Source organism: Eptesicus fuscus, chromosome 22, assembly GCF_027574615.1.
Source record: "Eptesicus fuscus isolate TK198812 chromosome 22, DD_ASM_mEF_20220401, whole genome shotgun sequence".
In the NCBI taxonomy this organism is placed as follows: domain Eukaryota; kingdom Metazoa; phylum Chordata; class Mammalia; order Chiroptera; family Vespertilionidae; genus Eptesicus; species Eptesicus fuscus.
The window spans coordinates 9,457,387-9,600,060 of record NC_072494.1 but is presented as its reverse complement, the minus strand read 5'-3'; the positions used below and the strand labels follow the sequence as shown (position 1 = coordinate 9,600,060).

The 142,674-nt window shown below is 51.6% G+C and overlaps 3 protein-coding genes and 2 long non-coding RNA genes across 6 annotated transcripts; 2 read left to right on the top strand and 3 right to left on the bottom strand.

Annotated features, from left to right (window-relative positions):
- Positions 1-3,343: 3,343 nt before the first annotated feature.
- On the top strand, positions 3,344-6,322 carry NHLH2 (nescient helix-loop-helix 2). Its single transcript, XM_054712101.1, has 2 exons — positions 3,344-3,896; positions 6,291-6,322. The coding sequence occupies exon 1, from the start codon at positions 3,344-3,346 to the stop codon at positions 3,749-3,751; it is 408 nt and encodes a 135-aa protein (XP_054568076.1). The 3' UTR covers positions 3,752-3,896; positions 6,291-6,322.
- A 34,697-nt stretch (positions 6,323-41,019) lies between these two features.
- Positions 41,020-46,972, bottom strand: LOC114233648 (uncharacterized). Its single transcript, XR_003619803.2, has 3 exons — positions 46,892-46,972; positions 41,907-41,962; positions 41,020-41,144 (listed from the first exon to the last, which is right to left on the bottom strand). It is a non-coding gene; the product is annotated as an uncharacterized LOC114233648 (long non-coding RNA).
- CASQ2 (calsequestrin 2) lies at positions 46,734-91,232 on the top strand. The gene is made up of 11 exons (XM_008147213.3): positions 46,734-47,110; positions 59,775-59,859; positions 62,453-62,553; positions 64,005-64,116; positions 66,737-66,810; positions 72,522-72,652; positions 74,102-74,147; positions 78,653-78,707; positions 86,457-86,557; positions 88,391-88,465; positions 89,894-91,232. Exons 1-11 carry the CDS (start codon positions 46,877-46,879, stop codon positions 90,098-90,100), a joined length of 1,221 nt encoding a protein of 406 aa, XP_008145435.2. The 5' UTR covers positions 46,734-46,876; the 3' UTR covers positions 90,101-91,232.
- Positions 91,233-98,040: 6,808 nt separating this feature from the next.
- LOC129147958 (uncharacterized) lies at positions 98,041-99,083 on the bottom strand. Its single transcript, XR_008555169.1, has 2 exons — positions 98,610-99,083; positions 98,041-98,472 (listed from the first exon to the last, which is right to left on the bottom strand). It is a non-coding gene; the product is annotated as an uncharacterized LOC129147958 (long non-coding RNA).
- Positions 99,084-100,014: 931 nt separating this feature from the next.
- Positions 100,015-142,317, bottom strand: VANGL1 (VANGL planar cell polarity protein 1). Of its 2 annotated transcripts, none has more exons than XM_008147209.3 (8): positions 142,191-142,317; positions 132,179-132,382; positions 124,739-124,871; positions 119,365-119,972; positions 106,813-106,946; positions 105,019-105,151; positions 103,993-104,227; positions 100,015-100,664 (listed from the first exon to the last, which is right to left on the bottom strand). In XM_008147209.3, exons 2-8 carry the CDS (start codon positions 132,247-132,249, stop codon positions 100,404-100,406), a joined length of 1,575 nt encoding a protein of 524 aa, XP_008145431.1. In that variant the 5' UTR covers positions 132,250-132,382; positions 142,191-142,317; the 3' UTR covers positions 100,015-100,403. The 2 variants fall into 2 exon arrangements, with proteins under 2 accessions (XP_008145431.1, XP_054567974.1); XM_054711999.1 differs by lacking the exon at positions 142,191-142,317 and adding an exon at positions 142,009-142,178.
- Between the last annotated feature and the right edge of the window lie 357 nt (positions 142,318-142,674).

Sequence of the window (142,674 nt, the reverse complement as noted above, 5' to 3'; positions counted from 1 at the left end):
CACAGCGAAATAGAGATGAAAATAAGCAAGAATGAGCAGCATAATCAACACATGGGGGATGCCACAGTTTAAGCTGAATGAATGAGAGGGTAAAGAGGAAAACAAATTTATAAAGTCCAATGGTCTCGTATAGTGATCCCTGCCATTATAATGCCTGGATTCTGTTCCCAGCTCCACCTATGACAATCTATTGAAAGGTGTTTTTTAATCATATATTGGAAAATTACTCCAGTGGCAAGATAGCTCTGAAAAATGGGAATAAGCTTAATCAAGCCTTGCTGAGGTGTTCTTTAAAGTGGAAATGGCCACTAAAAAGGGTGGCTAGTGCATATCTGAATATGTTTATTGCAGTACCACATACAGTATATATTTCCATGTTCTGGACACAAATATTTTCCTACACATTACAGGAAGATGCTGGTTTCATAATATGCCAGGATAATTTTTCCATAGTCAATATGTTGTTTACGTGCATCAATAGTCAGAAAGAGAGAATCAGTCTTGATTATGGCTACATATTCTGCTTAGAGGCTAAAGTTTCTATCATGGACTGCTTTCAACGGTTATATTTTATGGCACAGATTCAGTGGGAATCCGATCTGCTAAAATATTTGGGCTGTGAAAACTCCAACACTGTGACAGATGTCAAGTCCAATTAAGTGACTCATGTCCAGGTTTCTGTCCAATAGGATTTCCCATTAAATATCAATTTAGGGGAAAAAAATTCCATCCCCCTTCTTAAGCCTTTATCTCTTCCACCATCTCCAGGCTGAATCAATTGGTACCAGGAGAGCTAAGAAGCCACGCGCGCATCTCTGCCTCTTTGCTGGGCTCTGCCACCCTCTCCCGTCTTTCTCAGCTTCCCTGCCACTGTTCCTACTGGAGACGTTCACTTTCCACCACCCTTTCTCCAAGCATCTCCAAGCCACTGACTATGTCTATTTTGCTACAAGGTAAAGAAAGGAGGGGGTTGGGGGTGGGCGATGTAACCAAGCCTTGAAAGACTTTGAAACTGGAAATAGGTGTCTGTTTATACAACATACAAGTAAATGCGGGAAGAGGAAGAGACACGCTTAGCCCCGAGTTATAGTATTGTGTTCCTGGGAACTGGGGAGACATCAGCTGAACAAAGCCTTATCTCAAAAAAAAAAAAAAAAAAATCACTTCTGAGCCAGATCGCATCTCCGCCTTGTACTTCCCAGTTTCTGCTCAGCCCTATTAAGGGGAGGAAAAGGAATCCTACAGGAGCCGTATCTTATCCTAACCATCTTTCTTATTGATTCTTCTGCTATTAGAAAGTGGAGGAATCAGCCCTTTGATGTGACCGTGTTATCTCTGCATCTCTTTTGTTATTTATAGAGACCTAGAAGAGGAGAAAAGGCAGGAGACTTTTCAACACCTCGTGTGGTTTTTTTGGGGGAAGAAAAATCAACAACAGATTTCCTGAAATGTTTGCGAACAATTAAAAGGCAAAGGCGTTTTGATCTGTCAGCTAAGTAAACAATCACTGACACCGTCCACATCCTGATATTATCGTCCCTCAGTGTGGACACCGGCAAGATGAAAGCTGCTTTTTCATATTTGAATGTAATAAATATTTTCTGCTTTTAATATATTTCGGAGTCCCTCCCCTGTATTCCCTGGAATTTTAACTCTAAAAGATTGGAGAAAAGATTATCGAAAAGGCTTTTTCAAGGTAAGGCTCCTTTAAATAATTATTTTCCAGTGTGGAACTAAGTTAGTTTGTTCATATTGCATTGACAGATGCATTTCAGGCAAATGTTAAATAAAATACACACACAACGTGTTATTTATGAATATTTTTAAAAGATATCTGGAGGAGAATTTATCATGCTTGGAGGGCAATCCAGGAACTTTTTGCCTGAGCTACAACTGTAGTGGCTTGTTCTGATTTTCTGGCTTATTTATTTATACCCTTTCAAGCGGAGTGTAGGTGCAAGTTGCTCTACTTATAAACGTATCCGTTAAAAGCCCGCAGGGAATCACATGCAGTTCACTTGGAGGTTTGTTTTTATTTTCCCTTAGAGGACTTGTTTTCCTCGCAGGGAAATGAAAGCCGTCTTGAAGCCAAATTCGCTCCAAAGCCAGTGCGGTGCTAGGAGCGGATCGCGCATCCCCGCTTTTGTCTCTGGAAGCAAACCCCGGCGCCCATGCGGGTTTCTCCCCGGCCAGGTCGCTCCGGCTGCACACGCAGGGCCCCAGGCTCCCAGCCTGGTCCTTGCTCCCGGGGCGCCCGCAGTAGTTGCGCTCCGTACCTGCAGGTGCCGGCCCCTTTCCAGACGCCGAATTCCCCCGGAGCCCAGCGATCATGGGTCGCTCCCTTCCTAAAGGCGCGCAGTAGGCGAACTCTAGACGCCGGAGGAGCTGGACAAGGGGACCTTTCCAGGAAGCCAGCGTTAGAGGAAAGCTGGGGACAGACCTGCAGGGCCTTGGCCAGGCCGTCCGTCCGGGAGGGCGACGGGCTCTGGCCTTTGGCCCCCCAGCACCCAAACTTTGCGGGCAGAGGTGCAGCTCAGGCCAGGCCTGCCCACCTCCTCCGGCCCCGCGCCCTGCCTTTCCCTTCCTCCCCAGCCTCCGGCAGCGCCCCGGCCGCCAGCGTTTTCCCGGGAGTGGTGGCAGGTTGCCGGGCGCATTGTCTTATCGCGAGTCTCCGCGTCCCCGGGTCCCTGATGTGTGTGGCTGTCTGCGTGACAGATGGTGCTTCGGGAGCCTGCGAGGGCACGAGCGTCTCTGTTGTGCTGAAAGGAGCCTCCACGTTTGTTTAGTCATTTCTTTATGACTTCAGAGAAGCACTGGGGGGGACCAGGACGCCTTCGAGCTCTGGGCCTGCTCCCCGTCTGCCCGCGGGGCCGGACCCCTCTCCAGCCCTGGGTGCCCCACCCTGTGCCCCAGAACAGCGCGAGGCCCGCGGGCCGGATTCCTTCCCCTTCTCTCCTCCCTCCCCCGCCCCCCAAGCCAGATGTGTTCATCCTTCGTCATTTGTCAACGAAGGAAATGAAGTGAGGAAGGCAGAATGATGGAGTTGGTCTATGGCCCGAGGCGCACAGAACCCAGGCGTCACAGGCTTGCGGTCGTCCCCGGGCCGGGCCCACAGGCCGGGCTGGGCCTCCTGCAGGCCGAGGTATCAGGTCCAGGATGCGGCCCTGCCTAGGAGAGAGGGCTCCCTCCCCGCGGGGCCGGCTCCGCCGAGCGCGCGGACCTGCGGTGGGAAGGAGGCCGGACGCCGAGGCTCTGTGGGGGAGGCCCTCCCCCGCTCCCGCACCTATCAAAGGCCCTGATTCCTTTTATTGATTGATTTTCTGACTCCCCCTCAGCCTCCAAAATGATGCTGAGTCCAGACCAAGCCGCCGACTCGGACCACCCTAGCTCGGCGCACTCGGATCCGGAGTCCTTGAGCGGCGCGGACGCCAAGGTGCTGGGCAACGTGTCGGACCTGGAGCCGGTGGAGGAGGCCGAGGGCGACGGCAAGGGCGGCGGCCGGGCCGCACTCTACCCGCACCCGCAGCAGCTGAGCCGCGAGGAGAAGCGCCGCCGCCGGCGTGCCACGGCCAAGTACAGGTCGGCTCACGCCACCCGCGAGCGCATCCGCGTGGAGGCCTTCAACTTGGCCTTTGCCGAGCTCCGCAAACTGCTGCCCACGCTGCCCCCGGACAAGAAGCTCTCCAAGATCGAGATCCTGCGCCTGGCCATCTGCTACATCTCTTATCTCAACCACGTCCTGGACGTGTAGGGGCGGGCGCGCTGCCAGAGGCTGCGGGTCTGGATGTCGGGGGACCGAGACGGACCCGGGAGACTCGGACCATGGAAGAAGTTATCAACGTGTTGCGTTCTCTCGGACCAGCAGGGAGACAAGGGAAGGTTTCCTATTCTGGAAGGTGGGGTTGTCTGGCAAGCTGTGGGGCTTGCAGGGGGCATTTCCCAGGCCTGCGGACCTCCGGGAGGCACTGGAGATTGGCCACCCCCAGGCCTCCCCTCCCTGAGTTAGAATCCCTTTAAGGGTGTTTCATTTAGCTCATTGGAGACTTGGTGTTCTCCTTAGTTTATCCCCCACGAATCTTCAAGTTTTGAAAAAATGAGGGCAGAAGCTCCGAGTATAGGCTCATAACTTTAGCCGATCTGGATTTTTCTAATTGACAAATCACCAAACATCCAGAGGGGAAGGAGGGAATGTCCTCCCGGGTAGAGATTTTAGGCACATGAAGGTGGAACAGGAAACTTTCTATTCAGATTCGAAAAGAAAGATAGATTAGAATCCAAATGCATACTTGGTAAGCTCAAAAAGGTATGATGAGAACAAGCAGAGGCGGTGTGGGACGATCTGAGCTCGGTGGGAACTGAACCCTGAAGTATGACTCTAGTGTAGACAGGAAAATCCATATTTAAATGGAAAACTTAATATGACTGTGTTTTCAGGCAAAGTGCCCCTTTATATATCCAAAAACATCTATTTGTGACCTTAAACGCGTGGACCCATAGGTGCAGTTAGAAAAAGACAACCTATTTTTATTTATGTTAGAAGGAGTAGAGTATTTTTTCCAAGACATTTATTTTTCAGAGTGGTGATAATTTTACTTTGGATACTCTGTGCCAATTAATTTATAGTCAAGTGTTTACACTTTTTCCTGTGGAATAATACTTTTTACGTGTTTGTTGAGATTATACTGTGGTCTTTCTTTTGGCTCTAATTATATTGCACTTGCATAACAAAGTTCCCACTTCTCCCTGTTTCTAAACATATTTTATATATTAAGATGTTTGTTTGTGGTGAGATCAGCAACACTAACACTTCACTATTATAGTTTTTTAAAAAAGTAAGTGTTGTTATTCTTATCTGTAGTTATGTCTGAAAAGTACTTTACAAACTGTTTATAAGGCAAGTAGCTTCTTTGTGTGTGTGCGTGTGTGTGTGATGTTTGTGCCTGGGATGATTTTAGGAAATTAAGTTATTTTCCTAAAAAAAAAGAATTCAGAAACTACTTTCCTCTGTGACAACCAAAAAGAAAAGTCTATAACCTGAAAATGTTTCATGTTCTCAGCTGTGAAACTCTTAAAACGAGGAGTGTATTTTAGAGATGGGGGGGAGGGGGGAAACCACACCTGCTATCCAAAGATTTTAGTCTTTTTCAGGGTTTTTTTGTGTCTCTGTTGCTTTATATAATGCAATATTTTGTAGTGAAATAGATATAATCTGGTTTCTATCTGACGAGTTTTTCATATCTCATGAACGGTGCGCTGTTTTGCATATAAATAAAGGTATCAAGTAAAGCTCTCTCCTTTATTTTAAGGATACTGTCAAAAAAAAAAAAATGAGCATGCTGGCTGAGCATGAACGAGCGTGACAGACTCCATTCCTCAGGAAGGAACTATGAAAGAAAACATAACAGAGCCGTAACCTATTTATCATGGGATATGTGATGCTCTTCCTAAACTTGAGCACTCATCAGTCCCTAGCTGGGATGGTGGCACAGATCATGTTCCCTCCATGAGGAAAGATCATAGGTTCACGGGAAAATATTACTGAATCAGAGATTCTTCTGCTCTGAAAGGAAACTTAGTGACTAACCCAACCTCTTCAAATTAGAGCCGGGAACCTGAGGCCCAGGGAGTTTCGGTCCCTGCGCCGTCACGTGGCTATGTGGGAAGAAGGCCCTGATACGATGACGCCCAGCCTCGTGGCACTTATTAAGAACAAGGTGTCAAACGTCTAACCAGGACATGACACCTGCAAACAAGAGAAAAAAATTTAGCCCTGGGCCAACCTTGAGATATGAAGAATGTCATCTACAAAAGCTAATAGTCTAACAATGTGAAATACTCTGTCTACCAGCAGGAGACAAGCATAACTTAAAAACTACATGCACACATATAGAGAATTTTATGAAATATGGACTATATCACACCCAATCTGGTTGCAGAGTAAAAAATGCAATTAGGTGGATGCTTGGTTTTGTGCCTATAACATGTGGCATTGAGATTGTGAGCGTTTTCCACGTTCACCCAGGTATCTTGTAGTTAGGTTCACAGAAGCCTAGTAAGTGAGGCTTCCCACTCCTCATGGGGAGGTGCTCAGTAGGGATGCACAAGGGACACGAAACAGAATGGTGCCTTCTTTGGCCTTGTGTCTGGACAGAGCCCCGGTCACGGCAGCTGCGGCTGGTTACGTCAGCCTGCAGACACCTGCTACCTGGAGGCTGAGGGCTTGCAGGTCTTGCCCCTCTAGGCCTGGGAGAGATGCTACTCCCAGTCTTCATAGCACTTCTCTGTTACAGGACGGGAAACGCGGCCTTGCTCCAACGCCAAGGAAATGAGGGCCTCCTTTTCCTGGTTTATGAGCCTAACTTCCAACCGACCGACACAGTTCTGCCACTGACTCTGGGAGGCACCTATTCGCTCACCGCCCTAGACGAAGGCCCTCGCCCTTGGAGTTGGACTTAGGGCATAGACACAGACAAAGATCAAAACCCCTCCCAGCTACACAGCCTGCGTGGTCCCAGGAGGGGATCTTTGCAGGGTCATTTCAGACCCAAGGCTGTTGGGCACCCTCCAAAGAGAGAGGCAGCGCTGTGACACTGGTAGACCAGAGAGTGACTGACTAATCCCCGCACGCAGCATGGGCTCCGTGGCTCCTCGGCCGTAGTAAGGGAGTAATGATGCTTCTTTGAACAGTGATGATGGTGATCTTTCAGTCTTCCATTCAGCAAATATTTATTGAGGACCTACTGTGTGCTGGGCATTGTTTGAGATGCTAAAAATAGAGCCCCAGATGAGACAAAACCTACTGGAGAAGAGCAGTACACTGACAACGAAGAGATAAACTTAATTTCAGGTTTTACTAAATGCTGTGAAGATGGTAGCCGGAGTGCTGGTGGGGGTTTATTTTAGATCGATCTGCCTACCCAGCAGCCTCCGCAGTCGCTGACACCTGTTAACCTGTGCTGTGCCCATGCCACCAAAACACCCTGTGCCAATCACTCTCCATCCCCCACTGGCAACACCATGGTCCCTCCCCCCAGCTTGCTCTCTCCCTAGGCAGACCCGGGGCCTCAGTTCCTTCTGCTGCTGCTCTCACCTTCTCCTCTCTGCCCCAGCTGCTCAGATGGCCAGGGCATTACTGCTCCCCAGAAAACTCTAGTCCCACCTGGCCCAGCTGACAAGGCCACCTGTGCTGGGAACCTCCATGCCCAGAGGTTTGCCTGATTTCTGCCACTGCTGGAAACATCCAGAGAAAAGGGGCAAAAGTCCTTAGCAAGGGGAGGGGCAGCAGCTGAGACTGAGGGTGGCAGGATGGTTCCGGAAAGGAAGAGCAGGCTGAAGACAGGGCAAGTGGGTCTGAAAGAAATGAGGCTGCAGAGAGGTGGAGGGCTGGGCGGGAAACACCTGCTTCCCACGTGAACCCTGTGCGTGGGGCTTCCTCCAGTGGCCCTGCCCCATGAACAGGTGTCCCCAGACTGCTCTGATCTGGTAAGGACAGAGGTGACCTCTGTGATGCTGAGACTTATCCAGTCCCCACCCCTTCTGTCCACCTCTGGATCTGGATTTTCACCCGCTGAGGTTTGGGTAGGCAGGAGCCAAGGAGGAGGGGACACCGACTTGAGAGCATACACAGCTAATACCCTTTCCCAGAGGGCTATCTCCTTCATTATAGGTAGTAGTGGGGATATTGAGAGCTAACATGTATGAGTGTGTGCTCCATGCTTTCTGATTACATGCTTTCCATGAATTATCTCATTGAGTTTACACAACCCAATGAGGTAGGTACTTTTCTTTCCATTTAACATACAGGGAACTTAGGCTCAGAGGGCGTTATAACTTGCCCAAGGGTCACGAAGCCACGTTTGTGGGTTTATCAAAGTACCTGTCCTTACACTCTACCATTTTCATTTGCACCAGTCGGGTACCATGCACAACCCTACCCTCGGTCCCTGCACCCCATCTCTCCACCCAGGTGCTTACGGAAGCTTCAGCGCCAGCCACCCGACTGGGGACACATGTAGGGGGGACTGAGCCTGTGCTCTGCTCGCCAGGTCAAGTGCACGAAAGACACTGGAGTCCCTCCTCAGGGACACGGGACTAGCCTGCCACTGTCCACATCCTGACTGTTCACCAGCACACAGGTGGGTCTGGCTCCACGGTCCCCCCCACTCCCCGCCATCCCTTGGCACATGGAGGTCGGTCCTCACACTGCCCCAAGAACCATCTTTGAAAGTTAGCATGTCACCCCTGCCTGAAAACATTCTCCATTCCTCATTGTCTATAAAACACACACACACACACACACACACACACACACACACACACACACACATTCTTTCTCTGGGCACAGAAATCTTTCAGAATCTTGTTCTACACACCCTCCAGCATCATTTCAGCCTCTCTCCCTGAGTTCCTGCCAAATTCCGATTTCCTCACTTCCCTGCAGATGCCTGATCCTTTATTATTTTTTAAAATCCTCACCTGAGGATATGTTTATTGATTTTTAGAGAGAGAGAGAGAGAGAGAGAGAGAGAGAGAGAGAGAGAGAGAGAAAATATTTATCGGTTGCCTTCCATACATGCCGCGACCAGGGATGGGACACACAACCTCGGTATGTGCCCTAACTGGGAATCAAACCCGCAAACTTTCAGTGTATGGGAAGACACTCCAACCAACCGAGCCACCCAGCCGGGTGCTGCCTGCTCCTGGGTAACCTGTGCCTTCGCACTTGCTGTCCCTCTGCCTGGTATGTTGTCCTCCAGCCTGACTTTCTGCCCTGCAAGTTTCCATTACTCCATTGTCACCCAACTCAAATGTAACCGCTCTACGAAGTTTCCCTCAATTTCTCTGGGCGGTGTTAGCTGCTCTGCTCCAAGTCCCATACAAACATCATGAGGCCAAGTTGATGCGCTTCTCCCATCCCTGTGTTTGAGACCCAGGAGTCTGGGGCCAGCTTCACACCATGGCTCCAACCTATTCTGAACGTGTGATGCTGAACAAGTCACTTCAGCCTCCAGTTTTCAAGTGAGGGGAGGGGACCATATAGGTACCTATCTCATGTGCTTGCTGTGAGGTTCCCAGGGGATAATGTAGAGCAGCGGTCGCCAACCAGTGGTCCGTGGACCACTGGTGGCCCGTGAGGTCCGAAAGGTTGGTGACCGCTGATGTAGAGTGCTGGCCAGAATAGAAAGACTATAACAAGTGCTCAATAAATATGAGCTATTATTACCTTCGTAATTATATCATGCATAGGAGGAGCCACAAATAATAATGCAGCGATAATGCATTGACATATTAATGATTCGTGGTCTCCACCAATGGTATTCATCAGCATGTGACACATTATTAGCTCTAGAGAAAGTCAAGCAAATAGCCTTTGTCCTATAAGACAGAACACATTATAGGTAAGTAAATAGTAATCTGTGGAATAAACATAAACACACATATAAAGTCAGAAAGCCCCTCTCCACTCCACGTGGGAGGCCTGGCCTATACCTGCTCTCTCTCCACCTTGGTTTTCCCAGAGCACTGAGGCCGGGGACAGGCACTACTGCAGGGTGGCCAGGAGCACGGACGACAAAGCATGCCTGTGCCCCAACCCCGGGTCTCCTGCTAACAGCTGTGGCCTTGAACAAATCATTTCATTCTGTGCCTCAGTTCTGTTACCTGCAGAATGGGGGGATAATAGTACCTAGCCTGTAGCACTGTTAGGAAGATGAATTGATGAGGCACTTGGCGCATGTCTGGTGCATGTTAAGAGCTCAAGTAGCACTTAACTATATCGGCCCTGTGTCAGGCAACCTTTTCCAAAGTTAAACAGCTAAATGATTTTTGAGATAGTGAAGGGAGAAATTGTTGAAACTTTCCATTCAATTTTGCTACATATTACCAGGTCAGGAGGAAATTGCAAATGTCTTTGCTGATCATTCCCGAAAAAAATATCAGGAAAAGGGGAGATTTCAGGAGTTTCTTGAATTACGGGGAAGAGGATTAGATTAGTGAATGTGGGCGGAGGGGAGGTCCTCCCTAGGGATCCTCTGGGACCAGGATGGATAACCAGGAGGAAGAGGATAGTGGGATCAGGAGATGAAAGGAACATCTCCCAGAGCTGATGCATGGAGGGCGCCTGGTGCACTGACGATAGTGAGGGCTGGATTGGTCTGAGTAGTGGCAGGGGAGCTGCGCTGGGGGCGGAGTCTGCCACCAGAGTGGGGGGCCAGGGGTTCGGCTGCCTTTTTCAGGTGTGAGTCCATCATTGGGCCTAGTGAGGGAAAATCTATCAGCATGAACTGCCTCCCATACGTGCCCTGACCAGGAATCGAACCCACAACCTTTTGACGTACATGACAATGCTCCAACCAACTGAGCCATCTGGATAGGGCTGAACAGCTACTTAAAAAAAAAAAAAAAAATACTGTTATGGAAACTTTAGGAACATCCAAAAAGCTAAGGGACATGTACACCAGGTTCTAATAGCCTGACATTTCATTTACACTCTCCTTGCTTTCCCACCACCCCTCTGGGCTATTTGAAGCAAATCCCAAACATAGCATCATTTCATCCATAAACATATGAGCGAGTCTCTGAAAGATAAAGGACCCTTTCTCCTTCTGTAAGATGACGGAAGCACCATCATAACAGGGAGACAGTTACAGCATTTCCCGAGCATCACCAGTGAGCACCTACGTTTGGAGGGAATTCACAGCTGGCCTAACCAGCTCCCCCCTCCTCCCCCCACCCCGCCCCCCCAGCTTCGGTGACCTTTTCCTCCTGCCCGGCGGTCACCTCTGGTTGTCTTCCTTCTATTTTAAGAATTCACCCTCCCCTTCCCCGCTGTCCTTAAGGCTGGCACTTTCTCTGACACACATGTTGGATGTGAATGTCCCTGTCGCCACCCTCCCTCTGCGCTGCCATGGCTGGACATGCCTGAGAACTGGCCATTTCAGTACAGAAGGCCAGTCCCCAGTCCCCAGCGGCCGTGTGTGTCCCAGGGTAGCTAGTGGTGGCCGCCTGGCTGACCACAGCCCAGGGTGAAGGAGAGGGCGAAGAGCTGGCAGAACACGATAGAGGGGACACACTGCCCAAGCCCAACGTATGCAGATTTCAAAGATTAAAAATAAAATGAGGGGGATGCGGTCCTGTCAGTCACAAATCTGTCACTTAGGCTATCTCGGAGAGCTCCTCAGGCCCCCAGTACGGGGTACAACCTTGCACTCGGAGTGGTTACGTGGCTCGCCCACAGTCTCACACCCCGTCAGCCTGTGACACCAATCCACACAGGGACCCCACGCTGTCTGCCCTGCATTGTAGCCTAGTGACTGGTAACAATATCAGCAAACAACTGCCCAGACATAGCACTTACCCATCGCGGGCACTTCCCATTATTAACTCCCTTAATCCTCCCCCAACCCAATGAGGTAGAAGCTCTAAGTTACAGATGAAGGTGCAAGACACAGGGAAGTTAAGTGACACGCCAGAGCAGCACCGGTGACTGGGGCGTGAATGTGGGGTGTGGGCCTGCATGTGGCTTTAGAAGGTTCTATACTGACGTCATGACTCACTGCTCCAGAATGGGTCCCCCTGGCAGGATGGCCCTGACCACACATAGACTTTGGGGACTGCTCTGAAAATTAAGTGGTTAGTCCCTGTGCAAGTCTAAACAAATGTGAAAAGAAACAAGTCTGCTTATGAGAGAGACTGTGTGTGGGTTGTGGGTGTGAACGCCGTACACAGAGAAAATGCGCCCATCCCGGAGGCCCGCGCCCATTGTGACGCGGTGGGACAGGTGCCACGGCCTACACCTGTCACACACACCCGCACAGCTCATGTCCCCTCGTCCTTACACCTTGCTCTGTTTCTGAACCTTCTTATGGATATCGCTTAACGCCAGACACTCCTTTCTATTGTCACGTGCTGTGCATGGGAGGAGATATACCACGATAGCTAATTATTAATTTTTTAAAAAACTCTGGAAACCTAATTAAAGTTGCGGTGATTTTAGCAGTTCGGACTTCAAGAGGTATTGGCTTGCCCCGGTTTGTGTGGAGCGAGCGGCAGGCAAGCTGTGTGTGGCAGGTCTGGCCCTCTCCCTGTCGCCATCCCATTTGCATGAGGGCCCGGATTTGTCTTTGGCTCCTTGTATGGTTAGGGATGAGACCCTCGGTCCCAGGGGAGGGGGGCAGGTGTTGCTCCAGTCGAGCGAATGGAACCAAATTACAGGCCCGTCTGTCACCTCCTCTGGGAGAAGGTGAAGGGAGGGAGGGAGGGGGACGGGAGGGGGACAGAGGCAGAAGGGGGGAGGGGAGAGGCCACTGGGCCAGGAGAAGGGAGAGCCAGCATCTGAAGGGGGCTGCCAGTGTGAGACAACAGCCCGGCAGCCTCCATGCAGGAGGAGGAACGAGAAGGATGGGGGTGACAGCTCCGGGGGGTGGGAGGTGGGGACACCGCGTGGCCTGCGACCTCAGGCTCTTCACTGACCCGCCGTGACCCACAGCCACTTAGGCCGCGTCTATGCGGCGCCAGCAAACACTCACGCTGGAATTGGTTTTCACTAAATTGACGGATATATTTTCTGACTGCACTGACTTGGGGGGCTGTGTCTCTATTCCGTGAAATCTACCGAAAGCAGAAACATCCAACATATCCATTCCCTTCATCCTTTGGGCTAACAGCTTGCACACACACGCGCGCACACACACACACACACACACACACACACACACTTTAATTAAGCCACACCAATTTGCGCGTGCAGACACAGATGCCCCTCCGTGACTGTAGCCCCCGCACTTCTGCCTGGATTTGTCCTTCGGGGAGAGCGCTACCGGCTGATGGCTGCGGCCACCCGGCGATGTCCCGCAGCTTCATTAACACGGGAAGTTACCTCGAGCTGCCGGATATAATCAGAGATAACGATGAACACTGTGCCGTCGGGGGCGGCCCCTGGAGATGGCCCTTCTGCCCAGCGCTCCAGTGGGGCCCAGCAGTGTTATTCTAAGCTGCCCGAGAAAAAATACAAACAGATGACCGGCCCTCTGTGGAACACGGGGACAGCGATCATAAATTGCCACCACTGTGCCTTTGTTGTGAATAGAGTGGTGCAAAGACTACAGGAGAGAATGAGAAGGGAACAGATCTCAAACCAGACAGAGCGGTTCCGATAAGAAACCAGTCCTTGGCGGGTCCTCCAGACTAGTGTGGAGAAAGCAGCTCCACACACTTATTCTTCCTCTACCTCTGGGGCAGGGGAGGTTAAAGAAATTGTCAGTTCCCACTAGCTCTTTCAATAAGAAAAGAACTGAGGCATGGAGTGATGATGTGCGGTGGGGCTGAGAAGAGACAAATTTCTTCCCCTTCTCTCCGACAATACTAGTAAAATGATTGACAGATAATTCCCCCTGTGAGAGGAAGGAAGACTCGCTAGCAGACAATGGGCTGGGCTTCCACTGTGGCTGCTAGGGCTCTGTCCATCCGATGTCAAGTGATGACTGAAAAGTGAAAAATTAATTCCATTATCCAGCTGCTGTTGCTGCTGGGTGCCAAAAGGCCCAGATGTTTCCAAACATCTGGGTATTTGACGGCATGTTTTTACCATATATCCAGATGCTCTGTATTGTGTGGACAAAGGCCAGACTCAGACACGGAGAAGAAAAGAAACTGAGAAGTGGGGAGCCGAGAGCTTCACAGCGGGGACTGAGTGGTGATGGGGGAAGAAAAGGGTGAATTAAAGAATAAAAGCACATGTGAAAAGAGGCAGAACCATAAAAGCAAGTCAGGGTTCCAAAAGAGAAGGATTGCCCTTAGCTGGTTGGCTCAGTGGATAGAGCATCGGCCTGTGGACTGAAGGGTCCCGGGTTCGATTCCAGTCAAGGGCACATGCCCCGGTTGTGGGCTTGATTCCCAGTAGGGGGCGTGGAGGAGGCAGCCAATCAATGATTCTCTCTCATCACTGATGTTTCCATCTCTCCTCCTCACTTCCTCTCTGAAATCAATAACAATATATTTTTTAGAAAACTCAGAAAAAAAAAATCAAAAGAGAGGAACTTTCTGTTCTTGGCCTCGCTCTCACCCTGATTCCATGGAAAGTACTTCACCTTGTCCGCGGCTGTGATAGGGAAAAGGTACGAGCAGTGACCTGGAAGTCACCCTGAGGAGACCCGGGAAGCAATCTGGGCCCAGGCATCATGCTTACCCAGGGTGGGTGGCTGTGTGTCAGCAAAGAAGTGAGACTAGAATGTGGAAACGTGATTAATACATCGGGGACGTGGTTATCACATACAGGAATGAAACGTCGACATTCCAGTCAAGGAAGTCCACGCTACGCAAAGCATTGCAATGCGCCGATTAGTCAACTTTGTTCCCAGTTATCAATCAAGATGATGAGCGTGGTAGAGACAGAACCGGGGATGGTGTACCAGAAGGAAAGGGGTAATTGAGTGGGGGAAGGCTGTGCGGCTTGGTGACAGATTTAGAGGAGGGGACATGATGTGATTGAGGTGATGGTGGGAGTAAGCATTAGGCTTTCAGGACAGCTCACAAAGCCGCCTGTAATTCCCAAGATGTCTGTTATCTATGAAATGCAAATCAGGAGGGGAGTGACATCATGTCAGATTATGGCCACAGGGAGTAATTATTTAGACATTAAAGGCTACTGAAGGGAGTGGCTGACAATATTAATGATGTCCAGATGGACAGAGTGTGATGCGAAAATTATTTTCTGGTACAAAGAACAAGGGAATTCTGATCAGGTTTTCTCTTCTGTTGGACAGTCTGCATCTCTTGGAGGTTTGCCGCTCGAAGAGATGGTGGCCCTCAGAGACGGCCTCTGTGAATCAAAGCACCGCAGGGTTTGCAGAAGGAGCCACAGTCTCCAGCTCCGCAGTGGCAAAGCACAACCAACGTGCAAAACACTCCCGTAATCATTGCGGCTATGAAGAGAGGAAATAATCTCAAGATGGTGTATGTACCAAGCTGGTGACTGGAAACTCTTCTTTTCCAACTCTTGCACCACCCATGCTGCCTTTCTTCCCCAAGTACAGCAGCGGCAGCAACTTGTTGCTTGCTTTTCATGGACCTCCCCCTCCCCTGCTCCTTCTGCAATACTAATACAGACACCTTGGCCATTAATACTGGTACCAGCTGCATTACCACAGGTAACGTCTTCTCAGCCATCGCGGAGAAATGCAGCCTGGCCAAGACCACGGTATCGACGACGACAACAGCAAAAAGGAGGAAATCACATCCTGGGATCCATACTGGGAAAGAGTCACAGGCAATGGCTAAGACCAGTTTTAAGAAGATCCAGAGGCAGAGTCTGCTGATCTGGACTGCAGATGGGACAGTGCTGCCTGGAGTTCTGTTCTCTTCCCAGAGCAGGTGGTGAGATTCAAGTGAGAATCACCAGGGTGCCAGGCCTGTTGTTCACCTCTCTGACCCTCCTGAGAGTGAATGACGCAGCCAGGAGAAAACAAATGGGTCTCCAATATATGGGAAGTTCCTGCATGACATTAAAGGGATCAGGGGCACAGGTGATGTTTTAGCCTCTTACACTGGAGAGTCACTAAGTGGGAAAAGAGGATTCAGAAAGTGAATAGGTAACTGCAAAGATGGGTCTCCAGGATTCCCTCTTATCCCTGCCCTCCAAGATTGTGGCTGACAATACCAAAATGCATCTTCTAGACTGGGCCATGGCTTCATCCACCTCTCAGATTCATAAAAAAAAAAAAAAAAAATCAACATCTTTCCGGTATTATCACCTTCACACCAGAGGTCTTCCTAAGCTGAATTAAATGGATTTTCAAATTGACAGAAAAATGATCCCAAGTCTAAGTGTGACTGAGTCCTGGGATGCTTGACTGACCTCAGGCAGACTGAGGAGACAGGTCTTCTTCCCCTTTTCACTGCTGGGGAGGAAGATGTATTAACTTAGCTATCACCCCCTCCTTCCTGCTCCTCCTCCTCCCCTCCCCTTTCTCTCTTTTCCTCCTTCCTTCCCACCATGCAGTGAAGAGGGGATCTCGGGCCCTACATGTAAGCACATCATTGGGAAATTTTAGATATTCAAAGATACACAGAAAATCCTAAGAGTCTACAGGGGTTAAAAAAGAGATCTCCTAGAAAAGAACAAGATGTGAATTGGTACTGGCAATACATTATGTCCAAAGAAAATAAAGCAATACCTTCAAAAGACTTGAGGGAAAATAATTTTGAATTTGGAATTTTATACCCAGCCAAGTTATCAAACAGGTATAAAAACAGAATGGAGCCTATTTTTAAACATGCAAGACCTGAGAGAGTTTGCCTTCCCCATATTCTTTTCTAGTAAGTTACTTGAATATATGCCATAGAAAAAAAATGAGGGCTTACACCAAAACACAAGATAATACAAAACAGGGTATCAGCTGCATTACCACAGGTAACGTCTTCTCAGCCATCGCGGAGAAATGCAGCCTACTTAGGAGAACAAAGAAGCCAAGTCCAAATTACAATGGTACAGCTAACCTAAAAAGCAAATAAACAGTCCAGTTTGGAGCAAAAAGATGGAAGGTATCAGGATGGAGGCACCCGATCATAAAAGGGACTCCATACACTTGATATCTGGGGAGAAACAAACTTAACGCTTAAGCAATTAGAAAGGTCATTAGAAACATCAGAATAAATACAAAGCTTCATAAAAACGTCAAAGTTCACATAAGAAGCACCCAGTCCAAATAAGAAGTGAGTAGACTTCAAGAAGTAAACTTGGAGTCATTTCTGAAAGGTGAAATGTGTTAGAAAGGCATGACCTAGCTCTGAAACTCTAAATATGTAACAAAACACTTAATAATTAGAATATTGTAAGCAAGGATTTCCTACTTATGTTTCTTTGTTTATTTATGTTTGTATATATTTCATTTATTTTATATTAGGGACATTAGAGAGGCACAGACCCTGGGACTTTTGTAACTACTCAACTTTGCAGGGAGTAATATTTGCTTGGTCACAAAATGTAAATGTTGTTTGTAGTTTATCTTTCATCTTTTACTATGAAAAACTCAGAACACACACAAACATATTGTATAGTACAACAAACCCCTATCATCACCCAGCCTCAACAGTATTTCACCTCATGGCCGGTTTTGTTGCACGTCTATTTCCCACTGACAACACCATACAACTGAGTGAACCAGCAAATGCTTCATGGACACTGTATTTATACTGGGCCTCAGTATGCAGGTTTCGACAGGCACAATGGGAAAAAGCATTCAGGTTGGAGCAATGGCATGAGACAAGGACGAAGCTGGAAAAGTTGAAGGTAGGTGGAGTTCTGATCATCCAGGGCCCTGAATGTTGTGCTCAGGAATTTGGGCTTCATTCTGTAAACAGTGGGCAACCAGCAAAAGCTCCTAAGCTGAGGAATGATATGATCTGATCTGACAATAGTGACCGTTCATAGAGGAATCGCTGTGATCCAGGCGTCATGCTAAACATTCACTTACTTAGTCTTCATAATGACCCCTGGAGGATGTGAACTTGGACAGTAGTCTGAGAATGGACCAGGGGTGAGACAGTAGGAGAGGACATGATTTCAACCAATGGTTTAGTCAACAGAGCAGCAAACCGCAGCTCGCAAGCCGTATGTGGCTCGGGAGCCGCAGTTTGCCGACAACTGGTTTAAGGTTCTGGGATAAAGGCCTGACTGTAGAGTCTCTTAACAGCAGCAATGAGAACTGGAGTTAAAATGATGAGAAGGTAGAATCAGAGGACCTGGTGGCCAATTAGCTCCTGAGTGAATTGGGGGCAAGTGACTAAGAGACTTAGAAGGATCCGGCTCCAAGTAGAAAATGCCAGGAGACCCCACTCCTAGGACACAGCTCCCCTACCCCCCACCAAAACCCCAATCTCAGGAAAATAGGGCACTTTGCCATCAGCTGACGACGAGACTTGGAAACTCAGGCAAGTTCTAGCAATGGCGGTTTTCCCGTTGGTCCAGGTGCGACACCAGATAGAATGCAAAGGCAAAGTAATAGAAGTAATACCAGCACTTCCCTATGTGAAGGATAAACGATGTGGCAGGTCCTGGGCTAGACACTTTATAGACCTCATGCCATTTAATGTGCACAATAACCCTAGGATGGCCCCTGCTTCACTATAAGGAAACTGAGATTCAGAGAGATTAGGTAACAGGTCCTGGCTCACAGAGCTGCTGAGGCGCAGAATTGAGACACGCACCACAAGTTATGTTTCTGACGGCTGCACGGAACTGCCTAGGGAGAGACAGACTTCTCACAAAGGAGGCAAGACAAGTCTGGCTCAGTGTTCATTCTCACGTGTATTTGTGCATTTATTCGTTTTTTCATAACTAAGCAATCACTGAGCACTTACTATGTGGCAGGTTCTGTGCTGCGTGTTTAGGATAAGACATCAATAAGACACCATCTCTGCCCTTAATGAGAACAGTCCACAGAGGCAGACAGTGAACAGGTATTATAATGCACAGGGGAGGGCAGCTGACCTGGCCTGTGTGGGTGAAGACTGTGTCAGAGAAGACTTCCAGGGCCGACAGCTGGGCTCAACCCCAAAGTCTGGGCCAAGGTGAGGAAGAGAGAAGAGAGTAACACTCCGGACGGGAGGGTCTGTGCAAATGCACAGCCAGACCGAGAAACGACACGCTCCGCACTGAGAACCACAGGCAACTTGGTTCATGGCGCTTGGGTTTCATCCTGCAGGCCCCGGGGAGCCACAGCGGCCGGACACACCCACTAAAGCTCAGGCAGGCTGCAGCCGGGAGAGGCAGGAGCCGGCAGGGGAGGGGAAGGCGGAGGCTGCCACGGTACAAGTGAGGATGACAGAGATGCAGAACAGCAAGGAGATCTGAGAGATGTTTGAGGTTAAATGGGCGGCGCCTAGAGAGTGACCCTTGAGGACGACTCATATCACCCCCTGCCTCTTCCCGCAGGCTGTCCCCTCGGAGTTCCCCACAGGGAGTTTGGACACGGATCCATCCTCTGCCCGATACAGACAGCCGGACTGGATGCCTGTGGTCACGCCACTGCCTCTGTGTGGTGCTGAGTCTCTACGGAGCCAGGCCTCTGTCCTGGGGCCACCGACCAGGAAGGTGTGTCCTCTCCTGGTGCAGGAAAGGTTAGCTCAGGAGGCCTGCACATTCCTGAGAAAGGCCTGACTTCAGGAATGGTTCTTGGCAGTTCCTGGGAGATGAGCTCTGAGCCTGGAATATTCTGCCTGGTAAGAGTGTTTGTCTGCCTCAGGCTTTGGGCCATAAGTTACAGTCCGATCAGATACTACCTAGTAGTTTATGCTTTATGGTGAGCGCTGGCTTGCTCTGAGGGCTGGAGTCTGAGTAGCTGAGGTCAGCCACCCAGCACCGCATGCCCACAGGACAGACCCCTCCCGCCCCCCCCCCCCCCGAAAAACCCTGGACACCAGGCCTGGTGAACCTCCTCGGTTGGCAGCATTTTGCACATGTTCTCATGCTGTGCTACCTGGAGCATTATGCACAACCACACCAGTTCTGCTGGGATGGGACACCTGGATGCTTGTACCCAGTTTCTCCTGGACTTTATCCCACATGCCTTTTCCCTTTGCTCATTTTCATCTGTATCCTTTCATTTGAATAAACTCTAACCAGGAATGTAACAGCTGTCCTGGATCCTGTGTGTCCCTCTAATGCAGTGGTCGGCAAACTCATTAGTCAACAGAGCCAAATATCAACAGGACAACGATTGAAATTTCTTTTGAGAGCCAAATGTTTTAAACTTAAACTTCTTCTAACGCCACTTCTTCAAAGTAGACTTGCCCAGGCCGTGGTATTTTGTGGAAGAGCCACACTCAAGGGGCCAAAGAGCCGCATGTGGCTCGCAAGCCGCAGTTTGCTGACCACGGCTCTAACGAATCATTGAGCCTGAGGGTGGTCTTAGTGACCTGTGACACACTACACCCTGGGGCGACAGCAGACGAGACAGCTGGAAAAGCACCCAGCCCCAGAGTGGTACTGCACCCAGAGTAGATGACTGAGCGAGGCCATGTGCGAACACCTTTAGTGGGACACTGTGCACTACGCAGAGCAGGTGGGCAGGGTGCCCCGGACACGGGGAGGATATTACCCAGAATTCCAGGTCCCTCTGGACTCTCCCCAGGGCCTCCAGAACTGTGCTCTGATGCTGACCTCTGGGAGCCCACAGAGCACTTCACCTTTTCCTTTTCAGCTTTTTCAAAAAGTCTAATGTCCTCCCTCACCTGCTGTTGCTCATTTCTTTTGCCAGGTAGTTGTGTCAAAATTGGACCCCTAATGCAGGCCCTTTCTAGAATTTACCCTGAACAACAGATGTGAGAGCCTACGTGTGCCCCAGAAAGGCAATACGTCGCTGTGTGTACATTTATAGGTTATTTCAACAGCATGCTGTGACACGGCAGGGAAATTAAGCTTCCCAGCAATGGGCATGGTCCACAGCCAGGAAACCTGAGGCCGGACTGGATGTGAGTACAAGCTTCCTGTACGTACTCTTTATTCTTACCACTGCAGGTCTGTACGCATAACAGGAGCTCTAATTCATGAGCGGTACCCTCCTCCTCTTCACATCTATCTGGAAAAGGACTTAGATTGACAGGTATTTCTGCTCACCTTGCAGCCCACGCTCATCCCTGTTCTCAACTCCAAGCCGAGGCACTAGGACTTTCTATAATATCTCAGGGAAACTAATGACTTTTAAGAGCACGTCCTTTCTCTATTTGCAAAGCTGCTCTCCAGTGCCGCCAGGCCCTGCTACACGCTGGCTTGGCGTCCCTTTATTATGTCCACTCTCTGTGACATTGGGACCTCGGCTCTGCACCTGGACCAGTGGCAAGCAAGACAGGCACTTCCTGACAGGCATGCCACCCTCTCAGCAGGGTTCAATGCGGAAAATGGAAATCTGGGTATTTTAAGCAAAAAATAATTTACTACAGGAGATGGCGTACTACTAAGTTATCGGGAGGGCTGCGGGAATGGCTTCTAGGCTGGGCTCCAGAAGGCCAGCACAGGAACTGTGGAGTTCAAGGCCCACCCTCTGCTACCTGTACCACAGCTGCCTCGAGACACCAGGAAGCTCAAGTCTGACCTGCTGAGGACACGCCCTGTGTCCTGGACCTTGCTCACCAGTCACAGTAGCCAATGGGACAGGAAGACTGCCGCTGCCTCACTTCCACGTTCAGATCCTGCTCGTGCAAGTAGGTGGCAGAACCTCAATTGCATGCAACACCCCAGCGGCGGGGAAAGCGTGGCAAATGGACTTTCCAGAACCCGCAGCACAGGAAGCACACGAAGAGGTGAGGATGGGGCTTGTCAGGCTACTTACTGCACCCTAACCCTAGCCCCAGGAAATACCTCCTTTAGCATTTCCTCTTCATCCGAAAATACCAGGGGCATCTCCACGGACAGGGTTCCTCCTACTGGACATGCTGCCATGAACCCTTCAGCCTCCCAAAGCGAAGATCTTGCCCCTTGAGCTGGGATAGTCCAATAACAGCTTTGGAGGAACTGCTCCAGGTGAGGGTTATTACAATCAAACACTCCCCGGAAGAAGGAAAACATTCAGTGCAAGCATCAGGGAGCTACCATCAGAAAGTGGGTTGTTAGTGCTCAGATGAGCCAAGCGTCAGATGAGAGGTTGTTGCCTGGAACATTCCTGCCTCCCTCCCACGGCGGGCCCTTCTCTGGGCCCCTCCAAGGTCTCTGCCTGTGACTGTGTGTCTCACCTGAGATCTGTTTCCTTGGCCCAAGGTGGAGAAAGGCACTCTTCCTGCCTCCTCTCTGCCACCCTGGAGCCTGGGAACGCCAGCCATGGCTTAAACGCCTTGTCTCTGAGGTGACACCATGCCTGATAGGGACACAATTACTAGAAGAAATACCTTCAGTGTTACCAAGCTGTTAAAAGTCTCAAATACCTCTCGGAAGAATGTAACCTAAGAACCAATCTCTAGCAGGTGTCCACTAATCTCAGGAGGCGTTAGGGGCAGAAGTCACTCATTCAATAACTGTTATTGGGTGTCAACTACATGCCAGCCACAAGGTTAGATGCTGAAGACACACAAACACGAGAGGGGGTGGCGGAGAGAGGTGATCCTGCTTTGAGGGAATTCACCATCAACAGAGAAAGTTGACGAGTAAAGTGGCATGATCGGGAAGCACACTTTTAAGAGGGCAAACAAGGGTTGTCAATGATGCTTCAAACTGGAAACAAAAGGTTGGTGGAGGACTTCATAATAGATGTTCAAGTTACCATCATCCGAACCCAGGATCAACCCTAACATCTCTAAAAGTGAAGCAACCGCCCTGACCGGTTTGGCTCAGTGGATAGAGCATCGGCCTGCAGACTGAAAGGTCCCAGGTTCCATTCCGGTCAAGGGCATGTACCTTGGTGGCGGGCACATCCCCAGTAGGGGGTGTGCAGGGGGCAGCTGATCTATGTTTCTCTCTCATTGATGTTTCCAACTCTTTATCCCTCTCCCTTCCTCTCTCTAAAAGTGAAGCAACCAGTCACTATGGCCCTCCCAATGTGATAGAGCAGAGAGCACGTAGCACCACTCATGGAGTTTTACTGCAAGAAAAAAACGGCACTGAATTTCTAAGTCTCTGATTTAACACCATTCACAGCAAATACCGGGGTTAAAGAACATGTTAAATGACACCAAAGGGATGCAATCAGACCAATTCAGAATGAGGGAAAGAACTTAGTTTCTTTGACAAATAAATTGAAAGAAATAGCGAAAAATAATAGGAGGAGCTGATAGAGATTTAAAAAAACTTACGACACAAACCAAAGAATGCAATTTGTAGATCTTGATTCAAACAAATCACCCATAAAATGACATTTGGGCGACAATTATCTGAACTGAACACGAACTAGATATTAGGTGACATTAAAGAATTATTATTAACTCCGTAGAGAATAACAATGGCATTGTGGTTATGTTAGTGTTGAAAGATTTGAGTCCTTATGTTAGAGATAGACAAGGAAGAGTTCACAGGTCAAATGATAGGATGCTTGGGCTGGCTAAAATATTCCAGACATGTTCATATATTACACGCATTACTTGCACAGCTTGAAAAAGAAAAGCTAAAGTGTAGGGACCAGATTTTTCTTATTCACCTTTAACATGCAAGAGAGACCACATTTAATCTGAGGGGTGGGGCAGAAGGCATGTCTATGGAACCAGGTGTCAGTGATGGAGGTTATTGCAGGGAAGATGCTGAGGGAAGCAGAGAACCCGGTAGGATGTGCTAGGAAGACCTTGCTACACCAAGAGTGGTCCATGGCCCATTGGCATCTCCTGTGCCATTATAAATGGCAACATCTCAGGCCCACCTCAGACCCACTGAACTAGAAACTGCATTTTAACAAGATCCCCAGGTGATTCATGCGCCTGTGAAAGTTTCAGACCTACTGCTCTAAGTGCAGCTCATCTTTCGATAAAGATGCTTTATTACCCATCTCTGAAAGCTCCGAGTGACCAAATCCAAGATTTCATGCAGAATCCCCCAAGAGCACGGATTTGTGTATTAATCTGTTGCAACACCTACACCGGTTGCCTTACTAATGGCTGATCCACCATTTATTCCTGGCCCCCAGCCACACAACATCCTCCCTGCCATGCTTCCTAATTGGTAATCTGCCACCCATGACCTTGACCAGATGGTGTGCTGCCTTGGGACCCCTGGCCTCATCAGCTGATTCCACACTCGGCCAGAACCATATTACAAAGGGAGGCAGTGCCTAGAGCATCCATAGAGATGAATGGGCCCCCAAAGATTGTGGCATGCAATTAAAGGGAAAGAACTCTATTAAGTATTTGTATGAGAGGCCACGGCCCTTTACAGATAGGGGTCACCAGCCCTGCTATTAATCTAGTCTTGCTCTGTCCTCCAAATAGAAAATACTTTACATATGAAGGGATATGAGGAGGGCACGGGGCAGCTGGGGAGTGCATCAAATCCATCCTGATGAGGGGGACTTTCTTCTCCATTAGTGGTAGCTCTGTTCTTGGGCAGAGCCAGCCTCTATGTGTACTCGGTGACTGACTTTTGTTCAGGCACATGGCTGCTTGGTGATATTCATTCTGGTGATTGCTTTGATTAACAGGGTCTGAGGAATTTCACACTTAATCTCTGAGTTGAGATGAGGCATGTGGCCACCATATCACAGCCTCTTTCATGAAGATTCTTCCCATCTTTCTGAGTATTGGCCATCAGACATGCTCAACACCTTCAGATCTGACTCTTTTGTTTTGCCTCAACTGCCTAGAAGGTCACAAAGGCGAGGCTGAGCAGCAGGACTGTGTGTGGGACAGACTGTGGGCTCTGAAGCCAATTGCTTGAGTTTGAATCCCAAGCCTGCTGCCCACCAGCTGTGTGACATGGACATGACTTACCCCTTCTATGCCTCAGTTTCCTCCATGAAAAATGGGGATGATAACGACTTCTACCTCATAATTTTGTTGTGAGGATTAGATGAGGTACCATATCAAAGCGCTCAGAATAGAGCCTGGAACGGAGTAAGTGCTCATTAATGTTATTTATTATCACCTATGCAAATACTTGCATTCCAAAACTCATTCTCTGACACCAATTGGGTCCCCTGCAATTCAATTCTGACACTAGATACCCAGTGTAGCACAGTCCCAATGACTTCAAGGTGAAATCCTTCAGTAGGACTTTAGGTAGTTAGTGCCATATCCCACAAGATAAAGGGCAAAGTCCCCAAGACCGTCCCTACTTCAGATGCCAGTTACAAGTGACATCCCAGGATACCTGCACTCCTGTCGGAGTTGGCTACAAATTCAGGGATTTCCATGAGCCCCTCTAGGTTTGCTAATTTGCTAGAATTACTAAAGGCTACCACCTGGGAACCACCAAATGAAAGAGATGCATTGGCAAGTTCTCAGGGAAGACAAGAGCCTCCTTGCCCTCTCTGGGCATGCCACCCTCTCAGCACGCCAGCCTTTCACCACCAGGAAGCTCTCCTGAGCACTGGCATTCAGTGTTGACCTGGGGTTCATTACATTGATACGCTGGGTTAAATGAACTCAATTTCCAGCCCCCTCTGCTCCCCAGAGGTCAGGGGGTGGGGTTAAAGTTCCAACCCTCTAATCACAATCAGGAACTTGGTTTTCCTGCCTTGGGCCAGCCTCTCTCCTCCTTGAAACTATTTAAGGGCCCAGCCAGAGTTGCCTCATTAGCATAAACCCAGGTATGGTTAGAAGGGACTCTAATGATAATAAAAGACACTATTGTCGCTCAGGAAATTCCAAGGATTTTTGAAACTCTGTGCCAGGAACCAGGGACAAAGGCCAGCTGTATTCTTTATACTATGACACTAACCAAATATTCTGAGCACTCATGCTGGGCCAGGTGCTATGCTGGGCATTGGGGAATTATCTGTATTTTCAATCGTTTTCATTAAACCACAGGCCTGGAAGACAGTGCCAATTCAGTCTAAAGGCCAAGGAGGACCACGAAGCTAAAACATGTGGAGTGCCTGCCATGCTCTGCAAATACACATTGTTTCACTTACTTTCAATCCCTGAAATTAGAGGTTTTTAAGCCATTTTGATAGTGCATCCTCATTTATCAAACATATTCACAATCTCATAAGTATATACGTATTTCATTATGAATAAAATACATAAGGCAGAGTAAGCTAATAAGAATGGCATATTTGGATTATCGCATTTTCCAAAGATGACCCTATCAACAATCTGTTCTACCCACTGTGTCTGCAGTGTGACACGGCCCCTCCTGGGCTGCAGGTGACGGCTGCGTTCCCTCGTCTTGAACCTGACAGAACCCAGCTAGAGGAGGCCATGGAAGGAGACACTGCTCACTTGGCTCTTTTCCTCTTGGGACATGTGTCCTGGGCCCTGAGCTGACACTTAAGCGCAGATGGCCCTCAAGGGAGGAGCTGGCAGTCAGCATTAACCCTGCAACTTTATTATTATTTTTGTTAATTTTTAATCCTAATCTGAGGATATTTTTCCATTTATTTTTATAGAGAGTGGAAGAGAGAGTGAAAGAGAGAAATATCGGTATGAGAGAAACACATCGATTGGTTGCCTCCTGCACAAGCCCCAACCAGGGCCCGGGCCAGGGAGGAGCTTGCAACCGAGGTACGTGCCCTTGACCTGAATCGAACCCAGGACCCTTCGGTCCTCAGGCTGACGCTCAACCACTGAGCCATGCTGGCTGGGCTTTACAGGAATCTCTGAATGCCACTCATCTACTTAGTGAGGAAGACTTAATTAAATCAGATACAGACTGTAACCACTATGCAGAGTGTCCTGCTCGCATCCTCTCTGCTCAGAGCCTCACCATCACCCTCGAGATAAGTATCCAAGCCCCATACCTGGGACCGAATCCTCCATTCCCTCACCTGCACTTGGGCACCAGCCTTGCGATCACCTGCAGCCTCCGTTCAGTCTCTCACAACGAACGATGATGGAATAAATCGATACATCTGAATTGGTACAAGACAGCAGCTCTTTCAAAAGTCTACATACCTCATCAGTGATGGCAGAGAGAAAGGGTCCCATTTACTTGTATGACAACCCTCTTATATAGAACGATGGCAAAAACTAAGAGGACACTCCTTAAAGGTGCCTGACACTGTAGGGTTCAGGGTGGAGGCAGAAGAGTCCTGGTCCTGACTAAGGAGTCTACTAGTATACCAGCCGTAGACTATTTGTCTCTGGTGACTCAGTGTGGACAGTAAAATGACAGCACCAACAATTAGCCTCGCTCACTTTTCCTTTAAATGTACCCTCTTCAAGGCTTTATTAACTGTCAAGTGCGGTTCCCATGATCCCCCAGAGCAAGATTTTTCATCTCATGCACAGTGTAGCTTTCAGGGGGACCTCCTCGGCAAAAGAGAATTCGGTTAACCCCAAATTTCCTTTGTAGCCAAGCCTTTAAGAACTCATCCATTCTCAAAAGTCGGTATATTTATATTCCTCTTTCCCTGCAGGGGATAGAGGGGAGGAATGGCGTCGGCAAAAGCATTCAACTCACCAGTTATTAACGTTGTGGATTGATTACGTTCTCTGCGGACTAGGAGGGGTGTGCTTTTCATTCTGGGCCAACACTGACTGAAGTATCTGGGGAATAAAAACTCATTTTAAAATTAGCCCAAGCAAAAATACCTAAGAAAATGCATTGTAAAAAAGACTCATATGGTGCAGCGGCCAGATAATAGGATTTTGATCACCCCCCACTTTGGACGCTCTCTCTCCTGCTCGCCTTCATTTGCATGCATAATTGAATGTTGACTACATGATGAGCACTGAGGAGAAAATACTGCTGTGAAATGATCAGGATGTGCCACACTTGTGCTGTCCTAACCTTCAAGGAGCCCCTCCCCTCTCAGGGCCTTTCCTCTGTTCCCACAGCCTGGGCCTCCTCAGACTGTAGGCCTGCATCTCCTTTCGCAGGGCTGAGGGGCCTTGTAGGGCTGAGCTAGCTCTCCGCACCCTGCTGTGTCTGAGGGACCTCTACTAGTATTTCCTTAGACATGTCCCCGGACATTCACAACTCCCAGGAGATCCTGCAATGACATTTCTTAACATTCACATTTGCTTTTGCTTATTCTTTCTCCTTTCATCCTTTGGAAAATATTCAGAAGATGTGGTCTTTTCCTGAACATAGAGTGACTTCAGCATCTCGACTCCTGGGCAACCTATGCTTGTGCATCTCTGATGTTTCTTGTCACCGGAGTGAGAGGGTCAGAGTTAACTCAAGAGAAGATGGGATTCATTCTCTACACCTTCGAAAGAATGAGAAGGCTGTCCATACAGGATGATGGATTTTATTTATTTATTTAGGTTAATCCTCACCTGAGGATATTTTTCCATTGATTTTTAGAGAGAGTGAAATGGAGGGGAGAGACAGAGAGAGAGACATCAATGTGAGAGAGAGAGAGAGAGAGAGAGAGAGAGAGAGAGAGAGAGAGAGAGAGAGACATTGATTGGTTGCCTCCTGCCTCAAGCCTGCAATCGAGGTTCATGCCCTTGACCAGAATTGAACCTGCGACCCTTCAGGCTGCAGGCTGACGCTCTATCCACTGAGCCAAACCAGCTAGGGCCACAAGAACAGATTTATTCACACATAGAGCTGTTATACAGAGAAAAGAAAGTTCACTGTGGAGGCAAACTCACTTTCGCCTTCATGGTAAGAGCGTCCAATAGCTCAGGCCTGGACTTAGCGGGGTAACATCCAGAAAGTCTTTTCTCCTCCCGCCAGGTGAGCAGCACCAGGTACCGGAGCAGCAGAAACCTTGTACATTAACCCCTCGAGGGTGTCCCCCGCGTGTTTCCGGAGCATCTCTAAGGGCCCCGTCAACCTCAGCGAACTGCTCTGGGAAAGTTCTCTGACCTTCCAGAGAGCTGCCTGTCTGCTTTCTGTGATGACCCATTGACCCGAGGGACGGGGGCAACCTGTTTTCTTGTCCACCCCTGGAAGTTACAGTGTTTTCATGGACTCTCCTTAGGAAGAGAGGAAATGCCTTCTAGTCCTTGAACTTCATGCGAAGTAAGTACAAGTGAGTCTTCTACAACTGCCCACACAGGTGGCTCCCTCAGCCCATTTCACTACAACCAAATTGCTTTTCCTCCCCCTTACGTACTTCCCATTTTTAAATCTAGACTTACAAATGCAGCGATTGAAGGAAGAAAAAACTAGTCTTTGGGACTAATGTATTTTTTTAAATAATGAGTTTTTAAAAATGGAACCTATGTTGGCCTGCCTTCCTTTTGTCTGAGTACAAGCTTCGCACGGTGTAAGGGGGTTGCATGTGCTCCAATGTTGCCCAAGGATATGGGTTATTATTCCTCCCCCCTTGACCAGCAGGGTCTCATCTCTCTTTCCCTTTCAGCCTTTTGTTTGAACAGATGGGATTGGGGAAGCGAGGGAAGAAAGCCATTCTGTTCTCATTAACTCTCCCCACACACAAACACAAACCTGGGCTTTGGGGACTCGGGGACTGGGAAAGGGATGCTCCCTCGCCACTGCCATCGGGACCTGATGTTCTGAGATACAAAGGCAGCCGGGTTGGGGACCCACGTCCCATGGCAACGAGGCTGCCAACCAGCAAGATGACTCTTATACATGTTTTCATAAATACATTCACAAAAATGTGTGCCTATATTATCTACAACAGAAGCAAATAGTAGGTGCACAGAATAAATCACTCTATTTATACTACACATAATTTATCATGCATAGCGATAGCTAAGAGTACACTTCATATATTTGTGATGAAAGGTAAAGGTGATCTGTGAACTGTAAGAGTCTGTCCCCATTTCTCACGTCTTCTCTCTATACAATAGAGTTGAAATACACTGAGAAGGGTGGGGCCTGTCAGTTCACGCTCTTTTGTTCAGCTGTCATGTAATGATTATTAATAAGGTTTCCAGCTTGGATGGTCCTGTGTGTGAAACCACTCCTGACCAAGGGAAAGGTCACAAAACTGTAAAGCTATGGTCAAATACTAAAGACTTTCTCTTTCGGGGTTCTTATAAAAGTATAAGGCTTTTAAATAGATATATTTTGAGAGAAAGTCAAAGGCTTTGTAGAACCAGATGTGGGTGTGGACCCCCCTGGTGAGCCAATTCTGGGAAGTGCTATCTTTTGTTCTAGAAGCTGGATTAGGAAGTGGTCTGGCCTATTTGTTAGATCGCGTTTGCTTTTATTTATTTTTATTTCTTATTTTAAAATATATTTTTATTGATTTCAGAGAGGAAAGGAGAGGAAGAGATAGAAACATCAATGATGAGAGAGAGTCATTGATCGGCTGCCTCTTGCATACCCACTACTGGGGATAAGGCCTGCAACCCGGGCATGTGCCCTTGACCAGAATCAAACCCAGGACCCTTTAGTCCGCAGGCCTACGCTCTATCCACTGAGCCAAACCGGCTAGGGCCATGTTTGCTTTTAAATCTCTATCCGTCCTCATAAAGATGATGAGGGTACTGAGGCAGGGAGAAACCAAGCCCAAAAAGATGTCTTCTCAGGGCCACCGAGCTTTTGATTCCAGGAGCCCCAGTCTCAGGAGGGTGAGGGAAGAAAAAACTGCCTGGGACCAGATGCGTTGATATTTCATAGCACATCCCCTTCAGAACGCAGTCCCCAAGGAGGGAGATGCGGCTTTTATTCTTCCAGGAGGCTTACACGTGTGAAGTACGTAGAATAAAAACAAAATGGATAAAACTATGGAGTCAGTAAAAAGATCAGGTTACCAGGGATCTTTTAGGGGACAGAGGGATGAATGGGAGAGCACAGAGGATATTTATTTATTTATTTATTTATTTATTTACTTATTTATTTATTTATTTATTTTTATTGATTTCAGAGAGGAAGGAAGAGGGAGAGAGAGATAGAAACATCAATGATGAGAGAGAATCACTGATCAGCTGCCTCCTGCAAGCCCTACACTGGAGATCGAGCCTGCAACCCAGGCATGTGCCCTAACCAGGAATTGAACCATGACCCCCTGGTTCCTAGGTCGACGCTCAACCGCGGAGCCACGCTGGCCAGGAGAGCACAGGGTAGTGAAACATTCTGTGTGCTACCATAATGGTGGATACATGCTATTCTGCATTTGTCAAACCCACGGAATGTAAACACCAAGAGTAAGCCCTAATGTAAAGTATGGATTTTGGGTGACAGCCATGTGTCAGTGTAGCTCATCAAATTAGCAAATGTACCACTGGGGTGGGGATGTGGATAGAGCGAGGCTGTGTGTGTGGCAGGGCAGAGGGCAAGACAGGAAATCTCTGTACTTACCCCTCAATTTTGTTAGGAACTTCATACTGCTCTAAAAAATAAAGTCTATTTTAAAAAAATAAAAGAAGAAAAATACTTAAAAAGAAGTGGATCTCTGTGGCATGTCTCTTGGTGGGATCCCCAAACACCCAGGAATATTATATCAAAAAGCAAAAGCATTTCTAGGTGACAAACAGTCCTTTGTAGTTCTGTCCAATAGTTCCTTGCAGTTTGTTATAAACATACATTATCCGGTTTAATTTTTTTTACCTAAAGAAACTTAAGCACAAAATGCTCCAAGCTGAGTTGTGATCAAAAAGAGAAATGGAGGTAAACTCTTACTCTTTATTAACGAGTGTTAATTCATGCACCATATTCAAAAGAATCTGTTGAAAATAAAATATTTGGCCGGCTTGCATGGCTCAGTGGTTAAGCGTCGACCTATGAACCAGGAGGTCACAGTTCGATTTCCAGTCAGGCCATATGCCCTGGTTATGGGCTGGATCCCCAGTGTGGGGCATGCAGGAAGCACCGATCAATGATTTTCTCTATCTCTCTCTTCTGTTTCTATCTCTCTCTTCCATTCCCTTCCTCTCTGAAATCAATAAAAAAATATTAAAAAATACTTCTTCAACTCTCCAGATCACATAAAAATATACTGATATTTAGCATCCTATTAGGAAAAACAAAAAATGGACTCTGTTGTATACTGTAATTGTTTCCTGATAAATAGAAAAACAATTCTCAAAGCATAGATTTGGACTTTAACTAGAAAATCTTGGGATCATTTCAACCTTTTTATTTTCAAAATCCCGGTCCAGATTGACAAGGACAGAGGGAGATGACTGTAAATTGCGCCCCCCCCCCCCCAAACACACACACACACACACACACACACACACACACACACACACACACGACAGAAAAAGAGGCTGGTGATAAAAAGGCAGCGGATCCCCAGGGGATTGTCCAGCAGGGGTCAGCCCTGGGTTCAGTCCTGTTTAGTATTTTTATTAACCAATCTGAAGGGGGAGGGGCAACCGCATAAACATGAAACCTGCAGATGGCTACTCATTACGGAGGAGGATTTGCAGGCCCGGGAGGAGCAGGAATGAAATTCAGAAGTGCATTTGGAAAGGTGGCCAGAAAAGGACAAAGGAGGCTGGGAGCAGGGAACCGGGGGGTCCAGGGCGCTGACTCGGTGCTGTGGGAGGAAGGTATCCGGGGGCAGGAGTTCTGGGAGCATCCTGGCAGTGGTCGTTAATACGAGCAAGTGTCACCCCTGCTTGCTGGGGAACACCTACATGGCTGCAGGGGTGGGGAGCGCAAGGCAAAGGCCTATGTGCCTGTCTTCAGGTTGCTGGGTTTAGTTATGAGAAGACGAGGGAGTGTAAGTTGGGATCGCTGCCTTTATAACCGCAGGTGCTCGCCCTGAGGGCGACTTAGGGCACATGGAGGGTTGAAAAGAGCAGTGAGCAGCCAGGTCCGCGCCATTCTGTATGTCACAGGCATCCCGTCCTCAGCCTGTCCCTCTGCGCAGCCGGCTCCTCAGCACCGTTAGCACAAAGCCCACTGGCCTGGCCTCCCCTTCCCAGCGGCCCACTCACTGTTACGTGCAGCCCTACAAGTATGTGTTCAGCCTTCCTTATCTGCTCCACGAGAGCTGTCACCACTGGTCAGATCTCCCCTCTGCCCCGAACCCCCTGCCTCCCCATTGCCGCTAGAACTTGACATTCCTGAGCCTAGGAGCTGTCTCCCAAAGAGAGGATAGGCTACTGCTCAATCCCAGGAATCAGCCTGCCTTCAAATTGCCTGACTCACCAAATGCCCATCTTTTTAGGCACTTCCAACGGCCAAATGGGGCCTCATCGTGTTGCTCTAAGGGCTACATGAGGTAAGAACATACAAAGTGCTTTCAGCGCGCCTGGCGTTCTATAAGGGCTTTTCATTCGTCAAAATTATTCCCAGTCTGGCCCTAATGCCACTTTATCAAAGGGTCTTTTCAAAGCAATCTTCCTTGTTTTATTCGTGGGTATGTGTTTTATCTTCCAGAAATGGATATTTCCAGGAAAATATTTAACCTCTGTGAATATTTCACGTAAAAGTGATGTTTTCACGTAGAGGCTTGACCTGCTCCATGCTCACACGGTGCTGGTGTGTGTCACCACCTGCCTCACAGCGGACTGGCTTGTCACAGGACATCCTTCAGTCTCTGATCTTAGCCAACTTCCAGCCTCGTCTTTCACACACATACACCCCCCCACCAGGCCTGCTCCCAGGTGCTGCTCCGAACACCTGGCCTCCTCCTTCCACACACATCTGATCACTCGCCTGTGTCCAATCCACCGTGGACGTGGTGACCCAGGCTGTCCCTGCACCTCAGACACCTTGGGTTTCCAGGCCTGTGTGTTACACTCTTCCCTCTTTCTATCACTTCCTCGTCTGGGAAAAACACACACATACACAAAATCAGTTATTCTCTTCAAGGCCCACACACGATGGCACCTCCTCTGGGAAGTCCTCCCAGAACTTCCCTGCTCCACCCCTTCTCTGAGAAAGTGGGTCTCTTTTCCTGGGGTCCCACTGTTGTAATTGAACTTGCTAATTTCACAACGGAAGTTGTTCTTTCCAGAGAAGGGAAAGAAGACACAGGGAATCCAAGGATGGCCCGGGGAAGGGGCAGACCTGGGTCTGGAGAGAGGAGAGCTGGTCTGTGCACTAGGACCCCCCCTGCTGGAGAGAGAAAGTGGACACCAGCAGCTCTGAAACTGACTGTGGAACCAGGGCCCTTTGCCCAGGGGAACTGGGTTTGGGTCAGCCACACAGAAGTGCAGGGAGTGAGACTCCAAAATGCAATTTCCCAGCCGGCGCCGCTGCCGCCTCCAGCCCGGGCCAGGCGCAGACTGTGTAATCAGGCTCAGCTGGCAATCTGGGCGCTGCCACACCGACGCACGACTGCATTACCTCCCTGTCCCAGGCAGCGTGGCCTTCTCCACGAGGGTTAACACCAGCGACGGTGGAACAAACAAAGGAAAGTGGCAGCTGCTCCGAACACCTGGCCAGGGCACGGCTCCCAATCCGTCCGCAGTCACCTCGGACCCTCCAAAGCCTCGCTGCCTAATGAGGGTCCCGCGTCTCAGACAGGAGGTATTTGCTGCCAAAGTCCTCATTAGAGGAGGAAAACTATGTCTGAGACGGTGACAAAGGACAGGCAGAACCAATTTCCTGTCAACAGCTCTAGCACTTGCCAACGGCAGGCTGAGTAAACGGATGGGACAAGGTGCCTCAGTTTCCCTCTTTATTGATTGACAGGGATGCACCCTCATATCTAAGCTGCAGACGATCAGACCTTTTTGTGAGAGGAGATTCCACTTCTGTTCCTGGTGTGACCTTGGGGACCGGAAGGGCCCTTGCCGTTATGGTCAGAGCCATATAAGCTCATGAGCTGCGGGATAAAACGGGCCTCAGAAAGGAAACGAATCCCAGGAAATGAAATAGTTACCCAGGAAAGGGGCACCTCTGAGGGTTGGACGGAGACAAGAGCCTGCTCTATTTCATCGATGTTTGCTGAGGGCTGGCTCTGTGTGCCAGGCACTCGGATGCAGGGGTGAGCAGGCGCACCGGAAGCTTGCCCTTGCTCCAGAAAGTCTACAGTCCAGGGGGCAAATAGACATTCAACCAATCTCCCCACGAGTCACTGTAAAATTGTACCTCTAAGTGCTGAGAAGGAGCAAAGCATTGTGGGGGACAAGTCACTGGGCAAGTGAGCCCTGAGCTGAGAGCTGCAGGATATGTGGGGTGACCCGAGGAGGAGGGGAAGGATGCACTCCAAGCTGCTGAACAGCATGGGCAAAGAAGGCTTCTGCAGTTGCAGGAAGTGGCAGGGCTCATTATTCACTGGTCCAGACCCTTCAGGCTACAGGTCTTCATCTAGTGGGAAACGGTGGCAAGCAAGGTTGCATTCTTCTATGGAGGCAGGTGATGAGGCAGGGGCTCTTCCTGAGCAGGATGGTGGATCTCCTCCTGCGGGGGCTGGAGGGAGGCCCTGTGTTTCACTTGGCTGTCTGGCTAATCGGAACAAGGTCAAGATTCCTGATACAGCTCTTGGGTAGCAAATGGTAAGACAAGCAGGATTGCTCCAAGAAAGGGATTTTAGACAGGGCCTGTGCATCGCATCCTCTGTATCAGTCAGCTATCGTCACAATGATGCTGCAAAACAAGTTGGCCCAGCACTCGGTGGTTTCTCTCTCCAGCCTTTGCGCTCATGCTCACGGTCTGCGGTTTTTCTGCAGTTCAGCTGATGTGGAACAGGTTACTTGGGAGGCTCTGCTTCAGGCTGTGGGTCCACTGGGCAGGGCTCCTGGCTTCAGGTTGGGTTCAGGATGGCTCCAGGGATCATGCTGGGGTCCAGGCTGAAGACAGAGTGCTACCCAAGGCATGTTCTCAGGAGAGATCACTGGATGCAAAAGGCAGGCCTCGCGAGCCCATTTATGGCCTGTGTCCGTGTCATGTTCATTAACATTCAAATGGTCAAAGAAAGTCCCATGGCCAAAGCCAACATCAATAAGGCAGGGATGTCTTCCACCCACAGTGGGGAAGGGCAGGGAGTGAATGTATGCGGAACAATAATCCAACTCTTACGCATCCTTAAGACCAGCATGTGGTTACCTTAGGGTCAGAGACCGTGTTCTGGAAGGCCACTATTATATTGCCTGCTATTATTTCCTTTCTGTTCTCCCTTAGCAGTCAAATTCTTTTTGAAAATGTCAGATGGCCTCAGCTGTGCTGTGCAGAACCAAGGGAAGCAGTCTTGTCCCCCCTGGAGCCTGAGTTTTAAATGGAAACTGATGTTCCCTGGGGTGAGAATCCCAAGTGGGAGACGAGACTCAGGGGCACGGTTTCTAAGAGTCCGTGTTCAGTGGCCCCTCCCCTGTCATAGGTTCTCCTTTCAGAACTCTTCTCTGCTCACTCCTTGGAGGATTCTGGGCTTGATCGCATAAGAAAACAGTTTCCCTGCGGTTGCATGATATGTCAGACTGCAGCCTAGCAGACACTGTGCCATCCATCCTCAGCCAAGATGCCTCTAGTGGACTTGCCATTAGCAAGACAAGACACCACAAGCACTGGCAGGAGCTCTGGCTAGTGAGGCCGGGCTCTCACGCCAGGCTTCAGGCATGTCTTCGTGTCAGACCGAGGCGAGCGAACATCACCAGTGCTCTGATTTTAGAGAGCAAAACTTTGGAAAGTTACACACACTCCCAAGCGGGTCTAGAGAGAATGCTGAAGGGGATCAGGCTCTGCCACTAAAAATCAAAACCCTGTCAATCTCCATGTCACAAAGGTTACCCAGACCCTCTCCCTGCTCTCACTCATGGCCAATAGTTCCCATGAGCAAGGGTCCTCCTCCGACTTGAATGGGCTGAAATCACTTGGGGGTCTTGATAAGATGCAAATGTGGACTCAGTGGTCCTGAGAGTCTGCATTTCTGATGCGTTCCCAGGGGGTGCTGATGCTGCAGAGGGAGGATCAGCAGTGCCTTCGTTCTCGAAAGGAGGGGCAAAGAAATGTTTCTGGGTGTTGCAAAGCCAGGCCACGCTTTGCACGACACAGTGGCTATTCCTGGGCATTGCTGAGATGATGACCCACTGCCCGCAGGTCTCAGGTGCCACTGCCCTGACCTGGAAGCATCTGCCCCAGGCTCCAGGGTCAGGGCAGTGGCACCTGAGACCCGCGGGCAGTGGGTCATGCTCTTGCCCTCCGTAGGGCTTGAAATTCGGCCACAGGACACAACCTCACAGAAGACCGAGCCCCCGGGCACCAGGCTGGTCACGTGCTAAAGACATTATCAGGGAGGTTCAAAGAACGGGGAGCTACCACCACAGGACCCACACACAGGAGAGCAGGGAGAGTAATCAAAGGACCATGTGGAAGCATAGCCGCAGGGAAGCCGGAGAGCAGGCCAGCTGCCAATACTGGTCCTGGAGCAGTGACAGATGGGTGTCCTCCCCGTCTAACTCACCCTGCAGCCCCCTGGACAAGAAACGATGTCGCCTAACCCTCAGGCTCTGTGAGCAAGGTAAGAGGAGTGCTACTCAGTCACAAAGACCAAGCCCTGGGCAATGTCCACAGAGCGAGCCTCAACCAGCACACGGTGAGCTGTTTCACTCTCGCCCAGGACTTTTCACCCTCAGCACTAGTGACACTTTGGAATCTGGCAGTTCTTTGTTGTGGGAGTTGTTGGGAGCCTTCTAGAAAGTTTAGTGCATCACCAGCTTCTATCCACTAGGTGCCACTAACACCCCAAAGCCCGCCCAAGAACTGTGATGATCAAAAATGTTCTCAGGCATGGCCAGGTGTCTCCTGGGCTCCCAAATCGCCTGGGCTGAGAACCACTGATCTAGCCTCTGGTCTTAAGCTTCTGAAGAACTGAGTGCTTACAATCCTATTTCCTGAGACCAGAGCTTGCTGTGCAATCCGGGGACCTCTGCTAAAAACCCAACACTTGTGTTGATTTATTTTGGCTGGGAAGCTAAAAGCCATTATGTATATCAAACATTGCCCCAAGCACTGAACAGGGGCGTACAGCACGGTGGTGAATTACACATTCCCCAGGGCAAGAACCCAGCTGCTCGGCTGCAGCTCCCCATGCATTGTTATTATTGCAACACTGGGCAAGGGGATTTCATCTCTTTGCCTCTCAGTCTCTTTATCTGTAAACTGTGGCTAATCACCGGGACCGCCTCACAGACATCAGAAGATGTACAGTGCAGTCACTTTGCATGTCAAGTGCTCAGCCCAGTGCTGGGCAACTGGTGAATCCAGAGATGATCTGCTGCAGCATTACTCAGCCGGGCAGCGGGGACCACGGTCCATGTGTTCACGGCACAGTGACACTAAGCCTTCTTTTTCAACTTTTTAAAAAAGATTTTTAGAGAAAAATGAAGAAAGAGGGAGAAGGAGAGGAAGAGAGGGAGAAAGAGAGAGAGAGAGAGAGAGAGAGAGAGAGAGAGAGAGAGAGAGAGAGAAAGAAACATCTATGGGTTGCCTCCCAAATGCACCCTGCCGGGGATTGAACCTGCAACCTGGGTCTGTGCCTTGACCGGGAATTAAAACTAGACTCTTCGGTGCATAGGATGATGCTCAATCAACTAAGCCTCACCGGCCAGGGCTTCTTTTTCAGTTCTGTTTTTGTAAGTACCTAAAACACTAACTCGAATATCTTGCCACTTAAAAGGAAACTTTGAGATCTTCCGACTAAACATTGGTACACATGGACCTCCATGGAGTCGGGACAGACCAGCTCCTGACTCAGACACTCAGGTCATCACTCAGCTGCCACCGTGGTCTGGGCTTTGGGGAACTCTGGATTATCTTAATTCTCGATCACCATGTTTTCTCGTTTGGGCCTATAGCACGCTATTGTACAAAGACAAGAAATCCAAGGCACATCGGTGCTGAAACGCCAAGTTAGAAGGTAGCATATAAGGGTTAATTAGTTCTGCCAATGCAATACCTTCCTAAGGTTAATTTATCAACCCAAATCTTAATTTACAGATCCAGAAATATCTTGTCAGAATCCAAAAAATACCATTATAATAGTGAATTGGGCTTTTCATTTATAAGAATAAAGAGACTGCTCACAGCCAGCTTGGGTTATTTGTCCCAAAGTGCTTACAAATAGTCTGCTGCCACCAAGGTGGACACTGTGCCTGCTTCCCCACATTCCTCTGACCTTGACAATGACCTGAGTGTCATTTGGGTATCCTACCCCTTCCTGGTGGCCCAGGGCTTTGGGGGAAGCTGACCCCTCCAGACTTCAGAGGTGGGCACCTAATGATCTCGTTTTACCTTAAGGATGGGAGAAGATAGTTGCTGGTGTTCTATGGGGGAAAACATATACACTTTCCTCCTGGAGGTAGAAGAGAGAGTATGGAGTCCAGGAGTTGTTTGCCATCATCTACCAACAGCCAGGCACGACCAACAACATGATGAGGGCTTAAGACTAGAGAAGGCAGAGCAGAGAGATGAAAACAGAGAAGACCCTGGCTGTTGAGCAGACGAATCATCCCCACCCTGCAGCCCTCCCACCTCCAGCAGCTCATGCTGAGCTGGCTGGCGTTGGATTATGTTATTGGTGTACTACCATAATCTTACGGCTGTACCTTCCACTTCCTAATTATTTAGAAACTAGAGGCCCAATGCATGAAATTCATGCAAGAGTAGGCCTTCCTTCCCCCAACTGCCAGCACAGGCTTCCCTCTGGCACCTGGGACCCGGGCTTCCCTCGCAGCCCCAGCTTCGTCCAGTCTAATTAGCATATTACGCTTTTATTATTATAGATAAACTAAAAAATTATATAAACTTAATTTGTTGAGATAAGTGCAACCTATAGGAATGACCAACATCATATCATCAAAGTAGAATTTGTTCATTTTTGCTTGTATAATCCATACCTAAATTTCAATTTTCCAAGACTTCTGCTTGGAGGCAAAATCGAGCATGGACTGATTTTACTCTCTCATCCGAAACACCCAAAACATCCAAAGAAACATTTGAAACAGCAGTTTTTAAGACACTGCACACCAGGCAACGAAAGAGCGTGATCCGTGAGAGATAGGAAACAAATGGCTGGGTTTCCACAGCTGCCCCACAGCTGCCTGCAGAGCTGCTGGGCGTGGCACAGGGAGGGGTGAGCGCGGAGCAGGCTCTGTGGTGAGGAGGAGCTGAGGGTCCCGGGAGACCCAGGTGACTACGGTTCACAGGGCACAGCATCAGACAGAGAGCCACTCAGAGACGCCCTGGGAGACCCCAGAGGGTGCCCCACATCGAGCAGAATACTGGTGAGCACATACGTGTAAGGAACTACAGGAGACTGGGCAAAAGAACACCCAAAAAGATCAGACCAGAGGGAACCGAACGCAGGCTTACACACATACGGTAACTAATTTTTGACAAAGGTGCAAAGGCATTCAGAGGAGGACGGTCTTTTCCAGAAATGGTGCAAAACCAATTGGATATCCATATGCAACACAACACAAAACAAAATTTCATCCATACTTCAAACCATATTAAAAGATTAACTCACATGAATCGCAGACCTCAAAGTAACGTTCGTGGCAGCTTATGTGTGAAAACAACCCATGTCCACCAGTGAAAATGGATAAACAAACTGTGTATATTGATACAATGTAATTCCACGTAGCAGTCAAAAGGAATGAACTCGTATTAATATATGCAACAACATGACTGAATCTCAAAAAATTATTATAGTGAGTGAAAGAAGCCAGAGTGTCCCCCCCCGCCCCCCGGAAAATAAAGAAGATAATACAATTCCATTTACCAGGAATTCTAGAAAATGAAAATTAACCCACAGTGACAGAAAAGAGATCAGTGGTTGCCCAGCGATGGGTATGACTGAGGAGGGATGTCAGGGATGGGGAGGAGGAAGGGATTACAAAGGATACAGGGAACTCTGGGCAGGGCAGTGTTCACTTTGATTGTTTCATGGGTGTATGAACATGTCAAAATAAAAGTTTGCACTTTAAATATGTGCAATTTATTATGTCAATTGCACCTCCATTTAAAAAAGTAAGTATTTCATTTTTATTTTCTTATATACAGGGTGGGGCAAAAGTAGGTTTACAGTTTGAGTACACAAAACAGAGTTTATTCTTGTGCTATTATTTATTCGTTAATGTATTATTTTCCATATGAACTGTAACCCTACTTTCGCCCCATCCTGTATATTTGTTTCCCAAACCAGTATGCCAGTGAAACATTTGTTAGCAAATGAATCTTTCTCTTGAATAATTATTTCCATTAAACTAAACAGGATGAATCATTTACAAATTGACAAATTACAATTTACTTGTTTCTGTGTGTAAGGATTATTAGAAATAATATTAAAACAAACTTTAGAATAGAGTCTACAATAATGTATAGATCTAGAAATGTTTGAAAATCATTCTTTTTAAAATCATTATGCAAGAATAACAAGTTTTAAAAAATTCCTAAAGAGAGATATTGAGAGATTGTGTATTACTGTGTAAAGATAAGTAATAAAAATGAAGGAATGCTGATTCAGTTCATTTCTCTTATTTTAGAGGTCTACACAGGTGAAGTGAGTGCCCACAGAGACCCATGTCCCAGCTCCTCCTTGGGGTGGGTTCAAAGGAACCATCGACGGAAAAGAGGGACCACCGGTACTGTGCTCACCTGTTCGGCATCTGTTCACTGCAGGCGACGGGGCTCGGAGGAGATGCAGGTATCCGTACAGAGAAAACAGCTGGCTCCAGGGACAGGCAGCTTTTCTCCATTTTAGGAGGCGGCTTTCACTGGTTTCCTCGGTATTAGTTCACTGTTGCTGCTGTAACAAATCATCACAGACTCAGTGGTCAAAACAATACAAATGTATCCTCTTGCAGTTATGTAGGTTAAAGTCTCCAGTGGTTTGGCAGGGCTGCTTTCCTCCTGGAAGTTGGGGGTGGGGGGGGGTCTCCTCACCCTGTCCACCTGTCAGAGGCTGCCCCTTCTTGGCTGGTGGGCCTGGCCCATTCAAACCTCGCTCCCACCGTCACATCTCCGCTCTCTCGGACCCTCCTGCCTCTCTTTTTAAGGACCCTCTGATTACACTGAGCCCATCAGGATCATTGAGGCTAACCTCCCCAACTTAAGGTCCTTAGTCCTTAATTGAATCGTCTCTGCGCAGTCCCTTTAGCTGCGTGAGGTAACATTCGCAGGCTTGGGGATTGAACTGGACATCTTTGGGGAGTGGGAGCACCAGTCTACCTACCACACCCTCTGTTTGGACATTTGATATAACCTCTAGGTCCAGGTTTTACTGTTCTTTTACTGTTTTCCCTAAGAAGTCTATATTTTTCTCTAATTCCAGGACAAATGAAGCCTAAACTTTCCATTTACCCATCCCTCTGTACATTTCCTCCTGAACTAAATGCCTCACTTTCTTGTTTTCCTTCCACTGGTCCTCCTGCATGTTCCCGTGGGAATCTAAGTTTTCACGTTTCTGTTTTTTCCTGAAGGAAACAGAGGCCTCCCCTCCTTGCCCAGAGCAGCCTGGGGTCATGACAAGCCGGACTGACCCTGGTCCAAACCCCTCTCCGTGACTTACCAGCGGGTGACATGCAGATGACTGGACTCTGTTAACCTCAGTTTCGTCATCATGACCTGAAAGAAATAACACCCAGCTTTAAACAGGATGACGCGTAGAGATGACGTATAGAATGGATGAACTCAGTGATTGGCTCACTGTGAGACTGAAATCACCTGCACACCACACGGCAGGGAGGTGATGCTAAAGGGCCAGGACCCAGGGCCTATCCCGAGATGAGCAGTCTCACAATGTGGGCGGCCACTATTCCTGGCTTGCCTCATGACTTCATCAGCCCCCTGCGAGAGGCACCTAGCGGGTGGTTACAAGTGGTAGAAAACAGACACAAGCGGGTTCAAATCCCAGCTCTGAGGTTACTAGCCACGTGACACCAGGCAAGTTAGTTAACCTCTCTCTGCCTCCGTTTACTCATCTGTTAAATGGGGTTGCTAAAATTGCCAGCCTTGTAAGGTTGCTAAGAATAAATGAGTTAAATTTGTATAGTGCAGTGATGGCGAACCTATGACATGCGTGTCAGCACTGACACGCGTAGCCATTTTTGATTTGCTGCTCCTGAGGATGAAACATTTGCGAAATAATGTTTTTTCCTCAAAGTGACACATTACCCGAGTTATGCTCAGTTTTTTGGCGAAGCTTGACACACCAAGCTCAAAAGGTTGCCCATCACTGGTATAGTGCTTAAAATAAGACCTGTGGAGTGCAAAGTAAGCGCTTCGGGTTTATTTAATAAATAGTTGATGGGAACTACTGCAGGCAGAACTTGTCTCTGCTTCGATCAGCCTTGGCCTACTGGGGAAAGGGCGGCCCAGTGGGAGAGCGTTTCCGAGGAAGAGTATGGTGTGCAAGGGCGTGAACGCCAGCCCCTGGGCCACGCCGAGGGCCTCCCTGAGGAAGTGACGTTTGTGGAAAGCTGGAATTGTTCTTGGTAGAGCCGTGGGCTCTTTTTCCATTGGGCATTGACTTTTTCTTTTGCCTAGTTCTGTTGAGCTGGCGCCTGGTGTAGGGGAGCTGGGGTTGCCAGATATTCAGAATAAAAAGGAGAGGAGGTCTTGGAGTTGCGAACAGGCCTGTTCTGAGCTGAGCAGAGGAAGCCTGAGGCCATGGAATGCAGGGCTGTAGACACAGCATTTCTGGGACTCTCTCTACCAGGGGAACCGGCTGTATCTCCCTGGCAGAGGCCTAGCCTGGCCCAGGGGAAAACAGGATCAAACAAAGAAAGGTGTCATACCCCACGTTGTCCACTTGGGGGAGCATTTTAGCCAAAGAAGGGACCTTTACATATTGATGTCCTAGGATGTCTGCTTTGGAGAAGATAGATGAGAGGTTGGACTTGTGAAGAATCACGCCCATCAAAACCCTCCTCCACAGGTAACATACATCAAAGTCCTCAAACCTATGGGCTGTGCCAAGGCCTATCCTGATAAAGGAAATCCTCTATGGGCGGAACAGATTTTAAAATTTCAGAGCCAGAAAGTGGCCATGGGAGGACCCCTTTTCCCACAAACTGGAAATGTGAGGGCCAAGAGGGAGGAGCCTTGACCAAGGCTGCACAGTCAGGCTCGGCTGTGTCAGACCAGCCAGAACCCAGGCCTCCTGAGTTCCTGGTTGTGGCTCTGTCACTCTGAACTGTGTCTGAGTCGCTCAAATGGGTTTCCTTGCCCTATAGACTATCCACTGTAGGTATGAACCTATATATTTTATGAACAGATGAAAAAGTCTGAGAAAGCTGATGCTGAGAGGAGGAAGAGGTGGGTACAGCTCCCTCTAGTGGTGGACTCCGCTCGGGTCTCCAGCGTGGAGGCCTCCCCCTCCTCCCTGGGACTGCCCTTCTCAGCAACCTGCTTTCTGTCTCAGCCCCTCTCCTCCCTTCTGTTCTCCCCTCCTCATAGATGCTTCTTGGACCTCCCGTCCTAAAAGGCCACCCTCTACCCACTGTCACAAGCTCTCCCTGGACCTTCTCCATTGTATTTCAGAACCTGACGTCCTACTGTGCGCGCATGTGCGCAATTACAGTATATCTACCCCCAGTACCCAGAAGAGTGGTACACAGAAGACGCTCAACACAAATTTATGTAATTAACACCTTAATGAAAGACCATGGCTTCAAACCCTTATGTATCTCATGCATCTATAAAATGGATTATGGTGAAGATGAAATTAAATAGTATATAAAATGACCTGGCTGCCTGTTGAGAATAAATGAACACAAGGGGTGCCCACGCACAGAGGGACGGACTGAAAATTGTTAGCAAAAGCAAGGGGCCTGTCTCATATACTGTGACAGTAACTGACATGTATTTGCATGAATTTGTTTATTTTGTTATATTCCTTCTTGTTCCAAAACAAAACAAAAAATACCTGCTATCGGTACAGCAAGATACACACAGCTCAGTCCAGCGCAGCCACAGAGCTAGGAGAGTGTGAGGTGTTGCCTTGGGCTGCGGCTGGTTTGCTGCATGCAGAGTTGACTCAGAAATGTCAGAAACACTTGCTGTTTACAAAATAAATGCAAGTGAGTGAGCAACAAGGCAAAGGAAAACAAAATTAGGAAGCTAAACGGCAGATGGAGAAAAGGCTGGTACATAAAAAGCAGGCCATGCAGAAGCATCATTAGAAAGGGTGGGGTGCAAATTTAGGTCCTCATGTCCACATGGACGGACAGTGGGAAACCTGATCATCACGGCACATGTCAGTGGCGGTGCCACCGTCAAGGCTGGGCTGTGAGGCCCAAACAGAGTTTGGGATCTGGGGGCAGGGACTTTCTATACTGGGGCGTCTTTCTGTTAATACTCTGATGGGCATAAGCCAGACTTGAGAGCCAAACTGACATTTTAATATTATCCCTTTGCGCCTGGCCAGTGTGGCTCAGTGTATTGAGCGTTGACCCAAGAGGTCACTGGTTCCATTCCCGGTGGGGGCAGGTGCCCGGGTTGCGGGCTTGATCCCCGATGGGAGGCGTGCAGGAGGCAGCCGATCAAAGTTCCTCTCACACACATCAATGTTTCTCTCTCTCTCCCCCTCCCTTTGTCTCTCTAAAATCAATTTTAAAAAAAATTATCCCGTTGCCCTGGTACTTTTCATCTCTTGCAAGTCAGCAGGAAATTCAAAGTCTCTGACTTTAAATAGCTCCCAGTGTTGTTGTGTGTGTTTTTTCAGTAACATATAAAAAAACATATAAGAAAAGTAGAGCAAATTCTAAATAAAGATAAGCCAATGAGATTGAGACAACTGGGAACACTTTGGGAAGCTGACCTCAAAAAAGACAAGACATAAGGTTGTTTCAGTCGGAAATCTTTCCCCCCATAATTTCTAAAGAAAGCAGAGGTCGCTCATGCTTGGCAGTGACCTGGGAGCCAACCACGCCTTGGAGTGGCTGTCCTTGGCCCCATCTTTAACAGCACAGACTATTCACCGTGGGAAGGAGCTGGATGCTGGGAGGGGTTTAATGGTGAGATCTCCAAGGTCCTGGCTTCCTGGACATGAAAAATGACGCCTCCTTGTCAGCCGGACTCTCAGCAGGAGGCCCTCTGGCCACACAGAGGCTCCGTCTCAGGCCCCTGAATTTCCCTTTTCCTCCCATCCCCTGCAAACCCTGTGAGCCACAAGGTCCTCGCCGTGTCCAAAGCTGGTCTCTTACTGAAGGAAGACAAAAACTGGGCTGGAGTCCTAAGAGCCAGAGACCCCTCTAAAGTGGAAAGACATGCCCGGCTGGTGTGACTCAGTGGTTGAGTGTTGACCTATGAACCAGGAGGTCACGGTTCAATTCCCGGTCAGGGCACATGCCTGGATCACAGCTTGATCCCCAGTGTGGGGTGTGTAGGAGGCAGCTGATCAATGATTCTCTCTCCTCATTGATGTTTCTCTCTCTCTCTCCCTTCCTCTCTAAAATAAATAAATATATATTTTAAATAAATAAAATGGAAAGACGTGGCCAGACTATTGTGTGACCAGAAGACATGGTCAAGGGCCACTGAGAAGATGGGTGTCTGCAGGGGAGTTGTCCTGCGTCAGGTTCGAGCCACCAGGAGCACCGGGCTCCCCAGCGAAGCTGAGTCCTCTGGGTGGCAGCTAGAAACAATCACAGACGAGTTGCTAATTTCTCTGACTCTCAGCTCCCCTGAGAAATGAGCCCTGATCATGTCTGCCCTGATCGCCTGCTGGAATCAAGGAGAAAATGGAATGGAAAGCCATTACTACTAGAAACGAACGACATTATTTTAATAACCTATGACCCAGCATCTCCAGAGAGAATGAAGTAGTTGTCCCCAGGGAGGGACAGGCTGGTTACCTCCCTGGATAATAGGAGGATTCGGTGATGGCTGAGGCACTGCGCACGTCCTAACGTCTCCACTTGCTCCCTGGTGCCACAGTCCCCTCTCTCTCGCCTCTCATCTTCCCTGCCTCCCTCCAAGTTCACCTCTGGCCTCTCATCTTCCCTCCCTCCCTCCAAGTTCACATCTCGTCTTTGACCTTCCTGGCGTCAATTCCTCGGCTTTCCCTCCTGCCTCCTCCCTCTCCACCTTCTGACAGATCATATCAGCGAATCCCTCAACAGTGGCACGGAGAACTTTTTTATTTGTCGCATGATTTATTTTTAGCCTGAGACAAGTGCATCCTAAAAATGGAGTTCCTGATGGGTCGGGGCTGGGCAGAGCTATGCGCGGTATCTGGGCTTGGCCGCCCAGCCTGGCTCAGTCCACACGTGTGTGTGCATATGTGTGTGTGTGTGTGCGTGTGTGTGTGTGTGTGTGAGAGAGAGAGAGAGAGAGAGAGCCTCAGCTCCCTCCTTTCTGAGCTCACAAGTGCAGTAGCCGGACCCAAGGAGGAGAAGACTCAGTTCCAGGGCCCAGCAAGGGCAGGAGGGCCAGGCCAGCCTCTCTGCCCCCCGCCTCTCTCAACAAGCCCCTAAGAATTTTACCTCTTTTGTCCTGCACTCAGCATTTCTGGGCAGAACACCCCACTTCTCCCCGATGAAGCGGACTCACCTGTTTGTGGTGGGGGTCTGCCTGCTGTCCTCCTGCCGGGCGGAGGAGGGGCTGAACTTCCCCACGTACGACGGCAAGGACCGTGTGGTGAGTCTCACGGAGAAGAACCTCAAGCAGGTCCTGAAGAGGTACGACCTGCTGTGCCTCTACTACCACGAGCCCGTGTCTTCGGACAAGGTCGCTCAGAAGCAGTTCCAGCTGAAAGAGATCGTGCTGGAGGTGAGCAGGGGCATGCTGATGCTGTCCCAGGAGCTGGGGCTGCCCGGCAGGGCTGGGAGGCAGGAGGGGGCAGGGTCCCTGTCCTGAAATCTCCCTGCATCCCAGTCTCAGGTGAATGGGAGATACTCTTGTTGCAAAGTTGGGATGAGTGAACAAGCGTGGGCCCAGACGCCAAAAATGGGGACCATGGGATGTGTCTGTCCCATGGTGGTCCTCTCGATTTTTCAAGGGCATTAGCCCCAGCCACTGTTTTTCGAAATGTCAAAACTATTGTTAAAAGGCCTGGCTGACATGGGATTCCGGGATTGGTGGTGGTTTTACTTGGTGTGCTGATGACCCACTGGGTGTGCTGATGGCCCACTGGGCGTGCTGATGGCCTACTGGGTGTGCTGATGGCCTACTGGGTGTGCTGATGGTTCACTGGGTATGCTGATGGCTCACTGGGTATGCTGATGGCCCACTCGGGGTGCTGATGGCCCACTCGGGGTGCTGATGGCCCACTTGGGGTGCTGATGGCCCACTCGAGGTGCTGATGGCCCATTGGGTGTGCTGATGGCCTACTCAGGGTGCTGATGGCCCACTGGGTGTGCTCATGGCCCACTCTTTGCACCCTCCCTGAGATCCCAGAGACAGGGCAGGCCTTGACCTTGCATCTCTTGGTGGGTCAGAGGGGAAAGCCATGATGCTCCTTCCCTGTGGTTGGGTTTGGTCAACATCACACCATGTGTGTATGAAGACTCAGTAACGGGATCTTTTTTTCCTCAGAAAGTTCTTGGTGTGAGTTCAGGGCCAACTGATGTCAGTTCTTATTTTATCTGTATTACGTGGCCCGTTAGTAAACCTGGCACTGGGGGCCATTCTTGAATGCAGGGAGAGCGCCCTAGAACTCTCCTGGGCAGTCTAAGGTCACTCACACCCAGGAGCAACCTGAGTGCTCAGAATCCCAGGAGTCACCCAGGTCCCTTGTCAGTCCCCATGCCCAGCCCTGCCCAGCCCAGGCGCAAACCTGTGAAAAGGATTATTTGAGAATTACAGCCATTTATTAACCATCAGAAAGCTCCTCTTCATCAAATACTTTATACAGAATTACCATATAAACCCTTGTGGATTTGAATTCTCAAAAAATGACTAATAAAATCCAAGACCACCACCCAAGCACATCTAAATATCTTTGCTGATTTAAAAAGCACTTCAGAATCCTAAGTGTCTCCTGGTGGCCACACAAGCACCTATTTCAGAGGCTTCATGCACGGCGTGTGGTCAGCAGGAGAGCTCGAGCTGACAGACAGCTAAGTGTTTTTAAAATACCATCACTGCCGTTAGATTTTCCTCGGGCTCCCTCTGCGGGCTGAAGGCGGACATTGAGTGTCCTCTGTGGGTGGCAAGTGAAGAGAAACAGGGACAGTTCTTAGGTCTTGGTAGTGTGTACAAGAGAACATCGCAGGTGGGTAAAACCAGGGCTGGTTAGCCCGCAAAATCCTCACTCACATCATCATCTCCAACTTAAACTGCCCTACTCAATTACTGAGAGGTATTTTTATGAGAAGTTTAAGCAAAGGCATAATGAATCTATTTATATGCTCCTCATTGTTCCGTTAGCCTAGAATTCGAAAAATTTTTAAAAAGCCAGTGCAAGCAGTGACCCCCGTTTCTGAGTGCATGTCAAACTAAAACACACACACACACACACACATTCCCCCAGAGTACATCTCCCTAGAAGACCCATACAAAATCCCGAGAAGGGACTTGCCTCTGGCCTCATATCCCTGCAGACACCTCTGACCCAAGAGCACCCGGCAGAGGCGGACAAGGGGGCGGCTCCCACAGCACGTCGGAGCCCCAGAGGCACCCCAAGCTGGAGTGGATGTCATTAGAAGGCGGAGAATACAGACTGTGGGGCCAGGAGATCTGGATTTATATTACATCACATTTATAGGATAGTGATTATACATGCTTATGAGATCATTAGAGGAAAATGAACATTTGTTGAATGCTTACTGTGTACAAGGGCTGCTGTAAGCACTTTGTACATGTGAGCTGCTTTGGTCCTTACAATATTTCTATGACGTAGGTGCCATTACTATCCCCATTTCACATATGGGGAAACTGAGGCACGGAGAGGCCAAGTTGCCCAAAGTCACTCAACTAATGCAGGTGAAGGCAGCCTTGTCCCTGCACGGTACTGCTGCTGGAGTCATGCGACAGGAGTGAGGCTCAGCCCGGAGCCCGGGTCTGATGATGCCAGCTGCTCACCAGCAGGGCTGAGCAGCACACAACCTGGAGGTACTCTTGATGCCAATGCCCAAACCTCAGAGGAGGCTGGGCATCCCTCCAGAAGGCAGGGCGGGGGCGGCCTTTGTTGAGATACCTGTCAGGTGTAGGCTGTTTCTCAGAACTCAGGACCAAAAAACGCCTCCAGAAAATCCGTGGGTTGGAACAGAGGGTAGATGTGAGCCTCTAACTATTCTTCATGGTCAAAACAACTATTTTGTTATCTTTTAAAAATATACTAGTATATATATTTTATTGATTTCAGAGAGGAAGTGAGAGGGAGAGAGAGGTAGAAACATAAATGATGAGAATCATTCATCAGCAGCTTCCTGCCTGCCCCCTACTGGGGATTGAGCCCTAACCCTGGGCATGTGCCCTGAAGGAAACGGAACGGTGACCTCCTGGTTCATAGGTCAATGGTCAACCACTGAGCCACACTTGCCAGGCTATTTTGTCCTCTTAATCCCCCGGCCCCCAAGCATGCACGAAGGAAAATCTGACTGGGAAGCTACGGTCGCACACACCACCTCTCCAGCACTTCATCCCGAGACGGGCTGTGATGCTGGAGGACTCTGGCAGTGTCTGCGGACAGGAGTGCTGTCTGCCAGCTCCAGGCCGTGCTGTTGGTGCAAGGAGGAGGAGCAGTTCCCAGCTGGTCCACAGGCAGGGGCTCAGCCAGCAGACAGCACCCGGGAGCCTGCTCCTCCCCTCCAAGGAGTTTCAGAAGGTGGTGTTTGATGTTGTTGTTTTTTAATCGTGACTCACACTGACACATACATACACAAATGAAACAAAAAGTTCAAAGGACATTCTTTATCATTACTGTTTGGGGACTACTTGGAGTTTTAAAAATAATCTTGTCTTCCATTATAATATACTAGAGGCCCAGTGCACGGATTCGTGCACTGGTGGGGGTGTGGCCTGCAGGGATCGGCCTGCTGTGGGAGCGCCGCTCATCCTGGTCAGCCAAGCAATGCTCCCACTGTGGGAGTGCACTGACCACCAGGGGGCAGCTCCTACATTGAGTGTCTTCCCCCTGGTGGTCAGTGTGCATCATAGCAACTGGTCGACCGGTCGTTCTAGTCATTCCACCATTCGGTCACTGGGCTTTTATATATATAGATTCTGTTCTATTTCACTTATAAATGATCCCAACCAATGAAATTGATTTCCTTCTCCCATGATGAACTGCCACCCCCCGGTTTAAAAAGCTGAGGATTTGCCTGGCCGGTGTGGCTCAGTGGTTGAGCATCGACCTATAAACAGTTTGATTCCCCATCAGGGCACGTGCCCAGGGTTGCGGGCTCAATCCCCAGTAGGGGGCGTACAGGAGGCAGCCCATCAATGATTTTCTCTCATCATTGCCTCTCTTCTACACCACTCCACTTCTAGGAAACCAGCCTGATACAGAAGAAAAGAAAGGACAAAAGCTTTTTCCTAGTGAGCGTCACGCTTACATAGAAACAAGTTCATGGCCACTCACACACCTGCAGAAGGAAGGAGGAAGGAGACGTGGGCGGTTTCAGGGCCTCTGGGCACTCACTGATGCTGTTACCTGTGTGTGTGCGCTTTGTGGAAGTAACTATAGTCCAACCTGTGACAAATGCAGTGGTCCCTCCTACCCATTTCCCAAGGTTTCAGTTACCCAAGCTCATCCGGGTCCAAAAATATTAAATGGAAAATTCCAGAAATAAACAATGTGTGAATTCTAAATTACTCACCATTCTGAGTAGCGGGATGAAATCTCGCACCATCCCGCTCCATCCCTTCTAGGGTGTGAATCATCCCTGTGTCCAGCATCTCCACACTGTACATGCAGCCTGCTCATTAGTCACTTAGTAGCGAGCTCCGTGATCAGATGGTATTACAGGGCTTGTGTTCACGCCACCCTTATTTTACTCAGTAATGGTCCCCGAGGCCATTCACATACCGTATCATAGTATGCTGTTATGATTGTTCTATTTTAGCATTACTTAGTGTTATTAATATATAATTGTGCCTACTTAATAAGGAAAAAACATAGTATGTATAGGGTTTGCTACTATCCTCGGTTTTAGGCACCCATTGGGCATCTCGGAACGTATCCCCCGCGGATAAGGGGGGACTACTGTATACTTTTATTGGATTAGGAAAAAATTATGGAGGATATTCTCAGGCGGGTTAGTGAGTGTTTTAGAACATGAAACAAAGTATTGTGAATCCCTGACTAGAAATATTAATTCATCAAGTCTCCATTGATCTGGGCACTCTTAGTCATCTTTGCGTTAATAAATGAACTAAAGAGCCAATGAACGAATGACGAAAGAGCAATGCTTTCCACAAAAACTGGTTCATTTGTTTGGGGTGAACTAGGTCCCTTGCACTGGCAGGCAAGCTGGGGTCATGGCACAGAAATAGCCACGCCATCCAGGTACCTGCACGCCAGGGTGACCCACAGCTCCTGTTGATTTCGATAGGACTCAGCTAGGGTGGGAGGTCCCCGAGCACCCCTTTTCTCCTCTCTACCTCTCTCTGTTTGTGCCATGGTGCTTGGCTGTCCCACTGCATATTGGAGAGAGAGAATCATTGATTGGCTGCCTCCTGCACGCCCACAACCCGGGCATGTGCCCTGACTAGGAATCAAACCATGACCTCCTGGTCCATAGGTCGATGCTCAACCACTGAGCCATGCCAGCTGGGCTCCTTTATTTCTTTTTAAATTAGGTTAATTTTTTAAAAAGAATTGAACATAGTAAAAAAATTAGATTAAATCTGTCAGATTCAAGGACCTATTGGTCCTCCTTGCTTAATCCCACTGACATATGGTTAAAACTGCATTTTTAACCATGGGACTCTCAGTCCAATATAGGCACAGCCTGGGCAGAGACCTCGGGCCCAGCAAGGCTGGCCCTGCCCTCAAACTCATTTAGCTCTGGCAAGTGTCCCAGAGGTTTTATTTCTAACCCCCAAGAGAGGGAGGCAATGAAGTGGCCGGAGTCAAGTGAATCTGCAGATGGGACGACGTGGGAACACTGGGCAGAGAACAGCAGCGCACGCAGGGTTCGGCATTTCTTCCAGCTGTTCGTGCCCAAAGACGGCCCTCTCCACACGCGCACCTGCCGCGCCCGGAAAGATCCGTGAGGTCAGGCTGGGCTTTCACACGGAGCCGGTGCTCTCATGTGTGCGCATGCTCAGTCTCACACTGCCCTCTTAGAGTCCGAGTGCCTCGACCATGTGACGCGAGTCTGCTGTGCAGGCCGCAGTGATAAAGCCGCTGCCTGGGTGAGATGGCAAAGAGACAAGAAGTGCCATTGCCAGAGCACGGATTGTATTGATCACAGGTAAATTCCTCCTTCTGCATGCAGGATTAACAGGGAGACGGATTTCACAACATGGCCAACACACTGTTGATGCAGGGGCTTTTAGACCAGGGATGCAGAACCTTTTTTTTTGCCAAGGGCCAGCTGGATATTTATAACATCATTTGCGGGCCATACAAAATGATCAACTTAAAAATTAGCCTGCTATATTTGGTCAAACATTTAATTAGCTCACCCCTAATGCCCTGGCACAGCCAGGCCAAATGATTTCACAGGCCTTATACGGCCTGCGGACTGGACATTCCTCACCCCCGTTTTAGACCCCAAAAGCCCTCAATACTCAAGCCCAAATTTAGGAAGCCTGGTCATTGTATCCCTGAGGGAGACCTCCTCTTAAAGTTACACATTTTTAAGTTTATTTTTCAATTACAGTTTACATTCAACATTATGTGTATTAGTTTCAGGTGTGTGGCATAATGGTTAGATAATCACATACTTTACAAAGTGCTCCCCCGATCTTCCCAGAGCCCGCCTGGCACCATCCATAGTTATTACAATGTTATTGACTAGCTTCCCTGTGCTGTGCCTCACGTCCGTCCGGGACTCCTCTGTGCCCAGCGATCTGCACTTCTCTATCCCTCACCTTTCCCACCCAGTCCCCAACGCCCCTCCCCTCTGGCCACCATCACCAAGTCATAAATCTTCCATGAGATGCCATGGAAGTCACCACTCTGAAACTATTGTAAGCACCATTACAGTGACAAGCAGTAAAACGAAAAGAACGGAATCTGTGTGAGTCACCAGACCCGTCGCCAGCAGCAGCCCTGCCCTCCCAGTGAGCGCCACGGGTCGGTGTGGAGGGCGTCTGTATAGTACACAGCTCGGCCTTCGCACCTAAACGACTTGTTCCACCAAGAAAGCCGGCCTCTGCCCGCCAGTACCGACCCCTGGGACAGAGCCGCGGAGGCTCCCTGTCTATAAACTGGATGTGGTTTTACCCGGAGGGGTTTCTGTTCGGACAGCCACCAGGGGAGCGGCCTGTCCCAGCAGCACCCACCGCCTGCTGCCCGGTGCCCACGCCAGGCAGGCCTCTCCTCACCATCCGCCTGTGTGGGCAGGGAGGTGGGCCAACAGGTACCCCCGCTACACACACACACACACACACACACACACACACACACACACACGCTCACCTGCCTCCATCTTAGAGGGACACACAGCCACCCTGGCTCAGGACACCCAGCGAATGTGACTGCTCAGAGCCCCACAGGTGATGAGGAGCAGAGCCAGGACTGGGGCGCAGGTCCCCGCGAGGCCCAGGTGTAGGGAGCTGGATGTAAGGGAGGAGAGCGTGGGCTCTGGAGCCAGAGTGTCCCCTGAGTCACTTATGAGGAAATGCAGCATCCCCGGGACTCCAAGGAAAAGGGACTACGGCAGCCGCAGCCTCCCCTGGCAGGTCCAAACCACCGGCTTTCATGCGAGGGCACCTGGGTCTGAGTCCTTGCACGGTCAAGGCCTCGAACTGGACATCTGACCACAGGCCGTGACCACTACCCCCGTCCCAGGTTCTGAGGAGAGAAGGGAGGGGACGAGTCAGATGACCAGCACGCGTTGGTGCTCAGCAAAGGGCTCTATTGAATCTCCGTGTCCGTGCCCACCGGCCCTCTGCTTGGAGTCTACAGTGTTTGCCGTCATTGGCAGATGTGGTCAGAACAAACGCTGGCAGACGTCTCATAAAGTCGCCAAGCAGCAATGCTCTTCCGTGTGCACTACGGGGAGACCACCGGAGCCCTCGGCTTCCGGCACTGGTTTTGTTTCTGTCCTCACCTGAGGAGTGAGGCTATTTTCCCACTGATTTTTAGATAGAGTGGAAGGGGAGAGAGAGAAACATCGGTGTGAGAGAGACACATCGATTGGTTGCCTCCCGCTCTCCCCGCAAGTGGGGCTGGGGATTGAACCTGTAACCGAGGTGCATGCCCGTGACCAGGAACCGAACACGACACCCTTCGGTCTGTGGGCCAATGCTCTCACCACTGAGCAACCGGCCAGGGCCAGCCACTGTTTCACATTTAGGAAGTCTCTCCAGCAGCACAGCCCTGTCTCCGCCACGTTTAAAATTTATTTCTTATTTATTTTTTTATGAGGAGTATCAACCCAGGGAAGGTTTAGTTAAGAAAGGGGCGATCTGGCCCTGGCGGCAGTGACTACCTGTGGGACTCCTCTGAGGGAGGGTGGGGTTTGGGCAGCCAGACTGCATTTTCACGGGCTCTCGGGCACAGAACTCTGCTGAATAAACTGGGAAAGGGCATAGCCTAGCCGACGTCAGTCAAATCCATTTTTTTTAAAATCCATTGGGACACAATGTGTAGGAAAGAGCTTGAAAACACATAATTCACATTGAAAAAGATGGGAAATATGTAGGAGAGAGTTTGGGGGGGAAATCCATTGGGACGGCATTTTTAGTATGAAAAGAAAAAAGCCTGGCCTCCAGAAATAGCCCGCTCATTCAGTCAGCGTGGACGTCGCTAAATGCTACACAGGGAGACTGTGACTGTGTTGGAGACGGTTGTAGAGCAGGGTTCTCAGTGTGTGGGCCCGGGACCGGCACCGGCGCCACCTGGGACCGGGTCAGAAATGCAGCTTCGTGGGTCCCACCTGGACCTGTGAGCCAGAAACTCTGGGGTGGACTTCCCTCCAGGTTCCAGAACCGAAGCTTGGGGTCAGGGGGTTACTTGTGCTGAGTTTCTAGGGAACACACGAAGCACTTGCACCCATGCTTCGCCTGCAAGAATTCCATCTCATTTTTTAGATTAGAAAATGGAAATCAGGGAGTTGGGAGCTGCTCAGTCTCACAGCTGATGAGTAGGGCCCAGGTCCCCGTGAGGCCCAGGTGCAGGGAGCTGATATAATGGATGAGAGCGTGGGCTTTGGAACCAGAATGTCGGGGTTGGAATCCCACCTATGTCACTTCAATGCTGTGTGGTCCTGGGCAAGTTGGTTAGCCTCTCTGTGCCTCCATTTCCTCATCTGCAAACTTCTACTTCATGTGGGTTTGGGGAAGGTTCAATAAGGTAGTTTATATTAGGTGTGGGAGCAGGATCCAGCAGGTAGTAAACACCCAATATCCTCGTTGTTGTTATGGTGTTTCTCAACGTGGGGCAGTGGAAAGCACACACAGCATTGGCCCTTAGGTCTTCATTTTGGCATTGGCCCTGGGCCCTGGGCCTCAGAGGACAGCACCTGCAACATGCCAAATAGAACAATGGACAGCTTCCCTTGCCCCCAAGGCTTTTGCAGAGGCCACTGATCCAGCCCCAGAGGCCCCAGTGTTCACCTGAATCTCAGGATGTAGCTGCGCCATCCCCTCCCCTGCCTCCTGTGGGCACATCACGTGCCAGCCCCCAGCTATACATAGATCAGGCCTCATTTGAGGGCGGTGGAAAGTGACAGGAGATTACCGGGAGGTAAGCATCAGCTCTCCGGTTTCAGGGCAGGACACACAGTTGTTGAATCTCTTGACTTGTCGCCAGATGCTATCAGGGACAGTGGGTGAGAACAGCCACTGGGCTCTTAGCTTCCAGGGACCACGCAGGATGGCAGCCAGGGTATTTTTAATGAGTGGCTTTAGGGACATTCACTTTGAGCAAAGATCTGAGGCATTTCCCCCAGGCTCCTCCATCCTCAGATTTTTTTCCAGACTCTTGAGCCTGGAGCCTGGCATGTTGCAGGTGTTGTCCTCTGAGGCCCAGGGCCCAGTCACACAGCCCAGGGAGCGTGTCCCCTGGTGCTTCTGTATTAACTTCCCCCTCCTTTCATGGGCAAACTTCTTGAACAAGTGATCCACACCTGCTCTAGCATGTCCTTGCCACCCACTCAACTCCTCTGGCTTCTGTCCCCGCTCCTCTCTAAAATGTCATCAATGGCTTACCCGTTCTGAAAGGAGAGACTTCACGGGGGTCCCACCCGCCCACCCAGGGACAGCATTCGATCTGACCACCCACTCCTCAAGGCTCTCTCTTCCCGTGACTTTGGAGTCATGACACAGTGTTCCTTGTCCTCCTCCTGTTTCTCCTAGAGTCCACTCTGCCTCCTCCTGCTCTTGCCTCCTACGAGGTGGCCAGTCCCTGAAGATGCCCCCCACCTCTCACCTCTGGGCTCCACTCGGACCTCTCCCTGAGCTCCAGGTTGGCACCTCCAGCTCTTGGCTGGACTTCCATCGCCATGAACTCATTGCATCTGAATCCAGGCGGAGCTCCTTGCCCCTGGCTCTGGCATGCCCTCCTGACGTCACTGCTTTGTCCTCCACTCTGTTCCCTGGCTGGAGACCCTGGAATCGTCTTGCCTCCTCCTCTCCTTTGGTTCCCTCCCTTCTCTCTCCAAAGCCACGGGTGAGTTACCAGGTCCGCCTGACTCTTCATTTGTAACCTCACCTCACAAGTTACACCTTCTCCGGCCACTGCCACTGCCTCTGTCTGAGACCAGTCACCTCCCACTTAACTATGGCATCAGCCTCCCAATTGGTCGCCTTTCCTTTCCACTCTCCTTTCTATCTGTCGGGTCTATAACCTCAGATCACCCTCCTCAAACCCAAACTAGCCGCACTGCTCTTCTATGCAAACATCTCCCAAGTCAGAACGGCTAGTCCTAATATTCAGAGCCCCTCAGACTCTTTCTCATGTGCCTGGAACACACAGCTCCCTTCAGTGTCCCCAGAGAAGCCCTCTGCTCAAGGAAGTCAGCCTGATGCCTCTGTAATGATTGACATCAAACTAGACTTCATCTTCAAGTGAATAAGGGACCAAGAACAGTAAATCCCAGTGGTTAAGAACATAGGGCTTGGAATCAGAGACCTGGATTTCTGACTTGGTCGCAAGGGCTGGGATGGCCATAAAATATGGACAATAACAATATCTATCGTGAGGCTGTTGCGAAGATGCAATGAGATAAAGCATGTAACATGCTGACACAGTTCTTGGCAAGCAGTAAGTGCTTAATCAGTGTTAGACTTTCTTCTTAATACCATAACAGCTGGATAGGGTTCTGGACCTTGGACCGATTCAAAAATACCAAAGCATGATGTAGTGAAATGAAAAGAGAACAGTAACTGCTACTGAGGACCTACTATGATCAAATTCTGTGCTAAACAGAAGTGGGTGAGATATTTCAGCCTCAAGGACCTTGTGATTTCATTAGAGAGGAAGCTAATGAAAAATTAGGTAGGTGCTAAAAGACTAGAAAATAAAGGCCATGGAGAGAGAGAGAGAGAACGAATGACTACTTTATTATTGACTTATTCCATAAAATTATTTTTGTACTCGAAAGAATCAGCAATGGCTGCCCAGTTGGTTGTAGCATCATCATGTACACCAAAAAGTTACGGGTTCAATTCCCAGTCAGGGCACATACCTAGGTTGAGGGTTCAACCCCCAATCAGGGTGTGTACAGGAAGCAAATGATCAATGTTTCTCTCTCACATTGATGTTTCTCTCCCTTCCTCTCTCTAAAAGTCAATAAAAACATATCATCAGGTGAAGATTTAAAAATAATAAACAAAAAGAATCAGCAATGGCCAAAGTAAATCCTAATGCTTCCGGAAAGAACGAGTGTGTGCCAAGGTCCAGGAGCTACATGTACCAACCAGTAAGAGACAACCCTGTTCTGTAGGGTGGACAATAGGTATCTAGGGTGGACAATAGGGGAGACCATCTGAGAAGTAACCAATCAAACAAACAAAACCAGCAGAGGAAAGACTGTAAGTCAGCAGTATTCCAGTTTTCTGGAATTTAGGAGACAGTGACTCCTAAATTGAAGTATTTGAGCTAGTCCATCTTTTCACACAGTCTGATGTCTCTAAGGACTACATGAGACACAAGAGGCACAAAACGGGTCCTTCTCTTAGGGAGGAAGATGCACAGTACAGAAGAGACGTACACAACTATCACAACTGTGAAATGTCGGCGCCGTGTCTCTGCGATGAGCTACTGGAATTCACAGAAAGGAGGCTGGGGTGAAATATGACCCAGGAGCTGGGCTTTGCAGCCGAGGGCGGCCAAGGCTGGCAGCAACATAAGTGAGCACTGGACTGGGCTGTAGCCGAGTGCATAAAGGAACATCTGAGCTGGAGATCAGGGCCGGAGCAAAGGCGGAGGTGCCATCCAGCCAAGTGGGAGACGCAGACAATGTCTGGCCTGCTCCCCCAGTCAGCAGGGGTTCCTGGTCCTGGGGGGGAGGGATCGGGCCAGAAGTCAGCCCAGAAGGGCTTTTAGCACAGCCATTCTCCCACCCCGCCCCCCACCACCCTCAGTCTCACTGCTCTCTCTTGGGTTGCAGCCAGTCAGCCCTGGGTCACCCTTGGCTTAGGCTCATGAGAGGTGCTCGCTAGGGCTGACGGAAGTGATGACAGAGCTCAAGTGGGCAGGCTTCGGGCCTAATCACAGTGGGAGGCGAGAGTGACGGGAGCACTGTGGGGATTGTGCGTAAGTGTGCCAAGGAGGAGGTGAGCAGGTCTCGGCTAGTGTGGTCTTGGCCCATCTGTGCGTGCCGCTTCTGTCAGTGCATCCACGTCTAGGATGGTGAGGGGCTATGTTTAGTTAAGCAGGAAGCCAGGGGAGCAGAACTGAGTTTGTCTGAGATAGCACCTTCCCCTTCCACTCATATGTCTTCCAAAGTCACATATAATCAATAAGGGAATTAGGAGACCATGACTGACATGACTAGCAGAGGCACACATTTGCATCCACCTAAAAACCAACAAAACGTGGTGGTGTATGCCTAGGAGACATCAGAGTTAAATTCTGTGTTGAATTTTCAGAGTTAATTTCTTATATTCTCAGTAATATTTGTATTTCTTCTCTATGCCTAAGGTAGGGGGCCCACAGGGCCAAGTGTGGAAAACTTTATGCCATACCACTTTTGGATGGGTACCCATCTTTCTGTGGGGATAAGCATAGAATCCTTTCATGGATGCCCCAGTTGGTCACAGTAATAACGGGAGTATAAAGGAAAGCCCCCTGAACATCTCAAAATATTATCCTGTGACATAGTCTACATCTTTCTGCCTTGGGCTCACGTATTCTCCTTGTCTTTCCCTTCAGCTTGTGGCCCAAGTCCTGGAACATAAAGATATAGGCTTTGTGATGGTTGATGCCAAGAAAGAAGCCAAGCTTGCCAAGAAACTGGGTAAGTGTGATTTTTGTTAGATATATCAGGAAGGAACAAAGTGTCTTGCAAAAAAAAGAATAGTTTCATTTATTCTTGCATGATAACTGGGCTTTATATTTATGTTCATTGTTATGATCTTGCATACCCTAGTCTTAGTTGTAGAGGAGTTTCAGAAAAGTAAATACCAGCTTAACTTGAATGGTTTTACATTAACCATCTAATGAAGAAGGATTCTTCCTGGAGAAATTGACGCTAAATATTTAAGCCTTTATTTTTAGAGTTAAAAGGCCAGCTTCTCTATCTCACTACCATGGTGGTCTCTCCTTCCATCATCCATTATTTCCTTACCTCTTGGCTAAAGCAGCCAACACATACAAACTTAGTGGTAGTGACTCTGATGTCCCAGTGGTTTCTAAATTAAAGGCTAAACCCCAGCTGGGCATTATCACCAAGGATGAGAGGGAGGATTTAGATGAGGTATGCGTGACTACCGAGTGCGGGCTGTAATCTCTGGGTCAATATGTCCTGCATAAGTGCAAGCGAACTTTAAATCCTTACAGTGCTAGTCCTAAGGAGAAAGAACACAAACAGCTTCCCTGGTTTTCAAACATCCCACACATGAACTGCCCATTTCGCTTTTTTCCGCATGACTAGTGAACAGTGGCCATAGCAGGAGGTTATAAAACAGGACCTTTGAAGAAAGGTTAACTGGATGTGGAATAGTAAGTGGGGGGAGAGGGGGAGGGATTAGTGGTGGTTCTATCAATACCTCTAGGTAGCCCTGGCCAGTTTTTCCCAGTGGTTAGAGCATCAGCCTGCAGACCGAAGGGTCGAGGATTCGATTTGCGGTCAGGGTCATCTAACTTAGTTGCTCGATCCCATTGTTTTAAAGAGAAGTTGGATTTCCAGTAAATTTAGTTCAAGGAAAACACTAGTGTTCCAGTGATCTAGAAATTTAGGGAAGATAAGCTGGGAAAGCATTCATATGGCCCAGTGAACACCCTTCCAGTCAGGATGTGATGGGGCTTGAAAAGTCTCAATGGGCCTTTCCCCAAGCTCAGCCTGGAGGAATTAGAGTGGAGCAGGTTCCTTCTCGACTGCCTGATCCTCGGAGTTTCCAGGACAGTGGTGTTTGTGAACCTTCTCCTTCATCTCCATTCTCACTTCCACTGGCCCGAGTTGGGTCTCCATGGGGCTGTGCCTGAACCAGTGCAACAGCCTCCTAACTGATTTCACTCGGAGCAAAATCCAACAGCAGGACACTGGCTGCTATTCCTGCGGTACCCTTGTGGTCAGCCACTGCCAGGTTCAAGGATGCGTGATGCATTGCTTCTTTAGGTTTGGAAATGGCGCTCCATGCTGTGCCCAAGGATCTTCAGACATGTCCTGGGCCACAGTAGGAGGGGGCCAGCATCCCTTTCCCTAGAGGTTTGCAGAAGAGTTCATTTGGAGAAATCGTTCTCCAGCAACAGAGTTTGAAAACAATGAATCTAAGGAATTAAGGATGCCTGCAGCTGGACTAAACGCCAACCTCAGCTCGTTAGCCTTCCTGGGGGGAAATGCAGTCTTGCAGCAAGTGTTTGTTCAGGTCACGGCATTGTGCCAAGAGCGATGGAGGGTGGGAAGACGCCGCAGACCCTGCCTGGCAGCATTCTCAGCTAACTGGGAAGAGAGAATTTGCAGAACTCAGCTCCTCTAGAAAAGCAAGCTGTTCATTCTGGCCACAAACATTTATGGGGTGCCCAGTGTGTCCAGGCTCTGAGTGACACTCTGAGATATGAAGATAACAATGGCCCTACCCTTAGAGAGCTTACTGCTACCGTGAGTACATGTACATGGAGCCCAGAGAAGACCAGTCATGGCAGGAGACCCCTGAGTGGCCTTCCTGGGGAAAATGGGTCCTAAGCTGAGACCTGAACTGACCAAGATGGCAGAGGGTGGGAACTGACCAACGCCAGACTTGAAGAATAGGACATACATGTAGAGAATCATGCTCTGTGACCTTTCCTATATAAACCCTTTTATATCAGCTTGTGGCAAGAAGCAAAGGGAGTTACAGGAAGTAAGAGAGCAGTTCTTAAAGGAGCACTGGTCTACCCAAGGGAGAATGTGAAGGGTGGGGTTGGCATGATGTTGTAGAAGGACCTGAATGGCAGGCCAAGGAGTCAGGTGGGCAGAGGGCATTACAACTTTGTGATAAGAAGAATGGGGTCGCAGGAGTTTTGGAAAATTGAAGCAGTGATGGTGTGGAGAATAGATTTTTCTTTTTAAGGTAAAATCCAGGTGGTATTGTTGGTTCTTGACTATTTTATTTAAATTTGATTTAAATTTCCAAGAGCAATGCAGGGTAGAGAGAAGACGCAGACCTGGCCCTGGAAGCATTCTCAATGAACATGGAAGAGAATGTGCAGAATTCAGCTCCTCTAGAAAAGCAAACTGTGTGGGGAGCCCAGAAATCTGATCTAAATTTCCACTAGGGAGCAGCACAGAGGTGTGGTTTCAAGGGAACCATCCTAGGAGTAAGACGGGCTCCACTCATCCTGACCCGGCCAACAGGATGGCTTTTCCTGCATCAGGATGATCTTGTCCTGGGAATCTTTCTTTCTTCCAGGTTTTCATGAAGAAGGAAGCCTGTACATCCTTAAGGGCGATCGCACAATTGAGTTTGATGGCGAGTTTGCAGCTGATGTCCTGGTGGAGTTTCTCTTGGACGTGAGCATTTATGCACAGTGCCCTGCATGGAGTTGTTTGGGTTCCATATAGGGGGAAGTAAAACGTTAAAATAAGAACACAGAAGCTGGGTAACTGGACTTGATCTAAGACAGATTTTCCAGGCTTCACAAAAAGTCAAGGACAGCGTACATCCCAGTGCTATTTACGTATTCCAGGAAGCGGGCCCTTGGGTCACCTGAGAAACTGTTTCCTGTGATCACAGGGTCACAGATCGGAACTGTGTAGTAGTAACATGTTATTACTCTTAGCAGTCGTATACTAACACCCCTGGGATCCCCTTGGCTTGTTCCAGTGCTTCTGAACAGGAGTTGGGAATTGTGAGGAAGTGGTGGCTAGTCACCTGAAGATCAGTAGGGAGAGGAGGAACAATCAGCCGAGTTACCCTCAGAGCAGAACAAAAAGGGGCAGGACTAATGAGCCCCAATATCATCTTTCTTTTCAGCCAGGGAGGTCCACTACCCTCAGATCCATATGCACAGGCAAACTGATATGCTCAAACACTATACAAATATTTTATCCATGGACAAACTTACACTCTCAATAGCAACTGTGAAGTCCAGTTCAAGCTGCTTTTGAACACAGATTCCTGTACAGAAAAAGCACATCCATACTGATGATTCTTATCTACCAGCTCGTCCACAGTGGTCTCTCACCTTTCTCCACGGCCTCAAAAACCCAGAGACAGAATCAAAACGAGTTGAAGGTCACCTCCTATGAAAAAGTGCCCATAGGTTCTCGTTGGCCCTGTCACTGGCCCATAAAAAAGTTGAGGGCAGCAACTGAACAGCTCGGCCAACATGGCACTGCCCCGCCCTACCAGCAAAGCCAAGGCTTTTAGAAGCTCGAAACAGATGCCAGACTCTAGCTACCGTAAACAACAGGCTACGTGGCCACCCACACAAACAGAAATCCAGAGTGAGGGCAGATTTTTTAGACTTGATCAAAACTCGCTCCATTTTTCTCTGTAAATCATGGATAATGCTGTTTTCTCTGTGTTGGCTTTGTCCCTAAACTGACTGTTCCCAAGTTGATTCTAAGATTAGCCAACAGCAGGAGCGAATACATCACATTTCCTCATTAATATTCAAGAAGAGGGAGGGGAAAATTTGGCTTCCCATTGTTGCCTTTAAGAGAAAGCAGAACTTTCCTAAAGCTTTCAGCAAATCTTCCCTGGAGAGTCATTGACCAGATCTGGGTCTCATGCCATTTCTGAACCAATAAATGACAAGAGAGATAGAACTGCCCACACCAACCAGCCTACCCCATTGAGTTAAGGTCAAGTCCTCAAAAGGCGCTGTTGCTGTACTCATTGGGGGAGGGTGGGATGGATGCTGAGGCACCAACCCACAACTTCCTTCCAAAGCCCTCTGCATATGTGCCCGATTCCTGGGGAAGGAACCGATTTTGTGTATGTGTGTGTGGCATTTCAGCTAATTGAAGATCCAGTGGAGGTCATCGGCAGCAAACTGGAAGTCCAAGCCTTTGAACGCATTGAGGACCACATCAAACTCATTGGTTTTTTCAAGAGCGAAGACTCAGAATGTAAGTTGTCTGTCAACTCCAGGCTGTTGCTCTAAAGGCTACATTTCTAGCAAGGTATGCCATGTTATCCATAAAGACGATGGGCATGTCCCATGCTGGGTAGGAGGGAGAATCTTCCTTACACCCTGTGCAAAGGGACTCCTGTATTGATTATACAAAACAGGCAGGAGAGCTGAAAGAAGGCTGAGGCTGGGCCATGTTCTCTGGCCTTGAAGGTGAATGTTTTACAGATGAGAAAGCCCTTCCTCCACTTTTCCACCGGCTCACCCACCAGTTGGATTCTCCCTTCAAAGGGGGCAAATAGTGGGCTGTCTTCCTGACACTGGCAGCTCCCAGGGTCACCGGTTGGAGAGCTTCTCAGTCGCTTGGACAGCATTAGAGGAAAGCTGGGGCAGGGCTGGGCCTAGCAGCTGCAGCACAATGTGGAAAATTGCTGGCCAACCCAGCTGACCACCAAGGCAGCCTGCAGTAGCACACCACACCCTGGGTGTATTCCCTTTGAAAGTTTTGCGGCTGGGGTTTGGGTGGGCACAGGAACATATCACAGCATCAGCACAGCCCTACAGGGGGTGAAGTCAGGAGGAATCGGGAAGGGGAGGAACCAGCAAGACTAACAACCTGAGTACCTTTTCTTAAAGTGCTTTGGCAGCATGAGCCGAGAGTGAAGCCTTTTTCTGGTGTCTCAGCCTTGGAGAGAGGGAGTGGGCTTAGCTATGAGAGGGGACCTGGTAGCATTAGTACAGGAGGGAAGTGCAAATAACAGATGCTTCTGGCTATTTCTGGAAACTCCAAAATATTTTGAAATTATTTGTGAAGCTGTGTGTCTACCCCATCTGCCAACTGGCATTCTTAGTCATCTCAACCACCCACCAATTTTCTCTCCCCCATGGCCTAGCTGAACTGTCTCCTCATTTGCTACGTAAACGTCTCTATTCACCCTCCTTAAGAGTGTGTTGGGGGAAGGTGGCTAAGTGGGGAGCTTTGTCCTGGTTCTTTGGGTGAATTCATTTCAATGTTCACATTTCTATATAGATACTTACTACTCAGGGGAGATCAGAGTAGAAGACTAGACAGGGTTTCCTGAAGACAACTACTGTTTGCAAGAGGCTACAGGTTCAACCCTAACTTGAAGCACCAACCTGGGATTTGCCTGGCCCCACCCTTTTCCATCTTAGGGATATAGACTGGCTCCCCAAGAGAAGAAGGGAGTTCTCTTGACAAAGGTCTAGGCCATGCTTTCCATCAGGGAAGGAGTTCAGGAAGGTGGAGAGAGGTTCATCAGCGCCAAGGAGGGCAGGGAAGCGGGGAACAGAATTCGTAAGGAGCCCACTGCTGCTGTAAATAGACATAAGTGACATAGCTATGGCTTTAACCATTTCCTTTTCTATACTCTCCCACTTCCCTCTATTCATTCTCCAAATCTCCCACCCATCTTTTTCCCCTCCACTCAATCCTCCACCCCAACTATCAGCCTATATGACATATCTTGTGACAACCAATCACTTTTATGAGGATGAGTTTGTGTGAATGTGGATCAGTATGTAGAGGTTTGTTGTACACTTTCAACCCCTCTCTCATCTGTGCTTATTGTGCGTACCCCTATTCTAGCAACTATCACACCACATTGTGATTCTTCGAGAGTCCATGACCCGCCCTGGGCTGTGAGCCTTTGATCGTTGTCCATATCTTCCTAATTTTGGTGTCCCCTGAGCCAGCATTATTCTGGAAATGTTTTTGATTGAATGTTAGAAAATTCTGCATGCTCTTAGAATTCTAGCAAAAGCTTGTGCCTCTGATGATGAAGGGGTATGAATTCCAGGAAATGGAAAAAGTTAATCTTGTTGGATCATTAGCTCTCAGGATTGTGGAATTTTTGTAGAAACACCACCAGCACCATCACTATTACCATTATCATCACCCTCACGTCTAAGGCTTGAACCAGAATGCCTTTACCTAGTAACTGTCTGGGTGTGGGAAGACACAACATGACCACACCCATGTGGCCTCATGCCTCTCTCCCCTCAGTTTGTACTCAAGTTTGGGACCAGAGTCAAGCATGGTCTTGATTAATTTTAAGTGATCCTTTCAAGGGATCAGAATAAAAAAAAAGAAAGAAAACTTAAAAAGAATGAAAGAAATCCTAGGATTTACCAAAAAGAGTGCTCCTGCTAAGAGTTTAAAATACTTCTGTGCTGTCATTTTAACTGAGGGGCATGAAGCACACTGTGCTCCCTCACACACAGGCTGCAGCTCTCTAGGGGGCACATGAATAAGTAGCAGTGACTTTGAGCGAAAGAACTTTTCCTCTGGGTTAGGGGTTTGACAACCCCTTTTCTTTCCCTTGTTCTCTCTGGGTTTTCTCCTTTCCATCTACCAGTTTTGTAAAACATACAACAGTGTGGCAAAGAGTTCTTTTGGGTGATTGAATGCCAATCAGTTCCAACTCCTTGGGGAAACTGTGGGTTTAAATGGTACTACATAATTATCTATCTAAATAATATCTACTCAATAATTATCCAATTAGGACTAATTGGCTTCCCACTCTCTCCATTATTTAAACAAAGAAATGTCTGCAGTGTGCGTGTTGCAAATGTCTCTCCCGCCTACTTTTTCCTCTTAGATTACAAGGCTTTTGAAGAGGCAGCTGAGCACTTCCAGCCTTACATCAAGTTTTTCGCGACCTTCGACAAAGGGGTAAGGACCTATGACACCTCAATCTGAACGCTTTCGTAGGCACGGAGTCTTAACAGTTGAACTTTCCACCCCTTTTTCTCTTCTTTTGAAATGTTAAGCACCCTCCACTCATGAGCACTTTCTCCAGAATGAGAAATGTAGCAGCACATCGCTACTGCATGAGATATGAATACAAAGATGTTTCACTCAGGAGATGTCAGGGTATTTCTGAAAACATCCAATGAAAAGTGATGAACCAACCCTTCATATCACTGTCAGCACTAAGAATGGAGAGAGTGAGCCCTGATTGGGCAGGGCACTAATCATTGCTTCCTTTTTCTAGAATCCTCTCCCTTCCTGGGGCTGCTTACCTTCCCTCTTCTGGGTGGGGAGGGGCATTGACCTAGGAAGCCCCGGTGCTTCCAAAAGTTACCCACATCTTCAGGAGATGCCACGGATGTACTTGCCTATAATTCAAATGCTTGTTGTTTCGTGGGTGTGGAAAGTGCCTCTATAAGACAAAGAGCAGCAGAGATAGAGGGACCTCAAACCAATGGGTACTTTATTTGGGGTCTACTCTGGTTGGAGTGCTCTGCCCTGGCTCCGGGTACCACTAAAATGGCTACTAATCCAGTGCTCTCTGCATGTTGGGCTCAATTGGATATACTGTACTAGTACAATCTCTAGTCCTTTACACAACTTCCAGATGAAAAAACATTTAGAAAGGTTAAGTAATATCCAAGGTCTCCAGTGAATTAATGGTAGTGCTAAGATCCCAATTTAGGACAATCTGTGCTCAAAGTCATGCCCTTTCCTCTGTCCCACACCATTAACTAGAATACTCTGTTCCTACCCTCGAGATTCAAGGTGCACACTTGCACATCCACACCCACATAACACACACAACTCACGCATGTATAGCACACACAACCCACACTCATAACAGACTTAAAACATACCCAACACGCATGTAACACACATACATAGGCAACATATGCACTACATAACACACAAACCTAACAGACCTCACACACACACACACACACACACACACACACGCATATAACACCCCCAATGCACACACACTAAGAACATTCAAAGTATTCTGTGAAAAACAAGGAAGTCTGTAGATGCTGAAGCAGGGGAAAAGTATGATAAAAAAGAGATTGCACTCAATTCATACATGTATTTACCCACTTCTATGACGATGGCCCCAGTTTACAAGCGTATAATCCAGAAGAGAGGTCCATAGTCTAAATTACATCATCTAAGCTTGAAGAAAATTTACCCTAATTGGTTGGATTACAGTGGAGAGAGATATTGAACAAGGATAACAAAAAGAATAATAATTATCATTCATTAAGTGCTTTTTATGTGCCAGGCTTTGTGCTAAGAGCTTATATAGGTTTTCTCATTTCATCTTCTCAACACCTGGTAAGAGAGGGATTAGTTTTCTCAGTCTACAGAGGATGAAACCGAGGCACCGAGAGATTAAGAGATTTGTTCATGTCACATAATGAGTAGTGAAGCTGGATGTAACCTCAGGTCAGCCTGACTTCAGCGTCAGTGCTCAGTACTACTCTATTCCAAAGAAAGGCACGGCACATATACACACGCATCTGGTACATGTAAGCCTTCAGTGAATGTCAGCTAGCAGTGAAGACTGTTTGTTGTTGTTGTTGTTAAATATATTTTTATTGATTTCAGAGAGGAAGGAAGAGGAAGAGAGAGATAGAAACATCAATGATGAGAGAGAATCATTGATCGGCTGCCTCGTGCACGCCCCACACTGGGGATTGAACCTACAACCTGGGCATGTGCCCTGACTGGGAATCCAACCATGACTTCCTGGTTCATAGGTTGATGTTCAATCACTGAGCCACGCCAGCCGGGCAGGAATGTTGTTAATAAAGGCAGTCGGTTAGATCCAGGAGGGGAGTGGTGGGGAGAGGATATTAGTGGAGAAGGGGAGGTACAGAGAAGCTTAAACTGAGTCCATCACTGGCATCTGGTTAGGATTGGTCAGCAGTGACTATGACTCCTGGGTAAGAACCCATCTGAGGGAAGAGAGTCAAGCAGACAAGCCTGGCCAAGCAACAGAGCCTCAGTCCTTGGAAGGGTGGTTCAAGGTAGAGTTCAGGGTGGGGTTGGTTTGTAGATGTGCCTCCCAGCCCAACCACATGGCTTCATGTCTGAGGCCCATGAAGAAGGTGAGGTCAGGCTATAATTAAAAACTCAGAAGGCTCTTCACTAAAAGCTCTAGAAGACACTGAGTCATAAGTGCCACTGCTCACGTAGCCTGGCGGGATTTCATAACATTCAGGAAGAGAAAGCTAAATGCTCCCTACCTCCATGTGGAACCAGAGGGAAGAGCTGTCACTGAGAGGACTCAATGCCATTTGGGACTTAAGAACTTGCACCCAGCAATTAGGGGTGTGGGTGACAGTGCCCACTGGTGATGGTGGGGTCCAGCAGGCATGGCTGCACCCATCATGTCACTCAGGATAGCACACAATTTAAACTTATGAATTGTTTATTGTTGGAATTTTCCTTTTAATATTTTCGGACCATGGTTGACTGCAGGTAACTGAAACTGCGGATAAGGGGGCACTGCTGTCTATGAGTTGGAGAAATGTAAAGAGGGTGAGATGTCAGGGCTGCTGATGTAGATTTGGGAGTTAGTAGTTTCCAAACACTGTCCATATTGTCCCTCAAGACGCTTTTAAAACTATGGGTTTCTGGGTGCCAGCCCTGGAAATCTGAATTTTTATTTTTAAGGATTTTGACAGGACCCAGGAATATGCATTTTTAAAAAGCTCCCAGTACATTTTACCTGGCACATTGTCTTGGGACCAGAAACAATCTACAGATCCTGATCCTAAATCAACCCCACAAGGGGGCAAGAGAGGGTCAGAGGGCTAAGGATGGCGTCCACTCTACTGCACCTTATAACCTAAAATATGTAGTTCTAATTACTCTCCCCACCCCCACCCCCGTGACCTCCCAGCGACCTGTTCCTTTCTTGGAGTGAACAGTGAGAAGCAGAATCATTTTTAGAACCATATGGGGACCAAAAGAAGCAGCGGTTATCTAAACAAAGTTGATGGAGAAGACAGACATTGAAAAGGCCTAAATTCATTAAACTGGTTTCATTTGCAACAATGAATGGCTTGCTAACGTGTAGAAAAACATCTGTACCAAAATCCATACACTTGCCAATGTCAAAAAAAATGGCCATTCTGCTTTGTAGTTTTCTTATCTTTGGCAAAATCTATTCCAACTAGTTTTTTAAAAGGCTAAGAGAACTCATTATATGGACCTCCTAAGCATTCAGGAGTAAAATCCATTCTTGTATTGTTGTTCCTGCCTATGAACCAGGTCTGGTCCCAGAACAGTGCCTCGGAGACAGTCAGCCACATTAACTATTTATTGAATCAATGAATAAATCAATGCCTCAACCAGTCAAATCTCCTTCAGTCCTTACCACCCAAAGTACAAATAAAAGAATAAAAAAAGGGATTCTCTGAGATACAAGGCGAAGGCCCCCCCACGGTGCGTGCTGGTGGGCATGTAGTGAACAGGCGAAAATTATGCTCAGCGATCCCCAGAATTAAACTCAAGCACATCACAATCCAACCTCACATCCATGGTCTCCACACTGCAGACCTGGATACTGGCAACCAAGAACCAGAGACCCTCTCCCTTAACACACGCACACATGTGCACGCACACACACACATGCACACACACATGCACACACACACGCACACACACACACGCACATGCACATGCACATGCACACTCACACACGTGGGTGCACCAGAGCTTCCGATGAGCCCCTTCTCGCCTTTGGGAACTGCATTCCAGCCGCCTGCCATGGGGTGAATTGATGAGAGCACGTCCAAGCACAACAGGAAACATCTCACTAAACACGTGCGGCACCAGTGGCATAACTATGGGGCCAGACAGCTTTCTTCACAGGGTCAAGGAGAAGGTGATTTTCTAGAGAGGGTCAGTGTACTGGCAAATGGGGTTTGAATTCTGGCTCTATCCCCTCGGGTAGATAATCCTGACAAATTGCATACTCAGACTGCACCTCGGGCTCATCATTTGTAATATAAGTATAATACTAGCTTTTACCTGATACAAAGGTAAAAGGATTCATAAAGGAATCAACCTAAAACACGTTGCAACAGTGCCTGGCACATGGCAAGCGCTCTATGTGGTTACTATTATTACCTTTTTCTTCCTGGTTCTTAAAATAAGTGGTAAGTGAACCCAGAGAACCCCAACTGAGTGCCGTTTTCAAGCCCAGCTCTGCGAAGAACTGTGTGTAAATGCAGACACTGGGTGCAGAGTTGCTACTTGCCCTGCTCCCTTGCTCCTTGCTCATCATCCATCCACAGTACCCTTTGCCCCGTGGAAAAGGAAAAGAATAAGAAGGAAAAAACAACAACCCATATCTCCATGTCCCTTAAAACACAGTGAACATGACCGCAAAATCTCCTTTGACTGACTATGGCTCTTAACGTGGCCTGTTTCCTCTCGCTCTGAGTCAAATGCCAGTCTCTTTGTTAAGTACTGTAAGAAATGTCCTTCGGACTATCGTGACCTGGAATTAATAGCAGTCGAGGACAAAAACCATAGGGAGACCCATGCTTCCTCAGAATGGACCTCCTTGTGTAACAGCTTATGTGACACCAGTTCCCCTCCTCCCACTTGGTCCTGGCGGCCCCGGGCCACTGGACTGTGGGTTATCGCGGCCAGGCGGCAGCTCTCGGCAATTCCTCTTTAGTTTCAAGGGAACCACTGTTCATCTCTGTGCCCTCTTGGCCCACAGCTCTGACCTGGAAAAGAATGGCATTTGGTTTTCTCCAAGCATAGCACATTCCAGGCCTCTCAAGTCATTTCACAAGAAGAGGCCTGAGTTCAGCAGGTCTGCAGGCGAACACAGCAGCCATTCTGCCCTGACAAGGCGGTGGGGCCACTTAATCAGAGAGGAGATGTCTTCAAGGCTACGCCTGGCTCTGAGCGCTCTCCCTGGTAAAGGGGAGAACAGCTCCAGCTAGCTTGTTGGGTACTAGGGTACTATCCAGTTTTAGCACCGAGAGCCTAAATCCAGGCCACCCCTCCACTCTGGACACACCAGAGTGGCTGTTCACCTTCTAATTTGGTAACCAAGGGGGCAGTTCCCAGAGTCTGAGAAACCATCACAAAAGCCCTGTACCGAGAGACAACTGTAGGGCCATGCTTCAATCTGAGTAACAGTAGGTTTACGAGCTGATTGAGGTTTAATGGCTGGGCCTCTGATTTTGAGTATATGCTTTAAATGGTTCCCATCAACTGCCTGTTCTATCCAAATTGATTCAGTTCAATCCATACATGCAAGGACACTGAGCATCTCTGCTGACCTTTGCATCCTCCTCCAGCCTAGCAAATACAGTAGAGTGATGGTGGTTGTAGAATTAGATTTCCCACTTTTTATTCCGTCTGCTTCCTGCCCCTGCGTGAACCTCATTGGTCAGAAAGGTTTTCTCCTCCCTATCTGTCCTTCTTGGATTGGTCCAGCCAGGCCTTAGGTGAGGGGTTCCTATCACTACAACATCTACGTTAAAAATGTACGTACCCTCTCAAGTCTTTGTCAGAGAACACGCACGCCTTATAGATGGACCATCACTGCCACTCTAGACTAGCATTCAAGGAAGCTATTGTCATATTTCTAATTGTTACAGGTTGCAAAGAAATTGTCCTTGAAGATGAATGAGGTTGACTTCTACGAGCCATTTATGGACGAGCCCACTGCCATCCCTGACAAACCTTACACAGAAGAAGAGCTCGTGGAGTTTATAAAGGAGCACCAGAGGTACCCCAGGTGGCATGCAGGGGGTGGGGGTCCTGGGGCCTAGGAAATGGAGAGGAGCCTCTCAGTCCTGACATTTCGCACCCCTAAGAGCAACTACCTGGAGTCAGCGCCCCCAGAAGAAGGAACTCAGTAGAATGGCTTTGTTGGTCACCCATCAATGGCAGGGATGTTGCTACAGTTTCTGAATATGGGTCTGTCTACACTTGCAAACAGGTTTAGACCACCTCCTCTCAGTCAGCAAATCCCCTCAAAGTCAGAGTCAGATATAAATAAAATTCTTCATAACAGCAAGAGTGATTTAGGGACAGCCTCCTATATGCCAAGTACCGTGGTAGGTGCTATGAGAGCTATTTTATCTAATACAGGGGTGGGCAGGGTGGGAAAAGGTAGGTTTACAGTTGTGATCATGCAAAAGTTTATTCTTGTATTATTATTTATTAGTTATTGTATTGTTTATTTGTATTACAACTGTAAACCTACATTTGCCAAACCCTATATTCAACATAATGAGGTAATTATTATTATCTCAATTTACAGATCAAGGAATTGGGCTCCGAGTAGTTAAATAACTTAGCCAAGATGAACATTCTGTGTGCAGAATTGCTGGGAGAGGAATATTTGACACCACTTAGAGTAGCTCAAGCGTGGACTGGCGACCCTTTCCTGTAAAAGGCCGGGGGGTAAATAGTTCAGCTCTGCAGCCAGATGGTCTCTGTTGCAACACTCAGCTCTGCTGTTTGTGTGGGAAAGCAGCCGCAGCCAATATCTAAACAACGGGGTGTGGCTGTGTCCCAAAACGTTTATTTATCAAATAGGAGGCACCGGCTGGATTTGGCCCTCCAGCTGCAGTTTGCTGAGCCCTGCTCCCGAGGGAGGGACAGTACTGAACGTGGAACATGGTGGTGGGCTCACCATCACCCCCTCCCCTCCCCTCCACTGGACATGTGCTCACGCATGCTCATTGGACCTGGAGCACTACGATTCCATCAATCAGCCAGTCCTGGTCCCTACAGGGAGGCAGTACTTGGAGAAGCAAATAGCCACATTCTAGCACTATTAGCCAACATTCAGAAAGAAATGAAACCATAAGCAAAACACAGATCCCACCTGCTCTTCCAAACACCCTGAAGGGGCTTTGGATGGATGACCCTGAAGATAAAACAAAATCAAGACTTCCTCTTTTCCCTCCCAGGTGGCCTCATTCTGGGCCTTCTCTGGGCTCTCAGGGGTGGCGCCTGTCCGGGAGGAGGGAGATGACTTCTTGCCCTGGGAATGCCTACCCTGTGCCCCCTGGCATTGTTTGTAATAGACTTATAATCCCTGGGCCAAATGGGTCTGTGAAAGGCTGAGAGCGTTAGGCCCAGCTCTCTGTGTGACAGGGCAGGGTATGGGTTAGCTGTGGTGTCCCGAGAATACCTACTCAAGGAAGCTCATCTTTTTTATTTCCAGACCCACCCTACGCCGCCTGCGCCCAGAAGATATGTTTGAAACATGGGTAAGAAAGTGGCAAACTCCTTCTGCCTTGTAGAGACAGGTATATTCCCAAAGAGGAATACCCCTTTGCGTTCCAAAACTCAAACCCAGTTTTACTTGGCTGGAACAGATATCTAGATGGTAGAGTATTTGAAATGTGGACAACATCGCGCTCAGAGAACCCTGTTTTCTATCTAGGTCCTAGTTTATGCCTCTCTGGTGCTGCCACTGGGCAACGTTACTCTATCTCTGAGTCCACTCCCCCTGGGACCACTGGCCAGAGGCCTGGGGGACACCGAGGAGGAGCTATGGAGTCAGAGACTTGGGTTCAAGTCTAGAATTGGACATCTTGTAGCTTTGCATCCTATGTCAAGTCATGTGATCTTTCTGAGCTTTAGTTCCTGCATCTGAACTTAGGGCTTTTCGTAAGGATGGACAGTGTAAAGAGCCCAGAACATGGTAGGTGCTCGATAAAGGAACGGTAGCTGTTTTTGTGACTATCAACTCAGGGCACTGGAAAGCATTGGGTCAGAGTATTCCCCTGGTCTAAGTCACAGACAATGTGTCAGGCGGGTCAAATAGCATCAGAAAGAGGGTCATAAAGATACAACCTCCCACCCACTTCAGGTTTATACAAAATTCACAAATGATAACAACCAAAGTCTGTGGAGCATTTTCCAAAGCATTTCATGTATCCTTTCACTCAGCTCTTTGAATGGTTCTAGAAAGTGCTGAAGAACAAGTATTATTTTAGCCCCAATTTATGTGGGGAAACTGATCATATGGATTAGGTTAATTACTCACGAATACATAACTAATAAGCACTAGATCTTGGGACTTAAATTTAAATCATCTAGAGCCAAATCTCATGATCTCTCTATTATACCTCCCTAGAATGGGCCATGGCCCCACAAGGCACCATTTTGGCAGTGGGGGTGTGGGCGGGAGGGAAAAGGGACTAACGTGGGAACACGTATGCATTTATTTGTGTACTTAATCTTTAACTCAGAGTTGAAACTGATGTGTGAAGAGAGCCATGGAGTAACTTGACACTCTCTGTTTTAACAGCATGTCACTCATTTGGACATGTGAACATAGAACAAACATTTCATAAGACGCTGAAGGGAAATAACCCAGTGTAAAGGCATGGACTGCTTGACAACAACACAGCACATAGAAACATATTTCCCTAACATTCCAAACTTTAAAAATTTAACCTTTTAAATGTTTTGTTATTAGGTTTAAATACTGTAACAGTGCTTTAAAAATAATATTCCTTTAAAAATATTTTTACTTAACTTCAGCCTTATAAAAAGTAGTGCAAGGGTTAGGGTTAGGGTTAGGGTTAGGGATGGGAGTCAGCATTCCTTCTAGAAGAATCCTCCCTGTGTTGCAATAACTAAGTAATTCCAAGAGGGAGTCAGAAACCTCGGGATGAGCCCGAGACACTCCTTTGACCAGGGAGTCTGCTACTTTTAACTGCATTTTCCTTCTTTGCATCTCTTTATTGAACATGAGAACAAACATTCAACAGAGGCTGGGAGGAAACAGCCAAACCTGAACAGTGGTAATCTACCTGGTTGGTGGGAACTGATGTTACTTTCTTCTTGGAATCTCTAATATTTGCTAATTTTCTTCAAGCTGTATGAAAGATTTTTATCACCATACTCTTTTTAAAAATCCAATAGGCATTAATAAGAACCCATTACCTTGTGCTAAGCACAGAGACTATAAATGAACATTGCTGTCCAGGCCTTAGGAGTTCAGGCCTGAGTCGATGAAACAGGTCTCAAATCACATGACCCCAGACCAGGATGCTCCCTGCTGTGACAGAGGTCATACAAAGTGCTGGGGAATCCAGAGTAAGTTATTCACCTAAATAACTCCCAAGCTCCAGTTTTGGGGGATCTGGTGTTGGGTCACATTATATAAAGGCCCCATCGCAGGCTTTTTTCAACTTAAGAGCCACTGACCTGAGTTTGCAGCATCTTCTGTAGAGAGGACAGCAGATACCTGAGCTCATTCTGTGCTATTGGTGACGCCAAGGAGCAGAAACTTGTTCCTCCACCCTCTTAGGTTCCATACTGCAGGCCTGCAAATTAAAATGACAAAGGACAGATTAGTATGAGAAAAAACCCCAAACAGATTTAATTACCTATTTCTGCATGGAAGTTCACAAAAAAACGCGACTCAAAGAGGGGCTTATATACCATCTAAATAGGGGATGGGAGACAGAGGGCCCTTCTGGGAGAACAAATAGGAGACAGGATTGTCTGTTTGAGATCAGAGTTGCACTTGGGAAAGGATTTATGACAATTGCGTCCTTTTAAGAGGCTCTGCATTTAGGCAAATAAGGGATTTCAGGAATTCACATGCTTTCGGCTCCGAATAATTTGTATGCCACGTGGCTTTGCCTGGCCTACGTCAGCGAGGGAAAAAGAGCATGGGCTTCGGGACCAGGCAGAGCTGGCCTGAACCCCAGGTACGTCATGTACGGGCTCTGTGGCTTTAGGGAAGTCGGTTTAATTCCTTAAGCATTAAACAGGAATAGGACTGGCATCTAAGATTTAGAAGTAATGCACTTACAAAGCACTGACACAATGGCAGATCTTCATATCATCATTTTAATCATCCTTGATATTCCAAGGTGTAATCCCTTCCCTCAGAGAGCTTGCCATTCAAGTAAAAAGATCGTTTCCAAGACATTGTGATCTAAAGACCAAAGGGTGACCTGGGCGGCCACGGCTGTGGGGCACAGAGGAAGCCCCTGGCTGGCCGGTCCTGCAGCTCTTCCTCGCCTGTGCCTGTGGGACACGCACCGAGGAACCCTGACCTTCTGGCTTGCCCGGGGGTCTGCTCTGGGAGCTTATTACTGAAAACACCTGGCACAGAGCACATGCCTGCTTCTTTGCAAAGACAGAGGCTCTTTCCCTGGGTTAGAGTCTCCATCCGGGGACCACCTGAGGCCTGGGAGGTGGCGGCCATGTCATGAGCAATCTCTTAGCAAACAGATATGGATTCTTAATTCTGAAACCAATTTCCAAACGTGTTCCAGAAGGGCAGGCAGAAATGGAGCCCGCTTCTCGGAGTTAACACAGCCGCCTCCCCATGGATGGCAGGAGCAGGGACAGGGCAGCCTACTGAGAACCGATCAGGGCATCCTGCCTGGTGATAATAGCAAACATGAAACCTCAGACTCCCCTTCCGGCTGCTGTCAGATTTGTGTAATAAACCTGCGCGCACGCGTGTACACACACACACACACACACACACCACAGACCTATCCAATTCAATACCCCGGAGAACCTGACCAAGGCAGTGCCTGGCTCTCTTGTTTCTAATAATAATATTTTCCATTTAATCTTGCTCAGAATTTTTGGAGGTTTTGTCCATTTCCAACTCAAAGGAAAAAAATTAGCATTTAGATAGGATTGCACCAGCATTACAATCTATTGACATGGAAAGGGGGGTGGGGAGGGCTGAGAAGCCTGGAGTATTGTTTCCTGAGGACGGTTCTGATATGACACTCGGGTGCCCCATGGCGCCCTCTCCCTGTGACAGTGAAGGTCAGCGTCCACTCAGATCTGTCCCCGGGTATCTTGCTCGAGCATCTTCCCCTCCAAGCCTCATGAGGATCACATTTCCTATACAGGAGGCACCTCCAAGCTCTTGCTGGTTCTTCTGCAGGAATGATCGATGCAAAGGAGACACGAGGCCTGTGGTCCTTTCTGTTCAGGACATAGAAACATGGAATGCCACCTGCTTGTCCCCCAAATTTGAAATATTCTCACTTTTCACCATCACACCTTCACCCTTGCCCAGCCCCATCTCCAGCCCCTCCTGTGACCTCCCACACTTAGACAGAGTTAGATGCCTGGAAGGCTCCGGCAAGCTCTGGTTCCAGAGCCAAAAGGAGCCTAAGGAAACGCCCTAGGAGTGGCAGGCAGCAAAGCGCCCCCTACTGACCACGCAGGGGTCTCAGAGAAGCAGGACACATGTGTGAACGGAACAGACCCACATCCTAATTTGCCTCCCGATTCCTGTCTGCTGCCTGTTTGGGGACAGCTGCAGGACCCACCAGCAGCATCCAGAAGCTTCCATATGGGTCTATTACTGCTTTACTTGCTGGTGGTGACTTCTTGAAACTCAGGCTGACATTCACTGAGCTCCGTTCAGAGGGCTGGTGAGCCCTTCTGCCTCTTCCTGCTGCTCTCCTGGACCCACCAGACCACGGGAGTGAGGCCCATTCGGTGCTCATGTCTGTGTAGTTGGTGCTTTTCTGTCTCAAAAGCCCGTTTATTAAGTGCCACACCTTCCTCCCAGTTGCTCATCAGTATTCCCTTCCTTAAGATGCATGCTGCTCTGTCCCCCTGTGCCTCTGTGTCCCCCTGTGCCTCTGTCCCCTGGGCCTCTGCGTCCACTCCCCTCAGCTCCCTCCCCCGCCTCCATTTCAATTCCCGCCTGTCTGTCCCTGACTCCCCGCATCTCTCACCTGGGAGTGTAACCTTTGATTCCTTTCTCCCACAGGAAGATGACTTGAACGGGATCCACATAGTGGCCTTTGCAGAGAGGAGTGACCCAGGTAGGGCCCCTCCCCCTCTTCTGTCTGCTCTCTGACCCCGTAAGCAAGAACTGGCTTCTCGCCTTGGTCAGCCCTCACCTTTCCTGTCCCCTCACTTCCCGCCTACAATGAAAACGAAAGACACGGGGCACCCCCTGGTGGTTGCCTTCCAGGTACAGACCCATTTCAATCGTGCACACAGCTCAGAAGTGTGGGATCAGAGCCTCATTCTGCTTAGCTGCCCAAACTGGGGCTGAGCCCGGGTGAACATAAACACAGCCTCACTCTACAGGCAAGTGTGTGTGTGTGTGAGCGCATGTGTGCACGTGTGCGTGTGTGCATGTGTTTGCGTGTGTCTGTGTCAACTTCTGTTCACATTAAAAGCTGATGTACCTAGCCTATAAAAATAACAATAAATATACCCTCTGGTCTGTCAAATATGGCCTGTGCTTAGGAAACTTAATGGAAAATATTGCCCCAAATAATGAGAACTGGGCCAAAGCAGCAGCCGATTTCCAAAGTGGAAAACGAGCCTATAAATGGATGAGTAACTTTGTTTTATTTTGGACCTTGGACAGCTTTGTCCTGGCTTCGCTCTTTGTCGTGTCAGTGAGAGTGAAGTGCAGGGAAACTAATGAGCAGGTGGTATAAGGCTAGGCCCTGGGCAATGTCTGTGAGACAGAGGGTCCCGGGAGGGAGAGTGTACGTGCAGATTCTGAGGTGTTTTGAGAGACGTGGAATGATCCAGAATGCAACCGGAGAAGGCAGGGGCTTCATTTCTGAGGGCGAAGCAGCCAGGCCTTGGGCTCTGAGGCCTGGGCAGGGTTCCGAAACCTGACGGGGCAGAGAACCACAGGCGCCACGGCCACTCGGCCGACGGGAACGGAGCCTCAGGGACCTGCGGTGTCACGGAGCTCTGAGGCACGTTCTGAGGCTCCATCGGGTTTGGAGGCCATTGCTCCAGGGGATGGGGAGCTCTGTGGTGCTCACCAGGGTCCGAGGCCTCTTGTACGTTCATAGGGACAGATGGGAAACAGCCTCGGAGAAGAGAAACAGCCCAGAGGGCACCGAGAGTTAGCGGGACTTCCCGAAGGAGGAACAGATTGCCTCGCACGGGCCCTGACACACAGTAGGTGCTCAGTAAATACCGTCAGGCAGATGACTGACCAACCGCCATAGTCTCCTACAGACAAAACCCCGACTGTCTTTATCATATAATTTTAAAAGTTGCGATACAATCCATATGCCATACTGTTCACCTTTTTAAAGTGTGCAAGCCAGTGGCTTTAGTACATACACAAAGTTGTGCCACCAGCACCCCTGTCTAATTCCAGAACATTTCATGACCTCAGACATCCCATACATGTCAGCAGTCACCCCCTGGCCTCTCCCCTCAGCCCCTGGCAACCACTAATCTAATTTCTGTCGCTACGGATTCGACTGGTCTGCACATATACATGGAATCATGTAATATGTGGCCCTTTGGGGGGGTCTGTCTGGCATCTTTCACTTATTGTAACGTTTCAAGGTTCCTCCTTTATGTGGTGTGTATCCATATTTTGTTCCTTTTCAGGGCTAAATAATATTCCATTGTATCACAACCAAATCTATGCTCCAAATTAGCTGACAGCATCCTCCCTGACCCTCCTAGCTTTATTAGAATGTTTGAATGCCCACCATGTCCCAGTTCCCCATCACTGACTTGCAGAGTTGGAAAAACTCTTCAAAAATATCTAGCCCTTGTAAAAAAAAAAAAAGCCAGCGTGGTTCCAGCTTCTTTCCACAGATCTGGCCACCCCTTCCCCCTCCATCCCCCCCCCCCACCCCCCGGAGGAGACACCAGCAAAGGAGGCCAAGTGCCCGAGGTGGACAAGCTTCAACGAAACAGACTCAGATCCCTGGTGCTGTGGACAGAGATGCCATCTATGGGCCGCAGCCTGCTGGCCGGACTCCAGGGCCCTCCGCCCACCCCCACCCCCTTCCAGGCTGTGGGGAGGCCCGTCTGGCTCTCGGAACAATGGAACAAAGAGCCTCGGAGAAGCTGCAGGAACCTGTTTGACCGAGATTGCTGCCGATGAATCAAGCTCCTGAAACTCTCCACCTCCTCCCTGCACAAATATCCCTGGGCCCGAAGCCGGCTTTTCCCAAGCCAGGGCTTGTTCCTGGGAAGCTGGGAGAAATGCGCTGGGTGGGGGTGGAGGAGCTCAAAGCATCTTTTTTCAAGGAGGGGAGCTGAGAAAGGGAAAGGCTTTTCCATGAAAGTCTCTGCCTCTGGCTAGTCCGTCATTGCCCGCAGGTCACTGAGGCGTGACCCTGGGTGGAGAGGCCCGGCTGTGGACTAGTAACTGTATTCCTGCCCGGACAGCGGGTCCTCCTCTACCTTAGCTCTTTCTAAAAAGGGACACGTGGCCTATTGCCCCAACCAAAGCCCTGCCCGCTCTTCACGGAAAAGTCACACCTTCGGGGACCTAAACAACCCCCAGCTCCTTAGAGAGCTGACAGTCTGGAGGAAGGGGCCGGGGGCTTTATGGAGAGGATCCCACTTGGTCCCTGAAGCCACTCTGTGACCTCTGCACGACGATGAAGAAGACGAGGACGGTGGTCACTTCTGTGTGCCTATGTGACAGGACAACCTCGTGCGCGGGAGGTGCTAGTTTTTTCCCCCTTTTACGCCAGAGGAACCTGAGGCCGGAGAGGCTGATGGCAGGGAAACAGCGGAGCCCGGGCTCAGCTGAGGGCTGTCTGGCTTCCCAGCCACGCCCTGAACCGCAAGGCCCTGCTGCCGACTCGCCACCCCGCGGAGTGACCACCCTGATGTCATCCAGGTGACAGCCAGCCTCCTTGCTCTCGCGGTCCTTCGTCACCCCCGCCAGCAACAGCAGAAAGACCCAGAGAAGGTCCATGGCACACTCACGATCACATGGGGAGGGAGAGGCGCAGCGGACACACAGGCCTGGATTTCTTGGTGGCTCCCTGGGGCTCACACACACGTGTCTCTGACTGTCGGAGCCCTGGCTGCTGACCTGGCTGTGACCAGCCTGGAACCGGTCCCCGGGGCCCGGGGTCGGCTCTTTCCCACCAGCCCCGGCCACCTGGGAAGGAGGAGCGAGTGGTCACCGGGTTCCTTCCCACAGAGACGGGGCTCCCAGCGGCCTCGCGCCCCCGTGGGAAACCTGGCTGGGCAGGAGCCCTCAGCCGGGTCATGGGAGCGCGGGGTCCGCGCCGTGGGGCAGGGAAGCCGGCACGGTTCTCACAGCGCCGGGCCCTCTTCTTTATTTAGCTCCGTCTCGGAGGCTCCGGGCTCACGCAGGGACGTGGCTGCGGCTGGGGGAGGCCGGGGCTCGGCCACAGGTCAGAGGGGAAGGCACAGTCCCATGGCCTCGGCGGAAGCAGCGCCCCCACGGCCCCACGCGCACCCCTGGCTGATCCCTTTGACCCCCACACTGCCGCTCTCACCCCGGGCACCTCCCGCACCAGCCGAGGCAGGAGCGCCAGGTCCCCCGGCGGGGAACGCGGGCTGCGGAAACGGCTGCAGCTGTGCAGACCCAACACCTACTCCGCCACGTGCTGGCCCGTGACACTGGGCAGGTCACGTCCCCTCCCTGCTGTCCCGACTCCATCCTCTTCAAGATGGAGGTAATAAAACCCTCCTGCCCTCCGTCAGACTCAGTGCAAACATTAAATACAAAAGTACTCGGTACCCAGAAAGCGCTCGGTGAATGGAATCAGCGAGCCCCTGACCCACCTGAGCGAGGCTCGCTCAACCGCCCCAGGTGCCTCAGTCACCGAGTCGGGAGCAGGGGCCGGAAGGGACCGCCCATGCGTCCTGCGTCGTGACGTAACTTCCTGTGCGCGGGACGTCTCCGCTGTACGGACCTAGGCCGCCTCTAAGCCAGCCCTGTGCCCTGAATGTAAACATTGAATGAACAGGTGGGTGGCCAGCTTCCTCGCATTCAGCTGGAAGAACTCAGAGCATTTAAAAATAATGGCCAGCCCTGGCCGGTTTGGCTCAATGAATAGATTCCCGCCAAGGGCACGAACCTCGGTTGCAGGCTCCATCTCCAGCCTGTTCGGGGTGCGTGTGGGAGGCAACCAAACGATGTGTCTCACATCGATGTTTCTCTGTCTCTTCCCCTCCCTTCCACTCTTTCTAAAAATCAATGGAAAAGGTATCCTCAGGTGAGGATTAACAAACAAACAAAAGTGGCAAAAGCTTACTGTGCGCCAGGTACTGTCTCGGCCTCACAGATACTAACTCATCGAAGTCACAACCATCCTGTGACATCGGCACCATTATCATCATCACCCCCATTATACAGATGAGGGACAAAGACATGAAATAACTTGCCCTAAGTCACAATCTAAATGGCAGAACCAGTATTCTCACCAAGGTCATTTGCCCCAAGCGTTCCTGTGTTTCAGCCTCAGGCTGGGCTCCCCCGTCTCTGTCCTGGAACATTTCGGGGGGTGCAGATTGTGCCCATATAGAACTCATTGTCCTGAAAGAAGGCTGCCCTTGGTTCTGGGTGTAATTTCTCCGCCTCTAACGTCAATTTCATTTAGTGATAAACTCTGTGCATGTTTTATGAGCTTTCCTTGCGCCTCTGTAAACCCCCAAACCTTTGGCATTCTTAAACATAGGCAGTAAGCCCCAATTTTTACTTCTCCTGTTTATGTAACAACTCCAACCCACTTGATTTTTTTCTTGCAGAAACCAATTTTTTAAAAATTATACTTTTATTGATTTCAGAGAGTAAAAGAGAAGGAGAGAGAGAAACATCAATGATGAGAGAGAATCATCGATCGGCTGCCTCCTGCATGCCTCACTCTGGGGATCGAGCCAGCAACCTGGGCGCGGTCAACACTCAACCACTGGGCCATGCTGGTGGGCTTGCAGAAACCAATTTTTATCCCTTTGATCTTTTTTGAAATCTCCAAACCTGCTCTAGAATGCAGAATAGGAAAGGTTCTTGTATGTGGCATTAAAAAGAAAAGAAGTAATCCCACCATTATGGGTTTTTCCCATCAGAAAACGACAGCGCCGTCCTGCATGTGTTCAGCCTCAGTTCTGCTCGTGACCTTATCCGCCACAACACGTGTGCCTACTCAGCCTCTCCCTCCCCTTTACGGGAGTTGGTCTTTTGCACTTGGATTTGGGTCTGAGTCGTTGAATGTCATCCTCTCTGGGCATTTCTGATTTGTCAAGGTCTCTCTTAAAATTGGTTCTCCTCTCCCACACTACTGGCAACGTGGCTTCCTATATTACCCTCCTTTCTCCACTGCTGACAGCAGGCACTGGAGGTGTTTGGGAGGAATTCCCCCTTGTGGTCTGTGTAGTCTACTCCATGAATTCACAGGGAACCCAGGGGGGCACCAAGTTCCCCGGCCTGTGACACAGTAACGTGCCCGGAAGAGAAGGATCCGTGGTGCCCAGATGGCAGCAGCCAGGGGCCCTCTGGGAGCTTGACTCTCTCAGCCACACCGTGGGCTTCAGGAGGAAGAACCCCCATCCCACCTACACCCCAACCCCCGAGTGGTGGATAATGAACTCTCCAGCACATGGCCCTGTGGTCTCACCCAGGCTGCCTCCCTCTTTGCTGGGCCGGGGGGGGTGGGGGGGTGGGGGCAGGTGCAGGGGATGGGAACCCTCCTCTCTGCTGACAGGAAGGCCTGCTTTCCAGGTGACGAGGCCCGAGGGGCCGTCTCAATCTTATGAACTAACAACATTGAAAGTGACTACACCCACGCAAGGCAGAGCTGCTAAGAAGAGAGTGCATGCTGCCTGGAATGTATGAGAAAATGAGGAAGTGTTGAGAAAAACCTTTACCCAGAGGCCCAAGTAGCCAAACAAAGGCCGGGTTGCCGGGAGAAGGGAGAGGCTTGTTAAACAGAGGCCAGAGAGAGGGGCCTGACTGGCTGGGGGCCCCCACCAAAGAAGAAACCTTTACAAAGAAAGGCGGTTGCCATTCTGAATTCCTAAGCAGCTGGTGAGTGGCTGTACAGAAGGTCCACATTTCAGGCCAGAGTCAGCCATGCGAGAAACGTAACCTCATAGTCTAGACCCATGGTCGGCAAACTGCGACTCGCAAGCCACATGCGGCTCTGTGGCCCCTTGAGTGTGGCTCTTCCACAAAATACCATGGCCTGGGAGAGTCTATTTTGAAGAAGTGGCATTAGAAGAAGTTTAAGTTTAAAAAATTTGCCTCTCAAAAGAAATTTCAATTGTTGTACTGTTGATATTTGGCTCTGTTGACTAATGAGTTTGCCGACCACGGGTCTAGACCTAAACGTACATTTTACCCCTGGATGGCGGAACCTGAGTCTGACAGTGAGGGGTCCCCCCACCCCTGCCCACCAAGCCCGGGGGCCAGTGTCCCTCTGGCTCCCAGGCATGGACAGGCGAAGTCATTGTCATCATAGCCTCTCACAATGGCATCTGCCATTCGGTCTGGCCTCCAGCTTTGTCCCAAGGTCACCAGCGGCTCCTCCGTCCAGCGGCTGGATCTGTCTCCCCTCTCAGCTTCGCCCATGATCCCCAGAACCACAGAGAAGAGGACAGGCCCTGACTCTCCTGCCCTGGTGCTCCTGCGGGGGTGGAGGGGTGGGGACAGGGACGGGGGAGAGGGGGTAGCGCTGGGGGGGGGGGGGGCGGTCAGAGTTCTCCCAGAGATTGATTCTGGGTCTTCCCCTTTCCCTGAGATTTATTCCAGATCAGAGCATGGGTGCCCGATATTCTAAGATTCCCTGAAATTGTGGCACTTCTGTATGCGGACAGCGAGGCTCACATGGACCTGCGTTTGTGTGTATGGACATGTACACACATGCGCGCGCGCGCACACACACACACACACACACACACACACACACACACACACAAACACACACACACAGGCTTATTCCCAGGGACTTTCCAGAGTCTAAACTCTGTTTCCAGTTGGGAGTGGGGTGGGGTTGCCGAGGCTTTCTCTTACTAAACATTCTTCCAAAATGCTTGTTTATGGTATAAGTTTTGTTGTGTGCAGTCCTACAAGATTTAAGCTTTTAAAGCAAAAAGAAAGAGAGGGCGGGGGGGGGGGGGAGGGGGAGAAAGAAAGAAAGAAAGAAAGAAAGAAAGAAAGAAAGAAAGAAAGAAAGAAAGAAAGAAAGAAATCTGTGTTCCTGAAACTCACAAGACAGGGTCTGCTTTTCTTATGAATCATCCCTCCCGCGGGGGCAATGAATGCTGCGGACTGAGGGGAAGGCACAGCTCACACGGAAATAGGGAGGGAGGGGCACCCCATTGACTTCTCAAAACTATGAAACCAGCTCTAAGTCAGGAGCTCCCTTCGTTGGAAGGTTTTAGGAATTCCAGGCCGCAAAAAATCAAGGGTCCAGGCTACGTGTCCTGGTCCCAGAGCACAGGTCCCGGGGAAACCGAGGGATGGCCAGTTGCTGGTTTCCGCAGCCGCCCAGAGGGCTGAGTGAGGACCAGGCCGGGCGGGTTAATCTTCACCTGCAGGTTAGCGATCGGATCAGAGCTCGGCTTTGAGTTACAAGCCAGCCACTTCCCTGTGAACTTTTCATTTCTGTACTCAAAAACTTTATTGTTTCCTTTGAGTAAGCTGCTTTGTGGCAGAGCTCTCCTCTGACTCATTTTATAGAATAATCCTATAATTTGAGGGTACGCAGCCAATGGCTTAAGAAACCCTCATGGAAAAACCGCAGCCTCTGCCGTCCGTGCTGAGAGCCATGTAGGCACGGGGGTTACTCACCTTCTTGATCCGGCTGCAGATGGCTACGAGTTCCTGGAGACCCTGAAGCAGGTGGCCCGGGACAACACCGACAACCCGGACCTGAGCATCATCTGGATCGACCCGGACGACTTCCCTCTGGTGAGTGGCTCAGACCCGGGCCCCGGCCACGGTCGCCGTCACAGTGTCATGCTTGGGTGTGGTGTGAGGGCCTCTCATGTGAAGGAGGATGGGAAACAGGAGGGGCACTTGCATAAACTCAGTGGCCGCCCCATCCAGCAGGGGAGACCTTGGCCACTGGGGCAACATTGACCTTGGGGCCTGGTGCTGACCCTGACGTGGTTAGATATATTTGTTCTCACTCCCTGGAGACCAGAAATCTCAGCTGAGCTGCTGAAATGCTTCTGCAGCCCATCACCACCCACTGCTGTAACCTCTCTCATTTTCCTGGGTGGGGACCATCGTTTCGAGGTGACCTGAGTTACTAAGTGATGAGAACCAGACGTGAGCTCTTTGCCTAGAGCCCAGAGCTGCACGGGGAGAAGGAGCCACCTCTCCAGGGCAGGGACCCTGTCTCCGTCGGGTTCTCCCAGGTCCTGGCCTAGTGTCCAGCCCGGGACTAGCATGCGTCAGAGCCTTAAAGTCCAAACTTTCGCTGGTGTCAGCGATCAATGAGCAGCAAGCCTTGGTTGTGCTTGGTTTAAAGAGAATAAGAATTTGGACAATACACAAGCCCAGTGGTGATGATGATGAATGCAGCTGCTGTGTACTGTATGCCTGGAACGAGAGTAAGTTCTTCACATGTATCGTCTCGTCTAACCCTCTCAACACCCTGTGCAGTGGGGACTATTATCATCCCCGGGTCACAGAGGGAAGGAACGGCAGCTGGAGAGGTCAAAACAGCGACTGGTCGGTGTGATGTTCCAACCCAGGTCTACGTGATGCCAAAGCTTCGTCGGTCAGTCAACAGACCTCAGGTTGAGCTAACTGCTGGTCATCAGGACACATTTCATAGGTTACAAATGACAAGTCTAGCCTTCCAGGAGTTACCATTCGATGCATAGGCCAGGACCAGTCGTGCTATGGCTAAACAGACAAAACCGAGGGGTTTTAGTGATTGCAACCCAAGCCCACATGCAGGACGAGTGCATCCAAGGCAGAGACTTCCGTGACACCTGAGGTCAATGCCATCGTTGCGGGCAGTCCTAACAAAACCACGGCCGTGGGAGGCGCTGTGTGCTGTAACTTTGGCCACGGCGCGAATGTGTTTCTAATTTATCGGGACTCCGGTTATGCAAGCTTGCGGATGGTCTGCAGCTCTGACCTGCTCTGTTTGCCTTGCTTTTTGCAAAGGAAAAATCTCAGACTATTCTGATTTCCAGGGCCCATCAGGCTATGTATTCACCTGGGAGACTTTCCCCCCATGGAACGCCTCCGTTTTTATTGGTAGCCCATGGCCCCACCCCCAGCCTTTAGTCCCGCCCCCGTCGGAGATTAGCCCACAGGGACCCAAGCCTGTCTGCATGAAGAGGCACTCTTCTTACTTGTATGCCAACCGACGGCGCGTCACTGCTTTCTCAGCGACCTCACAGGCAGAGTGGCGCAGCGTAAGGGGTTTTTAAATGGGGCGTTGGGAGAGGCGGAGGGAAATCTCTCCCACCACATAAGCTATAAAGAGCCCCAAGCAATTTGGGGATCGACTTTGGACCACCTCTGCAACGCTCTCCCCTACAGCTGCACACGCGTCCACGTTCCACGTTTCATGGTTTATGACATCCTTTCTTCCCGTGCTGATTTAAAGGGCTGAGGGCTGGGCAAGTCTTCAATTTCCTAAGTGCCCGCAGCTGCTGGGAGCCCTTCACCCAGCGGTGACCTAGTTACTGTGATGGGATGGCAGGTGGGTGCACCACAAAAAGTGGTTTCAGCGGGGAATGCCCTGTCCCCGCCGTCTAATTTTACCTTCTGTTGCCACAGCTCATTGCCTATTGGGAAAAGACTTTCAAGATCGACCTATTCAAGCCGCAGATTGGGGTGGTGAACGTGACAGATGTGAGTACGCCCCGTGGAAGCTTGCCCAGGCCCCCGTGGCCGGCCCCGTGTCCTGCCGAGCAGCCTTGACCGTGAGGTCACGCAGGGAGTCCAGTCCCTCATAAAAGGAGCAGGACCCCAGGCCCCGCCCAAGCTCAGTGTGGCCTGCGCCTCGTCTCGGAGCCAGTCCCAACCTATGGTTCCTGGTTCCCTCCCCCGGCGCATGTCCTTGCTTATGGGGCCAGCCTGACCTGGGTCACGGCCTATTTGGGAATAAGCCCCCTGTACTTTCTTCCAATGCCCCCAAACAAGGTCTCTTCGCACAACGGACCCCACACTTGGAGCTGCCATTGCATGGTGGATGGAGGCCCGCTCCCTGGCACCGGCTCGCAGACAGGAGACCGGGTCACAGGAAGCGGGGAGGAAGCCAGGGGGATGGCGGGGCTTCTCCTCACCATCCAGGCCCCACTGGCCCGAGGGCGGCAGAGGCTAGTGAGGAGGCCTGGCCGAGCCTGAGGAATGGCAGACCTCAGTCCAGACATCTGATGCAGCTCCACACAACAACACACAGGGGACAGACACACCAGGCAGACGGATGATGGACGGAAAGGGATGGCCACAGAGGGTCCATCAGAGCCACACCTAACTGGTGCCGACGGGTGTGAAGGGGGCCCGTCAGCCATTCCCCTCGCCCTGTCCGCAGGGTTCAGTCAGCTGGGGAATTCTACATTTACGTATTTTCTAAACTAGTTTTTATATTAATAATAACGTCAACAATTTGCTCAAGTTGGAACACTTCAAAACAACAGTAGCATATAAGGTGAAAAGCAAAAACACGCTGCACTGCCGACCCCATCCTAGTCCGATCCCTGGGGGAAACGTTGGTGGTAGTTTCGTGGCTATCCTCCCAGAAATGTCATCATATATAATAAGGAGCTAATATGCTAATTAGACTGAACAGCAGAACCACTGTCCGGAATGCGAGGGCCAAGCCCCTTGCACGAATTTCGTGCATCGGGCCTCTAGTTCTATATAAAATAGAATATGTAATTAAGAAGTACAAACTGGTAGTTACAAAATAGACACAGAATGTAAAGTGCAGCATAGGGAATATAATCACTAATATTGTGATAACCATGTATGGTGCCAGGTGGGGATTGGAAATACCGGGGGAGGGGACCACTTTGTCAAGTACACGATCATCTCACCACTACACTGCACACCTGGCCCCAACACGGAAGAAAGTTAAAACAGTAACAAAGACGAAGAGCCACATGTTACTAGTAGTATCAACTCATGAGCAGCACCGGATTTCATTAACAAATTAAAATCGTTAGGAATGGACTATAGATGTTGTTGGATAGGGATCTATATACCAGCCGCGTGGGGCCCTCGGGTCCGACTCGGCCCGCGGCCTCGCTCACGGCCCCATCCTGCCTCTCCCCGCAGGCTGACAGCGTCTGGATGGAGATTCCGGATGACGACGACCTGCCCACGGCCGGGGAGCTGGAGGACTGGATTGAGGACGTGCTTTCTGGAAAGATAAACACTGAGGAAGATGACAAGGAAGATGACGATGACGACGATGACGATGGCGACAGCGATAATTCTGATGAGGAGGAGAATGATGACAGTGATGATGATGATGACGACTAGCTCCGGCTCCACCTGGTTTTGATGAAAACGGAATCCCGGCTCCCCACTTCCACACGGACAGCACCAGGGGGCAGCCAGCAGCCCCGGCCACGCCCAGTCGCTCTCTCCCTTTCCCACCATCTCTTCCCACCCCTTCCCATCAGGAGCTGTACAATTCAGCACATGCACATGCCTTTCTCAACCCCATCGCCCCGCTCAGCAAGGACCGTGGGGAACTGTTCCCCTGTGGATGGTCCTGACCGTCACGGGAAAGCCCTGCTCTCTGTCCGGCCACCCGTGGCCACGGCAGCGCTGGACTCCGGCGTTCTGGGGAGAGCCCTCCCCTAACACCGCTACTCAAGTTTACTTGTCTCCTTTGGCACCGACAGGGCCAGAATGGACAGCCTGCTAACTCGCAAACACGCAGTGGCCGTATTATCATCAGAGCCCAGGGAAGACACGCGATTAATCCTGCAGCCCCGTGCCTGGCACATCAGTGAGCCCTCGTAGGGGAGGCTCAGCCTTGGGGACAGGCTTATGAGTCAGCTTCTCTCGGCTCTATTAAGCTTATTCTTTAAGTGGAGGCCAGACCATCATGAGCGCCGATCCGAGCCTTCGGATGTCCATCGAGAGGCCTTGTACAAGTGCCTGTGGATGGAGGTCACCATCACTTCCAGTATGTGGGGCACTGGGATGGAGGTTAACGTGCTCTCTGAAGTTCCCTGAGGGACAAGTCTCACATATGGGAGGGGGAGACACTGAAAGAATGAAAGGTTTTTACCTTTTCTGATGGGGCAGGTGGCTTCCTAGCCTGAGCTTGGGTCTGGACCCCCCTTTCCATTTGGAGAAAAGGTAGGTTTATCCAGAGGTCAGGTAACTCTCCTTTCACCAGCACTCCCACAGTTGACCAGGACAGTAAACAGAGTTCATAGTGATGCCCCGAGGCACTAACATAAACATATGTGCCCAAGTGCCTTCAGGACTCTCTAAGTTACATCGTGCTCGGTAGTTTTAGCGTTAAGTGTGAATAAGAATGTTCTAATTTATTTTCTCAATCTTTTAACATGTGTAAGACACTGCAAATTCTTCCAAAATAGGGCAATCCTTTTATGGAATACTAGCTAACTGTCATTAAAGTCATATTTTGAAAATATTAAAACTATCTCGTGTGTGTTTTTCTTTTGGAGAATTTTTATGAGTTCATTTGAGCCAAACTGATGGCCAATGCCGGGGAGCAAGACCCAAAAGCTCCCCAATATTAAGACTGTCTTGGAAATCCTCTCTGATTTTCTGATCCTGTTCCCATTCTCTCTTCTGTTTCTTCAGTTTTCCTTCCTGGCCTTCCTTCCTCCGCCCGCCCTTTAAATGTTAGTATTTCCCAGTATCTCCACTCTTTCTAACATGTTTCTAGGGTAGGATCATCCATGCCCATCAGCCACCACCTATGTGCTAATGACTTCCATGTCTAGGTCGCTAACCTTGACTTAGACCCATTTATTCAACTGCTCTTGGACATCATGGTTTGGATGCTGCACAAATGCTTCAAACAATGTAACAAAACCCAAGGCCATTACCTTCTCCCCTAGGGCTCCCCCTCCTCCTCTTAGTGGAGCCCCAGTTTGGATGAGTGATGTCACCATCTATCCAAATGCCTAGGTGACCTGGCCCCTTCTCTTCTATGTCCATGGCATTTTGTGTGTACCCCGATTCGTGGCACTTATTTATTTATTAATATGTATTTTTTAATTGATTTAAGAGAGGAAGGGAGCGAGAGATAGAAACATCAATGATGAGAGAGAATCATTGATAGGCTGCCTCCTGCACACCCCCTACTGGGGATCGAGCCCGCAACCCAGGAATCTAACTGTGACCTCCTGGCTCAGAGGTTGATGCTCAACCACTGAAGTCATGCCAGCCATGCTCAGCGCACTTATTTAAATTGCAACACGTATTTCCATATTTGTCCTTTCCGTAAATTGTGGGCAAGGAATTTATCTTTGTATCCCCAGCACCAAGCAGATAGTCCGTTATTGAACGGATGAGCGAATAACTGATTCATCAGAATACCCGTAACACCTTAGGATTGCTGGGTAGCAATGCGTAATCCCCAGGACTGCTGGGTAAAGCAATGTGTGCAGGGCTTCCGAACTCTTATTTCTCCCCCTCACAGCCCAAGGCAGGTGCATCCCATGCTGGGCTACGCTGCCAACCCGCCAGGCCCAGGCTTACCTCAAGTAACCTCTTGGGGAGGTAAGTTTTCAAAGCCACCTTTGAAGCTAATCTTTCAAACGGCCAAGGAATGTGGTCCGTCATAAAAGTGGTCTGTTCCCCAGCCCGGGGAGATCCCCTTGTTCGCAGCGGGAGACCGTGAGCAACGCGCATGGGGTTGAAATCCTGCCCTGAGCTCCCGTGTCAGAGGCTCTGGGGGTCACGCGGGCACTGTCTGGAAGCAGCTGCTTGGTCACGGGTCTGACACGTTCAAAGCTGATATGTATGGGATGTTTGGCCTGGAGCGCGATGCTATCGCTTTAACGTGAATTATCTCACTTAATCTTCTCGGCTCTCAGGAGATGCGTCTGGTTATTCTCCCCATTTTACAGACGAGGAATCTGAGGGGGACTTGTGGGGGAGGGGGCTCGTGTAATTTTCCTAGGGTCACAAAACACTTTAAAAGAGTGTCAATATAATCCCATTTTTACACTTAAATCAAGGATTTAAATGAAATTCCTAAAATTAAGGAATCAAAGGATCCCATTTCTTTTCCTCAGAAAGTGTCCAAAGACGGACTCCAAGTGTGTGTCCCATAATCCTTTACACTGATGACGCCAAGAGACCCCTTCTCCGTTCATTTCAGAGGCGATGATGCATTTAAACAGTACGGGGAATGTCAGATCATCGGAACGGCAAGGTCACCCTATTAGGAAAAAATAGTTCACTGTGTTATCAAGAATGCACAATCACTTTCATGAGCAAGAAGCTAGAACAGGAAAAATGTTCAAAGCACCTGGTGTCATTGCCACAAATGCATCGCCATTTTGTCGGAAATATGAATTCTCAGAACCACAGTAATAAGATCAGATGTAAATACAGACAACATACCCAAAAGTCAAATACAGCTTGGCTTGTCCAATGTCAACATCAGCCCGTGTCACTAGAAGATGCCTGCATGACACTTGGACACCAACGGGGAATCACTGCGTTTCCCTCCAAGCAGAGATACTGCTGTTCCCACGCCCCTGCTGACGGCCTTGCCTCTGGCACTGGCTTTGCCTGATGCCATCCGGATACCCCTCACTCCACGCCCATCACCGGGCAGTTTCTCACTGGAGACTCTCAAAACTCCGCAACGTTCTGCGGCTGCACCATGGGTAATGGATGGGAAAGAAAGGAATCTTTGGTTTATGTCTGCACACAGCTTTCATCTTTTCTCCAGCAGAGTTTGTTCGTGAGGACGTAAATTGTGCACCTCTTGGCCGACGGCCCAGAGAAACAGCTTATCAATGATCTATACAATGAATATGTTCACACCAATTGCTCTCTCTCCCTCCTGTCCATGCAACAGATAAGAATGTGTGAGCTGTCAGCGCTCCGCACAGGTAAAGAGATAGCCGAGTGAAAATCCATTTGTCCAATAATCAAGCTCCCTTTAAATAGGCCTATCTAAAATAAATCACCAATTTAAACTGAAATACCAAGCCACTCACAAAAACAATCCAATATTCACCACCACCACCACAAATAAAGCATATGACATTTTTCTCACGCTTGACTCAAAGATTTTTTTTCCATTTATGGATTTACTCAGAAAAGCCCTGTTTCATCTCCAGGTTTTAGAGCCTAAGATTTTAATTTCCAGTAGTCTATTCATTTAGAATATTCTCTGGCCATAAAATGATTGCAACCAGGTTGTGTGTGTGTGTGTGTGTGTGTGTGTTTTAATGCAATGGCGATTCTATTTTCCCATTCAATCTACCCTAATTGACTTAGTGTTCACAGAAACTTGACAGGCTATCTCTATCTAATAGGATATCGAAATCATGCAAGAGTGAAAATGTCCCCTAAAATTCTTTAGATGAGGAAGGGAAACAAAATTCAACTTGGGATTTCTGCTTATTTTCCAAAATAAAAAATGTAACATGAGTTCACTGGGACGGGGGATTCAAAATGAACGGGATGCCAGGTACACCCTGCCCCTCAGAGACACTGGCACCGTTACTGATGCCATAAGGAGAGGAGGTCGCACAGCGTAACCTGTGAATGCAGGCACGCGTGCTCCCGCCGACGGCTGCTGGCCGTCCATTCATTCCTTCACATGTTCGGAATGCCTCAGAGAGCCCACCGCCCTGAGTGTGCAGGGAGTCACCAGACTCGTCATACACACACGATGCTCAGGGGTTCAGGCTGGTCTGCGAAACTGGCCCTCCTGGCTACAAAGTGCAGCGTCAGCTAATCCGGGAGAACACGAAAGAGCCCGGCCACATCCTTGCACAAACGGTTAAGGCTCCGTCAGATAGAGCGAGGCAGTTCTGTCAACTCAACTTTTTGGGTTGATGCTGGATTCTGAATCTAGAAATGCACAGTTCTTTCAACACAAAAGTGATCGTCAAAGAAACGTCTCTGAATGAGACCTGGCCCCGGCCCCTCTGGCCTGGCATCCGTGTTGAGAAATGGCCATCCGCCAGGCTGGCTACGTGCACCCCGCAGTGAGCCGCACCCACCCAGCTGCATACGCCACACATTTGTACTCATAAGCGATGGCTTGGAAATCCAATTTGGTCATAATTTAGGGGTCCAGAGGCGATGGCTAGTTAACGAAAGCCTACAGTGAGTCCAGGAATTATTAACAAAGTTTGGATTTTCTTGTTTATTTCTTTTATCCAAATAGTACTTCCGTGCCACAAGAAATACCAAAGACATTCAGGTGAAAAGCCCAGGGGGTTTGTCACATTTGTCCCGAGGCTTAAGATAAGCGTGTTGTTATCCCACCGAGACAAGAAGAAAACACCGATGTTTTCCAGCCAAGATGTATCCATGGCAGACTCAGCGCCAGTGGGAAGTGACCCTTCGGGTGTTAGGAATCTGTTGTGTTGGGGACACTCCTGATAGAGATTTATTTCACAGGTGAGACAAAACAAGTGGGGTTATCTAAGGAGAGGTGGGACAAGGCCGGGAAAGGGACTCACAGCCCTGAAATCGAGTTGTACTCCGTAGTTTTAGATTTCTTATCCGCCCTTTGAAACCTGTCCCCGCTCCTGACGAGCACAATGCCGAGGGTGTGAGCACTGTCCCCCCTTCCCTGTCCTTTACTGAACGCAAACAGCAGGAGAGAAGAGGGTAGTTTAGGCACAACGGAGCCCAGACTTAAAGCCACGGGAACGGGAAAACAGGGCTGCACAGCTCCTGGCTAGGCCTGCGGGCGGTCCCTCTCCCCGCAGCCGGCGACAGGATGTGGACACAGCACGGGGAAGAGGCTGCCTCAGCTCAGGAGGCCAGGCCAGGCTCTGCACACCTCCCTGCGGCCAAAGCCCAAGGTGGCTGCAGGGACCAGCACCGGGTCTTGCCCCAGGGGCGACCCTGGCAGGCCTGGTGTTTCTGGGGGCAGGAGGATTCTCAAGTTCTGTTCATTGAAAATCCAATGGCACCTGCTTCCGGCGGGGCCACGTCTCTGGACAAACCCAAAGCGAAGGAGCAAAAGCAGCTCCACCTCCGACAAACCCAGGTTCTGGTTCAAGGTGACGTGTCCGCAGGTCCCTCCTCTGCATCCGAACCGCCAGCTCAGTTAGATCAGACCTCAAGGTACAGCAACCGAGGGATGGAACCACACACTGGATGCGAACTTCCACTCACTATCCGAGACCGTGGCAGGTCTCCCCCTCTCCGCCATCCCTTTTCTCACCTGTACAGCTGAGGGGACCCCACCTTCAGAGGCTGTGAGGATAACCAGTCCCTGACATACGTGCCTGGTAAACACGTCAGGACCTTCTCTTCCTTCTTGGACCGCACTGTCCTGTCCAAGACCTGGTCTGAAGTCTAAAGGTTCTGAGCATCCTCTTGGTTCAAGCTCAGTGGGTACAGTTCTCGCTGTGGGTCTAATAGCTCCACTCACTAGCACTGAATCCCGGGCAAGGGCTGTGCTCTGGGCTCAAGAACAACTCGCATTTACATGGGATGGAACATGACCGCAAGGTTACATGGCAGTGCGTTCACAGTAGTGATTTATTTTTTGTAACAAGATGCAGGAAGCATAAACGCTTACCCAGAACTACCCATCACATTTCGATCGCAGGGGCTCTGCGGCAGGGCTATTTAAATATTGTGCCAACATTCTGTGCTGCCCTCAGGGTTCCAGCTCAGGTTTTGGATGATGCTCAGTTTTTCAGCTGTATTGAGAAACATACAGTGAGGCGTCCAGGGTCGTGGAGGTGGAAGGTAATTACCACAGAACTTGACCTTCCTTTCTGCCGTCAGGTCAGACGGGCCTGAACAAGGTCCCAGGGTCTGGCCTGCAGGTGGGCGGGCCCTGCGGGCGGCAGCTCGGTGCTAACGCCGTTCACCTGGGAGGAGCCGGTGTGACCGAGGGAAAGGGGTACAGGAGGGAGAGAGAGGGGTCCCTGGCTATGGAGCACCCTCCCAATGACGGGTGCAATTAGGAAATCTCTCAAATACACAGCCTGTGTAGAAACACATGCACCTCACATGCTCATCCATGTCAACCCACAAACAAGTTACCAACGAAGAGACATACCCATCTGCCACAGACAACACAGATGTACAGGTGCCTAATATGCAAACATGCCATCTACTTGCTAACACACATGCTGAGAAAGGCTCATGTGCATGGAAACACCCAGCCGCACAGGACACGCGTCGCTGCTGAGGGAGCCTGACACAGCAGGGCCCGGGGGGGGGCGGGGGGGGGAAGTCAACCGAAGGCCTGATTGGCTGGTCTCCCTGAGCGGCTGGGACACGCCCCCCCCAGGGGCAGGCATGGGGAGGGGCAGGGTGATCACGTTCTGCCAACCCGACAGGCACATGGCTCCCCGCTGAGCTATCTCCACATCTAAACACGGGCACTCAAAGGGGAAGCTCAGATGCAAGACAGAGTACTCGGCGAGCACCTCATCCCTCTCCTACACTCGGCAGCACAGCCACATCCTCCTGATGGAATAGGAGGCCCATGCTCGGGCAACAAGCCACACACGACACACACATACACACAGGCATGCACACCCACAGGCACACACATGCATGCACACACACAGGCACGCACACACAGACATGCACACACACAACACACATGTGCACGCACACCCACAGGGGCCATCTGCCTCTTACCACCTGCTGTATGGAACCTGTCCTGTCCGTAGATTTGAAGCGGACAGTGGGAGAAAGGGAGATGGTGATCGCCGGGCGGAAAGCTGGCCAAGCACTTTCTCTAGGGCTTGCCTGATGAACCTGAGCGGAAGCATTCCGTGTTTCGACTTAACCGCTAATGCCAAGGATGGGTGAACGACCGCACCTTAACATCCCTTCCGCCTCCGAGCGTGCAGACTTCAACATCCAGGTCACGGGCGATTAAAAACGGCCATTACCTTCGGAAGGACACACTGAAGGACAAAAGTTGTCCACCGGTTGAAACACCGCCAGGGAGACGGCCATCTCGGGCATGCGCTCATTACCTCCTGCTCTTTAGCATTTAACGTCCATATTTTAATAACTTCGGTTGGAAGTTATAGAAAAACCTATAAACGGTTAAGGCAAATGAAATCTGTCTCCTCTACGGTGGCTGTATCGATAGGCGACCAGCCCCAGGGCACAGGACACCCCCTTTAAGAACAGCGACTGGTTCCAGGAACTGACAAAGACGCACTGTACTCCAGGGGGGATGTGGCTCCCTGAAACTGTCATCGAGTTAATGCCACGGGCACTGTCCCCGCTATTAAGGGTTTGAATGTGCAAAGTCTGTGTCCAGAGACCCTGCATTTTATTTTGGTATTCTTTCAAAAAAGGATTCGTACAAAGTCAGTGTAAAAAAAAAAATCAGTATTCAACTTAAAACAGAAACAGTAATTTCAGAAGGTCTGACAAGGCTGAGGGAGAGAGAGAAACGGGGAGAGAGGAAATATATTAACCTTTCTTCACCTGCTGGGGGTGCAGGCGCCGAAGCAGCCAATCCGACGTGACCCCTTCCGGGCTGGCTCCCGCCGACGGGGCTGGGAGCCTGGGCCCTGGGGGTGCTGGCGAGCAGCGTCGCTGAGAACCGCGTGCAGGACATCCAGGGCGCGTCCGCCGCTGCGCTCCCGACCCAGCAGCCTCGGACGCATGGAGTCTGGGACGTTATCACCTTCACGCAGCCAAAGTCATAGACATTCGCCATCTCCCGAAACATATTCCTGAGAAAGACATCATCCTAAGGAATGTCCGGCTTGGAGGGACCTACAGGCAAACACTAAGAGGCACGGAAGCACCATGGTTGCGGGGGAAGGGGGGGGGTGTTCCATCAGCAGAACCGTGTGGTGACACAGCGCACCTGGCCCCACGCCAGGCCCGCTGGCTTCCCTTCCTGCTTTCCCGCCACGTCTTCCTTTTGACCTGAAGGCTGTTCATTCACGAACACCGTTTCTGTTTTCAGGTACAGATATCCGAAGCCGATTCTGATTTAAAGACCGACACACGAATCCTGTGCCACCCGTGGACGCATAAACCGGGGGGGGGGGGGTGGGGGCGGGCGTGGGAACACACGGAAGCGAGGGGACGGGACCCTAGTACCCGGGAAAAGCAAGAGGGAGCAGTTGGTAAAGGTGTGCTGTGGATACAGAAGGCTGAGGGAGGCACGGGGAACCCGGTGTGGCTCCCCCCGAACCCTCTGCCGGGAAGGCTCCCACCCCCAGCCCAGGCCCTGGCAAAGCCCCTGGAACCAGCTGCACTTAAGAAGCTGATCACGGACCCTAAGACTGGCCCCCCACTCTCCTTTCCCTACACTCTGCGGCCCATTCTCTCTCTCTCTCTCTTTTTCCTCTCTCTCTCTCTCTCTCTTTTGGTGCCCTGATCAGGAATGAAACCAGAGACCTCTTGGTGCGTGGGACGATGCTCAACCAACTGAGCCACACTGGCCAGGGCACCATTCCTTCTCTCTTGACCAAACTCTACAAGCCTCGTCAACACCAGGGGCCGAGCGGCCCTTCCCGGGAGTGAGCGGCAGAGGCAGGAGTGGGGTGCACAGTGACAATGGTCAGAAATCAGGGGCTGGGTGGCGGTAGCAGCTGTCACCGTGGTGGCACAGCCTGGTCTCTCCGGCAGGCACTCCCCGGGATGTCAGAGGCTCCACGCTGAAGCTGCCAGTCCGTCACAGCGTCAGCCCTCCCCGTGGGTGGGGAGCAGGGGAGGAGTGGCAGCAGGTGAGGGGTTCCCGCTGCAGCCCTAAGGGACATTCCAGCTGGCTTGCCCTCCCTGCGGGCAATCCACGCTTCCCTACGCAAACAACCCGTGGGAGCACCTGAGGCACACGGGCAGGGCCGGGTCCCTGGCAGCTCTGAAGGACGGGCTTCCCGGGCGGAGCCTGCCAGCCAGGCGGGGGTGGTGTGGGTGGTGTGTGGTGTGATGTGTGTGTGTGTGTGTGTCTGTGTGTGTGTGTGTGCGCGCGCGCACGCCTGCCGAGGGGGAGGGGGGATGGGTGAAGACAGGTGCCCATCACAGAGTGAGCAAAGGCTACCTGCTGTGGCCGGTAGGGAAACAGGATCAGAAACAGAGCGGCCAGGTTTTCTCTTTGGGAACAGAAAGATCCAATCACATCATTAGTGCACATTTCCTGTTGGGATCGCTCTCTGTGGAACCTAAGGCAACAAGGAACAGCCCCTGGCTCCGGGGGGAGCGGAACTGGACCTTTACACACACACACACACACACACACACACACACACACACACGCACACACACGCACACACGCACGCACACACACGTCTGGCTTCCGGAACCAGGGTAAAGATGCGTCCCCTGGGAGCTGTGGAGGGTGTGGCGCCGGAGAAGGCGGGGACGAAGCTGTAAGGCGAGGCTCCCAGAGCCGCCCGCTCCGCTTTGGTTACAGCTGCCACAGGAACGCCAGGGGACGGCCTCTGAGAAGTCCCATCCGCCAGTCAGGTGTCCCCCGCACCAATGTCCAGGGCGACACCTCGTCTTCCTTCCAGATAAAGTGCAGGTCAGGCTGCTGGTCCAGCGCCGGCCGGTCTCGGCAACGAACGTCACACACACACGAGGTGGCCCCCTCCGCGCACACAGATGGCCCTCCGCATTCTCTCCTTTGAGTAAAGCCACACACGTAGGACGTCTACACCGACGTCTCCGACTGCAAGCGGAGGACAAACTTGTGCGATTTCGGGTCCACGAACTCCTCCGAGAGCACGAGGAAGGGGATCTTCTTCACGGTGACCACGAGGCCGAAGTCCAAGCACTTCAGGACGAAGACGAGTCCATCCCGCAGCCCGTTCGTCACGGCCTCGTCACTGACCAGTCTCCACTGCGTGGACAGCCAGCGCTCCTTGTCGTACTGCAGCGTGGGGCCCGCGCTGAGGTACCGCTCTAGAAAGGCCTGGAACAGAGGAGGAAGGCCGTTAGGGAGAGCCACGCTGGTCCGAGGGCAGCCCTGGCCGGGGCACCGCCGTCCGGGCGCAGTCCCACCGCAATGGCCCCTGCCTGCAGGTCTGCCTCCTCCCACACTGACAGCTCAGGAGGGCTGGGCACGGAGAACACGCCAGAACACGAGCTGCACACCTGCAGGGATAGACCCGCCCGCAGACGCGTGCTCTCCCACCGGCTGGCTGGGAACTGGGCAGCCACCTGACCTCAAGGTGGGGGTGACAGCACCTAACTCACAGGCCTGCCGTGAGGATGAAGTGGGCAACTAACCCCTCATGGCAGGAGGGGACCACCATCAATCGCCAATCAATGCCGATCAATGCCAGCGACCGTTACTTTATGTTGGATCGGGGGGGCGGTGGGGGGAGTGTGCATGGCAAGTCTGAGGGCTGGCCAGGCCTCACCTCCCTCACACCTCTTGGTACCAGCTCCTTGGATTTCTCTGGGGTCCCCCCACCTTCACGGTATCACTCCGTCTGCTGAATGTCGTCTTTAAATCCCCCCTGGCCCTTGAAGTCTTCTCCAAGCACACCTGGACCTCTAGGACATATGCGCACGCCCTGAAGGCCGGGGATCACTGCTGGATGCCCGTGTGGCTTCCCTTTAGGACAATTAATTGCTGACCTGGGGTCTGGGCCCCACACGGGACTTCCCTCTCCTGGGGGGCAGGCACTGGCTTCTAAATGTGGCTTTCCATTGCACCCAGCACACACCCGAAGGTCAACAGCACGCGTATCACATCCATCAATACCCTGGCTCGGCTGCGAGGAAGGATGAGCCGGCGAGACAGATGGAAAATGCTGGGCTGTATCGCTCTGGTCTGGACACCGGCAAGGACGCGGTAAGGGGTCCCCAGCACCACCCCTCGCTGCTGCCTCAGGTCCCCATCTCCGCTCTGCGAGCACATGTTCTAAGCAGAGCTGAGCCTCTGGTACAGACACACTTCTAATATGACAAGAGCTCTTATGAACCACACGGAAAAGAAGCAATTCAACAATCAGAGAAAGAAAGTTGGTAAGATAACTTAGAGGAGAATAAACAGAACATCCACCTATGAAAGATGTCCTGTCACATTAAGAATTTTTAAAAATATGAATTCAAATAGTAAGAAATATTTTCCCTTCTCTTAGGTGGGCAGTGAGTAAAAAGAGCGGTGACCCCGATGCTGCCGAGTGTGCGGGGGAAGCAGCAGTGCCCTCCGATCCGAGGGTCCCAGAGGCGAGTGTAACACTGCCTCACCCCTCGGAAGGACGGCCTGTGACCCAGCGGCTCCTCTGCGAGAAACGCGTCCTTCAGGAACACCAGCACGCATGCACAGAAACACACGCAAAGCAGACAGTCACGTCACCACTGTACGATCAGGGGCTGGCAAACTTCGCGGAATGTAAATATGCTCAGCTTTGCAAGCCCCACTCTGTCACAGCCACTCAGCTCAGCCTCGTGGAGAGAAAGCAGCCACGGGAGATATGTACTAAGAGGGCGTGGCCGCGTTCCGATCATACCGAGGAACAGAAAGGGCCGAGCCCCGGCTTAGACTCACAAAGAGCTCCATCCGAGAGTGTCCCAACAGGCAATCAGTTAAGCCGGTGGTCGGCAAGCTCATTAGTCAACAGAGCCAGATATCAACAGTACAACGATTGAAATTTCTTTTGAGAGCCCAATTTTTCAAACTTAAGCTTTTGCACTCGGATGTCGAGTGTGACTCGACACGGTTAGCATTAGAATAAAGGAATCGAGAAAAAAGCAAGCGAGTGCAAAGGGTTAAACTACCTATATAGGTAGGTACATTGTTATTAACTTAATTAGGGTTCTCCTAAGCTGGCCTTTGCTAAAAACTCAAGGGGCCAAAGAGCCGCATGTGGCTCGCGAGCTGCAGTTTGCAGACCACTGCACTAGGGGAATGAAACCTCACTCTGCACATTATTCTGTTCTTTAATGTTTGGACTTTTATACAAAGACTATTATTATTAATTCAGAAAAGTAGACATTTTTGAAATGAAAAAGAAAGCCAGCGGGAAACTACAAAATCCTGCAGGAAGGGCAAGGCCTGCTTCCGCTGGGGCCCAGCCTCGCGGTGCACGCGCAGACACGCCGTCCACACTGCTTTGCATTCCCCCGTCTGGAGCCTAGCATTCTAACAAAGAGTCTCCCACGTCCAACAGGGGTCGGAGGTGCCACAATCCGTGAGTGCTGTTCTACGTTTAAGTTATTTTGTTTGGAGTTAGTACAGATTACTTGGCAAAAATCACCTGCCTGTACTAGTATATTCATGGATCCGTGTGATTGTGCTGACTACTTTTTCTGGCGAGTCAAAGCATCTGCAAACCTTATGGTCCTTTCCCTGAACGTTTCTGCTCTCCTGAGGGCTGTCACTGGACGTAACCAGCAGTCGTTCATGTATGTACAGGACAATGTGGGAACACAGGTCCTCACGCCAACACCAACAGCTCCCAGGCGTCCCACGTGTGCCCTATGCCAGGATCACGTACTCCGTGTCATGCTGCCACATTTAATGTAATTCTCACACAACAATCCTATCAGGTGGATACTGTTACCACCCCCAGTTTATAAAAGAGGAAACAAGTGTAGAGTAACGTAGGCGAAGTCACCAACCAGTGAGAGGTGGGACCGGGACTTGAGCCACTTCTGTCGGGAGAGAGGTCGTTTGCCAGACCCTTACTCCATGTTCTCTCCCTGGCCACCTCCCTCTGTGAGCTACACGACGCTTTCCTCAAAGTGTGCTCACATCATGATCTCCAAGACCATTCAGTAAAACGAACTCCACAACGTCCGAAACGCCGAACGAAGGGCTGGCATCGTTTCTGCCTCTAACAGTAACAGCCATTCACTGAGCTCTCACCATACAACAGGCACTGTTCTGAGCTCGCCACACAAATGAACTCCTTTCTTTCTCACAACCACCCAACGAAGGGGATGTCGGTATTATCCCCAGTTTGCAGATCAGGAAACTGAGGCACAGAGCCGTGAAACAGTTGGCTACAGGTGTTGCAGCCGTTGGTGGGGGAGCCGGTGAGAATGGGTTCTTGGCTCCAGAACCCACTGAGGACCCCTCACTACCACCTGTGCCGTCTCTGCGGGTCAGTCTGTCCTCTGCTCAACCCTAGAGGCCTTCAGAGGCACATCCAGAAACCAGCGGCACCCACAGACCAGAGAGCAGGTGGCACCCCGCATCCTCATCAGCTGGCGCTTCGAAGGAGCCTTTGATTTGGTCCCTCCTGCTCACGCCCGCGTGCGGGGCCCGGGGGCTGGGCGAGGCGCACCTTTGGGGTCATGCTGTGGGTGATGCAGAAGGCCAGGTGCTGCAGGATGCTCTCCATGCTGTGGTAGTGCTGCTGCCGCGTGGTGCGCAGGTACTTCTGCAGGGCCCGGGCCATGGACGGGAAGATGGCCTGGGCGGCCTCCCTGGGGTCCATCACCTCCCCCGGGGCCTTCTGCTGCTCCTCGGCCTGGAGCCGCTGGATGTGGATGAAGGCCTCCTCCACCGCCACCACCAGCCTGGGGACAACGGAACCCGGCATCAGGGCGGGGCTGGAGGGCAGTCCTCGGGACCTGGGAGGACTCCTGCCCACCTGCCGTGCCCAGCTTCCCCCCCGGCTCCCCCCGAGGCCCTTAGCTGTCACTCTAGACAGTAGGAAGGGGAGGGAGGAAGGGAGAAATGGAAGAAGGAGGGAGGGAGGGAGGGAGGGAGGGAGGAACTGGGGATGTGGTGGGTGAGGAGGAAGGAGCCTGGGACCTGGAGGTGACCTCTGTTCTCAATCCCGCCCCTGCCTTGCTCGGGAGACTCGCTCTATCTGGACAGCAGAGGGAAACGCATGCTAAGGCCCCTCCGCCTCTGAGCGGGGCTGGTGGAGCGAAGCCGCTTACAGAGAGCCGGGCTGATCCCCGTTGATCCCACTGCCACGTAGCAGTCCCGGGGAAGGAAGGAAGAGGCCCAGCACACACGGTGGGACCACCTCTGTCCCTCTCAGTTCATAGGATCAGGTCTAGAGAACCAGCCGGGGCCTGGGGTACAGGATGGGGCCACTCGGAGTGTGGGCCGTGGGCCAGCAGCTCAGCATCGGCTGGGAACTGGTAAGAAATGCCAATTCTTGGGCCCTCCCCCAGAGCTGCTGAATAGTAATGACCTACGTGGGTGGGGCCCAGAGGTCTGTGCTAGGACCACCCCCCCCACCCCCCCCGTGATGCTTATGCACGAGAGGTTTGAGAAACACCACGGCATGATCACTCCCGAGGCTCACGCCGGTCATGGTCATGGAGTGAGATCTCGTTCAGGGGGGACACCGTACCTCGCTCTCCGCTTCTTCACCCGCCGCTCGTGTTCCGCCTCCTCGTAATACAGCTCGTTGTGGCTCGAGTCCCTGCGCCGGGCGGCGGCGGCGATCATGGCCCGGGACTGGCCAGTGGCGTTGTTACTGGGGCCTTCGGGGGAAAGAGGGTGGAGGAAACGCAGTTTTAATGCCACGGGACTGAGAAACGGAGCAGAACTCTGGTACCACCATCTGTCAGGACCGCCCACCCATCCCCTGTGAGGCACGGACACAGATCCCCAAAGTGGCTCCCCACGAGGGGGCACGGTCCCCCCGCTTCTCTTCACCATGCTCACGAGGGGAAGGAAACCTCCCCGAGGCCCAATCTGCTCGGTGCAAAGGGAAAGGGAACTCGGAAGGAGATGAAGAATGCGCGGCGATGAAGACGATGGCCAACAATAACACCGAGTGTGAAGATGTTACTTACCATCTGGTACAGAACGGCCCGGCTTGGCCGCGAGGGCGGCCGTGACGTCACAGTTCAGCAACAGGACAACGAGGGAGGGTGAGAGGGATGGGAGGACAGGACAGAGAGAAAGTGAAGTCCAGGGACAAGTGCCACCGACCACACACAGGAACACGCCCCGCCGGACTCTCACGGCAGCACAGCGCTCACGGAGAAGCCGTGAGGCTTGAGGACTTTCGAAACGGCCCGCGCGTCCCTCCGGACTCAGAAGTCCTGGCCTCGCTCCTCCGATCACCGGCCGCCTCGACTTGCCAGAAAGGCAAGGCAGACCTCACGCTCTCTCGTGTTTCACCTGCGAGGTCAATGACTCGGTTTTGCTAGTGGGAATTCTCGCTGGTTTCAGGTCACAGGCGACAGGGACCAATCCCCTCGCGATTCATGAGAGCGGGCACCTCTCATCAGCCAAACACAATAACGAAGCACAACTTCAGAAGGCGGAGGATGTTACATCACCACCGAAGCTGACACCATCTATAAATCACTGGACTTGCTAACAACATGATCCTCTTGGAGGGTTTGCAAAGCTCTCGCCCTGACCCGGGCGGCCCAGCAAGACGTGACACCGGGTCCTGTTTCTTGCACTGAAGCATCTGATAGCCCGAAGGAGCTCTGGCGTCCCGGCCTGGCCTCTGGCCTCCCGCCACCCACTCAGCTCCAGCTTCTGGCCAGGGCTGAGGAACGCCCCTGCATGTCTCGCCAGACGCCTGAGCTACTGACAGTCAGTTATACCGTCTTCACGGGTCTGGGTGGCCGAGTCTTCGCTTTGGGTACTTTATCCACATTTTGAAAAGCAGCCCTTTCCCAATAGCTTTATTTAATGGAAGATGTTCCCAGCAGGAGACAGCAAACACACACATCACCATTGTTTTCAATCATAAAAATCCCCAAAGGAATGAACTTCCCACAGATGTAGACCATAAACCAGGGGTCCTAAACTTTTTAAACAGGGGGCCAGTTCACGGTCCCTCAGACCGTGGGAGGGCCGGACTATAGTTAAAAAAAAAACTATGAACAAATTCCTATGCACACTGCACATATCTTATTTTGAAGTAAAAAAACAAAACGGCAAAAACACCTGCATGTGGCCCGCGGGCCGTAGTTTGAGGACGCCTGCCATAAACCAACAGTCCTCTGAAAATATGTTTGGGAGAGAGAGAGAGAGAGGAGAGAGAGAGGAGAGAGAAAGCTGTTCTGAAATGAGAATGGACCACAGAGGCAAACACAGAGAGGAGGTAGAACCAGATGGGCCATGAAGTTGCCCCTACTGCTCCCCCGGCACCCTCAGAGCCACCGTTCCAGACACGTACCATCCACGTTGTAGACTTTCAGCCCCGCCATGTGCTTGGCTGCTCGGAATTTGGAGGCTGTTAGGAGGTTGGGGTTATAGATGGTGAAATCTTTATAGTAATTTTCCAGGACCACCAGTGCTGCTCGCTGGATACTGCAAAAAAAAAAGGGGGGGGGGCAAGATTAATGCAAAGCATCTCTGTGGAATGAGCAGGTCCATCCTCTTCTGAAGCAGGCAAACCACAGCACCCGGGGGAACCACACAGAAGCTCCGGTTCGATACCTCTGTCTCTGGGACTCGAGAGGAAGCCAAGTCCTATGGCCGTGCGCCCCTCCCGGGCTGTGACATTAGCCGTAACCCAGCCAGCCGAGAGCCGAGAAAGGAGTAAGTTGTAACTGGGACTTGTTTCGGCCACACCGAGCTTTCCTATTTTCCCGTTTACGAAAGAGGAAACTGAGGACCTCAACATGGTCTAGACCAGTGATGGGCAACCTTTTGAGCTTGGTGTGTCAAACTTCGCCAAAAAACTGAGCATAACTCGGGTAGTGTGTCACTTTGAGGAAAAAACATTATTTTGCAAATGTTTCATCCTCAGAAGCAGCAAATGTTTCATCCTCGGCATGCGGCCGCCTCAGCGGCCGCGTGTCATCAGAAATGGCTACGCGTGTCAGTGCTGACACGCGTGTCATAGGTTCGCCATCACTGGTCTAGACACTTACCACTGGCCGCAGAGCTAAGGGAGGAAGAGCCGGGCATGGCTTCAGGTTCCCCGGGTCCGAGGGCAGTGTCCCCGGGCCTCATGCCCTGTGTGAGGATCGCTGGGCTCTCCTAGTCCACAGATCAGAGCGACACCCACACGGGGCAGAGCGCACGCGGGAGAAGCTGCTGCAGACCTGAGTTAACGCGATTCCTCCTCTCCCTTCCACCCACCCATCTATCCCGGGGGCCGGCTAGATCGCCCCAGTGTCCCGAGACCTGTAACCGATCACCTGCTTGGCCCTGGGCGGACAGGGCAGGAGCAGAGAAGAGGAACTGCCAACAGGTAACTACGCGGCGGAGAGGGAGGGCGCCCACACTCAGTGCTGGCAGCAAAGAACACCGCGCGGTCCCAGATGCAGGGCGGGTTTTTCTTAGATGCAGGGCGGGTGGACATACCTCACCCCCTTTCACCCCTGCAGTCAGTCAAGGGAAGAAAACTGAAATTCAAAAACCTGTGGCCTGCTCAACAGCATGCGTTTCCTCAACGGAAGGGCTGGGGCTCCCGCCTGCGTCTGCAAACCTCCAACTCGTGCTCCTTCCCGTGACGTGTGGCCTCTGAGGGGCAGTGCACGCCCCGGCACCGGCCACCGCTTGGCTAAATCCAGTTATTGTACCTGGCCCTTTAGGTTTCCCTCCTCAGTCCCCCTCTGAGTAGATGAGCTCACCGGGACTATTGACGACAGCCGGGGTGCCGGGGCGGCTGCCTTTGGCTCCTGGGTGCCACGCTGCGTTCCAGGGCTCTCCGAGCGGCTGGGGGATCCCCACTTGTAGCCAAGGCAGTGCTGTCCCTAACCTGCAAACGCCCCGAATGCCCCCGAAGCCACTGTGGACTTGGCCCGAAGCAAACGACTCAGCAATGGTAGCAGCCCGAGCTTCCACGTCCAAGCATGTGGGGAGGCCAAGCCGTCCCTCGTGTGCGGCTGCCCCGCCCTCCCCGCCAAGGACCCCCCACGAAGGAACCATCACAGGAAGTGGGCCAGGACGGGCCTCGGCACAGTTTTCCTTAGGGACTGAGACCATAAAGCTATGCTACTCTGTTTTCCATGCAGTATTTCCTGCCGACGCTCAGCCTCCCGAAACCCAAGCCTCGCTCCATAAAGGGAGGCATCCGTGGGCCAAAGGAGAAACAGCACCCGAGGGCGCCTTCCCGGTCGGATCCTGCAGCTCTGACCCTGCTTCAGGCATGCCCCCTCTCCGGGCCCGGGATGCGGAGACAATACCCACTATTCCGTGTGGCCGTGTGAAGAGCACATGGGAAGATGCCAGTGAAAGCGTCTGTCCTCTAGAAAGGACTGTACAAATCCACAACGTCACGTAACCGAGGATGCGGGCTTTGCACAAGGGATGGATGGGGCTGGCTGGTGGCTAGCATGGTCATGCCGCCTCAGGGCATAAAAGCATGACCCACTCTCCACTCCCACGGAATCACAACATTGTATTCCACACACAGCGGAGGGAATCTCCGTGTTCATCCAAGCAGAGACACAGAATCGAAGAAATCCCAGGCCACCTGGTTCAAACCCCCAACCCACGCACCAATTCCCTTTACAGCACACCCCCTTCCCCGCGTCCCCCCCCTTCCCACAGCACCGGCCTCTCTCTGCCTGAAGGGAAAATGACTCTCCCTGGGCACTGAAGTGACCTTTCTCTAAGGCCTGCCCACCGCTGCCTTCTGGAGCAAGGCCCTCTTCCCGGCGACAGCCCATCCTGTCCCTGAAGGAAACAGGCATCATCCCTTGTAACTCTTATGCTGCAGGTGAGGCCGAGGCCTGGAAAAGCATGTGCACACGCACACACACACATGCGTGCGCACACACACACACCCTTATCTATTTCCTATTTATTCACTCTTCTCTGGATTTGATTGTGGCTTCTGCCATTAAATGAATACATGCTGTTAAAATCAGAAATATGAAGCTTCAGAGCGCATCTGCACCCAGGCCCGTAATCGTTATCGTCTTTAACTTCTTCCAGAGCGGGGAGAAAGGCCGTCCCGGCCGGGTGTGGGGCCACCCTGTTCTGACCGCCAAGGAGGGGCTGCCAGGAAAGCACTGAAGAGTGTCCTGTCACAGAGCCAACTCTGCGAAGGCCTCCCCGCGGGCTAAGTCCTCATCCCGCAAGCCTCTACGGAGGCCGACATCGTGAGAACCCTGGTAACCAGCCTCCCACCTCCATTCACGGGCAAGTATGGATTACGAGCGCCCACCAAGTGCCAATGACTGGCACATGGATGTGAACAAGATCTCAGAGGCGGAAGGCAGGTAAAGGGCAAGGCCGGGCTAAGGTGAGGGGTGAGGAGGATGGGGTGGGACGAGAGGGAGCGTGTGCGTAAGGAGAGAGGGAGCCCGCTGTGAACACCCAAAGGACCCCAACAATAAGGCCACTCAGGTCTCCGGGCCGCCCTGTCTCCTATTCTGTGAGGTGTGTCTGCTCCGTGGCTGCATTTTATCATCATTATTATTGTTATTATTATTATTTTAATCCTCACCCAAGGATATTTTTTCCATTGAATCTGAGACAGAGTGGAAGGGAAGGAGGAAGGGGGTAGGGAGAGAGAGAGAGAGAAATATCTGTGTGAGAGAGACACATGGACTGGTTGCCTCCCACATGCACCCTGACCGGGATTGAACCTGGGGCTGGGGATCAAACCTGCAACCGAGGCATGTGCCCTTGACCGGGAATGGAACCCGAGGCCCTTCGGTCTGCGGGCTGACGCTCTACCCACCGAGCCACCAGCCAAGGCCCGTGGCTGCATGTTAGGCCTGAACCCAGGGTCTCTGGGAAAACTCTACCCTGCGGGACCCCAGGGGAAAGCTGACTCAGCTCTCTGTGAAAACTCCCACCCGAGGGAGCTGGACGGGGCCCTGGGTTTTATCTGATGGGCTTCCCGCCAGAAGCGTCACCGAGACTCCACCTGGGGGTGAGGCCCGCCTCCGCCCTGGAACCGGGACGCTGTGCAGCAAGGCTCCTGTGAGCCCCGAGACGCGAGCATCATCAGCCCCTGAACGCCGCGCCCCCGCTGGGAACCGGGCACCTGAGTGCCGGTATCTCCGGGCCCTCCTGCCTTTTTTTTTTTTTTTTAAATATATATATTTTATTCTTTTTTACAGAGAGGATGAGAGAGAAACATCGATGAGAGAGAAACACCGATCAGCTGCCTCTTGCACACCCCCTACTGGGTATGTGCCCACAACCAAGGTACATGCCCTTGACCGGAATCGAACCTGGGACCCTTCAGTCCGCAGGCCGACGCTCTATCCACTGAGCCAAACCGGTTAGGGCCCTCCTGCCTTTTAATTAAGACGTTTGCCTCCAGCTGCAGGTGGGGAGGTGGGAACGCAATCCCACACAGATAACCGGTAATGACCACCTTGGAACCGGAGAGCGGGGAGGAGAAAAGCTGGAATCGGCCTGTGTTTATCGGCAGATCTGATTAGACTGCAGGACGAGCTGGAGGAAGGGCTGGGTTTTTCCGGGACTTGGTCTCGAGAAAGCAGGAGGTGCACACACATGTCTGCTTGAGACCTTGAGGCGTAAGGCCGATCGTCCTGAGGGTCCCAGATCGGTGGTCCTGTCCTGCTGTCCGGGCCCTCGGCCTCCTGCTGGCCGCACGGGTTCCTGGCGACCCCGGCCTGCGGGCTCCTCAGCTACAGGGACCAAGTTCTTTGCATCAACACTCACAAGCTGGACAGTGTCCCAGACCTGGGCTTTGAATGTGGGCTCTGTGGGCAAGCCCCGCGGGGGTCCCCACTGAAGCCAGGAGCATCTGCACTGACAGCGCGGAGGAGGCGGAAGCAACAGGGCCTGCTCATCAGAGTGGCCCCCACAGTGCAGTCTGAGAACCACCCGGGGCACCCTCCGTGCCCAGTTCTGGCCCCTGTCTAAGTGTCCGGTGATAAAGTGTAACCCTGGAAAATGCCCTCTAGGCATACAAGCAAACCCACACCGGGCGCGCCCAGAGACCTCTGCGTCCACGGCCACGTGCAACCACCTGGCTCTGCTGATCTCGGGGCCTGAACCGCACAGAGCTGCATCCACGTCCTCTCGCCGTGGGCGGTTCGGAGTGTGGTGACAGCACTGATGACACAGCCTCCTTGGGAGTCGATCCGTCACGCCTGGCTGGCCGTCGGGCCGCCTTTCCCACAGCAGACAGATGCGGGCAGACCTCTCAAAACTGGAGGACACCCTGAGCAGGTCTGGCGATTGCAGCCCCACTCCCAGGCCGGGGCACAGACCGCACCACACGGCCCCCTCCCTGCACAGCCTGACCCGGCCTGCACCTGCCCTGGGATGGAAATCCAGCCTTCCCAACACTCTGCATTCCGGTGCCGAACCAACCAGATAAACATCAAAGGCCACCACCTGCTCAGGGCTCTCTGGGGAGGGGACTGAGATGGGAACTAGGCCCCGCCAGCCCCTCCCAGGATGCTCCAGGGGCCTGCTCACACCCGAACCTCCGGGCCCGGGAAGAACGAGAGGGGCGCACAGCGAGAAGTTTGGAGGGAGGGAGAGCAGGCCCCTGTCCCTGTGCCCTCTGGAGTGTCAGCATGTCACACCCATCAAGCCGGGGGCGGGTGTGCAGAACGCCAGGCCCTGCCCGCAGCATGCGTCCTCCAGAAAATGAACAGCACGCCACTCGGGGCGTGGGATCCACTGCCCCGCCCTGCCTGTGGCCCTGCAGGAAGGCCTCCCACCCCAGCTGCCCTTCCCCTCCGTGGCCTCGCTCTGCGGGGTGACGCCCCTGGGCCGCAAGGTGAAGCTTGGGGGCAGACGCGGTGCGAGGGAAGCCGCCCCGGCTGCGGCCGCTGCCAGCAGGCAGCTGTGCAAACAGGCCGCAGTGCCCAGCGCCTTCCATTAGCCAGCGCACACGGGGCGGCTCTGCCCGCCCGCCTTCGAAATCCTCCCACGGCAAAGCAATCTGAGCAAAGGCCTTCGGGCTCCCTCCATGCGCTGAGTCATGTTTATCCTCTGCGTTTTTAGGGACTGGGGGTGTGGACTGGCATGCACATTTCTGAAAAGGAAACTCTCTATGAATCCATGATTGAAAATAACATGGCCATGTGAAAACGCTCCCCAACTTCACCTCCCATGGTGCTGGGTCCGCCTAGACCATGGATACTGGTTTTGAACATGAGTGGGGGGGAGGGGCCACAGCCCAGTGATCCTCGTCCTGGATGTCATTTGACCCAGAATCACAGACTCGAGGAGCTTGGAAATTCCTCTCCAACTGTGAACCTGGGAAACCAGGCAAGTTGTATGTTTCCAGAATACCCAGGCGGATCAGGCACAGGACGGACACTCCCATCCCAAAGGGAGGAAGTGGACAGGAGAAGGGGGCGGTGGGTCCTGAGCAAGTTCAAAGCCTAGCAGCTATTAGATATTAACTCTTACATAGATATTATATCGATATTAAGTCTTGAGAATAATCCTCTTTGGTTCAATGCTCCGCCCTCAGGCCCACAGGGGGAAAGTTCCATTTTCCCCTGATAATGCCTGTTAGAATCCCCTTCCTGCATCCTTGGTCCCAGCTGACCAAGCTTCTACTGGGATAAGCTCATCTTTATTCCTGGCTTCTGCTGAAGGGTGATTCAATCCCTGGTTCACACCCATATAATCTCCTTATCAACGGTTGGCCAGCCACACCCTCAGTGCTCCCTTCAGGACACCATTCATCATCATCATCATCATCATCATCATCGCCATCATCGTTATTATTATTATTTTCAATCTGGATAGGCTGAGACAAATACCGTATGATTTCACTTGTATGTGGAATCTAAAGAATAGTATAAACGAACCAACAAAACAGGAACACACTCACAGATACAGACAACAGAATGACAGTTGCCAGAGGGGAGTGGGGGAGGGGCACTGGGTGAAAAACGTGAGGGGATCGAGAAGTACAGATTGGTAGTCACAGAACAGTCACGGGATGTAATGTACAGCACAGGGAAGATCGTCACTAATATTATAATAATAAGAGAGGAATATGCTAATTATCCAGCATAACCACCAACCACATAACGACCAGATCACGGATCTGCAGGAGGGTGGGGCAGCGAACTACAAGCAGGTGGTAGAGTCCTACAGGAGGGGGCAGGGCAGCAAGCTATGAGGGGGGGAGGGGGAGGGAGGCAGGGGCGGAGAGCTACAGGAGGGCGGGCAGCGGGCGGAGGGCGGCAGTGACCTACTGGTGCACGGATTCGTGCGCAGGGCTACTAGTATTATAATAACTATGGACGGTGCCAGGTGGATATGGGAATATCAGGGGGCACACTTTGTAAAGTACTATATGATTGTCCAAGCGCCGTGCTATATACACACCACGCTTCACACTCATCTCTGCTGTGTAAACTGCGGTTTTTACAATCTCCTCTAGTTTTACTAGAAGGAGTAAGAAGAACCCGAGCTGCATGGCCAATCTTTTGCTTGGAAACCTCCTCAGCTAAGTACCCAATTTCGTCCCTCAGTTCTACCTGCCACTGAACACTGGACGGGAGCACAGAGCAGCCACGTTCTCTGCCACTTCCCAACAAGGACGGCCCGTTCATGATCCAGTAATGGCTTCCTCCTCTGGATTTCCACCTGTGGACTTTGGGGGGACTGGGAAAGACACCTTCAGTCCATACCAGTTTCTTTCCAACACAACCGAGCTACAGTCACGCACGATCATGCACGCCTACGGCTTGAAAAGCAAGCCAAGAATCCCTTCGTCTACAGCACAGGTGGGTCTGTGATCAGGAACCAGACCCTTGAGAAAAAGGTCCAGGGTCAATGCCAATGTGTAAGACACTCTTGTCTCAAGGAACGGAGCATGCTCAGAAAGCCAGTGAACACGCGCTGGCAGACATCCAATGCAATGAGCTTCAGCCACATGCATGTCCGACAGAACGGGCCCCTGTGAACGGACAGGCTGCCCAGAGGGCGGGGACGAGGGCTCCCCTGCCTCGGTGGTTCCAGTCTCTCGTTGCTGAGGCCGGTCAGCCGTCACTTTTCATTGATGTTCATGTACCTCCTGACAGAGCTCTTCCCCGCACTTGGAAGATGCTACTTCTCGACTTTTTGAGGCGTAGACGTCAATAAGTAAATCTGTTAGCACTATACGCAAAGTAAGAACACACAGACACGCCCGGACAGTGTGGCTCAGTGATTGAGCGTCAACCCATGAACCAGGAGGTCACGGTTCAATTCTCGGTCAGCACACACGCCAGGGTCTCGGGCTCGATCCCCAGTGTGGGGCATGCAGGAGGCAGCCGACTGATGATTCTCTCTCATCACTGATGTTTCTCTCTCTCCCCCCCTCTCCCTTCCTCTCACTGAAATAAGTAAAAACATATTTAAAAAAAGAGCACACAAACTCTGAGAATGAGGGCCCGAGGCGGCTGTGGGGGTCTGCTACATCGTGGACCCCAAGGAACCAGCCCTCCCAGGACTCCCACCTTGCACAGTCCTCTCCTTAAATCGAGGCTGGGGCTCGGACTTGCTTTGACAAGAGAATTCAGGGCAAGTCGTGCTGGGCCAGCTCCAGGGCTGAGCCCTAAAAGGCCGGGAAGCGCCTGCTTTGTGTCCTTGGGAGCCCTGAGCAGTCCAGCGGCCCTTACAGGAACTGCTCCCCAAAGGGGGGCCCTCTGGGAAGGGAGAGAACCCCAGCCCCGGCCTCCACCCGAGGCCGGCACGCACACAGGGACCTCTGGCCAGGCCAACTGAAGGCCCTCCCCTCCCCGGAACGGGGAGAAATCACAATAAAATCATGGAGTGCTGCTCTCCATGACTAGGGTCTGGGTGGGTGGTTTTCCTCAGCAATAGGTAAAAAGAAGCCTTCTTTGGGAAAAGGGACATATAGAAAGCTAAGAAGCTTGGACCCGACAAAGGCTCAACCGTACTGCCGTGGTGGTCAGGCCCGGGCCGGTTCGCTCACCGACTGGATAACAGAACCTGTGGGCTAATAACGACGCAGAGCGCGAGGCAGCCGGCTCTGACAATGCCCGTTCTCTCCGCCCCAGCCCCAAAGCGACGAGTTAAATGAAATAGAATAGCGTGTAAAAAGTGGCATCCAGCCTGGCGGTTGGGAAGCACTCAAAAATGCTTCTGAGTTCCTCCATGCACTTTTTAAAAATTGATTTGAGAGAGAGGGGGGTGGGTGGAGAGAGAAACATCGATCTGGTGTCCCACTTGCGTATGCATTCGTTGGTTGATTCTTGCATGTGCCTGACCGGGGATCAAACGCCAAATCTTGGCCTATCAGGACCACACTCTAACCAACTGAGCCCCGCCCCCACCCCACCCCACACCCCCCGGCCAGGGCCCTCCGTGCACTCTGAGAGCAGTGACGGGAACACGTACATACCCATTCAGGGGCGCTGTGGTGAAACAGTTAGGATTATTCTGGAACCAAGCAGCCTGGGTTCCAATCCTGGCTCCGACAATCACGAGCTGTATGGCCACAGACAACCTACTCAGCTCTCCGGGGCCTCAGTGTCCTCAGATGAGAATGGGGCTAACAGTGCGGGCCTCACAGGACCCTTAGGACTCAGTGAGTTCACGTTAAGGGTTTAGAAGGTGCCCGGCAGGTGGTAAGGACTGGGTAATGGTTAGGGTTGTCCTACATCTCGGGTTCGGTCTGTTACACTAGCTTCTACGCTCTAAGAGTCACAGCATTAACCTTTAAAGATTTCAAAACGGAGAAATTATCCATCATGATAATGAAATGCCATTTTTAGTCTCTTTTCTTCTAGATTTCTCCCCAAAAGAGTCAGATCAAAACTCAGTCGTCTTTGGTGAAGTCTTAGAAAAGTTAGCAGCTCACTGTGAAAAGGGAACCAAGAAAAGAGACAAGTGACGTGCGTGCGCACTTACAAGTCAAACACGCTGAGACGCCGGGGTGCTGTGGGGAGCAAGGGGCAGGGCGTGTCGCACAGGCCCCTTAGCCTTCGGCTCGGGGACCCTCTCCTGCACAGGGTTCCCATCCCCCGGCCCAGGCCTGCCGCACCCCCCACCGGCCCCACCCCTGGCGGGCAGGAGGAGTCAATGAGCTGGAACATCCCTGAGGCGCTGGGCAGAGGTCAGGAAGTCCCTCTCCTTACAGTATCTCCCTCTGTGCAATACCCTTTTCCATTTCCCAACACTTCAAATAAGCCAGGACTCCGTTCCTGCCGACCAGCAGGGCCCCGGCAAGGACCTTTTATGAGAGCTAACAAGAAGCAGATTTTCTCTAAGAAACTGAAGAATCGGCGCTCCTCAGACAGCTCTCCAAAATAGCTCAGTCCATTCAATAAAATCCTCTTTGGGAACAAAACAAAAGAAGACCCGACCCGCGCCTGCACCCCGGCCCACGGGTCGCTGCTGCGGAAGACGGGAACAAAGGCGCGTGCAGGCGTGTGATGCCCGCGGGGGCGGAGGACCGGCTGCTGGGACCCCAGGACTCCCTCCTGTCTGCCCTGACCCCCTCCCCGGTTTCTACGCTTCACAAAGGGCTTAGAAGTTGTATTTCTGGCACAGAGACTCTTCCAGCCACCGCTGGGTTGGGCCAGATTTAGCCCGAGGATCGGCGGGCGACCCGCACCGTGCCCACAGGGCTGCCTGGCCACAGGGCTGCAGGCTCGGCCCGAGCGCTCTACTTGTGATAAAGGGTCTCCCCTCCTCCAGGCCTCTTCCCGCCCCATAACCAGGGTCTCCCCGGGAGGGAGCAGGAGGGAAAACGAAGGGTCCTGGGGAGGAGCTGCAAGGACATCCTGGGACCACCTGTCCCTGGCCTCCCAGGGCTGCTGGGAACCTGAGCTCACGCGTCCACCTGGGTTAATGCTTCAGGGTCAGCAGTGCAGAGGGAAGGTTGCTGGTCATGGCGAGGACACGGGGAGAGCTTGGCGGCCAGCCTGCGGGCCCCAAGGCACAATCAGTCCAGCCCCTCCCACCCGGGTCCACCCCGGCCATAGAGCTCTGGGCGCCGTACCAGGACTACTGCCGATTTCCCGAACGCTCACAGGCACTCTGCCTGGGCTGTTCTGCTGGTCCCCTCCCCGTCTTGGGAGGAGTGATGGGGAGCCTTGGAGGGGAGGTACCCCACCCCCCGACTTCCTAAGGGGAGAAGCCTTCCTTCCCTTTCCCCCTCCCCAGGTGGGATTCACACCACAGAGGCAGGGCTGAGGCCAAAACACAAAACCCCAGGGGGCCCCCCTACCAGCGTCTCAGCCACTTGTATTTACAAAGTCCCCAAGTCACGCATCTCTACTGGGACCAGCCCGGGACGCTCCCACCCCTCAGCGGCCTCCAAGCCTGTCCCATCCTGAGGCAGACGGCTCCCCGCGGCTTCACTGCTGCCCCCGCCTGGAATGCCCTCGCCCGCCCTGGGCTCCCATCACCCGGCCCAGGCCTGGGCCAGCAACTGTCCACCGCTCACAGGGGTGTCAACAAGCCTGCTCACTCCCAACGCGAAACACGGGGGCAGCGAGGTGTCTGAGATGAACAAGCTGCAGGGTCTTACTTCCCTTCAGAGCCCCAGGCACCTGCGAGGACTCGAAATGCAGGTCTGCTGCACAGACACGTGGATCGGGTACTGATCCCCTGCGACGGGTCAGGGTGGCCGCGGCCTTGAACGCTAAGCCTCCCGGTCCAAGATGTGCAGGCTGAGCCTCAGTGAGAGAGGGTGCGTGCCAGCACTGAGAGGGTGGGCCTGGGGGTGTGGACCGGCAAGGTGACCCGTTGTTCAGATACCCAATGAGGTGCCTTCTGGCAGCGACGACACCACAGCAGTGACGGCTACAATGAACGTGACGACCAGGTGCCAAGCAGGTTACACGCATCGGCAAAGTCAGACAGCCCGGGGGATTCATTCAGCGTGTGACCATGTGACTGCCAGCAGCGTGCCATGCTCCAGGCCAGGCCGAGGATGCAGTGAGACCCAGCCCCCAGCCCGGGGAGTCATGGTTTGTGGAAGGAAACAGCCGGAAAAATGGGCCAGTAAACACAGAGTGGGAGACGCCATCCTGCGGACATCAACCCGGGCCCTGCGTCGGACGTGTGGGCGAATCCACAACCACAGCCATGTTATTCTGTACAAATTACTTAAATTCCCTAAATGCTCATTTCCTCATCGGTAACAGAGATTAATAATACTTAAACTGAAGACTAACCATGGCAATTTGCACAAAATGCTTACCTTGGGATGAATAAAAATAAAATTAAGTAAATGAATGATGGTTATTGCTCTTTTCGTTAACCACACAATCATTAGGTACAATGCCCAGATTTAAAGCATGCCATCTCAACGTACTTCTAACTCGTTCTCACGAACGCACCTTCGAAACACCCAACCCTGAGCTCTCTCGCTGCACTGATTCGTGACTGGAGGGTCACCAGGGTGACCTTGTAATTTATTGCCCAAACCAGGGCACCTCTGAGAGGGGACCAAACAGGAACAATGAGTAATCCCACTGGGATGACCGGGTACACCAGGTGTACCATTCTGAGCAAATGGAATTGCTGATCCCGTAGTCCATCACTCACAGACCAAGTTCAGGGGCAAAGCCAGCAGCCATCACTGGGCCTCCTTTCTCCCTTTCGCCATCGTTTCCGGGAGGTGCCACCAACATTGAGACCTGGCCCAACTAAACTCCGACCTGGATAACAGCCAGCAACTGCACCCCCAAATCTGTAAGTTAGGACAGTCCATGTCCACGAACACCACACACACACACACACACACACACACACACACACACACAGCTCTTCTCAAAACCTGAGTCAGAGTCAGCCCTGGCCCTGGCTCCTGTCATCGCCCCTCCCTAGCTGAAGACCTCCCGAACGCCCCCCTTACCTGAGGTGCCCCGCGCTGTAGAAGCGGGACTCGCCGTCGGTGGAGCGGACCACCTGCAGCGAGAACACGGGCTGCAGCTGCCTGAGCTCCAGCAGCACGATGGCCAGGTAGTGGATGAAGAGCAGCGCATCCACCAGCGAGACCGCGTATTGCACGATGCCCTGGTAATTCCGGTCCCGCGAGTCCAGGATGCGGACCCCGTAGAAAAGCCAATAGGAAACCACAAAGAGGAAGATGAGGACCAGCAGGAGGGCCCGGAACACAAACACCCGGGGCAGGTCGGCTCTCTGCTTGCGGAAGAAGAGGGCCCAGGTCCCGATGAGCAGGATGAGGAGCTTGAAGGCCACGGAGATGAAGAGTCCCTCGCAGATGGTGCCGCAGGGCTCCAGCTCGTCCCGCCACAGGATGGGGGGCAGCAGGATGAAGGCGATGGGGGTGAGGAAAACTAGGAGTCCGAGCGCCGCGGCCACGGTGAGGCCCAGGTAGCGCTTGCAGTCCAGCCCCACGCTGTCCTCCAAGTCCTTGCTGATCCTGGCGATGTCCTCCTGCGAGATGCTGTGCTCCGAGGTGCCCGTGATGGCCGTGGTGGTCTCCCCCCAGTTGTCATCCTGGCGGGAGAAAACAACCAGGATGCAGAGCCACACGCGGCGGGTCATTCGTAAAGGCCACTTGCGGACACGGTGGGCAGGAGGTCCCACCCGCAGAACCGACCCACCCGCATCGGCTTCCTAGAAAACTGAAGCTTAACGTTTTCAATACAGGACTTTTTAAACTTTAACAATTATCATTGACAGTTGAGGCCCGGTGCACGAAATTCATGCACGGGGGAAGGGGGCGCACAAGGGTGTCCCTCAGCCCAGCCTGCACCCTCTCCAATCTGGGACCCCTCGAAGGATGTCCGACTGCCCATTTAGGCTCAATCCCAGTAGGATCGGGCCTAAACGGGCAGTCGGACATCCCTCTCACAATCCAGGACTGCTGGCTCCCAACTGCTCGCCTGCCTGCCTTCCTGATTGCCCCTAACTGCTTCTGCCTGCCAGCCTGATCACCGCCTAATCACTCCCCTGCCAGCCTGATGCCTAACTGCTCCCCTGACAGCCTGATTGCCCCTAATTGCCCTCCCCTGCAGGCCTGGTCATCCCTATCTTCCCTCCCCTGCAGGCCTGGTCATCCCTAACTGCCCTCCCCTGTAGGCCTGGGTCCTCCCCAACTGCCCTTCCCTGCAGGCCTGGTGCCCCCCAACTTCTCTCCTCTGCAGGCCTGGTCACCCCTAACTGCCCTTCCCTGCAGGCCTGGTTGCCCCCAACTTCCCTCCTCTGCTGGCCTGGTCACCACTAACTGCCCTTCCCTGCAGGCTTGATCGCCCCCAACTGCCCTCCCTTGCAGGCCTGGTCCTCCCAACTGCCCTCCCCTGCTGGCCATCTTGTGGCGGCCATCTTGTGTCCACATGGGGCAGCATCTTTGACCACATGGGGGCAGCCATCTTGTATGTTGGAGTGACGGCCAATTTGCATATTACTCTTTTATTAGATAGGCTTTTTCAAAATGTACTATATCTACTTACAAACAGAGAGAATGTAATTTGACCTTTTTGTTTGCTGGCTTGGGTGACTCATTATGACATGATCATCATCCCTCCCCCCCCCCCACCCCCCCCACCCCTGGAGTCCCATGAGAGGCTTGGAGGCCTGGGGCTATTGGTCCTGCACTAACCAATCCCGTTGCCTGTTAGACTAACAGGAGGGCCCACCTGTGGCACCAGGAGAAAACCCTCTCTGCGTTCTCCTCAACTCATGCCTGGGTCACAAAGGCTCACCAGTGCACCTTCTGGAAGTGCCCTCCGGTAGCTCATGCAGCGGAAGGCCTCGTGAGGGAACTTTCCTCGCTCGAATCGAGGTTTACCTGCAGCTAGGACACACTGTTTTTGGAGCTCCATGGCGTTTTCAAGGCCCATTTAATAAATACCAGCGTCGAGCACACCCTGACAATGCTTCTCCAGGAACAAGCTAAGCAAATCCAAGCGTCTCTGGCCAGGGCAGCTAAACCTCCTCCCACGACACACGTTCTCCTGGCAAGCTGAACCTCAGGGCCTGGGAGTGCCAGGATCATCACGGCGCGTCGGCCTTTTGCGTTCTTGCTTTCTCTCTTTCTAACTCTGAGGTGGTTTCTAGTTAACAGCAAAGAGTCTTCACGGAACAAGACCCAGTTGTCAGGATTTTAAACAATTTTGCTATTTCACTGGCAACTCTGACTCCACCCCAAAGCAACAACGGAGAAGGAGGCAATGAAAAGTCACATGGAGTCCAAAGGGCGAGCCTCAGGGATCCGTGTATGGGATTTAACTGGGAAAAGTGTCAGATGGAGGGGCCAGTTGGGTGAAATTAATGTGTAAGACACCAACTTAAAAAAAATCTAGTTTAACAGCTGAATCAGCCAGATAGAGCTCTCATGACTGACTGAACGATAACCTCTAATCTAGGAAGGATAAGAAATTGGATTCACAAAATGCACAGGCCACGGCAAGGAGTGGGGTAGGGGGCAAAGGGCCTGGCCTGTGAAGAGACAGTTCCTCAGTTTGGGAAGCGACTGGAGCCACACACCATGAGGGAAGGGACCTTTTAAGACGAGGAAGCATCCAGGAGGAAGCATAGATGCACAGTGGCTCTTGAACACCAGCCTGGTACTTCCATATACATTTAAATATATGCTTCACTGTATGGCCCAGCAGTTCCATGTCCACGTTTTTATCAAAACGTATGTCCACAAAAGGCTTGTATGGGAATGTCCTTAACAGTTTTATTCACCGGAGCCCAAAAATGGTGCAACCCAAATGCCTGTCGGTCAGGAGAACGCATCACAAATTGTGGGACATTTGTACCCTGGGACACGACTCAGCAAAAATCCCAAAGGATGAACCTCGAAAACACACCACAGCGTGGAGAAATCTCCAATCACGATGCTGCGTGAAAAAAAGTCCGAATCAAAAGAATGTAACTCCCATTATATTAAATTCTAAAACAGGCAAGACTAATCGACAGCGACAGAAATCAAAGCAGGGCTTGCCTTGGAGAGGGGGGAGGGGGAGACAGGGAAGAACATGGGAGAACGTTCTAGAGTAACGGAAATATAGTTATCGATAGGAGTATGCGCTGTATGGGTCTTAATCAACTCTTAAAAGTTTATCAAACTGTACACTTTAGTCTGTTCGTTTCTCTGGGTGTAAATTTATTTCAATTTTTAAAAAAGAAAAAAAATCACAAGCAGGGGGAAGCATTCAAAGATGGCACCTTGCTTTAACACAGGGGGAGTTCACAGCCTCCCTACAATGACTGACTGGGTAGCGCTCTCAGTGAAGGCGACACGGGACTCCACGCGTTGTACCGGGCCCGGACTTTGGTTGACACGCGATGCTGAAACTATGACTCGCATCTTGCAGTCATTTTGTTGGCCACCACGCTCTCTGATTCAGCTCCTCGCCTTTTTTTTCCTGCCAAAGTGTCACTAACTAAATCCTTGTCCATGTTAAGAATGTGAGCACATCTGAGCCTAAAAAAAATGCAGATGGCCAAAGGGCTGTCTGGTTCATTGGAGGTTCTTAGAACAGAAAGGATCTAAGACCCTCGAATCCATGTCCCTAGATTTCCAGTGAAGAAGCTGAGGCCCACCAAGGTGACTGCCAAGGTCACACAGCTGCCGAGTGCAGCCTCCCAATGCCCATTTCCATGCACTTCCCATCACATCATCCTGGTGTCAACACCCACAGCCTCCCAATGGAGCTCCAAGGTGTAGAGACGCTGCAAAGAAGAACTGCCTTCGTACGGGCCATCAGCACCCCTGGACCCACATCTAGAAGGACATGGACCCCCTGCGGCACTGAGGGTGGTCCACTGGGGAGTGGCCCCATCCATCCAACCATCCTTCCGACCCTCCGACCCTCCAGCCCCCTGGCCCTCCCAGAGCCACGGCGGGCAGTGAGAGAGTGAGGACTACAGACATTACTCATCCTGGACACTCCCCACCCTCGTCCCGCAGCTGCAGCTCTGGGTCCCGAGGGCACCCTGGATGCTCTGAGGAGCCCACCTATGTGCTCAGAAATGCACATCTGTGTAACCCCCCCCACACACACACACACAGAGAGACTGATCCACAGTCCTACCTCCTTACAGCTGTGTGCACACATCGGGTTATTTGGGGCCCAGGCTGGACATGCATCTGTTTCAAGAGCTGGGGAGGGCATGCAAACATGTTTCTGAGTGTAGCTCAGATGCTTAAGTCAGATGGCTGCCAGACAGTGGGGGCCCGGAGAGAAGACCCCACCCAATGTTTTATAAAAATTCATAAGTTACCAAAGCAGTTGACCCTTGAACAACGTGGGGGTCAGGGGCACTTGACCCCCTTGGCTCAGTCAAAATCCGCATATAACTCTGACTCCCCCAAAACTAAACGACTAATAGCCTACTGTTGACCAGATGCCTTACCAATAACCTCAAGAATTAAGACACATTTTGCGTATGTATCATATATTGTTTTCTAATACTAAAGTAAATTAGAGAAAATATTATTCAAAAAATCATAAGGATGAGAAAACACATTTCCAGGACTGTCCTTACTTAATGAAAAAGATCCGCGTATAAGTGGACCCGCGACAGTTCAAGCCAACTGTACTTAAAAAACTGAGTGATTTCACATGAAATCCTAATTTCCAGCCTTTCCTAAATCTGGCAGGACCCAGGCCCACAGGCGGAGCCCCTGCGCTCCTGAGCAGTGACAAGTGCCTGGATGTAGGAGCTGCGTATGCATCCTTGAGCGTCCTTGTGTGGCCCTGGCACTCCCGAGCCACAGACTGCTCCCATCCCCGACCTGCCGGATATACTGTGGCCTCTGTGTGTCCCAGGGCCTGTTTCATCCATCTGTGCTTTCCTAGCCGGCATCTAAGCACGTAGCCCCCGGTCAATGTCATGTCCAGGAGTGATGCTCACTCAGGGCGGTCCTAACCGCCCCGCTCTTCTCCCCACATGACTCGGGGTTCCTGGAAGGAGGGTCCTTCCTGTTCCTCTTGCAATGAGTCTCCAGACGCTGCAGCCCACACTTCTCCCTCCCTGGCCCTGGTGTCAGCCTAGCGGGCCTCTTTCCAACACGACTCACAGCAGGCCCACCCGTCACACTTCAGCAGCACCCGCAAGCTGGCCGATGGCGGCGCAGGCTGCCCGTAAGACCAACAAGAAACCACAGGACACAGATAAACTAGTTAACATGCTAGAAAAACAAAGGTGAAAACCCAAGAGAACCTACTGCTACAAGGCTTAGGAAAACATTTCCCGAAAAGAGCCTTGATGGAGGGGCCATGTGCTTAGCGACCACCCTGGACCCTCACCTGGACTTCCTCCGTCCGAGTGGAGTCGTTCCCCAGCAGGGGCTCCCCGGTGGGCGCCTGGATGGTGACCGCCTTTTCGGGTCCTCTGCCATCTTTGCTCCGGGGGGATTTGTGCCTCTCTCTGTTTCTCTCCCTGAAGGAAAAAAAAAACAAACAAAACAGCAGCTAGCACATTTATCCCATGTTCATTAACTCTCATCTCATCCAAATATATTATAAGTTTCATTTTGAATTTAGGAAAATTACACACACACACACACACACACACACACACACACACAGGCAATACCCACCTACCGCCACTCCTCTGCCCCCACAAGGAGTAAGGTGATTTTAGCATTTTCTTCCTGCTGTTCCAGGACCCCAAAGCCCGTTACACCTCCATCAACAGTGACCGTATTTTTTCAAACCCTAACTGCGAGTTTCAGAATCTGTGGGGCTCAGGCACATTGTTATGGTAAAATGACCGCCTCGCTTTGGCTATAATTTGACTGAACTTATTCTCCAGGCCCCGCCTCTGCCCTGATTCTGATTTTGATTGGGACCACACTGCAGAGTCGTCAGGCTTCGGTCTGTCCAAAAGAATCTGGGACACGCTGTCACCCTACGCCTTTGGACAAGAAGAAAGGAAATTCTAAACCAGCGCAGAGAATCATCTACTCCTCATTCCGACAACTTCAAACTGAAAGTCATTCCCACAGGTTCCAGCTGAACTCAGAGACAGCCACAGAAGCAAACAGAAGCTGGGACAGATGATGCCAAGGTGCGTGCGTGCGTGTGCGTGTGCGTGTGCGTGTGCATGTTTTCAGGTGTCCAAAGGACAATAGGCTGCTGGGTAATATTAATCCTGGGTGGTCTCCCCGGGTGACTGTGAGCACCCTGCTGTGGGTCGGTCTTGAAACTGCAAAAAGAATCAATCCCCGTGCAAACCTCAGAGGTCACAGCCTGGACATCAACCACCCCCAACTGGGAACAGTCAACGCACCCCAAGGAGCCAAGAGTAAGTTCCCTCAACCTCCTGTCCCACAGGCCGCCGTGACCTCAGTCCTCCTTCTTCCAACCTCTGTCCTTACTCCCAAGTCTCTAGGGACAGAAGCATGGCACCGCTGACCCTGGGGCACAAGCAGTCCTTCGGTGCTGCCCCGACTATAGGTGGGGTCTTGCACAAGTTATTCAATCTCTGAAAGCCTCAGTTTCCTCCTCGGTGAGATGGGATAATGACACTACCACCGAGGTAGTGCTGGCAGAGCTGAGGACAGGGGTGTGGCCTAAGTGCTCAATACACAGTAGCTACCATCATTATGGCTAGTACTCTTAGCCCAGGGCCAAGTGTGTACCTTGGCAGAAAGAGATGTAAAATGAGCCATCAGCACACAGTCACAGCCCTTCCCGCCCCCATAGCATACCTTCCATTAACCTATTACTTAGCTAACAACACCACATGCAGGTGTCCTGTTCAAACTCCTACCTTACCAGGACGGCCCTAGGATAAGCATGGGCTAAGCCCTTCAGAGAGCTGGGGGGCTTCTGACTCTTCCATGATAGCAACCCTAATCTCTAAATAACTTAAATCTATTGTAAATCAGAGTCTAGCAGTAGATGTGTTCTGGTCAGCTCGGCATTTTACTTTAGCCAGGCAACCAGGGAAACAGCCCAGAGATCAAAGAGGTCACTGCCAATCACCCCGCTCCGAGCCCACCCCACTTCTTAGAGCTCTTGTGCTAAGTGCTCGATTGTATTCGTTTCATTCAACCCCAACAATAACCTTGAGGTCAGCATTACTATCCCCATTCTACAGACGAGGAAACTGAGGCTCAAAGAGTTTAAGTGACTCCCCAAAGTCACAGTCCGTGGCAGAGGGGGATCTGAACCCAGGCCTGCTCCCTGCCTCGACGGATACCCACTGTGCCGCACTGATGTGAGAAGCCTTCAGGAGATTTTGCAGCATGAGCATTCCTACCGCTCATCCTCACGCCCTACCCCTGAGGAACTAGCACCGCTGTGAAATGTGCCGCTGAAGCTACGGCGAGGAGTCACGACTGGGCTGTGACCTAGGACAGCACAACCAGAGTGCGTGGCCAACACTCTGCCCGAAACCATCGCTTCCAAGGGACTCCCTGTGAGACCCATACACAACCGGGGGAGTCCCCACCTGCCAGAGTGAACTGTTCAGGCAAAGTCTGGAACTGCTGCTCCCAGGGTCCCCCGCCTCCAGGCCAGACCAGGAGCCTCCTGTCCGATTTCACTCAGTTCCCTTTCCCCACCTGCTCTCACCTCTGTCACGCTCTCTGTCATCAGCCAGGTCACATGCTGCCCTCACCCATCTCCCTAGTCGCCGGCCCCATGGGTCAAATCCTGTGACGGCACAGATTCCAGTGGAAGCAAAATTCCTCCACCGTGTGTCCCACCATGTGACCAGGCAGACAGCAGGCGGGGAGCCACCAGGGCGGGAAACAGCCTCCCTAGGACCCGCCATCACTCCAGCCCCACCCACCCAGCCTGACCGGTGAAGGGCCCGACAGCACCCAAAGGAGACGCGGCAGCCGATCCGTTCCCCTGGTCACGTCAGGGTAAACCAGAGAAGAGCCCATCATCTGATAACCCAGGAGGGGTTCTCATCCCCAGAGCCAGAAACCCCAAACCAGTGCTTCTCAGACCGAGTGCAGAGAAGCCGCGGGGTGCGGGTGTGGGTGCAGACTCGCTGGCGCCACCCTCCGAGGATTCCTCTGGAAGGGAGACAACAGGAATTGCATTTTCCACCAGCACCCCAGGTGATCCAGGAACCGGTCCCCAAGCCTCTCCCACCAGATGCCCCTGGGGGAGGGGCTGTCTGGGAAGTGTCCTGTACACAGCAGGGGCTCACTCATGGGTGTGACACTCAGCTGTACGATGTCGCAATGTCCCGCGGCTGCTTTATTAAACTAGCACTAGGTGGAGGAGGCCGGGAGGAGGGCTCAGGGCAGCGTGCATGGGACAGAGGGACATGGCAGCATGCATGGGACAGAGGGACACAGGACAGCAGGCATGGGACAGAGGGACATGGCAATGTGCATGGGACAGAGGGACACAGGACAGCGGGCATGGGACAGAGGGACATGGCAATGTGCATGGGACAGAGGGACACAGGACAGCAGGCATGGGACAGAGGGACACAGGACAGCAGGCATGGGACAGAGGGACACGGCAATGTGCATGGGACAGAGGGACACAGGACAGCGGGCATGGGCCAGAGGGACACAGGACAGCGGGCATGGGCCAGAGGGACACAGGACAGTGTGCATGGGACAGAGGGACACAGGACAGTGTGCATGGGACAGAGGGACACAGGACAGCGGGCATGGGCCAGAGGGACACAGGACAGCGGGCATGGGCCAGAGGGACACAGGACAGCGGGCATGGGCCAGAGGGACACAGGACAGTGTGCATGGGACAGAGGGACACAGGACAGTGGGCATGGGCCAGAGGGACACAGGACAGCGGGCATGGGACAGAGGGACACAGGACAGTGTGCATGGGACAGAGGGACACAGGACAGTGGGCATGGGCCAGAGGGACACAGGACAGTGGGCATGGGCCAGAGGGGACACAGGACAGCGGGCATGGGCCAGAGGGACACAGGACAGTGTGCATGGGCAGAGGGACACAGGACAGCGGGCATGGGCCAGAGGGACACAGGACAGTGTGCATGGGCCAGAGAGACACAGGACAGCGGGCATGGGACCCCTGGGTGTTTCCAGCTCCGCCTAAGCGGCCGGATCGCCTGTGTGCCTGCCTTTGCGGAGCAGGTGTGTCTTTATCGCCGAGTCTGTCTCCACGCCACATCTGCCCGTAGGAGTACAGGTCAGCGTATCTGTGCACGTGCGTGTGCGCGAGGGGCAGGCGGAGCAGGCAAGGGCACGCCGAGGCCCGGCATGTGTCTGTACCTGCGCGTGTGTAAACGCACCTATTGAGGCGATTCTGGAGCGGAGCCCTTGGCGGCAGCTGCCACCCCCCCCCCCCCCCCCCCCCCCCCCCCCCCCCGGCCCCAGCCAGAATCCCTGGCGAGTCCCGCCCAGGTCCTCCTCAGTCGGCATTTCCTGGGAAGATGATTTGGTGCTGTGTCTGCTGTTTGTCTTTCTATTTGGGGAAAGCCGGCCCCACCGGGTACTCCTCCCTTTCCTTCTCCACCACCACCCACCACCTGCCCTTTCTGTCTGCTGCCGGCGGGGCCCCGGCTGCTTCCTCTCCCGCTGACTCTGCCGCCTGGGAACAAAGCCACCAGCCCCCCACCGCTCCACAGCCCTCTTCTGGACAATGCGTGTCAGCGTATCAGTCACATGAGTTACCCTTCATTTCCTTTGCTTTTTTCCCTGCCAGTTACTCCTGCACAGCCCAGGGGGAAAGCCCGGGCTTCCAAAGGCCTGAACCTGCCTATGGCACCCACTAGCCTTGTAGCTTCACGCAAATCGTGGTGCCTCTGGGCCTCAGTCTTACCACCTGGGGAATGGGGGTACCACTGCCCACGGTTCTGGGAGGGCTGTGAGGATGCGGGATGAGGACCAATGTCCTTCCTGGCGGGCACTCGGCAAGTGGTCCTGACCAAGGCTGGCCGCTGCTGTGTTGAACTCAGGGAACCGGGGCTCCGAACCCAAAGGTTTGGCGAGGTTGGTCCACACCATTTTCCCAGCAAGTTCACCGACACCCTCCGGGGAGGGCAGCCGTCGCAAAACCAGCGCACTGACCTCTCTGCTAGAAAAGAGTCACCCGTCGTCTGCTTGGACCCCAGCCGCCCTCCCCAGATGACCACGGTGACCCCGTGCACACCAAGTTTGCTGCATTGACTCTTCCTCTCCGGTGGAAGGTCTGGTAAAATTACCCGAGAGCAAGGCCCGCCCCCTCCTCCGCTTCCATTCCATTCCATTCCATTCCATTCCATTCCATTCCATTCCATTCCCCTTGAGTCCAGAGCAGGGCAGCCTGCGCAGGGACACTGCTGGGTGGCAGCCTCTCGGCTGGCCCCGGGGCCTGCTGGCACGGCCGTGGAGGGTGCTGTGACTGCCTCACCGGCTGTCGCCTGCTCCACAGTGACTCGCCCCACGGGCCCTCAGACAGAGAGTCACCACGGGCGGGCGATGCTCATTTGAAAGAGCCACGAGTGACCCATAAATCTTTCATGGCCAACCCTCCCCCCGCAGCTTTCCCGAGCAGGCGCTCGGTAACATCCCCTGATTAATTTATTAAACGCGTCAGCCTGTATCATTGTTTGCGAAGTACTTTCCACATGAGTCCTAGAGGTGCTGAGGGTTCTACGTGCTCTTTTTGTGCAAGGTTACAGTCCTTTAACTTTCCACACGGGCACGGCAGTCCTGGATCCATTTCTGGGGCCCCAAGAGGCCTGAGGACACAGCAGAGCAGGGGCCCTGACGCAGGACAGTCAGGACACGCGTGTAGATAAAGGACCCCGGAGACGGTCCCTCCTCAGAAGGCGGCAAGGTGTCCTCCTTATTCAGCTCCGAACACCACGGGAACCCCAAGCTCCCAGCTCCCACCGCTGTGGTGTGGGGAAGGGAAGCTTGGCACATGGACGAGGAATTGCTTTTTCCAGGCAGGTCCAAAGATGCGCTATTTTGAAAGACTTGTTTCTAGTATATATACACTGAGTGGCCAGATTATTATGATCTCTGAACGTGTAATAATCTGGCCACTCAGTGTGTGTGTGTGTGTGTGTGTGTGTGTGTGTGTGTATACTTTAGAGGCCTGGTGCATGAATTCGTGCATGGGTGGGGTCCGGCCAGCCTGGCCAGGGGAGGGGACATGGGCGGTTGGCCAGCGTGCCTGCTGGTCGAACTCCTGGTCGAGGGGACAATTTGCATATTAGCCTTATATTATATAGGATATACACCGAGTGGCCAGATTATTATGCGTTGAGAGATCATAATAATCTGGCCACTCAGTGTGTGTGTGTGTGTGTGTGTGTGTGTGTACATGTACATATATATGTATGTGTGTGTGTGTGTATATATATATATATATATTTTTTTTTTTTTTTTTTTTAACTAACTTGATATGTTCACCCACTGGTTGAAGTCTGTGATGACACTGTTATTACGGGAGCCTTACCTGGGCTTCAATGCAACTTTTCCCCAAAATTTTTAGGTTTATAACAGCCATACATGAAAACTTAGAAAATTATGAAAGTTTAAGAAAAAATATCCCCACAATCCTAAATAATCCCAGAGACGGATTCAGATCCCTAATAACCCCACAGATAGACACGGTCAATATGTTAACATTCATCTTATCACAAGAATATAGAGCTACGATAACATACGAACTTGTGAATCTTGTTTTTGACAACATGGCCTCACCGACATGTTTTCATGTCGTTAAACAATCTTTGCTAACCGTTCTTTTACTCTTTTACTCCATTCATATTTTTAATTCCAAAAGACACACTATGCAAGGACTGAGTGAGTACAGACAGATAACGGAGACATGAGCCGTCCGCCAGTCACCGTCTGTGCCCAGCCCCTTCCCTGTGGCTGACACTCCTGGCGGCCGGAAGAGCATCCTTCCGGACCTTTCTGCGGGTGTATCTGCATCCAGCTGCTTGTGGGAGGACCTGTTCAGTCAGGGAGGCACCGCTGCAGTCACCTTCCCAGGCCACGCAGGGCTGGACCCCAGGGGGGCCTCTAGGCAGTGGCCAGGTGTGGCCTTTGACTCTGGAGCTTAAACACCAAGGCCATTCATAGCATTAATGCAGCCACTGGTCAGCGACCTCCTACTATGTGCTGTGTTCAATGCTGAGCCTCATTTAACGCTCTCAATAGCGCTGTGAGGAGGGTCCTGCTATACCCATTTCACAGATGGGCCTGAGGAAGTGGCAGCACCGTAATTTTGCCAACTTCATCCCCTCGTTCCTTACATGCCAAGCACTCAGTAGGTCTGCAGTACAGCAGGCTCGGTGAACATCCGTGCACGCCTGCGTGTCTGCTCAGAGGAGGGGTGAGCCCCCAGTGCCTAGGACAGCGATTTCAAAACCCAAACAGGACACCAGGCCAATCCCACTTCATTGTTCAAGCCTCGTGGCAAATACAAAATGGACCCTGAGTCAGCAGCTTCGGCTGAAAAGCAATAAATTAACATGTTTTTTCAAATTTTCATTTACATTCTTGGCAAAGCTGTGGAGAACTATCTTCTAGGAGAAGTACTTGGAAATGGAAAAACATTTCCACTGCAGCGAGAAACGCTCGTTTAAAATCAATTGTGAGAAATTAAGGTCATCAGCGATAATGGAAGCAATAAAAATGCAACTTGGTGGCGAGGTTACACCCCACACAAGTTCAATGCTCCGTAAGCTCAGCTCCTCACGCACCGGGGACTGCGCCACGGGCACCCACAGCCCTGCAACCTGCCCGTTTCCCCAACAAGGAAAAGTGGAGGCATCCACAGCGTACGTACCCCTGTCTGTGGGATTTCTTCGAATGACTGGAATAGTAAGAATATCCAGAGTACGTGGACTCGGTATCCATAGCAATGGACAGCTCGCTCTGGGTGAAGGAGCGGGTGTTGTTTCTCCGGGGAGGTAGAGAGTTTCGCCAGCGGGGTTCCTGACGCCTCAAAGGGCCTGGGAATCAAGGAGCCACTCGTCCACAGGAACCAATTCTGGGAAAAAGGGGAGAAAACAGATATCAGCCTTCAAAGCCAACCTGCAGGGCTGGAGGTAAGGAGAGCAGCGCCTCCTCCTCCTCTGGGGTCTCCATGCTCATGCAGCAACACGGTCCCCCAGGCCTCTGGGAGGGAGACAGGTAGGTGACAGTCAAGCCACGCCCCAGCCACAGCAGCGGGAAGACCGGAGGCAGGTGAGAGCTGGCCCCTGGCCATTTCCCGGATACAGCCCAGCCCCCACAGGTTCAGGCTGGGGGTAGTGGCTTCCCACAGCCCTGACACCATCCCCGGCCCCCACTGCCAGTTTGCTGGTTACGAAAACAATACCCAGGAAAGTCACTTCAAAGGGATGTGCTCATAGTTTCCAACGGCCAATTGAAAAGGGGGGGAAAAAGTTCTCAGTCTCTTTAATCCAGGAACCCAAATTCCTGAGAATTTATCTTGGGGAACTAATTTCTTTTTTAAAGAAAAATTATAATTACCGCATTGTCTGTAGTAGTAAAAAGCTAGAAACCCTCTAAGTGCCCCAAAACAGAGGAATAGGATTATCCTCCCAAAGAAATATCACATGGCCGTTTACAATGATAACGATGAAGAATGGAGAGGTTTATGAGGGCACGGCTACGGGAAAAAGCAGGCTACCGGGCTGTGGAGACCGCCGAATCCACACGGCAGTTACAACCCCATAAAGCCACGCGGGGAGAGACGGGGATGAGGGGCGACATCAGAGAGAAGGAGCAGGTGACGGGTGAGTGGCAGGCTTCCTCGCTCTTTTCCCACATTCGCATTAGATGTTGCTTGGTGATAAAAATGAATGAGCAACGTTGCCAAGTAAATTCCTGAGCCCCACACGCTAACTTGTAGAACCCCGAGATCTGAGAGTGGCGCCCATCACCCCAGAGCTGGGCTCCGCCCAACAGGGCTCCTCCCTCCAGGGCCCTGGGAGCTCACACTGCAAACAGAGCCGGTGAGAGAAGTGCGAAGAAAACACAAAGGACCTGCAAATGCCTGCCCCTGTCCCTGCCAGGGACAGGCCAGGCTCCTGGCCCCAGCAACCACCACCAGGGGCAGGCCAGGCTCCTGGCCCCAGCAACCACCACCAGGGGCAGGCCAGGCTCCTGGCCCCAGCAACCACCACCAGGGGCAGGCCAGGCTCCTGGCCCCAGCAACCACCACCAGGGGCAGGCCAGGCTCCTGGCCACCCTCAAAGGGCACGCTCCCCTCCGAGGTCTGTGACCCAGACCTTGCCCCCCTAGCCCTGGGTGCCGTGACTGGTCATTTCCTTCCTCCTCGGCCATCCAGGGGCCAGGTGAGAAGAGGGAGACCTGGTTCTAGCCAGAGCTCTCCCCTGCCTAGTACAGCCTGGGACTGGCCACTGGCCTGTCCCACCAACCAGCCACCACCTTCACGCGGTGGATCTGAAGGCGTGAGCAGATGCAGTACCGGAGCTGGGTGCCAATCAGGTGCCACTGGCTTATTAGCCGTGTGACTCGATCGCAGCCCTAACCCTCTCTGAACCCGCCTCTGTAAAAGGTGTGCACCAGGGCTGCGGGCAGGAGGAGAGAGCTACACGTGGGAATGCTCCCAGCGTGGCTCCGAGGACTGGACAAACGAACGTCCTGACTCCCAGGATGCCCGTCCCGGGTCCAAAACCTGACGCCCTGCTGTCTTCCTCGGGAGGAGGAAAGCTGCGGGGAAGGAGCAGGCGGAGCCGCGCCCCGGCGGCCTTCCCACCTGGAGGCCCCTGCAGTCAGGTGGCCCTGGGCTGGCATCGCCGCCCACCCCTGGCTAAGGAGCTGTCACCTGACAGGGCAGGCTCCCCGGGGGCAGCCCCGTCCCTTAAGGAGAAACCAGCGGCCTATTTTCCGGGATGGCTGTGAATGTGGAAACAGATGACAAATGTTGCAGGCATTTTGAAAAAAGGTTAGTTGTGCTCTCGGACCGACCCCCACTTTTCCTAGAAGACTTCGCCAGCCCGCTCATCGTTTCGCTCCCTCCTCTGCCTCCCACCGTTTTCACGAGCAACTTCCATGGCTTTCAGCACCTCAGCCTCTCCGTCCTTTCAGCTCGGGGCTCTGCTGCGTGTTACCTGGCGGATACCTGCCCTGCACCCGCCTCCTTCCCCAAGGCCCTTCGCCCTGCTCTCCTGCTGACCCGCAGGCCCCAACGCCAGCGCTTCGCCCAGAGCCCTGACTGTGCTTCTCCTTTCAGAATCCACACCCACAACCTACCCTTCCTCTGCCTTCCAAACCGGAATTCCCGACTGCCCTTTCCAGCCCAGCTTCTGGCTAACTCTGGCCACCTGCTGCTGGGGGGGCTCAGGGGCGGGCGGCCCGGCCCCGCAGACCCGGCTGGTCCTATCCAGGCTTCCTGGCCGTGACTCCGAGGGGCACACGCTCACCTCCTGGGCTTGTTTCTCCCCCGGTAACCCGAGGCCATGTCATTCGAACTTCCTCGGGCGGCTGTGAGCATCCATGGAGACTCCCTGTGTAACGCCTCTGGCAGCTGGTGACCCACGTTTCATTCCTCTTCCCCCGCTGCCCGCGGCCGCCATTCTTCATCCTCATTAGGGATCCTGGCCAACCACTGAGGTAACAGCGGGCACGTCCCCCAAGGACACGGTGGTGTCTCCCTCCCTCTCCCTTCTGCTCTCTTTGGGGAAAGGCTGTACCGAACTTACCAGCCGCCCTTGCCCAGTTTCTCTCCCACAGTCCCTGCCTGTATCATCAAAGCGGGGGGTCTGCAGGTGCTGCCACGCCCCCCGACTGTCACCGCAACCCTCCTCTCCTCTGAAGAGCTCTTAGCTGGCCAGCGACAGCAATGAGCCCAATCCAAAGGCCACGCCCCCGTCCTCCTTTCCCTAGATCTTAGCCTATCGATCCATTCACCCACCGCCATATTCATTAAGCAGCTGGAGAGACCCACTGGCAAGGCCGGGGCACAGCCACACCAACGCACACAGCACAGCGTCACCATCGATGTGACGCCCTGACACGGCTCCGCCCGCACGCCCGCCCCTCGCCCCATCAAGTCACCCCTCAAGACGCAAACTCGCCCATTCTTCCCCGCCATGGATTCACTCTACTAGAAGATCCTGGAGACGAGAGCTATTGTTTACCCCCAGGACACTCTGAACACAGAGGTGGCCAGCAAGCACCAGCCCCCAATGCCCTGTGCCCCGCAGGTGCTCTGCTCCTCCGGGACTCTCTCAATCACCTCACAACACGCCCCGCTGTCCAGGCCTCCCCTTTCCAATTCCCTCCGTCAGGGCGATGTCATCATCCTACCTACCGCTCCTGTAACTCCACCGCGTGCCATTTCCATATTCCCCCCCTTCATCCCACACACCCTCCCATCACCAAGTGCCCTGGTCCTCCAGGATCCGCCCCTCCTCCCCCCCTCCCGTTCTCAGCCGCCCACTTCCGCCAGGGCTAACCTATTAGAGAGCCTGCAGACTCCTCACTGAGTCCAGTCTTTGCAGAGCCCAGGCCCCTTCTTTTGCATCAGACGGTTCCCATCATCACGATGAACTCCTGTCCGAGATCTAAGGGGGGTAAGAAGCAGCAACAGGCAGCCCAGTGACAAAAATCCACAGTGAACTCATCTTAAAAGCCAATGTCAGAGCTTCAGGACAGCAGTCCCCTCTTATCCACAGGCGACACCTTCCAAGACCCCCAGCGGATGCCTGAAACCGCAGACAGTACCAAACCCTGTATATGCTTTGTTTTTTGCTATACATACATACCTATGAGAAAGTTTAACCCTTTGCACTTGCTTGCTTTTTTCTCGATTCCTTTATTCTAATGCTAACCGTGTTGAGTCACACTTGACATCCGAGTGCAAAAGGTTAATTTATAAATTAGGCACGATAAAGAGACTAACAACAATATTAAGTGGGACAATCGTAACAATCCTATATAATAAAAGCCTAATATGCTAAGTGTCCGACTGTTCGCTTGACCATATGACCACTCGCTGAGTCACACCGACCACCAGGGGGCAGATTCTCTGACCGGTAGGTTAGCTTGCTGCTGGGGTCCAGCTCATCGGGATTGGGTGAGACAGGCCAGACATGCCCTGGAGCCCTCCCCAGTCCCCTTTCGCAATCCGGGACCCCTGAGGGGATATCAGAGAGCCAGTTTCAGCCTGATCCCCACAGGCCAGGCCGAGGGACCCCACCGGTGCACGAATCCGTGCACTGGGCCTCTAGTATACTATAATAAAAGTATGTGAAAGTGGTCTCTCTCAAAATATCTTACAGCACTGTGCCCATCCTTCTTCTTGTGAGGCTGTGAGATGACAATGTCCAGGGTGATGAGATGCTATTAAGTAAAACAATGGCTGAGGGAACGAAAGCGCTGAGATTCCTTGCAGTGGATCTGATAACCTGCACGACTACTAGATGACTAACGGCGGGTAGCATCTACGCTGTGGATCCTGGACAACAGGACGATTCACCTCTCAGGCGGGATGGAGCGAGATTTCACCACACTACTCGGCATGGCGTGCAATCGGAAACGTATGAATGGTTTATTTCTGGAATGTTCCAGGTAACATTTTCAGACAGCGGTTAACCGCAGATAACGGGAACCCTGGAAAGCGAAACTGTGGGTCAGGAGGGACTCCAGTGTCCTGGGGCTTATCGCGCAGTGACAACATTTACAAGATAGTTTCCTTGTATGTACAAGAAACGAGCAGGACTCAGATAAGGCCAGAGGGCTGCCTTATCAGGAAGGTAATGAAGTGAAAGAGAAGGAACCAGATTCCCAGGGTGATAACCCGCAGGCTGCTGCACGGCCAGGCCGGGCCGGCGGGGATGGTGTCACAGAAAGGCGCTAACAGGGATCCTGGAATCTGGAGCCGTCCTGGGGCCCAGCGTGACCTTTCAAATCACAGGACCTGTCACTTCCCTGTAAACCCCTCCCGGTCTAGACGGGGCCCTTTCCCAGGGCCCTTTTACATCACAACGTCCAGTTCTCCATCTGAGCGGTCGCCTTGTGAAGGGACGGTCAGCTCCAGGAGGGCAGCGGCCACCTTCGTCACCGCCTCGCCAGCCCCGAGGACCTCACAGGCACGGTGCGCGCTGAGTGCAGAGTGGCCGTCCTCAGGATGTGAAGGCCACACGTCAACTGCGCAAGACACTGTAGAGATCGCCTGTCTTAAACCCTCGTTTTCTGGAGGAGGGAGAGGTGCAGGGTTCGATTCGGCAGTGATGACAGCCACGTGGAGCGGTGCTGCCTGCCGCTCACACGCCTGTCTCACTCAGACCCGCCCTGGCCAGCCGCCTCCCCCGCCCGCCTGTCAATATCCCCCAGGAGCTACAGGCACCGCAGGAGGCGGACACCAGGACAGGGCCGGGGCCGGCACACCAGGTCCACGGGGGCACGGAGAAAAGCCAAGTGAAGACTGGTGGCCTCGACGAGAATCTTCCCGAAAGTCACATTCACGCACATAAAGGATACCTACTCCTTAAATGGGGAGGGCAGAGCCAGCGGAGGGACACGGCATCTTCACGGAAAGGAAATGATCAAAACATCCACAGCTCTGCCTGGAGCTGTTAGGTAACCAAGGGCACTGGTGTGCAGGGTAGAAGGTCCCTTTAAAGGGGTACAGAGACACACACTGACCTTCAAGGGCCGCGGCCCTCACTCCCCTAAGAGTTTCTGTGTACGTTACTTTAAATATTTAACTTTCACCATATATATAATTCTAAAGGGTTGACTCCATTAGTTATTATTCTTACTCTGTTCTCTTACTTTATTTTTGTTGTTGACACTATGACAGATGTCCCCCACCCCACCCCCTTTGCCCACCTCCGCCCAGCCCGCTCCTCCCATTCCCCTTTTCCTATGTTTAGAAGCTAACATTTTTCTCAGTGATATGGACCTCGAGGGGAAAATGACAATTTAAATCATTTTGCTTAGAGTCAACTTTTCTTCTACAGAAGAGAAGCAGTGAGCACCGGCTCTGGGGTTAGACCGTCACTGTTCAAATCCTGGTCCCGGTACTCAGCAGCTGTGTGACCTCAGATCAAGTTGCTTAACCTTTCTGTGCCCGGCTCCCTAACTGTAACAAGAGAATTCTATTTTACTGACCTTATAGGCTCATGGCGGCTATTAAGTGAGATGATTCATATAATTTAAAACAGTGCCGCCTGGCATACGGAAAGCACCCACAACGGTTAGGGCATTCCTCTCCTCCTTCAGGAAAGTGAAAGTCTCTCAGTTACAATACCTCAGTACAGCACAGGACTTGCGTGTCATTTTCATTGAACTCCTGTACCTTTTGGGGGTCTGTAATAGCCTATCTTTAATGAATACCATTAACTGTAGCTAAGTAACGTAATGATTTCCATTCTGTTCCTTGCAGGCCTCCTTTTACTGTTCCCAGGTTGGAAGTGAATTATCGCAGAGATCAGAGAAGACTGGACGTGTTTTACGGGTTTACTGGGAGGACCCCGGGGCTGGAAGGGAGGGTGTGGAGAACTATGGCAAGGTCTGCAAAACATTTTGCTGAACGTGTGGTCTGTAAACCGTAAAACATCATCCAGATCACTGATGTGGGGGTCAGAGGGCGTGTGGCACTTAGGACAAATCTCATGATTCTTTCGTTACAACAGAACTTCTTATAAGCGAACTAGAGGCCCGGTGCACGAAATTCATGCACAGGTAGGGTACCTACGCCTGGCCGGCGATCAGGGCCAATCAGGTTCCCCACCTCCTCCTTCCCTCGCCACCAGCACCAGCACCACCACAGGGCGGTTCCCCGCCTCCCCACCTCCTCCTTCCCTCGCTCCCTCAGCACCCCGCCAGTGCCCCACCGCCGCTGGTGGCCTGCCATGTTCTGCGCCGCCCCCTGGTGGTCAGCGCACATCATAACGAGCGATCGAACTCCCAGTCTCCCAAACTCCTGAGGGGACACTTTGCATATTAGCCTTTGATATATATATATATATATATATATAGATGATTCTGGGCCACCATTCACAAGGAAAGAAATGTCAACCCCATTTTACCTGTCTTGCCAATGACTTCAGCTCACCTTCCCAGAATAACTGCTCTTGGCTTGAGTCACTAATGACCTATAAAACACCCAGCACCTCAGTACAGATTTCTGAAGAGTTGCGAACAGTTCACGTGTCTGGGGCTCTATGGTGTATATTTGTTTTCAAGTGACCCCTTTGACCCTGCTAGACATTCAGCAAAACAGATCTCACGGGACTACCTCCTCTGTCAACCCCATTGGTGCCGGGTCCAACGCCTGCTGCCCAATAAGGGGGATGCGGGACAGCGATGGAGACAGACAGCAGAACACACATGCACCCTTTCCTCAGGCTTCAGCCAGACCAAGGCCCTCGGAGAGTCACAGACCAGCCCCAAGTCCACCTAATCCTGTCTCGTCCCCCTTCCGGAAAATCGCATGGCGCGATGCCCCGATCACGTGCCCATACCCAGCTGGTCCCATAACCACAGCTAGTCCCCTTCACAGATCGAGGATGTGTGAGGGGCTGTTTTAAGGCACTTGCATGTAATATCTCACTTAATTCTCAGACCAAACCTTGTAAGGGAGGTAAAATGTTAATGTCACATTACAGTTAAGGATACCAGGGTGACACACGTGGTGAGTGCTGGAGCGAGGGTTTGAACTCAAGAGTCGAATTCCAGAACCTGTGCTCTGAGCTATGGAAAAATGTATCGCCGCGGAGCAATTACCAGAACTATTTACTTACACAAAGGAGGGTGGGCAACGATCGTAAATGGTCCCCCCCACACACATAACCCATAAAGAATGCTGCGATTTCAACTCCTACGCACAGGTTCAGTGTCCCAGGCACTGGGTGCGGGGGAGTCCAGGAGAAAAGAAAGGCGCTCACAGCCCCAAGGTGGAAACTGCGTATTAACACACAATGTGGTAAGGGCCATGCAAGCCACATGCTGCTGAGGCCTGGCATTTCCAGTTGTAGGTTTGTAAGTTTTACAGGGCTGCCGGAAATATTGTAACTTGGGTCGCCCATCAAGTTATAATATTTGTCTGTGTGAGGAAGAATGCCTCCTCACCTGGGGCCTGCTTATTCTTCGATAGAGCGAAGGGCCACCAGGAACTGTGGCCAGGTAAGGAAACTCCCCTTTAAGGTTTCGGCGGGTCACTCACATACATCACAATAAAAAGAGGCTGCCTGGCGAGCAGTCCTTACAAACAGGCCACTCGCCCAAGTTCCCATCCCCTTTTATTTACCAGTTGAGCTGCAACCAAGTCACACAGCCGACGCTGCGAAGTGAAATTTTCACACTAATTATACTTAGACACCCACGTTTGGGAAATGGCTACCTGCTCACAGATAGGTGGAAAGTGTTACTTCTTTGAACTCTGGAATAGACCAGTTTCCTCCCACAAATCAAAGCCCCAACGATATCACACTGATTTAATTTGACTCTAAGAACTCTAATTAGTGGTTACATAAAATGACTAATTACACCTCCCTGGGTGCAGACAGTTTCTGCCCTCTCACTTAGAGAGCCTAGGAGCTGTGTAATCAAACGACCCACACCCCCAGGAAGGAGAATGCTCATTAGCATTGTGGATGGGCGACCCAAGTTATAATATTTCCAGCAGCCCTGTAAAAACGTATACACAGACAACTGGAAGTGCCAGATCCTTTACAGCCTGCTAGCTTTGGGAATAAGTGTCTAAAAAATGCATTCATTTCCAACCACAGCCCCTGGGGGGAAAAAAAAAAAAAAGAAGAAGGGTTAACAACACGCAAGTGCCAGCCACGCCATCACCATAATGAAGCGCCCTGGCACCTCTTGGGGAGCAGATAAAAGAGCTCACAGCACCTTCGCGGCCAGCAGATACCTGGTTGGGAGACGTGAAAACTGAGCAACAGATTTCTGGGCTCCAAGTCTCACTCCCAGCTCCTCTCCGGCCGCCAGGCCGCGGCTCCGCCCCACTCCTGCCTCCGCCGCCGACGCGTTTAAATTTTTATAAAGCTTCACGCTCCCCAGGGCGCGTTGCTCGGGGCAGTTCAAAGGCTGCAGTTGGAAAGGGGGTCCTGCCCCCCCCCCCCCCCCCCCCCCCCCGGCGAAGCTGCCCGGGCGCGGGGAGTTGTCCTCCAAGCGGGTCCCCTCGCAGAGATCTGCCGGCGCCTTCGGCTCCACCCCGGCGTTTTTTGAAAGTAAACTCCTACCTGCCTGTTGCGCTCGGCGATGCGCCATCGGACTCGTCCCCCCCGGCCTCGGACTCGCCCCCCCCTCCCCCGCTCGGCCTCCGGGGCGGCTCAAATTTGGAAGCGGGGTGTGAACACAAGCCAAGCTCTGTGCCGGCTGCTGGCCCTGGGCCGGGCGGCCCCCGGACGCTGGCGGTTTCGGGGTCGAGCCCGCGGCGGGGTGGGGACCAGGGTGCGCGCCCGGCCGCCCCGGTCCCTGGCCCGCCCGGCGGATGCGGCCGCCCGGTGCCCCCAGGAACGCCCGGCCATTCCCTGCTGGCCGCCGGAACGCGCACCCCGAGGTGCACCCCAAAGTGCAGCCAGGGGAGAAGGGGCGTCCGAGGCGCGAGGAGGGAATGCCGGGACCCAAGGAAGTGGGGTGCGGCGGGAGCGCGAGGCAGGGGTAGGAGGGGCGCACCTCGCGGGGATGCGAGAGGAGGGTGGTCCCGGGAAGCACACACGGGGTGCGGTCCGCAGGAGGGCGGCGGGAGGAGAGCCGTGAGCCGGTCTGCGTCCTGCGGCCGGGGTGCGGGATCGCGCTGGGGGCGTCTCCCCGCCGGAGCTCTGCGCCCGCGCCCGCCGGCCTCTGGCCAGACTCACCTCGGCGCCGCCGTGCGGGCTCCGCGGCCGCGGTCTCGGCTCGCAGCGGCCCCGGCTCTGCGGCCTGCGCTGGGCTCCTGTGGAGGCAGAGCCGCCGCCGCCGCTGCCGCTTTCCGCTTCCTGTCCCGGCGCCGCCCCGCAGCCGAGCCCAGCCCCGCGAGCCCGGCGCGGCCGCTAGCCAAGAGCAGCGAGCGCGGCCTCCCGCCCGGCCCACCTGCCGCCGAGGGCGGGGCCCGCGGGGCTCCCCCTCCCTCCGCTCACTCCACGCATGGGACACACTCACACGCGCACACGCACACTCATACGCACACAGACTCAGAGACTGATCCCCCCACCACACATACTCACGCATGGCCAGGCACTGACCCCACCCAGCACCCCAACTTGCTTGCACCCTTAAACTCTCTCTCTCACACACACACACACACACAGGCCAGGAACTGACCCCATCCAGCACCCCAACATGCTTGCACCCTTAAACTCT

Bases quoted from the DNA above. Each gene is read 5' to 3' on its own strand.
- NHLH2 (XM_054712101.1), top strand. From the start codon at position 3,344: ATGATGCTGAGTCCAGACCAAGCCGCCGACTCGGACCACCCTAGCTCG.
- CASQ2 (XM_008147213.3), top strand. From the start codon at position 46,877: ATGAAGCGGACTCACCTGTTTGTGGTGGGGGTCTGCCTGCTGTCCTCC. The intron at 86,558-88,390 runs GTGAGTGGCTCA...CTGTTGCCACAG, and splicing joins ACCCGGACGACTTCCCTCTG to CTCATTGCCTATTGGGAAAA. The intron at 88,466-89,893 runs GTGAGTACGCCC...CTCTCCCCGCAG, and splicing joins GGGTGGTGAACGTGACAGAT to GCTGACAGCGTCTGGATGGA.
- VANGL1 (XM_008147209.3), bottom strand. From the start codon at position 132,249: ATGGATACCGAGTCCACGTACTCTGGATATTCTTACTATTCCAGTCAT. The intron at 106,947-119,364 runs GTAAGGGGGGCG...TTTTTTTTGCAG, and splicing joins TACAGCGCGGGGCACCTCAG to TATCCAGCGAGCAGCACTGG. The intron at 105,152-106,812 runs GTACGTGTCTGG...TTTCCCCCGAAG, and splicing joins GAAAGTCTACAACGTGGATG to GCCCCAGTAACAACGCCACT.